The sequence below is a fragment of the Onychomys torridus genome, chromosome X, assembly GCF_903995425.1.
Source record: "Onychomys torridus chromosome X, mOncTor1.1, whole genome shotgun sequence".
Lineage (NCBI taxonomy): Eukaryota > Metazoa > Chordata > Mammalia > Rodentia > Cricetidae > Onychomys > Onychomys torridus.
In genome coordinates, this window is record NC_050466.1 from 83681940 (window position 1) to 83826118 (window position 144179).

The 144179-nt window shown below is 41.3% G+C and overlaps 2 protein-coding genes and 2 non-coding genes across 8 annotated transcripts; 2 read left to right on the plus strand and 2 right to left on the minus strand.

Annotated features, from left to right (window-relative positions):
• Positions 1-32711: 32711 nt before the first annotated feature.
• Eif2s3 (eukaryotic translation initiation factor 2 subunit gamma) lies at positions 32712-52955 on the minus strand. 3 transcript variants are annotated; one of them, XM_036174914.1, is made up of 12 exons: positions 52824-52954; positions 52034-52097; positions 49749-49876; positions 49530-49651; positions 46895-46989; positions 45749-45907; positions 44520-44654; positions 42834-42928; positions 41387-41531; positions 38531-38700; positions 37930-38102; positions 32712-32981 (listed from the first exon to the last, which is right to left on the minus strand). In XM_036174914.1, exons 1-12 carry the CDS (start codon positions 52890-52892, stop codon positions 32918-32920), a joined length of 1419 nt encoding a protein of 472 aa, XP_036030807.1. In that variant the 5' UTR covers positions 52893-52954; the 3' UTR covers positions 32712-32917. The 3 variants fall into 3 exon arrangements, with proteins under 3 accessions (XP_036030807.1, XP_036030808.1, XP_036030809.1); XM_036174915.1 differs by lacking the exon at positions 45749-45907 and having other exon boundaries at positions 52824-52955; XM_036174916.1 differs by lacking the exon at positions 52034-52097 and having other exon boundaries at positions 52824-52878.
• An 11134-nt stretch (positions 52956-64089) lies between these two features.
• On the plus strand, positions 64090-64171 carry Trnas-gcu. The gene has a single exon. It is a non-coding gene; the product is annotated as a tRNA-Ser (tRNA).
• A 5396-nt stretch (positions 64172-69567) lies between these two features.
• Klhl15 (kelch like family member 15) lies at positions 69568-111776 on the plus strand. Of its 3 annotated transcripts, none has more exons than XM_036174615.1 (4): positions 69568-69605; positions 70193-70394; positions 88646-89357; positions 108840-111776. In XM_036174615.1, the coding sequence occupies exons 3-4, from the start codon at positions 88653-88655 to the stop codon at positions 109947-109949; spliced, it is 1815 nt and encodes a 604-aa protein (XP_036030508.1). In that variant the 5' UTR covers positions 69568-69605; positions 70193-70394; positions 88646-88652; the 3' UTR covers positions 109950-111776. The 3 variants fall into 3 exon arrangements, with proteins under 3 accessions (XP_036030508.1, XP_036030509.1, XP_036030510.1); XM_036174616.1 differs by lacking the exon at positions 69568-69605 and adding an exon at positions 69910-70091; XM_036174617.1 differs by lacking the exon at positions 69568-69605 and adding an exon at positions 69910-70022.
• An 8090-nt stretch (positions 111777-119866) lies between these two features.
• Positions 119867-119970, minus strand: LOC118574964. Its single transcript, XR_004943827.1, has one exon. It is a non-coding gene; the product is annotated as a U6 spliceosomal RNA (small nuclear RNA).
• Positions 119971-144179: the final 24209 nt, after the last annotated feature.

A 144179-nucleotide genomic window follows, 5' to 3' on the forward strand; every position in this document is an offset into this window, starting at 1 on the left:
AAAAAAAAAAAAAGTATGAATATGATTTTTTCCTCCCATTTAAGTTTTCCACATAAAATCATGTATGTATAGATGAAATGAAAGCAGAAATGAGATTATCTAGAAGGGCTGGAGAGATGGCTTAGAGGTTAAGAGGACTTGCTGCTCTTGCCTGGAACCCAAGCTTAGTTGCTGTACCCACGTAGCAGCTTATAGCCGTCCACAACTCCCCTTCCTTCCCCCCTCCTTCCCTTCCTTCCTTTCTTTCTTCTTTCCTTCCTTCCTTCCTTCTTTTTTGAGACAGGTTCTTTCTATATATCCTTGGCTGTCCTGGAACTCACTATGTAAAACAGGCTGGCCTAGAACTCACAAAGATATACTTGTTTCTGCCTCCCCAGTGCTGGAATTAAAGATATGTGCCATTATACCTGGCAACCACCCACAACTTCAGTTCCTGGGAATCTGAAACTCTCTTCTGGCCTCCATGGGCACCAGGCACATGTATGCAATGCACTTACATACATGCAGGGAAAACACTCATACACATAAAATAGAAATAAATAAATCTTTCTTTTTGGTTTGGTTTGGTCTTGGGTTTTTGTTTTGTTTTTTGGTTTCTGGTTTTGTTTTGTTTTGTGTGTGTGTGTGTGTGTGTGTGTGTGTGTGTGTGTGTGTGTGTAACTGAGGATCGAACCCAGGGCTAGGTAAGCACTCTACCACTGAGCTAAATCCCCAACCCCTGGTCTTGGTTTTTGAGACAAGTTTATATATATATATAAAATAACAGCCCTAGCTATCCTGGAACTCTCTTTGTAGACCAGGTTGGTCTTGAACTCACAGAGATCCTCCTGTTTCTGTCTCGAGTTCTTGCACCACCACCACCACCCGACATATTTTTTTTTTAAGAAGAAATTTTCTAGAGAAAAAGGGGACTATTAGGAATGGGAAAGAGGGAGAGGAGAATATACTGGGGGAGATATTCTCAAATACAATATGTATCTGTAAAATACTTGAAACCGCATTTTTTTTTTTGAGGAGCATGCAGCACTTTGCACAGTAGAGATCTGGAGTGGGTTCTCTCCCTCCTCCACATGGGTCCTGGGGATGGAACTCTAATTGTCCTACCTCCCAGCAAGCACCTTTAACCACGGAAACATCGCTCCAGGCTATGCAAAAGAATTTTTTTCCAATTTTTAAAGAAAGTGACTCTTACGGGGCTGAATTACCTACGTTGTCCACATAACTTTTTCTTCCCACACTGATCTAGAGTGCTGTAAGCAGTGTTAAGAAAGCCTCTGAGGAATCCCATCTTTAGGGCCTCGGAAAAGCTTACAATGTGGACCGGCAAAAAGACCTTGAGGAGGCAACTTTTTATCTTGTGTGAGCACAGCATGAAGCCTAGGCTTACCTCTAAACTGGACAAACATTTGTCAGCCTCAGAGCAACAACACAAAGACCTTGAGGACTGAACTATGGTATCACTCGCCACCCCCCAAGACTAAGCCCTGGGTAAACCGTTGATGAAATAAACCCAAGGAAGTTGGGCAAAGGCTTTGGAAACTGAGCTGATAGCGGAAGAGCTGGGCACAGAAGATGAACTGCAATTTAAATCTGAGCCTAACAAGACTGATAGCCTGACTTCAAGAAGAAAAGGACCTTGAGACTCACAGCACAGAAATGCAAACTGTCCAAAATTGTGTGGCTGGACTGGGGCTATAACTCCTGAGTACTTGCCTAGCATTTGATAAGCCCTGGCTTCAATCCCTAGTACCCAAACAGGCAAAAACAGAGACAAAACTTGGTGCATAAAGAACCACGGAAACAGTAATTAATTCCTGAGAGAAAAGACATTCAGTAAATGTCAAAATCAAGATGACTCAGACGTTGAAATTAACAATGACTTGGTTTTTTGTGGGTTTTTTTTTTTTTTTTTGAGCTGAGGACCGAACCCACTGAGCTAAATCCCCAACCCAGACTTGATTTTTTTTTTTTAAGATTTATTTATTTTATTTTATGTGAGTGAATGTTTTGCCTGGTGCCCTCAGAGGTTAGAAGAGGATCCCCCTGGAACTGGAGTTACTGATGGTTTTGCCATGTGGGTGCTGGGCATTGAATCTGGCTCCTCTGCAAGAGCAACAAGAACTATAAATCACTGAGCCATCTCTCCAGCCTCCCTTAACAATGACTTTAAAGCCATTATTGTAATACTGCTCTGTCAGGTAAAGGGAAACAAACTTTTTTTTTTTTTTGGAGCTGAGGATCGAACCCAGGGCCTTACGCTTGCTAGGCAAGCGCTCTGCCACTGAGCTAAATCACCAACCACAACAAACTTATTTTTATTTTTATTTTCCAGTACTTGGCATTGAATCCAGAGCCTTGCACCTGCTACATGAGTATAAGCATGGTCTAAATAAATGAAGACACAGGTCCTGGCAGAATATAAGAAAATTGTAGTCAGGCACATATCTTTAATCTCAGGCAGAGAAAGGTGGGTCTCTGATTTTAAGACCAGCCTGATCTACACAGAAAGTTCTAGGATAGTTGGGGGCACATAGTGAGGCTCTGTCTCATAAACAAATAAACAAAAATAAATAAAAATAAATCCAAGGGGACTAGAGAGATGGCTCAGTGGTTAAGAGCACTGGCTGCTCTAACTGCTCTTCCAGAGGACTAGGGTTCAATTTCCAGCACCCACATTGAGGCTTACAGCTTTCTATAACCCCAGTTCCAGGGGATCTGACACCTCCACACCAATGCACATAAAATAAAAAGGTTAAATAAATTATTTAAAAAAACATCCAATATTCAGAGGCTGAGGCAGGAAGTTCAAAAGTCTGAAGAAGCTTGAGCTATGTCCAGAGTTCTAGGCCAGTCTGGGCTACATGAAACCATGTCAAAGACAAAAGGAAGGGAGAAAGGGAAGAAAAAATGGTGAGCAACAGTAATAATGCAGTATATGAAATTTTGAAAATTCACTAAGTGTCTCTTTTTTTTTAATCTTTTTTCTTTTTTTCTTTTTTTCCAGAGCTAAGGACCGAACCCAGGGCCTTGTGCATGTTAGGCAAGCACTCTACCACTGAGCTAAATCCCCAACCCCCACTAAGTGTCTCATAAGAAACATACACACAGGCCGGGCAGTGGAGGCGCATGCCTTTGATCTCAGCACTCAGGGGACAGAGGCAGGTAGATCTCTGTGAGTTCGAGATCAGCCTGCTCTACAAAATGAGTTCCAGGACAGCCAAGGCTATACAAAAAAAAAAAAAAAAGAAAGGAAGGAAGGAAGAAACACACACACACACACACACACACACACACACACACACACACACACACACGTAGAAGTCCTGTAGAGAACTAGACCCAATAGAACATAGATATATAATATCCGTAGGGTACAGCCACAGACTGGAAACCAGGCAAAAGTTGATACTGCAGGCTTGAGTCCAAAGGTAATTAGTCTGGAGGTAAAATTCTTTCTTCCCCAGGAAAGGTCAATCTTTACTTCCAAGGACCTTGGTAGGATGTGTGAGGCCCTCCTAAATTACAGAGGATAATCTGCTCTTTACTCAAAGTCTACAGGCTTAAACATTAATCCAATCCAAAAACTAGACTCACAACAACATCTACCCTAGTGTTTGAACAAACAAGAGATACCATAATGAATCCAAGTTAACCATTGGGCCAACAGGAAAGGCACTTATCAAGACTAACAACCTGAGTTCAATCTTTGGAATCCACAGATTGGAAAGAAAGATCCAACTCCAGAAAGCTATCTTCTGACTTGTGTGCCATGGCCCATGTGTGCTCCCCCACAAATAAATCAATAAAATGTAATATTGATTTTCCATAAGAGATGGCAGAGAATAAAGTCAGTGAGTTTTAAGCTAGCGCAATAGAAACTCTGCAATCTGAAGAATGTAAAGAAAAAAGATTGAAAAAAAGTAACAGAACTTCAGGCCTATGAAAATGTATCAGAAAGTCTAACATTTATGATAACATAGTCCCAGGAGAGAGAACAGAAAAAAATATTTGAAGAAATCATAACTAGCTGAGTGGTGGTGGCACATGCCTTTAATCCTAGTGCTCGGGAGGCAGAGATTGGTGAATCTGAGTTCAAGGCCAGCCTGGTCTACAGAGTGAGTTCCAGTACAGCCAGGGATACACAAAGAAAACCTGTCTCAAAAAAAAAAAAAAAGAAAAAAAGAAAAGAAAAGAAAAAAAAAGAAAGAAAACCAAAACAAGAAAAAGAAAGAAAGAAATCATAACTGAAAACTTCCAAATTTGGAAAAAGATGAATATTAAGGTCTAGACCAGGCATGATGGTGCATGTCTGTCATCCCAGCACTCTGGAGACTGAGGCACCAGGACAGGGAGTTCAAGGCCAGCCTGGGACACATAGGAATTCCCTGTGTCAAGTGAACAGCCAAAATAGGAATAATAATAAAGGTATGTAGACAGTAAATGCTACTAAATAGGCCATGGGTTCATGAGAACATCATAATCTAATAAAGGATTCTTAGATAACACCCAAAGCTACGATGAAAGAAAGAATGAATAAATCTTCATCATCATTTAAAACTTGAGTCACCATCAATGTGACATGCACAGGGAGAGAGACCATATCTACAAACCATAGATCTGATAAGAGCTTTGTACATAGAATACATAAAGAACTTGGAACAACTGAATAATAGAAAAGAAAATCCAATATAAACAAATATCAAAGATCTAGGGAGACAGCTCTGTATTTCTCCAAGGAATGTACAAACAGCCAGCAAACACTCATTATTAACCATTAGGAGAAGGCAAATCAAAATGGCAATAAGATGCCACTTTATAGCAGATAGGATGGCTACATTTCTTTTAAAAATTTTTAAAGATGTATTTACTTTTATGTGTATGGGTGTTTTGCCTGCATGTATGTCTGTGCATGTCTGTGCACATCTGTGCACCAAATGTGTGCAGTACATGTGCAGTTCCTGTAGAGGCCAAAAGAAGGCATCAGATCCCTCAGAACTGGAGTTACAGACAATTGTGAACTGCCATGGAGGTGCTGGGAATCGAACCCAGATCCTCTCCAAGAAGTGCCAGTGCTCTTAAATGCTGAGCCATCTGTCTAGCCCCATAAAGGCTAGAATTTAAAATCTTCAACAGTCAGCAATAACTCTGATTTATAGTAAGAATGAAAAATGCCACAGCCCCTTTAGAGGAGAGATTTCTTACCAAACTAAATATATGCTTACTTTATTTTCCCCAAATGAACTAAAAGCTTGTATGCAAATGTTTATAGCAAATTCATTCATAATTGCCAAACAGAGCCAGAAATCGTGGCACAGGCCTGTAATTCCAGCACTTGGGAAGTAGAGAAAGGAGGATCAGAAGTTAGTTCAAGGTCATCCTTGTCTACATAGTGAGTTCCTGGCCACCCTGGACTACATGAAGATCAAACTACAGATGACAGTAAATCAAACAAGAATACGAGCCACAGAACACTAAGAATAAATTCTGTTGTTTAAGGCACCCAACTGGTTGTTTGTTATGACTACTCTAAAGACTAATGCACATACTAAAATATTCAACAGTATGAATGGTTGAACCTTGAAAAAAAATCACCTTAAATGAAAGAAGTCTATATAGCATATGATTCCGTGTATGTAAATGTCTAGAACAGGCAAATCCATGAAGAACAAACAGTTGACAAACTACTTGGGAAAGATTAGGAGGTGTGGCCTTGTTGGAGGAGGTGTGTCACTGGGGGTGGGCTTTGAGGTTTTAGAAGCCCACACAAGGCACAGTCTCGCTCTCTCCCTGCCTCCATCTTGAAGATCAGATGGAAGCTCTCAGCTGCTGCTCCAGCACCATGCCTGCCTGTCTGCTGCCATGCTCCCTGACATGACTCACCCTCTGAACCTGTAAGCCAGCCCTGAACTGAAAGCTTTTTCCTATAAGTTGCCTTGTTCATGGTGTTTCTTCATAGCAATAGAACACTAACACATCACAAAGAATTTCACATCAGAAAATCTAGTAATATATTTTATAGATTCATGTGGGAAACAAAAGGGATAATAAATCCTCATTTATTTAAAACAAAACAAAAAGCTCCTTTAGAGTAATAAAAACACGACTGGAGAGCTGGCTCAGAGGTTAAGAGTAATAAAAACAGTATAGAGGTGGAACTTCCAAGGAAGATGGTAGTCGAATCCTTTCCCCAAATAAGTGAGGATAAAGTTGGGCAAAATTTACCAAGACAACCATATAATGATCAGTGAAGTGACCACGCATGAAAACTTTGTGGGAGAACAATGGGAGACTGTGAAAGTCTCCCTTAGGCCTGCTCCTAGAACCCACCCACCCCCAGTTTGTTACCATAGAAATTCTACTATGGTTGGGTTGTACATGGGAACTAACAGGTTTTCACCCACAAAGTAATTTCACTCAAGTTGGAGCAGAAAGTGATGCCAAGGCAAGCACTACCAGAAAAAAAAGTGACAATTTAGGTAGAGATAGAGGACCGACTTCTTTTCTAGCCCCACGTCGTCATGGTGATGAGAACAAGCATATTCCTGGCTGAGCTGTATCAAGTAAAACAGACTTAAAGACAAGAATACTATTAGGGACAAACAGGTGCATTTCATGAAGACAAAAGTGTCACTGTATGAAGAAAATACAGTAACCGTAGACTGTATATACACCTAAAAAGTGCCTCAAACTATATGAAAAAAATAATGAACAACATCAAAGGGGCGTTAATTCAGCAACAATAGGCGAAGATATCAATAACAACTAGCTGGATGATGTAGTGGTGCACTCCTGTAACCAAGCACTTGAGAGACTGGAGAACCAGTTCAAAGCCAGCTTGGGCTACACATTGAGATGTTTTCTCCAAGCCTGGCCCTGCTTAAGAAATAATAAAGATAAAGGGAAAGAAGAGGAAGAGAAGGATGAGGAAGAGGCAGAGGAGGAGAGGAGGAGGAAAGAAAATTTAAATTGCTTTCTGTGGTCTGTTAACATGATAATGGCCTCTTGGAGATGTCACATCCTAATCACCAGTGCCTATGAATATATACTTGGTCTGGGATTTTGTACGTGTGATTAAATTAAAGGTTTTGAGATAGGGAGATTATAGTGCATTATCTGGGTGGGCTCAATGTAACCACAAAGGTTCTCATGTGAAAGAGTGAGGTAGGAGAGTGAGCATCAGTGTGAGGGCAGAAGAGAAAGGCACAACCAGTTCTTTGCTGACTGAAGATGGAAAGGGACCGACCATGAGCCAAGGAATGTAGGCAGCCTGGAGAAATTGAAAAGACAAGGAAAAGGCTACTCCCTAGATCTGTCCATCTTGTGTTACTCTAGCAAAAGAATTCAGACTGGTAACTTTATAAAGAAGGGTCTAGTTAGCTCACAGTTTTGGTAGCTAAAAGTCCAAACAACATGGTGCTGGTTCTGGTGAGGGTCTCCCCTTCATGGTGTAAGGCATCATGGTAGTATCATAGAGGAGATGGCGAGGAAGGAATATGATGAGATCACATAGCAAGAAAGGAAGCTAGGGTTTAAAAGGACTAATTCAGGGTCCCACAAGTAAAAGAATTTAAATATTAATTTATTTATTTGTGTGTCTGTCTGTCTGTTTAGAGGCAGACATGTGAGTCCTGAGAATAGAACTCAGGTTATCAGGTTTGTGAATCTTAACCAGCTTAGCCTTCTCCCCAGCCCAAGAATTATTTTAATTCTCTTCTGAGACCAATGGGCTCTCACAGGCTCCACTTCTAAAAGATTTCCCACGCCATACCCCCAACATCACTGAGGATCAAGCTTCTAACATTGGGACCTTTGCAAGACAACGTCAAAGTTTGTGCAGAAATACGAGGTTAGGGGGAGAGACTATATCCAAACTGTACCACTTCCTTAGTGCCACCATCACCCAGTGAAAGCTGTTGCAGACTTTGACCTCCATGACTTTACAACAGTAAATTCATGTTATTGTAAACAACTACTTTTGTGGCAATTTATCACAGCAACAATAAAGACTAGTATAACTATCAACAAATTCAATCTTACTGACATTTTTAGAACATTCCATCCAACCACTTCAGAAGACACATTCTTTTCAAGCACACATGGAACATTCTCTAGGATAAACTATGTCATAGGCAGTAAAACAAGTCTCTATAAATTTAATGGAACTGAAATCATATTGAGCATTCTTGGACAACAATACAATAAAGGTAGAAATCAAAATGTCCCAATCCACGGGAACAAATAGGCTTCTAAATAACGACTAGATCAGAGAAGTCGTCCAAAGAAACTAAAATACAGCAAATTTTAAAACATAAATACTATATATGAGGTATCTAAATCATTCATAAAAACACCAGGTCAGAGGAAGTTATAAAGAGGAAGAATTTAGCTGGACACAGTGACATATGGCACCTAAAACTCAAGAGACAAAGGCAAAGCGGCTCCCTGTGAATTCAGGCCCAGCCTGGTCTACAGAGCAAGTATCAAGGAGCTAGGGCTACGGAGTAAGATCTGTCTCAAAAAAATGAAATACATTTAAAAAATTGAAAAGGCTATTTAATGAAGGTTGTATTTACGTTTTTTTCTTATTTTGATAAATACCCAGTCTGGCCTAAAACACTATATAGCCCAGGCTGACCTCGAACTCATGATGATCCTTCTGCTTCAGACTCTAGTGCTGGAACTAGAGGATTACATATGCCAGTATACCCCACCTGTTCTTAAATTTTATTTATTTATTTATCTATCTATCTACTTTTTTTTTTATTTTGCAGTGCTGGTGATCCAACTTAGGGCCTTACACATATCAAGCAAACTAGTGTTCTACCCCTGAGGTACATTAATTCTTGGTTGAACTAGAGACCCAGGGTCTCACACATAGTAGGAATTTTTTTTTTTTTTTAATAAATGAACGATACCCACAGTCTAAGTAAAGAGTTTTAAGCTACCAAGTTTCATACCTGGGAATCTGGTTCACAGAAATATGAATACGTTTATTACTGAACTGAATGCTTAAAAATAGTTCATTTCAGCCGGGCGGTGGTGGCACACGAGTTTAGTCCCAGCACTCAGGAGGCAGAGGCAGGTGGATCTCTGTGAGTTCAAGGCCAGCCTGGGCTACAGAGTGAGTTGAAGGACCAGACAGCCAGAGCTACACAGAGAAACCTTGTTTCAAAAAACAAAACAAAACACACAAAAAAATTAAGAGGTTAAGATAGGGCTGGTGAAATGGCTTAACAGGTAAGGGTATCTGCTGGCAAGTCTGATGACCTGAATTTGAGCCATAGCATCCATCCAGTGGAAGGAGAGAACAGACTTCTGCACTACCCACTCCCAACACACACCACAAAAAAACAGATGAAAAATGGTTTTTAAGAAGTGAAGATAGGGGCTGGGGGTTTAGCTCAGTGGTAGAGCGCTTGCCTAGCAAGCACAAGGCCCTGGGTTCGGTCCTCAGCTCAAAAAAATAAAATAAAATAAAGTGAAGATAGTAAAATTTGTTGTGCGGTTTTTTTTGTTTTGTTTTGTTTTTCAAAATCACAATTTAAAATGTAAAACTATTATGTATTGGGGGAAAAGTGGAAAGGAAAACAAATCACCTATTACCAAAGATTGTGGACCAAAGGGAAACAAGCCACAGCTAGGGCCGCGCTGAAGGGACAAAGGCCCACGGCAGTTATTTAAACAAACCTCTGATGGAAAAGTCTAGAAAAAGAAATAACAAAGAGAACACCTGGAGCTGGAGAGATGATCGCTCAGTGAGGGACGTGCTTGCCACACAATCGTGACGACCTGAGTTCAGATCTCCAGGCATGTGTAAATGCTATGTGAGGGCCCACGTCTGCAACACAAGGGGTGGAGGGCTTAGAGTTCCTGGCCTTCCAGTCTAGTCGAAACAGGCAAGCTGCAGGTTTAGTGAGAGACGTCATCTCAAAAAACAAACAAAAACTGTGGAGGGTGATTATTGAAAACACCAATGTGTTCGCTTCTACTCATGCGCAGAGGAACTTCTCTGCCCTCACACATACATTACACACACAGATAACACCAGAAATCAATGTGAAAACAGGATGGCAGAGAAGAATCAAAGACATAAAAAAAATTATGAAAGAAACCGGGATATTACTACAGATTCTGAGGATTTCAATGGACAATAATGATTCAACCCACCAGAATGTGACGATTAAGATGAAATGCACTAATTCCTTTAAAAACACAAACTACCACAACGCACCCAATATGAAACATGGAGTTTGAATAGTCCTATACTTTTTCAAAATAAACAGAGAAAAGAACATTTTAAACTTAATTTTGTTGTTTGAGTTTAGGAAACCGGATCTCCCTAAATTGTTCAAACTTACCTTGAATGTGCTCTGGTAGCCCAGGCTGAACTTTCAATCCTCCTGCCTCAGCCTCCCAGATAGCTGGGATTGCAAGTGAGAGCCACAATGCCTGGCTAGTCCCAAGTTTCACTTTTTTTTTTTTTTTTTTTGGAGCTAAATCCCCAACCCTAGTCCCAAGTTTCTTAAGGAAGCTGAAGAATTTTTCTTTTCAGTGGTGCAGAGCATGCCTAGGGCCTCACAAATCTTAGGCAGTCACTCTAACGCTGAACCACATCCCCCACCCACAGACACTGAATTCTTAAGCTTCAGAATTCCATGTGAAATGGTCCAGCCACTTTGGAAAAACAGTTTGGCAGTTCCTCCAAATGTTATAATATATAATTACCTTAGCCCAGCAATTCCACTTCTAGGTATGTACCTAAAAGAATTGAAAGCAGGTGTTCAAACAAAGGCTTGAACACAAATGCTCGTTGCACCCCTATCTGCAAATGGAAACAACCCAGATGTCCATCAACAGATGAACAGATAAACAAAATATGGCACGTTACGCGCTTACAGAAAAGAATGAAGTACTGCCACAGGATGCAACATGGATGAACTTTGAAAACATTATGCTATGTGAAAGAAACCAGACACGGAGGAACACAAAATATGTGGCTCCATTTATGTGAGTTATTCAGAATTGGCAAATCCATATAAACAGAAAACAAGTGTTAGTGGTTGTCAGGGACAGGGGGGAATGGAAATGAGGAGTGCGTGCTTTATAGGTACAGGGTTTCCTTCTGGGGGGATGAAAATATTTTGGAATTAGATATCAGGAATAGTTGTACAACCTCCTGAAAGTACTTGATGTCAATTGTTCATTTTAAAAATGGCTAAAATGAGATCTATGATACTTTGTACTATGGTAAAAAAAATTTTTAAATCAAACACCACAAGCTAGTTATGTTCATTTCATGGATGCAAATCTGGTTCAATATTTAAAAATCAACATAACCAATTAGACTGATTAGCTGAAGAAGAAAGATCATCAAATCATCCTCAGCTTTTTTCATTTCATGTGTATGTGTATGGGTGTTTTGCCTGCATGCATGTCTGTGTACCATCTACAATCCTGGTGTCCACAGATAGAGGCCAGAAGAGAGACTGGAGTTACAGAAGGTTGTGAGCTGACACGTGGGTGGTGCATCCCAGCACTAACATGATGGCTTACAACCTTGTGGAGCTCCAGCTCCAAGAGATTTGACACCTTCTTCTGGGTTTTACAGGCACCAGGTACACATAAAAGCAGAACACTTACACATAAAATAAAAATAAAATTAAAACTTAGAGGGTTGGGGATTTAGCTCAGTGGCAGAGTGCTTGCCTAGCAAGTGCAAGGCCCTGGGTTCAGTCCTCAGCTCCAAAATAAATAAATAAATAAATAAATAAAACTTAGAAAAAATTTTTCTTCTCATATTGATAAAGAAAATCTACCAAGCTGGGTGGTGGTGGCATATACCTTTAATCCCAGCACTTGGGAGGCAGAGGCAGGTGGATCTCTGAGTTTGAGGCCAGCCTGGTCTACAGACTGAGATCCAGGACAGGAACCAAAACTACACAGAGAAACTCTGTCTCGAAAAGCCAAAAAAAAAAAAAAAAAAAAAAAAAAGCTACCGAAAAATTCTTCTAGCTAGCATACACATTGGTGAAAGGCAAGGATGTCCCCTTTTGCCTTTTGTCACCTTATTCAACACAATACTGGGAATTCTAGAGTGTACAGCAAAGTAGTAGGGGACATTTTTTAATTGACTATACTGTTCGTTGATTTAGATGGCATGGTTTTCTCTCTATAAAAATCTATAAAGGGGCTGAAGGGCTATCTCAGCCATTAAGAGTGCTTCCATTTCCTGCTGTTCTAGAGGCCCTGAGTTCAGTTTCCAGCACCCAGATGATTTTTAAAAACAAAATGCAAAAGTAATTCAAGGAGAAAGAACAACTTTTTCACTAAAAGGCGTTACAGCCATTCTACATCACAGGCAAAAAATACAACTCAGCCTAACCTCACATCTCAGAGAAAGTTAGTTCAAAACACATCACAGTCTTACATTTAAAACACAAAAACTTCAGGGAAAACCCCAACCAACCAATCAAACAAACAGGAGAAAATCTTTAGGATCTTGAGCCAAAGTATTCTTAGAGTTGACATCCAAAGTATCATACCATGGAAGGACCCATTTGGAAGATGAAAATTCAAGCTACAAACTGGGGAAAATATTTGCAAACCACATGAAACAAAGGATGGATGTCTCAAAACTCAGCAATACAAAAGCAAATAATGCAAGTACAAAGCGAGGAGAAGATATGAATAGCTTTTGCCAAGAGATACACAGAAGGCAAATAAGCCCGTAGGAAGGCATGCTAGAGGGATCGTTAGGTGCCTATCAGAATAGTTCCAGTGAAAAGTGGTGAGCCCAATTCCTGGCTAGGAGTCAGGAAAACTGGATGCATTGCTGGAGAGAATGTGAAATAGTGTATCCACTCTGTCTGGAAAACAAGTTGATGAGTTTTTAAAAACGTAAACATGTTAGGTGTTACTAGTGGGAGACACTTGTAAAAGGTACATATTTTAGATATAAGCCTTATGTTCACTGGGATTTATGCTGGGAGCACAAGGTTCATAATAATATCCCAAAATCAATTAATAGGAGTTAGGGATGCTGCTTAGTGGTAGAGTGCTTGACCAGCACGTGAGGTTCTTAATTCCATTCTCAGTACGGGGGGGGAGGGGGGAGGACCAGGGTCAAAACAAGAATATCTACTTTTGTCACGTAGGATCGATCGACACTGGGCCAGAGTGCTTACCAGCAGGTGCAAGACCTGGAGCTTGACCTGCAGCACTGTTAAAATGAGTTTGTGTGCTGGGCATGGTGGCGCATGCCTTTAATAACACCCCTTGAGAGCCAGAGCCAGGTGGATCTCTGTGAGTTTGAGGTCAGCCTGGGCTACAAAGAGAATTCTAGGAAAGCCAGAGCTGCACAGAGAAACCCTGTCTGGAAAAAACAAACAAACAAAAGTATTTGTGTGATCTGGAGGTTCTGGCTAGTGAACCACATCAGTAGAAAAAAATTAAAAGCATCCAGATAGGAAAGGAATGAACTGTCTTTACTTGCATGGTCCTCTGTGATGAAAAGTCCATTCCAGGACAATCAGGGCTACACAGAGAAATCCTGTCTCTAAAACCCCCAAACCAAAATAAGGTAAAATAAAATCCAAGGAATGCACACATGTGAAACAAACAAGGAAACAATCTCTACTCAGATCGATAAACATATGTTTCAGCGACACAGGGCATAAGATCAATATGCAAAAATCAACTGTACTTTTATATACAATTAAAAAATGAAATTAAAAATAATAACATAGGGGGCGGGAGGGGGGAGGACAGGGGAACCCATGGCTGATGTGTAAAATTTAAACACAAATATAATAATAAAAAATGCAGATTAAAAAAAAAAATAACAAAATGGTTAGTTAGGAATTAATTTAACAAAAGAAGTATAAGACATGTACACTGAAAATTAACAAAATGTTAAAGAGAAGTGAAAAAGAATGAAATATAGGGAGATATTCCATGCTTAGTAATTGGAATTATCAATATTGTCAAGATGGTAATTCCCTCCAAACTGGGTCTAAACATGCATTAGAATCCTCAACAAAATTCTAGCAGACTATTTTGGAGAAATTACCAGGCTGGTACTGAAAGGATATGGAAAATCAAGGACTTACAGTAGCTGAAACAAGGACTTAGACTAGCCAACACAGTTTTAAATACAAAAGAGTTGGAGATGTAGCTTAGAGGTAGGGCTCTTGCCTACCATGTGTGAGGTCCTGGGTTCCAGCCTCAGCACTGCCAAACCAAACCAAACCAAAACTATAAAACTACTCGAAGAAAACACAGAAAATATCTGTGCTCTTGAAGTAGGCAATGAATCCTTAGCTATGACACTAAAAACACATTCCACGAGAAAAATATTCTGTATTTCATGAAAATGAAGTTTCTGCACTTCAGAAGATATCTTTAAGAAAGAAAAGGTAAGGCTAGGAGTGGGTGTAGCTCAGTGGTAGACTGTGCTTGGTGTGTGCTAGGCGTTGGGTTCAGTTTCTAGCACCAAAAGAAAAAGTTCTGAGGATGTAGGTCAAGGCAGAATGCTTGCCTAGCAATGTATAGTTTGATCCCCATCATACACACACACACACACACACACACACACACACACACACACACAGGGGAAGGACAGTGTGTGTAACAAAACAATGGAAGATAAGCTAAATATTTTTCAGTGAGGACAAACAACAAGAGCAGCCTAGAGGACACTGCTTGCCTAGCACTCCCCGAGGCTCTGGCCCTGGTGGGGCTCCATCCCCAGCATCACAAATGGCTAGGTGTGATGACTCAAACCTTAATGCCAGCATCAGGAGGCAGAGGCAGGTGGATCTCTGTGAGTCTAAGGCCAGACTGGTCTCCAGAGAGAGTTCCAGTCAAGCCAGGGTTATACAAAGAGACCTTGTCACAAAACAAAACAACAACAAATTGGAAATGAAAGCAGAGTGATTAGAAATGTAAGGTCATTAGGGTTACATAGTGATTTTGAGGCCAGCCTGGACTATATCAGTACATGTCTTTAAAAAATAAAAAGGAGGGCCAGGCGGTGGTGCACGCCTTTCATCCCAGCACTTGAGAGGCAGAGGCAGGCAGATCTCTGGGTTCAAGACCAGCCTGGTCTACAGAGTGAGTTCCAAGACAGCCAGGGCTGTTACACAGAGAAACTGTGCCTGAAAAATAAATAAATAGATAGATAGATAAATAAATAAATAGATAAACAAACAAACAAACAAATAAATAAATAAAACAGGAGGAAAAGACAAATTGAAGGACTGGAGATATGGCTCAGTGGTACAGCATTTGCTTACTATATGCATGCCCTTTGATCCAATTCCCAGCAAAACACACAGAGATGGGGGGGGGGGGCGTGTAAAAGGGTCTTCCCAATACGAATCACTATTAAGCACATAAAAGCTGTTCATTAGTTAGGAAGCTACTGACGGAAACAACAAGCCCTGCACACCTAGTAAAATACATATGGGACGCCTACTACAAAGCAGTAGGGAAGACTTGGGGAAACCGAGACCCTTCTGGATTGCTGGTGGCAATATGAAATGAAGTAGCTGCTTTCAAAACCAGTATAGCCCTTTCTTTTCAAAAGTGGACACGGGGCCGGAGAGATGACTCAGAGGTTAAGAGCACTGGCTGCTCTTCCATAGGACCTGAGTTCAATTCCCAGCATCCACGTGGTGGCACACAACTGTCTGGAACTCCAGTTCCTGAGAATCTGACACCTTCACACCAATGCACATAAAATAAAGTTTTAAAAAAATATGGACATAGACTTATTACACAACCCAACATTACACTTTTAGGATCTGCTGAAAAGAAACTTACCACTACACAAAGACTTATACATGAATGTTCACATCAGTATTATACTCACAGTAGGTAAAGTGCAAACAGTCCAAATGTCCATTAACTGATGAATGAATGAATGAATGAATGAACAAATAATGAATGAACAGGATGTGGCATATCTTTACAGCAGAATATTACTCTGCAATGAAAAGGTTAAAATTGGCACTCACTACAATATAGAAGAATCCCAAAAATATTTGAAGTGAAAAAATGCAGGTGTGGGCCAGCAAGCTGGCTCAGTGGGTAAAAGCACTTGCTGTCAAGCCGGACGACCTGAATTTGATTCCCTGGACCCACATGGTGGAAGGAGAACACCAACTCCTGTAAGATGTTCTAGCACCTCTATATACATGCCATGACACTTAAGGCCCCCTCTCAGATCAATGAATACAAAATGAAAAACAACTCAGATGCCAAAACATTACATGTGGTAGGATGCTGCAGGAAGTCTTTGGAGTGTGAGACTACTCTGTATCTTGTTTGGTCTGACAGATACATGAATATATAAACTAGTCAAACTTGTCAAAATAAATTCTTGAGATCTTTGCGTTTTACTGACTATAAGATATCCAAATAAGTAAACAAAACCTTATTTGATTTAGTCATGCAAGTCTCAAGTGAGAAACTCCCCACCTTAAATGCTTTTATTAGAAGAAAATATGATGAGCCCAGTGTGGTGGTGCACGACTTTAATCCCAGCACTCGGGAGACAGAGGCAGGCGGATCTCTGTGAGTTCGAGGCCAGCCTGGTCTACAGAGCGAGATCCAGGACACCCAGGGCTACACAGAGAAACTCTGTCTTGAAAAACCAAAGGGGGAAAAAAGAGGAGGAGGAGGAGAAGAAGAAGGAGGAGGAGGAGAAGAAGAAAAGAAGATGGAGGGTAAAGAGCATACCAAGGCTGTCCTCTGACCTTTTTTAGTGCACTGTGACACAGATGTGCCACACACATGCGCACAAATGAAGTGCAATAGGGAAAATTAACAAAGGCAAAAACTGGTCTTTTGAAGAGAATAGTAATTTTTTTTAAAGTCATGTGGCTAAGGACCCTTGAGACAAACAAGGTCATAGGATTAGTGTTTTTGAGATTGCTACAGAGCCGTCAGGTTTTGTTGGGTTTTCACAACCCTTTGGAGGTTGATGATTACAGACAATGATGTCCCTAGGATTTCCAGAATTTACAAGGGGGCAGAGTTCTTGTTTAAGTTTGAAGTACACATATTATCTACCTTAGTGATCCTACAATGCATTCCTGGTTAGTTAAGTTTTTACTGTGACTTTTTTTTTTTTTGCGGGGGTGGGGGGAGTGGGGGGGGAGTGGGGTGGGGTGGGGGTGGGGTCCGAGACAGGGTTTCTCTGTGTAGCTTTGCGCCTTTCCTAGAACTCACTCTGTAGCCCAGGCTGGCCTCGAACTCACAGAGATCCGCCTGGCACACACACACACACACACACACACACACACACACACACACAGAGTTTATTACTTTTTTTTTTATTACTTTTGGATTATCTCTGCTAAGTCTGTTTACATGTTCATGGTAGAGAATATATGATTCACCGTCATAGGAAAATACATATTGTTTTTTAAAACATTTATTTATTTAATTTTATGTGTAGGTGTGTGCCTGAATGCATGTATGTGTACCATGTGCATGCAGGAGTCCTCAGAGGTCAGAAGAGGAATCGAACCCACTGGAATTAGAGATACAGATAGTTGGGAGCCACCATGGAGTGCTGGAAATCAAACCTGAGTTCACTGCAGGAACACAAACTGCTGAGCCATCTCTCCAGTCCATTTATTTGATTTTTGAGACAAGGTCTCACTATGTAGACCAGTCTGGTTGTGAAATTGTAGAGATCTGTCTGCCTCTACCTCCTGGGTGCCAGGATTAAAGATGTGTGCCATCTCACCCAGCTAGGAAATTATATTTGATAGGAAATACTTGTAGGAAAATCTATTGCATTAGATACCTCAGCCAAGTAGTGACTAACTTCATTTCAACATATTGCTTTACTACTATGAACATGGCACAGCTTGGCATGGTGGGGCATGCCTATAGTCCCAGTACTCAGGATACTGAGCTGCACAGTCACACTTGTTTCAAGAAAAAAAAAAGAAGAAAGAAAAGAAAGGCCGGGCAGTAGTGGTGGTGCATGCCTTTAATCCCAGCACTCGGGAGGAAGAGCTAGGCGGATCTCTGTGAGTTCGAGGCCAACCTGGGCTACAGAGCGAGATCCAGGACAGGCCCCAAAACTACACAGAGAAACCCTGTCTCAAAAAAACCAGAAAAAAAAATCCAGCTTCACTTGCTAATTTGGGCCTTCTCATAGATTCGATGATAAGACTGATGAAGTGTTTGTCTAAGACTGATGTGGCATTTGTTCCTTTGACCAGCCTCTTCCTTCTGTATGCTAAGGTCTCATATCACTCTAAGTCAAAATGATTATTTCCTCTCAGGGATTTCAACAAAACACAGTCTGGATCAATATTTTTACCTTTAATTTTAATCAGGGCAGAATGAAAGGCAGCTCATAGCTTCATTTTATAATAGAATAATATACCACAAAACATACTTTAATCACCCCCTTGACTAACATTAAGGTGATTTATGACTGTTGTCATAATAAACAATACTAGAATTAATGTTTGTACGTGTATCTTTTGAACACGAGCAGTTTTCCTTTTTTGCTTATTTTTTTTAATTAATTCATTTATTTTATGTGTGTTGGTGCTTTGCTTTCCTGTGTATATCTAAGAGAGCATCGGGTTCCCTGGAACTTGAGTTACAGACAGTTGTGAGCTGTCACATGGGTGCTGAGAATCAACTCGGGTCCTTTCCAGTGCTCTTAACTGCTGAGCCATATTTCCAGTCCCATTTGTTTAAGTTAGAAATGTAATGTTCTCTTCATCATTACAATGCTTTAACCAGTTACTACATTTATTTGTTTGTTTGTTTGTTTATTTATTATTTTATGGAGAGAGGGACATGCCAGTGTGTGTGTGTGTGTGTGTGTGTGTGTGTGTGTGTGTGTGTGTGTGTGTGTGCAGGTCAGAGGATCACTTGAGGGAGCTGGTTTTTTCCACTATGTGGGTCCTCAGGATCAAACTCAGATTGTCACACTTGGCGAATTACCTTTACCCACTAAGCAAACTCACCAGCCATCTTTTGTTTGGTGAGTTTTTGTTGTTATATTTTTTTCGTTGTTTGTTGAGACAGAGTTTTTGTATTCAAAACTGGCTAGGTCTGCTTGGTCTGAACTTAGAAATCCTCCTGCCTCAGGGCTGGAGAGATGGCTTAGTGGTTAAGAACACATACTGTTCTTGCAGAAGACTTAAATTTGATTCCCAGCACCCACATCAGACAGCTCACACCTGCCTGTAACTGCAGTTCCAGGAGATCTGACGCCTGTGCAAGCACACACACACACACACACCTCCCTCCCCTGCACACATATATACACGCGATTAAAAATAACAAAAGTCAATCGTAAAAAATCTTTCACACTCCTTTAATCTCAGCACTCAGGAGACAGAGGCAGGTGAGTTTGAGGCCAGCCTGGTCTACAAAGCGAGTTCTAGGATAGCCAGGGCTACACAGAGAAACCCTGTCTGGAAAAACCAAAACCAAAACCAAACAACAACAAAACTACTTTCTAGCCGGGCAGTGGTGGCGCACGCCTTTAATCCCAGCACTCAGGAGGCAGAGGCAGGCGGATCTCTGTGAGTTCGAGGCCAGCCTGGTCTACAGAGCGAGATCCAGGAAAGGCACAAAGCTACACAAAGAAACCCTGTCTCCAAAAACAAAACAAAAACAAAAACAAAAAAAGAAAGAAAACAAAACAAAACAAAACCACTTTCTGCCCCAGTCTCCAAATTGCTGGTAGCTGTCTCAAACAACTGTCCCATTGCTTTACAGATTTCAGGGAGAAATATTCTGATACCACTGACAGTAAGTCTTTTTTTTTTCTTTTTGTGGTGCTGAGGATTGAACCTGTGGTCTCACATGCTACTCAAGCACTCTACCAGTGAGCTACAACCCTTACCCTGGTAGTATTTTTAAGAGATGGGTTTTTCCATGTTCAGTGTTTGGAGCTGGTGGGGTCAAGAGATTTCCCCTTAGTCACTTGAGTGACTTGACCACAGGCACAGAGTGGGCCTAGGTAGTAACTGCTTCATCATTACATTCCTGGTTCTCTGGACAGAAAATCTGAGCACTTCACAAATGTAACTTGATGATTTTCAATGCTTCTCTTGTTTTGGCGGCGACAGTGTCGGGGACACTTTAGTTTAGTTTTGGCTTTTGTTTTTCCAGACAGGGTTTCTCTGTGTAGTTCTGGCTGTCCGGGATCTCGCTCTGTAGACCAGGCTGGCCTCGAACTCAGGGATCCACCTGCCTCTGCCTCCCGAGTGCTGGGATTAAAGGCGTGCGCCACTGCCGACTGGCAATTCTTCTCTTTTATAAATTGCTCATGTATATACATATACATATCGCACAGGACGTTTTCCATGTTCTCATACACCTGGGGCCAGATGTGCTGTTTGCCAGTGCTGCTTTATCCTGGACTGGGGATGTGTCTCTGTGGTAGAGAGCTTGCCTACATGTGAGGCTCTAGCTTGGTCTTCAATGGCACAAAGTAATAATTAGAATTTTTTATTCCCTAAAACATAGTATGAGTTCCCTGATGCTCTGTGTTTGCAGGCATTGCCTTAAGTGGAAACACTAAGAGCCCAAACCAGACCTGCTGATGCACACTTGCAAACTCAGCACTCAGAAGGTCCAAACACTGGTTAAAGACCAGCCAGTGTGGGGGTTGTAAGTTAAAGACCAGCAGGACTCTATCTCAAAAATAAATAGGGGATTACAGAGATGGCTCAATGGGTAAGATTGCATGGTGCTCTTGCAGAGGATCTGGGTTTGGTTTCCCACACCCACACCATAGCTCACAAGGGTCTGGAACTCCAGTCCCAGGGATTCCATCCTGTTCTGGTATCCATGGGCCCTGCAGATATGTGGTGCACATACACACACACACAGGCAAAACAGTCATACACACAAAATAATTTTAAATTGTTTTTATTTAAATGTTTGTATGCGCATGTCTGTGAGTGTGTGCCACATGTGTGTACCCACAGAGACGAGACAATAATGTTGGATCCCCTGGGATTGGAGTTAGAGATGGTTGTGAACCACCACATGGGTGCTGGGAATCAAATTTAGGTCCTCTGGAAGAGCAGGCAGTGTTCTTGACTACTAAGCCATCCCATGAAACAATTAATTTTTTTTAATTTTATGTATGTGTTTTTCCTGTACATGCACTATGTGCATGCAAGCTGCCTTTAGATATCCATGTGGGTGCTGGGAATTGAACCCAGGTCCTCTGCCAGAACAGCAAGTATGTTTAACTGCTGAACCATCTCTCCAGCCCCATGAAAAAAATCTTTAAATAAATAAGAAAGAGTATTTTCCAATGTTTTCCTAAGCAGTGATCTAAGTATAAGAACAAACAAACAAACAAACCTGTCTGATCAGAGATTCTGTATTCCTTTTTTTTTTTTTTTTTTTTTTTTTTTTGGTTTTTCAAGACAAGGTTTCTCTGTGTAGCTTTGCACCTTTCCTGGAACTCACTTGGTAGACCAGGCTGGCCTCGAACTCACAGAGATCTGCCTGGCTCTTCCTCCTGAGTGCTGGGATTACAGGCGTGTGCCACCACGCCCGGCGAGATTCTGTCTTCTAACAGTCACTGGTGGTTCCACAACTCTGTGTTGTGCAGCCCAGGGACAGAGAAAACTCCACTGGGATCATACAGTGCATTTGCTCCAGCTCTGTGGAGACCACCTCTTGCCACTAACTCTGCTCACATCAAGCCACTGCATTCAGTCTTCATATGAGTATATACAGGGGCCTGCCTCCTGCCAGTCTGGAGCACTGTGTTGGCTAGATTTCCTTTGACAACTGGACAAGCTAGAGTCATCTGAGAGGAGAGAACCTCAAGTAAGAGAATGATTCCATAAGATGGGGCTGTAGGCAAGCCTGTATTTTCTTAATGACTGATTGATGTGGGAGGGCCCAGACCATTGTGGGTGAGGCCACCCCTGGGTTAGTGGTCCTGGGTTCTATAAGAAAGCAGGGGGGTGGGGAATTTAGCTCAGTGGTAGACTGCTTGCCTAGCAAGCACAAGGCCCTGGGTTCGATCCTCAGCTCAAAAAAAAAAAAAAAAAAAAAGAAAGTAGGAAGCAGTGCCCCTCCATGGCCTCTGCATCAGTTCCTGCCTCTAGGTTGAGGCAGGACAAATGCTCTGTTGTGATGGTTAAGCTTTCATTGAGTTAGTGTGACTACAAACACCACCTAGAATTTAAATGTTTTTCTTTTTCTTTTTCAAGACAGGCTTTCTCTGTGTAACAGCCCTGGCTGTCCTGGATCTTGCTGTGTAGACCAGGTTGGCCTCAAACTCACAGAGATCTGCCTGCCTCTGCTTTCCAGTGCTTGGGATTAAAGGTGTGTACCACCATGCATGGTGAATTTAAATTATAATTGAAGTTTTAAATTTTTTCTTTCTTTCTTTTTGTTGTTGTTTTTTGTTTTTCGAGACAGAGTTTCTCTGTGTAGCATTGGCTGTCCTGGAACTTACTGTGCAGACCAGGCTGGCCTCGAACTCACAGAGATCTGCCTGCTTCTGTCTCCCATGTGCTAGGATAAAGGCCTGCACTATCACCACCTGGAAAAGTTGCTTTTTTTTTTTTTTGAAAATTTTTTTAGTGTGTTTGAGAGAGGGAGAGATGTGTGAGCACGTGAAAAGCAAAGAACAACTCTTGGGAATCTGTTTTCTACTTTTACTGTGGATTCCTAGGATAGAGCCTAGGTCATCAGGCTCACCTGACAAGCATTGTTAACTGTTGAGCCATCTTGCCAGCCCTCAATTTAAGTTCTTAATATTTAGGAAATGGAGCTTGAATAGCTATGAGATTGCAAAAGTCCTGAAAATCCATTAGAAAAACCACAGGATGCAAAAAACAAATTAAGCCCGGTCATGAAGAAGGCTTCAGAGGTCCCTGGTGTCCCAGCGACAGTGCTTTAAAAGGCAGGTTAGCGGGGTGCGGTGGCTCTCGCCTACAATTTCAGTACTTGGCAAGTTAAGTCAGGAAGATTGCTGTCAGCTCCAAAGAGAATTTCTGACCAGTGTGGATATAGAGTGAGAACCTGCATCAAAAAAGAAAAATGAATAAACAAAATGAAGGTTTCAGGGAAGGAAGGAAGGAATCCGATAGAAGCAGACTCTCCTTCCTGCTTGAGTTCGGGCTTTTAATTTAACTGGCAGGCATCTATTGCTTTGGAGATTAATTCAAGCCCTTCACAGCATTTCAAATCCACTATGGCTTTGCTAGAATGTTTTAATACACGATAAAAATTTCATCCTAAACAGAAACACAATAAGCGTTCTTGCAAACGCCACCCCAGTTTTTATTTTAAAATTAACCTATTACATGTGCTGTTGACGGTATACTTAATTGGAAACCTAGATTTAAAAAACTGAAAAAAAAACAATCTTCATCTCTAAATAGAAAAAAAAAAAGAAAAGAAAACGTGTAACTTAAGGTGTATAGCACATAGTTTAGGTGAGCGCACACAAGAGGGGAAGCAGACATGGAGGCGTTCCAAGCAAAGCTGCATGATGGAACACGCTCAGCGGGGCGGATGTTTGCACAAGGCTGGAGTGCACATCAGGAAAGGCGGGCGGCGCGGGCGGCGCATGCGTTCATGCGCACGCGTCTGGAGGTACTGGATGCCTCCATGGCGGACGAACGAGCGGGGAGCTAACGGAGGCCCCTCCCAGTTCGTTTTAGACGTTCCACGTGGAAGAGCGTGGGGTGCGGCAGAGCTGCAGGCAAAGTCCAGAGAATGCGTCAGCTCCGCTCTGTGAATGACTGACTGGTCTGGGCCCACCCCTTTTTCCCAGCCTCATCACTTCCTGTTTGCCTAGCACACGCTTCAAGGGCTTGTTTCGGGCCGGAAGGAGTCAAATATCTTTCCTTGCTCGATCACCCGGGTGTAGCGCACTACGCAGGCTCGGCGGCCCTTTGGGAAGCGGCAGCCCACTTGGGAGGGGTTGGTCTCCACCTATACTCCCACGGTGGCGGAGGCGACGCGGCGTGGGGCAAGGGGAGGGGCGGAAGGCGTGCACCGGAAGTGAGCTCAGCAGAGGCCTTGGACTCTGACGCTTTCTTCCGGGTGCCTATTACGCACGCGCGCGCCGCCGGCGCTGCCGCCGTTCACCCGCATGCCCCGCCCTGAATACAACGATGAGAAAAAAACTGATTTCCAAGCAACTAGGCATTTTTATTACAAAATTGTTCATCAAAATTATGTGTTCCAGGGCCCAATACTCTCGTGTCTTAGGCTTGGTTTTTTTTTTTGTTATTGTTAAGTGTATTTTTTTTCTGTTCCTCACTGACAGTATATGGTGCCTATTAAATGCATTACTATAATTTTACGTGTAGTTGTAGTCTGGTGGAATAACTGATCTGTTCGCGCGGCAATAGCACACTTAAAGTATTATGCTGTTAGGTCTGGTGAGATGAGTCAGCCAATACAGGTGCTTGCTGCCAAGCCTGACAGCAGAGTTCGATCCAGGGACTCATGATGAAGCTCTCAGACATCCACGTAGGCTGTGACAATACCCCCTCCCCACGTACACTATAAATAAAATAAATGTAATTTTAAAATCGAACAAATATGTTTTTAGATGTTGTAAAATGTGGTATTCCCGGGGCTGGAGAGATGGCTCAGCGGTTAAAAGTACTTAACTGCAGTTGCAGAGGACCCTCATTAGGCGACTCACACTTGGCTTTAACAGTTCCAGAGCGATCCTATGCCTCTGGCTTCGGCAGGTACTCGCACATACGTGCATACCCAGAAAAGGTACTCGCACACACGTGCATACCCAGAAAACACACATATACATCAATCTTAAAACTCTACTAGTATTTTATTGTATATTTTGTCTGCGTGTATATGTGTACAGTGCACCACGTGTGTGCCTTGTGCCTGCTGAGGCCCGAAAAGGGCGTCGGATCTCCTGGAACTGGACTTACAAACAGTTGTGTTGCCACGTGGGTACTGATAATCAATCCAGGTCCTCTGCAAGAGCAGCCTGTGCTGTTAACTGCTGAGCCATCTTTCCAGCCTCTAAAAAGAAAATATTATTTATTATATATTATATATATTGTTTATATCTATTGCATTTTTATTGTGTATGTTTGGTAGATAAGGAGTAATTTTGAATAGTTTTTTAGTGCACTGTGACGCAGATGTGCCACACACATGCGCACAAATGAAGTGCAATAGGGAAAATTAACAAAGGCAAAAACTGGTCTTTTGAAGAGAATAGTAATTTTTTTTAAAGTCATGTGGCTAAGGACCCTTGAGACAAACAAGGTCATAGGATTAGTGTTTTTGAGATTGCTACAGAGCCGTCAGGTTTTGTTGGGTTTTCACAACCCTTTGGAGGTTGATGATTACAGACAATGATGTCCCTAGGATTTCCAGAATTTACAAGGGGGCAGAGTTCTTGTTTAAGTTTGAAGTACACATATTATCTACCTTAGTGATCCTACAATGCATTCCTGGCTAGTTAAGTTTTTACTGTGACATTTTTTTTTTTTTTTTGAGACAAGGTTTCTCTGTGTAGTTTTGGGTCCTGTCCTGGAACTCACTCTGTAGCCCAGGTTAGCCTTGAACTCACAGAGATCCTCCTGCCTCTGCTGAGATTAAAGGCATTGCGCCACCATGCCTGGCTCCTAAAGATTTATTTATTTATGTATATGAGTGCTCTATCTGCATGTATGACTTTATACCAGAAGAGGGCGCCAGATCCCACCAGATATTGTTGTGAGCCACCATGTAGTTGCTCTGAATTGAACTCAGGTCCTCTGGAAGAGCTGCCAGTGCTCTTCATCATTGAGACATCCCTGCAGCCTGTATTTTTGCGTGTTTTTCTTCAATTTTGTCACCGTATTCTCTTACCTGTCCCAAGTTATGTTTTCTGGGTGGAGAGCCAATATCTTGTGAGTAATGTTCTGTCTTTTCCATTACCAATATGCGTACCTCATTTCCTAAGTGTCAGGGAACAATACTGCAGAACTGAAGTGGGAAGCGGCAGTGAGGGATTGTTCTAAACCAGATCATTGATTCAAATCCAGTGCAATTTCATCCTTTGAGGTTTGTCCTCGTGGCTTCATTAATCCACAAGTCTCACTCATTCCCTTTGGAGACAGCCTTGTGTAGCTCAGAGTAGCTCCAGACTTACAATTCTTCTGCTTCAGTCTCCTGAGTGCTTGAATTACAGATGTGAGTGGCTGTACTTGGCTTTCTCGTTTTCATGCAATGTAAAAACTTTCCCAATCTATGGCACTATGAAATATCACTAAGCTCTAATGTTTCAGTGCTAGAGAGTGGAACCTGGAGCCCTGGACGTACTAGATAAGCTTTCTACCACTGAGTTGTACCCCAGCCCCACTGTTTCATTAAATGATGGTTCTGATAGTTCTTTGTTTCGAATGTTATACAATTTCCTTTTCTACATTCACTTAGGTTCTTTCTTAAAATTACTTTAAATTCTATCAAATACATCTCTAAGCCATTTCCCCCTTCAGTTTATAAAACATTCATGTGAACACAAGAATGCAATAATTATTGGGTTTTACCTTTTTCAATTTTTAAATATTTATGTTTATGAGCCAGGCATGGTGGCGCATGCCTTTAACCCCAGCACTCCGGAGGCAGAGGCAGGAGGATTTTCTGAGTTCGAGGCCAGCCTGGGCTACAACTCGAGTTTTAGGACAGCTAGGGCTGTTGACCAGAGAAAAAGCCAAAACAAATTTATGTGTGTGTGTATGTATATGTGTGTCTTTGTGGATGCAGGTGTGTGCAAGGGTGACTTCAGAAGCCAGAAGAGGGCATAGGATTCCCTGGAGCTTTGGTTCTTGTATAATATTAGAAGGTGAAACTTGGCTTCCTCTGAAGGAATTCCTTGATCCTTTCAGGTAGTGGCTTTGCCATAACCAGCTGAGTTCTTTTGATATATTCCTGAGGCCTGCAGCATTGAGTTACAAGGTGTTTGTGAACTCTCTGATTTGGATTTTGGGAACTGAACTCTGGTCCTTTGCAAGAGCAGCAAGTAGCTTAACTGCTGGACCATTTCTTCAGCTCCTTTCATTCTTAAAAAAATGGGGAAAAAAGCATTTTTAATTATGCATACCTGTGTGCATTTGTGTCTTCTCCCTGGTGCTGGAGTTCTAGGTAGTGGTCAGCCACCCACTGTGGGTACTGGGAACTGAACTTGGGTCCTCTGCAGGTACAGCATGAACTCTTAACTGGTTAGCCACCTTGGTCCCCTTTTGTTTTTTGAGACTGGGAGTCACATAGCCCAGGCTGGCCTTGAACTTGCCACTTAGTCAAATGTGATTATTATTCTTCATTGCCAACTTCACTGGTTTTAGAATCACCGTGGACACACACCTCTGGGTGTGTCAATGAGCGTAGTTCCAGAAAGTTTTAGTTCAGCAGGGAAGACTTACCCTGAATATGAATAGCAGCATCTCATGGGCTGGGTTCCAGGACTAAACAAAGTGGAGAGAGCAAGTTGAACTCCAGCACCATCTGTCTGCTTCCTGACTGTGATACAGTCGACCAGCTGCCTCACATTCCTGCTGCGTTCACAGCCATCATGATCTCCCAAACCGGATGCCAAAACAAACCCCTCATTCCTTCAAATTGTTTTTTGGTCAAGTATCCAGTAGTGAGAAAAGTAACAAGTCCAGAAAATTGGTACTGTTGCCGTGGTAAACCTACATGGTTTGGGGCCTTTGGAAATTATTCTCAGGAGGAATGAGGGAGAGTCTGAACTCTATGGGCTAGAAAAGCTAGACTGCTGTAAGCAGAGCTAAACTGGCTATTCTGGGGGAGAATTACAAAGAGCGCACTGCTGAGAGAAATGTACAAGTGAAGGCCCACCTTGTGAGGTTTCAGAAAGGAACATGAACTCTAGAAGCCATTCTTGATATATTGGGTAAAGAATCTGCATTCTACCTCCATTCTGAGAACTTGAGTGAGGCTGAATTAAAAAGTAATGATCTAGCCGGGCGGTGGTGGCGCACACCTTTAATCCCAGCACTCAGGAGGCAGAGCCAGGTGGATCTCTGTGAGTTCGAGGCCAGCCTGGGCTACAGAGTGAGTTCTAGGACAGCCAGGACTACACAGAGAAACCCTGTCTTGGAGGGGAAAAAGTAATGATTAAGTTGTTTGGCAGAGGAAATGTCAAGACAGGATAGGATTCAGGCTGTCATTTTATGTTACTGCCTTTGTTCAGGTCCACAGTGAGATAACAAAAGGATTAAAATATGGAAAAATTGTTTAGCAGGGGTGGGGGTTTTCATTTGTAAACAAGTCTGGTGCTGAAACAGCAGCTGTAATTGTGAAAAGAATTAGTACCATGAGAGAGGAACCTCCTATACCGAACTGGGACACTATTCTACCTATCAAAGGCCCCATCTTGTGAAAAGAAATTCATTGACAGGAGGGAACCTAAAGAGAAAGCGGGGGTGGTTGTGGATTTAGCTCAGTGGTAGAGCGCTTGCTAGGGCCTTGGGTTTGATCCTCAGCTCACAAAAAAAAAAAAAAAAAAAAAAAAAGAAAGAAAGAAAGAAAGAAAGAAAAGCAGGGGTTCCTTGCTCTAAAACTACCACCTAGGCAGAGGTCACTACAGCTTTGGTTTAAGGAGGCCAGGGTACTTCTTGAACTGCCTAAATCCAGAACTGGCAGCTTTGCCCACGTTGCCCTGGTTTTACAGGCATGCAAGATGCACCGGCACTAAGGCATAGGGTGTGGTACCATAAAATCTGCCAAGGCCTGATGATGAGGCCAAGAAACTTGTGGCAGGGTGGGAGTCCTTCTGAGGAGGCCCTGGGAGGTCATCGTGTGAATGGAGTGCAGCTGGCCCAAGGCAGGCTATGTGTACTGGCAGGCAGTAGAGCTTGAGGGTTGAGACTACCCATGATTTCTGAAGCCAGGATGACTTTGTCATGAACCTCAAATGCCTGACAAGGAGCTGCTGAGTTTTGGTCTTGCTCTGGCCAGATCTTCTGTTCCTACACCCATCCCTCCCTGTGCAAATGGGAATATTTATCTTGTGCCCCAGTGTATATAATTTGTATTCTGACTTTCTATCTTACCAATTTGACTGAATAATTTATAATCACCATGGAAACACATCTCTTTGGGGTTGTATACGAGCATGTTTCCAGAAAGCTTTAAGCAGGGAAGACCCACTCTGAACATGAGTGGTTCAATCCCACGGGCTGGGTTCCTAGAAAGCAAAAGCAAACTGAGGTGGCTGGAGAGATGGATGGCTCAGCAGTTACAAAGGTGTTGCTAAAGGACCTAGATTCAGTTTACAGCACCCACAGGACAGCTCACAACTCAGCTCCAGGGGATCTGACACCCTGTTGTGGTATCTGCGAACTCCTACACACACGTGGCACACATATATGCATGCAAACACTAAAACATACACATAGTAACTGACTCATTAATATTGGGAACTTTACATCTACATGAAAAGTCACTCATTTTGTATTGGTTGTGCTGGAGTCGAGTCAGAGACTGTACTAGGCCTGCACTCTCTACCTCCTAGCCACTTTTCACAGGATTCTTCCATGTTTTGGTGGCAGCACTTTGTAAAAAGTAATGGGTTTCATCATGACATTTTTTTTTAATTTTCATTTATTTTTATTTTTTGAGCTGAGGATCGAACTCAGGGCCTTGCGCTTGCTAGGTAAGCACTCTACCACTGAGCTAAATCCCCAACCCATCATCATGACATTTTTATACATACTTTTATTTCACCCTCTTCTGTGGCAATACATTGTGTCACCCAATATATTGTGTACCCTAATAAAACTTATCTGGGGTCAAAGAACAGATCAGCCAGTAGATTAGACAGAGGCCAGTGGTGGCACACACCTTTAATCCCAGCACTTGAGAACTCTTGTCTTGCTTGGGTAAGACACCGCCTTTAATCCCAGGAAGTGATGGCAAGAAGCAGAAAGGTGTATAAAGGAGAGGACCAGGCTTTTAAGCAGCAGTTCAGCTGAGATCCACTCAGGTGAGGATTCAGCTTCAGTCTGAGGATTCGTGGAAACAGGATTGGCTGAGTTATCAAGGTGAGGTTGGCTGTGGCTTGTTCTGTGTCTGTTCTTTCAGAATTCACCCCAATAGCTGGCACCATGCTTTTATTAATAAGACCATTTACCAATTACACTCTTCCTTCCCTGCATCCCTCTCCTGCTTGTATCCTTCTCCCAATAGATTCTATTCCGTTTTCATGTTTTATGTATTCTAATGCCCTTATTCCCCCCCCCCCCCCCACCACCACTGTTTTGAGACTTCCAGCCTTCCGAGTGCTGGAGATTAGCAAGCAGCCTGGCTAGGTATATAATTATCCTGAACAACAAGCTATCTTCCACTTTCCTTTTATGTTCTTTAATACGCAATTAGTATAAGAATAATTTCTTTATTGAAAATTGGCAAAATGTCTTAGCTTGTCAAAATTTTTGCGCAAGTCTTTAAAAAAAAAAAAACAGGTATTTTGCCTGCACGGCCTTGAGTTCAGTCCTTCAGCCTCAACATTCTTCTGTGTGTTAAGATTATAGGCCTGCCAGGCAGTGGTGGCGCACGCCTTTAATCCCAGCACTCAGGAGGCAGAAGCAGGCGGATCTCTGAGTTCGAGGCCAGCCTAGTCTCCAAAGAGTTCCAAGAAAGGGGCAAAGCTACACAGAGAAACCCTGTCTCGAAAAACAAAAACAAAAAAAAGATTATAGGCCTGTGACACTACACTTGGCCCGAGCATCAATCTTAAGAATATTTGTGTTCAGTAAAAAACAAATAAACAAACAAACAACCAAACAAGCCCCCAAAGTATCTATTTTCATTTTTTTTTTTAAAGAAATGAGATTTATGAATCCAGCACTTATTAGTTCTACTCCTCTGTAAAAAACTAGCACACAACTCATCCTTGGAGGTTACATACAGAGTATAGAAATAGAGCTTTATTTAGGTGGCATATTCATGACCCTTATTCTTTTAGACTAATCACTGCACTGAATTTGCACTGCATTTGAAGTGACTTTTTTTCCCCCTGAGATAGGGTTTCTCTGTGTAGTTTTGGTGCCTGTTCTGGATCTTGAGACCAGGCAGGCCTTGAACTCACAGGGATCTGCCTGGCTCTGCTTCCTGAGTGGGATTAAGGGCATAACCACTGCCTTGCTTGAAGTGACTTTTAAGACAACAAGGTACATTGGTTTCATACCTATATGCCTACTATATGAAGCACAGTGCTTTACAAAACTGATATTCACACAGATGCTTGAAATTAATGATAAGAGATTCTGGTTTCAGTTCTGACATGAGGTTACATAAGCCATTCAATATTTTCAGTCTCATACCAGAATTTCTAGTATAAAGTATCTACAAAACACATGGGCACATAGATATAAAATTAATGCTTGGCTCAGAACCTTGTTTTATTTAAATGTGTTCTTCATGCTACAATACAACCTTCAGAGTCAATCAAATACGTAATGTCAATAGTTTCCTCAAAACTCTTAAAAACTCACAGCCACAGTTTTATACCTCTATAAGGCAGCTTTAGTATGCAAAAGATCACAACACAGTAATTGTGGAATTAAATCCCATTTTTATGCAAATCGAAAGAAAAGCAAACAAGAGTATCAAATATCAAATTACCAAAAACCAGTGACATTCAGTATGTATATTTCTCAACTCTCTAAACTTCTTTCTCAATACCGGGGAGTTGCTCCCCCACCCCCAAGTTTTTCAAGACAGGGTTTCTCTGTGTAGCCCTGACCGTCCTGGAACTCACTCTGTAGACAAGGCTGGCTGCCTCTGCCTCCATTGTGCTGGGACTAAAGGCATGCACTACCACCACTACCATTGCCTGGCTTTTTTTTTAAAAAAATTCTCCAGCAATTCTTGTGACAGCCAGAGTTGGAAATCATTTCTCTAACAGAGTATCTGATTACGCAAAAACATGCTTAATTTCAAAGCACAGCACAGGAAAATTGCAGGCACGTGGGGGATACATTTAGAAACCAAAAGGACACACTCTGCTTTTGAACAGTCTTTATCTCTTCCAAGACTCAAAGATTACTAATAGCATAATTTATACCCTAATCCTACCAGCTACTACAGCTAGGGGCAGTAGTCAGCAGTAGGGTGCTTGTTCATCATGCAGGAGACTCTGTTACTAAAACAAAGACCCCAGAAAATACAACCTGGACACAACTTTGTCAACTATCAATCATCCATCGTTATAATACTATTTGTTGGTGAGGGAAGACTGAGATTTTTAGGCGTAAATAAGAAAGACACAGTCTCAGGGCACTGGAAGAGGGCGAGACCTTCTGGTGCTGGATTCCCCTGGTCTCTTCCAGGAAAAAGCTAAGAGCAAAGGGTCACCCGTGGCAAGGGAATGAGCACTCAATTTCTAAGAGCCTTGCTCATTTGAGCTCATTGGTCTTCCTTCCCTTCCAATTTCAGATAACAGAAGACCAAATACAGGGAGTGGGTCAAGGAAAGTGTGGGCCCTTAGTTTCGACAGCAACAACTGTCCTTCACTATGGAGGAAATCATGAAAAGAGATCATTTTCATTTTAGATAGGTTCATGATATGTGTGCTATAGCAAAGGCTGGTTGTAGCGAAGTTTCACTTCAAATGTTCACTCATTGATAAATCAGACATCATTTTGGAATGTTTAACTTCTGCTAAAATGTAGATTTAACCCAATACGGTATGTAGTATACCACTTTTGACGTTTACTTGTAGGCCCTATATTAGAAGTTGAGGTTAAAGTCATCACCAAAATATGAGAATATTCTTACAGCTACTACTAAGGTAATGAACTACGAAATTATTTCCCTAGTATTGCTTTGAAAATATACCCCTAGATATTAAAAGAAATCCCGATTCCACCCCAAGGCATTGTTTAACTTGGATTCTTCAGTCATCCTCTACAGTCGGCTTGATGGTCACTCCTCTTCTTATCTGACCCCAGCCAATTAAACTGCAAAAATAAAAATAAAAACAGGAGAAATCGTGAGCTTCACACTACCGCGCTGGCATCACCACATAATCATCCACAGACTGCTTTACCTGCCTACCCTCTAAATTCAGATGTGTTCCCAAAGCTTCCTATTTAAAAAAGATTTATTTATTTATTATGTATATAGTATTCTGTCTGCATGTATCCATGCAAGCCAGAAGAGGGCACCAGATCTCATTACAGATGGTTGTGAGTCACCATGTGGGTGCTGGGATTGAATTGAGGGCCTCTGGAAGAGCAGTCAGTGCTCTTAACTGCTGAACCATCTCTCTAGCCCCCAAAGCTGCTTCTTTAGAAAGAAAGCTCACACATTTTCTCAGATTCTAAAATCAGACAGATGGATGCTGGACAGCACGGTGAGAAAGTCCAACAAAACCTGCTGTCATAAATATACTAGTAGGTTGGGTGTGGTTGTAAATTCGAGCACTTGGGAGACAGGAAAATAAATTAGGTCATGGCTAGATAGTAAGTTTGAAGCTAGCTTGGGCAAGAGGAAATCCCATCTCAAACAAAAATTGCCAGTTGTGGTGGCTCATGCCAACAGAGGAAAGCAGATCTGTGTTCAAGGACAGCCTGGTCTACAAAATGAGACCCTGTCTCAAAGAAAAACAAAACCTAAGTGCTGGAGAGATGGCTCAGTGGTAAAAAGCACTCACTGTTCTTGCAGAGGACCTGGGTTTAGCTCCTAGCACCCATATGGTGGCTCACAATCACACAGATCTGACAATCTATTCCAACCTCCTTGGGCACTGGGCACACACATGGTGCACTCATCAGGCAAACACATAAAATAAAGAATGTATTTGCCTAATTGGTCTAACCAAAAGAAGAAAAGAACTCATATACAGGACCCTTCAGGCTACCCAAATTACATATCTAATACATTTTGTGTTTGTGTGTGGACATGCATGAGTATGTCTGTCAGTCTATACATGTGTTTTGTTTTCTTTGAAAAGGAGTTTTACTAAGTAGTTCTGGATGTTCAAAGTTGCTCTGTAAACCAGGCTAGCCTTGAACTCACAGAGGTCCCCCTGCCTCTGCTTCCTGTGTGCTGGGATTAAAGGTTTGTGTCACCACACCCAGATCAGATTTAAAAGCAAATCAAACCCTATTCTCTATACTTGTCTTTTGAAAATGCTTTCTTTCCACTGACTGCCTCAGCAGATCAATGGTCTTTAAATAACATCAGCTGGGAAAATAAAGAGAACCACAGGAACACTGTCTAGAAGCAGACTGCTCTCCATAGCAGGATACCGGATAGCCATCAAGATGCATGTCTTTAATCTCAACACTCAGGAGGCAGAGGCAGATGGACCAATTTGAGTTCCAGAGCAGCCAGGGCTACCTAGGGGGTGGTGGTGGTAGATATTACAAAAAGGTTAACTTTTGCTAAACTGCAGTGACAATTCAGATCAATCTTCTTGGCAAGCACGCAATCAGAGACGGTCACCTGCACAGTATCAAGGAAAGACAGACAAGTAAAGAACAGAGCAAGATGCAGAGGAATAATTAGGGGGAAACCAGTCCATGGGATAGTCTAATTTAGGGGTATTTTAGACAAACCAACAGGAAAGGTTAGTTAAATGGACCCAACCTGGCTTCTAGAAAGACCCAATATTCACAAGCAGTGCCAGGATGTTAGAAATTCTTTAGCACAGTACTATGACAGTGTTTACAAGACTCATCTGCCTGAGTCCTTAAGTAACAACAGATAAAGCAAAGCAGGATTCCTTTGCTACAAGTTTTTAAGTGAAAATGATAGTATAGACCACAATGCAGCCAGGAATGGGAAGGAAGCAGTCGACTGAATAATTAATTTGGGAAAGAACACAGAAGGAGAAAGCAAAGATAAATACTTCCCAGCTTGTGCATAGGCCTGTATTTCTAAGGGTCCCTCCCTACTGACCAAATCTTGGACAATTTGTACACAGCAACATATCATAGCCTAATGAATTAAACAGATCCTCAGGATCTGCATTATGAAAGTAAATAATCAAATAATGGGGAAGAAAAGAATGTCAAACAAACGTGGACTGGTGAAATTGGCAGGGGGAGGGTGCTGGTGGGTGGAATCACTGTTTCAATCAATATAGTGAAGTTCAATTCAGGCAAAAATCATCTGTGAATGATAAATACAGAAGGGAGTGGGATTTGATGAACAGCAGGCTATTTGCATATACAGAGTTTCCAAACACATTTCTCTTTCTTCTCTTTTTGGCTTTGCGTGTGTGTGAGCGTGTGTGTACTTGCATGCACATGTTAACTTTGAGCTAGCCCAGGTTGCCCTCAAACTCACTATGGAGCTCAAGATGACTTTGGACTCCTAATCATGTGCATCCACCTCCCAAGTGCAGGGATTACATCTAGCCTCCTAGACTTCTTATTAATTGCAAGAGTAATTAAGAGTAACTAAACAGCAGGAAAGTTGGACACGCTCACCACAGCAATAGTCAACTTCCAGAGAGAGCAGTCAGTCATGTATCTCTGGCCATGATTTCCTGAGAAAACATGACTATCCATAAGAATTCCAAGGTTCCTGGGTAGTGTCGGCACATGTCTTTAATGCCAGCACTCGGGAGGCAGAGGCAGGTGGATTGGTGAGTTCGAGGCCATCCTAATCTACAGAGTTTGTTCCAGGACAGCCAGGGCTATGTAGAGAAATCCTGTCTTGAAAACCCAAAGAATTCCAGGGGATTCAGTTCCCAGCACCCTCACTGGGTGGCTCACAACCACCTGCAACTCCAGCTCCATGGACAACTCTTCCTCCCTTGGGTAGTGTACTCATGTGCACATATCCATATATGAAATAAAAAAAGAATTTCAGACAAGAACATATAACTTAAATCGAACCTTAATTTCCAAAAGGATCAGACAAGCCCAGAAGCAGTCTATAAAATTACTTTCTATAGTTTTCAATTTTATCAATGTCAAAAAAGAACAAAGGAAGGCCGAGAAAGTTCGAGATCAAAGAGACATGAAATCCAAATATGAATTCTTATTCTACATGGCAGGGTCATAAGAAGCGTTATTGGGTAGAGACAAAACTGGAGGTTTTACTGTGGCCCTGGTTGGCTTGGAACTTGCTATGTAGATCAGATTGGCCTTGAACTCATGATATACCCCACCTGCCTCTGACCTCCAAGTGCTGTATAGGCACATGCCACCATGCCCAATTCCTTTTAAAAACCAAACCATTTTTTTATTTCATGTGTATGAGTATTTTACCTACATATTATCTGTGTACCATGTACCTGCCTGGTATCCACAGCAGCCAGAAGAGGGGGTTGAATCCCTTCGAAAGAGACAGTCATGAGCTGTCATGTGGATGCTGGGAATCAAACTTGAGTCCCCTGAAGAGTAGTGCTCTTAACTGCTAAGCCATCTCCCCAGCACTGTTTCTTTTTGAGCTAGGATTTCAGTCTGTGGGGCAGACTGGCCTAAAACTATGTAGCCCAAGCTGGCCTTGAACTCCCTGTAATTCTCTTGGCTTCAATGTTCAATTTCTTGGTTATGAAAGAAAATGCATTGTTTAGTAGATATATACTGAACTATTAAGACATCAAAATGCATGACATACACAACCTACTGTCCTGCACATAGTCCAAAAAAAAAAACATATATGTTCATAAATAAATGCGTGTGTACACATCTTTCTGGAAAAGGTGTGCATGAGTTTTCTATACAATTCCTTTTTGTTTGTCTGTTTTTCAAGACAGGGTTTCCCTGTGTAGCTTTGGTCCCTGTCCTGGATCTCACTCTGTAGACCAGGCTGGCCTGGAACTCACAGAGATCCACCTGCCTCTGCCTCCTGAGTGCTGGGATTAAAGGCGTGCCCCACCACTCAGCTTCTACATTCTTGCAAAGAATACTTGCAAAGTCACTGTAAAGTATAAACTACAAATAAAAAATTTATGAGGGCCAGGTGTGGTGACACATGCCTTTAATCCCAGCATTCAAGGGGCAGAAGCAGGTGGATCTCTGTGAGTTTGAGACCAACCAGCTAGGGCTACATAGTGAGTCCTTGTTCCCAAAAACAAAGTTTATGAAGGACAGACCTGGGAAGGGTTGGGAGTAGGTAGGCAAGTATGATCAAAACACAGTGTATGAAACTCTTTCTTTGTTTCAAGACAGGTTTTCTCTGTGTAGCCCCGGCTATCCTGGAACTCGCTTGGTAGACCAGGCTGGCCTTGAACTCACATAGATCTGCCTGCCTCTGCCTTCTGTGCCACCACCACCTAGCACGTGTGACACTCTTAAAAAGAAACCAATTTAAAAGAAAAGTTTAAAGTCCAGGGCTGATAAAGGTAGCTCACAAGATAAAGGCACTCATCACTAAGCCTGACTACCTGAGGTTAATCCCCAAAACCCACATGGTGAAGAAGTTGTTCTCTGATCTCCATATGTGTACCATGGCATGTGTGTACCTCCATACACACACACACAAACACACACACACACACAGACACACACAGACACACACACACACACACACACACACACGTTTACAAAGGGTGCTTGCTGCCAAGCCAGATGACCTGAGTTCAATCCCTGGAACCCACATGGCAGCAGAAGCAACTTCTCAAGTTGTTCTGACTCTCTCTCTCTCCCCTCCCCAACTAAATAAATGGAGGGAAAATGCCAGATGAGGCGAAAACTGAAACATTATAATTCACTGCTTTTTGGATAGGTTACATCTAAAACAAAGGGAAGCCAAATGAAGCATCTGTACTAATATAAATTAATACAAATCAAGGCTATACAGCTCTCAAAACATCCAAACAAAAAGGTGACTGCTAAAGCCACACTATCTGTTGTGTTCAAGGAGAAGTGTGTCCATAAATATATAGATATCTCACTAAGAACTTACTTAAGCTTTTTAACAGACAGTGGTAAAGGTAAACAATCTTACCGCCAATGTTTCTCAACTCTTCGGCTAAGGGCAATTTTTTCTCCTACTTCTGTGCACACAGGATTAGTCAAAACAATCTTGCCCAAATCAGCCTTGACAGCACTAACTCTTCCTCCTGTTGACAGGGATCCTATGTTGACCATAAGCACTTCATTCTTAGACAGCTTTTGGACCTAGGCAAATGAATTAGACAAAGGGAACAACAAATAAGGAAATGTTCTTTGAAGAGTGTGGTGGCACAGACTTTTAATCCCAGGAGATTGATCTCTGTGAGTCTGAAGCCATCCTGGTTTACACAGTGAGTTCTAGGACAGCAGGGGCCTCAAAAACCAGAAACAAATAGGAGCTGGGCACATCTTTAATCCAGCACTTGGGAGGCAGAGACAGGCAGATCTCTGTGAGTTCAACACCAGCCTGGGCTACAGAGTGAGTTCAGGACAGTCCAGCCAGGGCTACACAGAGAAACCCTGTCTTGAAACCCACCCCCCTCAAAAAAACAAAACAAAAAAACCCAAAAGAAATCAACAGTTTTTATTTCAGTTGGAATGTTTAGCACTGGTGTTGGTCCTTTCTGAGAGCTGAGTTATATACATGCACTTACCTTTGCTGCTTTCTTGTCTCCTTCAGTTCGGACGCCCAGAAGACGTCTAAGCAGGAAATAGGAAATTTCCAGTTCTGTGAATATTTCAGGTAAAGCTCCAACTGCTCCAAGCACTTGCCCCACCATTCTGTCAGCTCTGCACAAAGTGGGGTCAATCTTTGTTCCAACTCCTAATATAAAGAAGTATTTGGCTTTATTTCTTATCTAAAACACCTACCTCTGGAGTGATTTGCTTTAAAGTCTGGTTAAACAAGCATAAAATGACAGCCCTTTACATATATTTCCATATTCACACACATAAATTAAGCCTAACAAAATATTTGCTTTATTTCTATTTCAATCACTCACTCATTTGATCGTTTCTCTGTATAACAGCTCTGGTTGTCTTGGAACTCTCTCAGTAAACCAGGCTAGCCTTGAGCTCATAGAGACCCATTTGCTTCTGCCTCCTGAGTGCTTGGATTAAAGGCGTGCACCACCACCACCACCCAGCTATTTTTTATTTTTAAGTTATGTGTATATGTATATTATCTGTATGTGGATCCATGGATGTAAACGTGGTAACAGAGGAGGCACTGACTTTCCTGGAGCTGGAGTTACAGGTGGTTGTGAGCAGCTCCTGAATTCAGGAACTCTGCAAGAGCTGTAGGCATTCCTAACCACTGAGCCACATCTCTAGTCTTTTTTTTTAGGTAGGGTTTCTCTGTGTAGCTTTGCACCTTTTCCTGGAACTCGCTTTGTAGACCAGGCTGGCCTCGAACTCACAGAGATCCACCTGCCTCTGCCTCCTGAGGGCTGGGATTAAAGGTGTGCGCCGCCATTATAGTAAACTTTTAATTACATGACAGAAAGGAAAAAATAAATTGTGCCTATTTTCTTCTTTAGCCCAGGGGTAAGTTTTTATCTTGCCCCTTTCTCAGTAATCCAAAGTTTTAAGAGATTAGAACACAATTCAGCAACTCCCACATGGTATTTGATCTGCCCCCTACCTCTATTTTTTTTTCTTTTTTGGACACAGGGTCTTACTTGTGGAAGGTCTTGTGTCTCGAGTCTGGTTCTGCTGGCCACACTGGTCTCAACTCTCTGTGCTAAAGGCAATCCTCCTGCTTCAGACTCCCAAGGAAGTGGGACTGCAGCTGCTCACTACCATGTTTATGTGGAAGGTATTTCTTTTACTCCCACCTCAGTATGAGTATAATCTGACATTTTTGAGTAACTTTACATTTGCAAAACACTCATAAAAAGCAAGCCTAAGTGTTTTGCCAAACAGTAAACCAGGCACTCTAGTGCAAACCTGTAGTCCCAGCTACTTCTGGACTATTTGACTAAGGGAATTCAAGGCCAGCTTGGGAAACATAGCAAGACAGTAAAACAAACCAACTGAAATCCCTAAACTATAGATAACTAGTTGGGTATTTTGAATGCTAGGCCAAACTTATTTTACGCCAGGCACAGTGGCATAGACCTGAAATTCCAGCTACTGAAGACAGCGAGGCAGGAAGACCTCAAGTTCTAGCTCAGCCTGAAGTACGGGTAAGTGAGTTCAAGGACAGCCTGGGTAATCTTGTGAGACCCTTTCTCAAAAGGAAAAAGTGGGGCTGGAGCACTGGCTACTCTTCCAGAGGACCCAGCTTCAATGTCTGTAGTGGGTAGCTCTTCCAGCTTTGATCTGGAAGTACTACCCCCATTGAGGCTTCAGTAACTGTCATGCCTACAAGGCAGGGGTAGACAGGAGCCCTTAAGACCTGAGATCCGGATGGGCCAGCTCTCTTGGTTCCTGGACCCTGGACCCTGGAGATAGACAGAGCAGAGTTCTCCAGAGAACAACGCCGGACTGCGCTACACCTTTCCCAGACCCTGTTACCTATCCCTTCACTTGTGAGTTACCCCACAAAACAAACCTCCCTTTTAACTATGTGGAGTTGCCAGGACCTCACAACTGTCTGTAATTACAGTCCCAGGGGACCCAATGCCTTCTCTGGCGTGTTTGTGAGTACCAGGCATGTATGTGGCCGCATGCACAAAACACCCATATACATAAAATAAATAGTAACAATAATAATAATAAAAGGAAAAAGAGGGCTAAGGCTATATACCTCAGTGGCAGAGCACCTGCCTAGCATGTTCTAGACTTTAGGCCCAAACCTTACTTTAAAACAAAACAGCCAGAAATAATTATTATTGCTAATAAGTATCTATCCACCAAAATATACTTTAAAAATATTTTATTTTTTATTAATGTGTTTGCTTATATGAGTGGGTGAGTCATACTGCCAGCTACAAAATGTATTCTTTCTGTTTAAAATATTCCAAGATGTACCAATAAGGCCAGGTGTGGTAGTACACATCTGTAAGTCTAGCTGATGTAAGTGGAAAGCTGATTGAGAGAGGTTGCTTTAAGTCCTAGCATAGCCTATGTCAAAATTTAAAACAGGACGTGTTGGGGCACACCTTTGATCTCAGCACTCAGGAAGCAGAGGCAGGTGGATCTTCGTGAGTCTGAGGCCAGCCAGGGCTATGTAGAGACCCTGCCTCAAACAAACAAACAACCCCACCCCCAAAAAACAAAGGGAGGCAAAGAGACTCAGCAGTTAAGAGCACTTGCCGCTCTTGCAGAAGACCTGGGTTTGGTTCCCAGAGCTCACAAAGCAGCTCACAACCTCTGAAACTCCAGTTCCAGGGGGTCTGACGCTCTTTTTGGCATTCTTGGGCAGTAACACACATACATGGTACAGAAATATATGCAAACAACTAGTACACATAAAAATAAATCTGTAAAAACAAAACAAACTCTACAATCTCTCTTTAATCTACCACGAATCTCCACAAATTAAGAGATGACAGAGAAATCCTTACCAATGAGACCACCTGGGGCAGCATACTGAAGATCATTATGTTCCGCAAAAAGTGATACAATTTTGGAAAAGATTGGTTTACACATGAGTTTTCCTTCACTATCTTTGGAAACAATACCAGGTCTCACTTCTATCTCCTGCCCTACCTGTAAACACATAACCAGTAGTGAGATTTACTGTAGAACAACACATTTATTATTTACTTACCAATGTTCCAACAAAAAAAAGACCACAAAACTAAAAAGGCAATTTTTTTGTCTAATTTCAAGATCATTACTGTTATTTACTTCTTACTATTATTTTTATTGGCCTGCAACTTACTAGGTAGAACAGGCTGGCCTTGAACTCACAGATACCAGCCTGCTTCTGCCTCTCAGCTGTGCACCATCATGCCAGGTTAAAATCACTACTTAAAAAAAAAAGTATTTTTTGGCCAGGTGGTGGTGGCGCACACCTTTAACCCCAGCACTTGGGAGGCAGAGGTAGGTGGATCTCTGGGAGTTTGAGGCCAGCCTGGTCTACAGAGTGAGTTCCAGGAAAGGCGCAAAGCTACACAGAGAAACCCTGTCTGGGAAAAACCAAAAAAAAAAAAGGGTTTTTTTTTTTTTTTTTTAAATAGTTTATTTGCAACAGGGTTTTACTGTGTTGCTCTGGCTGTCCTGGAATCACTCTGTAGACCAGGTCGGCCTCAAACTCAGAGACCCATCTGCCTCAGCCTCTCAAGTGCTGGGATTAAAGGCGTGCACCATTATGCTCATCTTCTCTCTCTCTCTTTTTTTTTAATGGAAAAAACTGACATGGAGGAGATAGGTGGCTCAACAGATAAAGAGTACTTTTTCTCACAGAGGATCAGAGTTCAGTTCCCAGCACCTCACAACCATCGCTAACTCCAGTTTCAGGGGATCCAACACTCTCTTCTGGCCTCCATGGACACATACATATTTGGAGACAAAACATCCATACATATAAAATAAATAAACCTAAAAGAATATTTTAAAATTCAGATCTACTCAACTGCTGCAAATTTACCAAGTAAACTTGTTGTCACATAAAACATGTTCCACATTCACTAGAGAACTTAAAATTTAGAGGTTAGACATCTCCCAAAGACAAAAATAAATCCATATTCAATACCAGACAATATGAAAAACCATTTCTCACTGGGTGTGGTGGTGCAGACCTTTAGTCCCAGCACTCAGAAGATAGAGGCAAGGGGATCTCTAAGTTTGAGGCCAGCCTGCTTAAGACAATGGTGGGCTAATGAGCTGGCTCAGAGGGGAAAGGTGCTTACCACCATGCCTGATGACCTGAGTTGAATCCCAAGGACCTACTAGACAGAAGGAGAGTCAACACCTGAAAAGTTGTCTCACTTCCATCTGTGCACTGTAGCACTCACATGTCCACACATGTAAGAAAATAGACAGGGGAACAACTCAAACCCAGTTTACCTTTAACACTCCTTTCAGAATACTACCACCAGCTACACCTCCCTTAAGGTCATCAACTTCACAGCCAGGTTTGTTGACATCAAATGACCTGATAACTAAAAGAAAAATTTAACACAAATTAAAGCCATCCTATTTACTTTAGATTTAGAAGACACATTGTTTTCCAAGTCACCTTTTCTAGTAACAATCTAATATTATTGCTTTAGTGCTTACTGAAGCCTTACCTGTAATGGAAAAAATGCAAATAGTTGGAAAGCACACTGAGACGGCTTATTAGAGTCTACCAATACTATGGAATATCATGAAGCTCTTTGAAATTAATGTTAAAACTATATATAATGATCAGAGATGGGTTTCATATACTATTAAAGGAAAAAGCAGTTATAAAAATAGAAGAAAAACAAAGTTAAGACATGTGGTTTGCCCTTCATATTTAAGGGTTTTACATCTGTGTAATTCAAGCAGCCAAAGAGCAAAATTACTTATGTAATGAACACAAAAGGTTTTGTGTGTGTGTGAGGGCCATTATCCGCTATGTATCATAACTATCTAGACATCATTTACAATAAATTAGCCATTATGTCTTGATGCATACAGCGACTAAGAGTACATACAGCCCTTGCATCACATGCATGAGGCTTTGGGTATCTCCAGCATCATCAGAAAAGTCATCAATCAAGTGCACTGGAGACTGTATGTGGGTGCACAGTATGCCACTTCACTTATTCGTTTCTTTTAAATATTTATTTATTTATTTATACATACAATGTTCTGTCTGCATGTGTCCTTGCAGGCCAAAAGAGGGCACCAGATCTCATTACAGATGGTTGTGAGCCACCATGTGGTTGCTGAGAATTGAACTCAGGACCTCTGGAAGATCAAGCAGTGCTCTTAACCTCTGAGCCATCTCTCCAGCCCCACTTATTTTTTTCAAGAGAGGGTCTTACTTTGTAGCCCTGGCTGTCCTGGAACTCATTACACAGACCAGGCTAACCTTGAACTCACAGAGATCCACTTGCCTCTCCTTCTCAAGAGCTGGGATTACAGGTGTGTGCCACCATGCTTGGTATATATAGGATTTTCTGTATTATATGGCTTCTACCACACAAATTATATTTTAAAATTATAAAACAATTTTAAAACTATATTACTTATACTCAGGTAACCCAAGAGAACGTTCCCTAATAATCACACTAACAGCTCCAAATGAAGATCTGGAAATGCCCAAATACATTGCTGTGGAACAATCTTTTTGGTCACTGTAAATATGTACTATTCTCACTGGTTAATAAAGAGCTGACTGGCCAATTAAAAAAAAAAAAAGGTAAAGGAAAGGCTCCTACGTCATTGAGCAACCACAGCTCAGTGAAATTAAACGCTTCGGTTTCTCAGTAATGGCACAATGACATCATTTGTATGGAAACTATAACATCCTAACATGTTGAACTTCCCTAGAAAACACTGTATTACTCCATGTTGGTTGCATAACATGCTATATACAAAGCACCAAAAGAGTTTCTTGTGTACTCAGGGCTTTGTCATCCAGCAGTATGATCAAGACATTATTTCAAATAGGCTTTATAGATTTACCACCATCTGTTCGGTAAGAGAAAATATTAAGACAATCTTGAAGGGGATGCACTAATGTGGAAAAAAATTCAGTTAAACGTGACTCCTGTCACTTACCAATGAGACGGGGTTCTGAAGTAAAGTCTCTTGGGGGCACTGGTATTTTCTTCACTATGTACTCACAGACGACCTCAATATTGTATTTCAGCTGAGCAGAGATTGGAATAATTGGTGCTCCTTCGGCTACTGTTCCTACAGTAACAAATTTCAGAAAGATCAAAATCCTCCTTGGGCCTTACAAAACTTGGTCTATACAGCTGCTAGACAAAGTCATTAGAACTAACAGAAATGCCAGTCAGCAAGTAAAAAGTGGTCTATCTAGAAAGATGACAATATTTTCTCTTGAAATCTCCTGAAAATGAATTCTTTGTCCTCTAAGGGACAACTGCTAAAATTATATCATTGGGTATATTTAACATAGGCAAATGCTGTGTTTAAAGGAATATTAACACTTTTGGGAAGGAGCTCTTTACAAGCTGAAAAGGTTCTAACAACATGTAATTAACCTTTCCACAAATGCCAAGAGGAAATTACAGACTCTTTGCTAATCAAAGACTGGCTGGCATATATCACATTTTTAAAATTAATCATATGTCAAACAAACTGATCAAAGAAACAGAACAAAAATAATTAGATTTTAATCAAAATGGATTAATCTTTTTCATGCTGGAATTAGGTTCCCAACAAGAAAAGGCTAAAAAATAATTAAATGTCAACAGTAATATGTATTATCATGTCTTCTCAGAAAGTGAAACATGCCATGGTACTAGAGAAAGGAACTCTGCAAAGATTGCTTTGTTTGTGTTTTTGAGGCAGGTTCTCTATGCAGTCCTTGCTGGCCTAGAACTAGCTATACACACCAACAAGCTGGCCTTGAACTCAGAGGTCTGCCTGCCTGTGCCTTCAGGGTGCTAGAATTAAAGGCATATGCCATGAGGCCCAGCAGAAAGATTGTTTTTTAAATGATTTTATTCATTTTACTATCACTAAGGAATGGGAGGCAATGATGTAAACTCAGTGCCCTGGGTATGCCAGCCAAGCACTCTACCGTTGAGTTATACTCTAAGCCCTTGGGATTTAAAAAACTTCAGCTTTAATTTTGTACATTAAATTCAGGAATATAGATTTATAGTCTTATCAGGATACTGTATCAGGTCACTAGCAAGGAGAATGTAGAAAAAAGAACACTTATGAGACCCACATTTGCCGTTTTAGATGAACTATTACCTTTATTACTATATTATCTTTCAAAGTGATCCTCTGATTTATTAGTTATAACTTCTTACCTTGTACAAATGCGAGAATCTGCTCATATTGTTCCTTAGCCTGACTTTCTTTTACCAGATCAATTTTATTTTGTAAGATCAAAATATGCTTGAGTTTCATGATTTCTATGGCAGCCAGGTGTTCAGAAGTCTGAGGCTGAGGACATGATTCATTACCAGCTAGTTGACATTGAATAAAACAGATAGATACGTGAGAATTAACTAGAAATATCCAGAGCATGCAATTTCAAAAACAGAAAGCAGATTGTTGGCTGTGAGGGCTGGAGGGAGTGTAACTGGGCAGTGACTGTATAACGGGCAGGGTGTTCACTTTTGTGCTAGTGCAATTCTGAATGCAGTTCCTCTCGCCAAGTCGTACCCTTTAAATGATAAAAGGGTAAGCTTTATAGCATGCACACATTCTACCACCAACTTTGCCTCACCCTCTATCTATCTGCAGTCCTGATCCTAAGCAAGAAGCTTCCAATGAACAAAACTGGCTTCATTCAAGAGCTTTTTTGTTTAGGCCTCCTAGCTCAATCTAGTCTAGGTATGTTCTGGAAGTCAAGCTCCAACGAGGAGGCTCCCCCTCCTCTGAGGTTAAAGCTCCTTCTTAACCAAGGAAGAGCACTGTGAAGATGAGCAACGGTGCAAACACAGGCAAGTTTCGCTCAGCATGCTAACAATCACCCTGCCCAGTCTGTTCGTGTGTCCTGTGCCATATCCTCTCGCATACCTAAAACTACCATACCCACACCTGTCAAATCTCTTAATAGCTCACACAAGGAAACACAGCATTAACTTTGGCAACTCCCATGTTGTACTACACCATGGCAATTACTGTAAATAAATAACAACTACACATCTACATGGAGGGGCAACTCACAATCCACATATATGCCCTAACACACAAATTTTAAGTAGAACTAAATGTGAAACAATATTCCTTTTTGGATACTGTAAGACTTCTCAGAAGCCATAACCCCCAGGACTCTTTTGCTTAGTATTTTGTTTGTGATTATCTATTAGAAGGAAATGTCACTCTGGATGACACATTCCTATTCATGCCTCACTCAGATAATGGACATGGCCTCCAAAGGTTCTTCCTCAAATACTCCACGAATTAGTTCTTTATTGGTTCGTCCAAATCAATTCTGATGGTTTTACCTATCAACAGAAGAGCTGCATCCATCACTGCTGCGCCGTTCAGCATCGTAGCCATCAAAATATCATGGCCAGGACAGTCAACAAAGGAAACGTGCCTGACAAAAACAACAATCAAAACTACAAGCAAACTGTAGATTTCTTAAAGTTAAACCACACAGGAACTAGTTCTCACTGTTGGAAAATGTAGACTTTGGGTCTCATGCCTCTGACTTCCACAGGTACTGGCACCCAGGTAAGCATACCCAAACACATCCATATAATTAAAAATAGTAAATATTAAAAAAAGAGAGAATGAGGATTTGGAAAAACACTGCCCAAAATACCACTACCCCTAAAAAACTGGAATTGTGTGTCTGACGTGAGATGACAGTACTGCTTTAAAATTATAGTACTCAACTCTTTTGAATTGACTATTCAGATCTTATTTAACCTCAGAAAACAGAAGAAGGAATTAACTCCCCTTGAACTAGAGTTATAGGCAGTTGTGACTGTTGGAAAGTGAACTCCAGTCCTCTGCTTAAGAATAAGTGCTCTTGGGGTTGGAGATTTAGCTCAGTGGTAGAGCACTTGCCTAGCAAGCACAAGGCCCTGGATTCAGTCCTCAGCTCCAGAAAATTAAAAAAAGAATAAGTGCTCTTACAGCTAGGGATAGTGGCACATGCCTTTAATTCCAGCACTCGGGAAGCAGAGGCAGGCAGATCTCTGAGTTCGAGGCCAACCAAGAGTACACAGAGAAACCCTCTGTTGAAAAACCAAACCAAACCAACAAAAACAAACTATCCCACCAAGCAAAACAAGTCACACCGAAGCAAGAGAGTATCAGCAATATTGTTAGCTTTTATTTAAAATTCTGATACTGGTGACTATATTTCTAAATCCTATCCCCACACCCCGGAATGTGTCTTTCTTTCTAAGCTTAACGTCTACATTAAAATATCTTCAAAAAAACCCCCAACCCAACTTTGTGGGGGTGGGGTGGGGGGAGCAAGCCACATATGGTGATACAGGCCTTTAAAATCCCAGCACTGGGAAGGAGGGAGGCAAAGGCAGGCAGATCTGTGAGTTCCAGGCTAGCCAGGGCTACATACTGATACCCTATCTAAATAAAACAGAATCCTGATATCCTGTTCATTATAATTTTCTAAATTAATTTTAAAAACTGCATTAAAGTGGGGCTGAAGAGATGGCTCAACAGTTAAGAGCACTGGTTGCTCTTTTTTTTCCCCCCCCCTGGTTGCTCTTTTAGGACACCAGTTCAATTCTCAGCACCCACATGGTGGCTCACAACTGTCTATAACTCTAGTTCCAGGGAATCTGGCACCCTCACACAGCCATACATGCAGGCAAAATACCACTGCACACACACATTAAATAAACTTTAAAAAGTAGTTGTATTAAAGAATCTATCCTGATTATTGAGATTTCTTGGCTTCCCCTCCACCCTAAATTTTGGGCCTGAGATGACTCTGATGTTAGTAACTAGATACCAGGACCCTCTGGTAAGGAACCAACACATACAATCACATTGAGAAAATTGTTTGGAAACATTTACTTTAAAGGAACAATTTTAAAAACGGCTTAATTTTTCTTCTTATCTAACAAACAGAAATGACAGCTTTAATCCAATGAGTTGTGTTTTCTCTCCCTTTCTTGCTCATGCAATACTTGCCTTAAAATTTTTTTTTAAAACTTATTTTGAGGCAGGTGGATCTCTGTGAGTTCAAGGCCAGCCTGGTCTACAAAGTGAGTTCCAGGGCAGCCTCTAAAGCTACAGAGAAACCCTGTCTCAAAAAACAACAAAAAAAGACTTATTTTGGCAGGGCGTTGGTGGCGCACGCCTGTAATCCCAGCACTCAGGAGGCAGAGGCAGGCGGATCTCTGTGAGTTCGAGGCCAGCCTGGTCGACAGAGCTAGCCCAGGACAGACTCCAAAGCTACAGAGAAACCCTGTCTCGAAACCGCCCCCCCAAAAGACTTATTTTGCGGTTGGGGATTTAGTTCAATGGTAGAGTGCTTGCCTAGCAAGCGCAAGGCCCTGAGGTCCTCAGCTCTGAAAAAAAGGGAAAAAAAAAAGACAAAATAACAAAAGAGACTTATTTTTATTTTTTGTGAATGAGTGCTTCATGTCTGGTACCCTCAGAGGCCAGAAGAGGGTGTGGGATCTCCTGGAACAGGACTTACAGATGGCTGTGAGAGCCACCAGGTGGATGCTGGGAATCACCCAGTGCACCCAACACCTGGGACCTCTCTAGCTCCCTTATGCATTTTTTCAGTTTATAGAAGTTTTTTTTTAAATACGCATTTAAAATTAATTGAAAACAATTTTTTTTGTTTTGTTTTTCAAGACAGGATTTCTCTGTGTAGTTTTGGTGCCTGTCCTGGATCTCTCTCTATAGACCAGGCTGGCCTGGAACTCAGAGATCCACCTACTTCTGCCTCCAAAGGCTTGTGCCACCACCACCCCACAAAAAGTATTTTATCTTTCAATTATCATCATTGTATAAAATAACATGAAATAATAAAAAAAAACATTTAGCAATTAAGTTTAGTGTTCAGTATCTTAAGTACTTTAAAAAGCAAAAAGCACAAAACAGTGATTTAAAAAGCATAAAGTATTTTTTTAGCATAAAAGTTACCTGACTAATTTGAAGTTCCCTTTGGTCCCTGGAATGTCTGTAGGAAACTCATCTGGTGTGCTACTTCCGCATGACCTGTAACATTCTGGTCTAGGACAACTTGGGTCATCAAGTTTATAAATCTAAACGTTTCAGTGTAAAAGAAAACAGAAAACTGGTTTTGTTATCAATGCAATAATTAAAGTGAAATAGTTTCTAGTTTCCTGGTGCATAGATCACCTTAGCATTAGCATATCCAAGCTTGATGGTAATATTTCTTTCTAGTTCATTTTTGAATCTGACGGTGTGAACTCCAGAAATAGCCTTTACCACAGTAGACTTCCCATGAGCTACATGACCAATTGTACCTATTGACAAAGCACAACAAAATTAACTCCTGTATGCCAAGTACACCAAACATCTTTTCAAATAGTGTTGAGTAGGAAACAAAAAACCAGCCAGGCAGTGGTGGTGCACTCGGGGGAGGCAAACACATGAGGATCTCTGTGAGTTTGAGGCCACCCTGGTCTACAGAGTGAGTTCCTGTAGCATTGAGGTATATTGCATTTGTTTGATTAAATAAAATTAACCTGCGATCAGGAGGCTGAGTTGGCAACTAGCAGACAGGAAGTGAAAGGAAGAGGTGAAGCCAGAGCTTTTAAGTGGGGGCTATAAAAGGACACTGGGTAAAGGCGCAAACAAAGGGAGGCTAGCTACTTGCTATTCAGGCTCTCCAAGCAGGCAGAATTCCACCTCAACCTCTGAATCTTGAGTTCTTTACAGGGACAGAGATCCCAGATAAAGTTCCCCTTAGTAGCTTTGGGAGAGTCAGTGCCTGAGGGAGAATTCCCTCAGGCTGTGGCTCTGGGAATTCTTGCAGTTGCCTTTTAAGGCAGCCACAGTAATAAAGAAAAACAGTTCCAGGCCAGCCAGGCTAACAATGAGAAACCCTGTCTCAGAAAAAGGAAGAAAGAAAAGAGAAAGAAAGAAAGGAGAAAACTAAAAACCCTAACCATAAACATTAAAGTAAAACAGTTAATGATATGGCTCAGCAGGTAAAAGCACTTGTCACAAAAGCCTGAAGACTTGAGTTCCCAGAATCTAACAGAGAACCAACTCCTGAAAGTTGTCCTGACTTCCATACATGTGCATGGACAGACACACACAGAATAATAATAATCATAATAGAAATAAAATTGTTTAAAGGGGCCGGGTGGTAGTGACCGAATGCCTTTAATCCCAGCACTCAGGAGGCAGAGGCAGGTGGATCTCTGTGAGTTCGAGGCCAGCCTGGTCTCCAAAGCGAGTTCCAGGAAAGGCGCAAAGCTTCACAGAGGAAACCCTGTCTAAAAAAACCAAAAACAAAAAAAAAATTGTTTAAAGGGTATTCAATTTTTCCCTTTATATGCTCTTTCCTATTATAAATTTCTTTTCAGACCAATTTTAATAGAATATGTACTTGAGAAGAAGAAACAGGATGGATAGTTTGAGGCCAGCTTGGACAATGTAGGTAGACCTTGCCTTGAAAGAAAAAAACTTGGTTTGAGCTCAGTGGTAGAGTGCTTGCCTAGCAAGCTCAAGGCCCTGGGTTTGATCCTCAGCTACACACACACACACACACACACACACACACACACACACACACACCCCAAAAAAAAAGAAACTTGGTGGGCAGTGGTGGCGCACACCTTTAGTCCCAGCACTTGGGAGACAGAGGCAGGCGGATCTCTAAGTTCGAGGCCAGCCTGTTCTACAGAGTGAGATCCAGGACAGGCACCAGAACTAGATGGAGAAACCCTGTCTCAGGAAAAAAAAAAAAAAAAAAAAAAAACAAACAAACTCAAAATCTCGTCTACCTGGTCTACAGAGGACAGGCACCAAAACTACACAGAGAAACCCTGTCTTGAGAAAAGAAAAAGAAAACCAAAAAATCAACCAACCAAACAAAAAAGAAACTGAAGCACACCCATTTAATATGACAAACTCCAATACAACAAAAAAGAACACACTCATACTCACAGTACCCAGAAAGCTGAGGCAAGGGGATTGTCTTGAGTTAGAGGTCAGCCTGGGCTACACAATTGACAACTGAATACCAAGCTAGCTAGGGTTAGGGTTACATAGCACGTCTGCCTCAAAACTGAAAACAGACCACACATTTTATACTCAAGCAATACACCTCAACAGTTCTAGGTGCCAATTAGGGGGGAAAGAATTCCACTTAATTATAGATTATATATCAAATAAAACTTCCATAAACTGCCTTTGTATGACAAGAAAAACACATTTTCACTTCAAACTTCTGCTACGGTATGATTACATACTGCCTTGTCCCATTAAACTTTTCACACGCATCTCAAAAAAAAATGTAGCAACACTTTGTTAACAAGGGCTCCACAGCTTTCTTTTTGACACTGTACTGCTCAGGCCAATCTCTAAGTAAATGCCCACATTATTCAAGTAATTGCACAAAAGAAAAGGTTAAAATTACTTTTAATTCAGGTGTCCGAGCTATCTTATCTTACCAATATTAATTGTAGCTTGTCTGCTGATAACTTCATGTGAAAGTGGTGTCAACTTGGTGACATCCTGCAATGCAATATTTCAAAGCATGATAAATATAAACCAGAAAATTTTCCTTGACTTTATATTCTCCCTGTATAAGCAGCTCTTTTCTCCTGCTAAAGTGTCTTTTCCCTTAACGTGCTATAAGATTGGGAACCCTATTTGCCTTTCTGTGTCACACAAGACAACTCCACTCACTAAGAGAGGTCTGGAGATGAGAAGTCGTCTAATCTGAATCTTTGCAAGTCTCAAGTGTCCAACACGGTGGGCAGTGTAGTCCGCTTTCCAATCCTTTTACAGACTTAAATCTTAATAACTTTTAACAACCCTGGTGCGTCTCATGCTGGCCTCTAGCTCCATATGTAACCAAGAATGAGCTTTAACTTCTGATCTCACCTCGTAAGTGCTAAGACTACCGGCGTGCGCTTATGCGCTTCTGGGGCTGGAACTCAGGATTTGTTGTCTGCTAAGTATGCACTCTACACAGTGAAGTGCAGCCTCATCCATACTCTTTAATTATATTTATCACCAAAGTTTAGCCACACACTGTAGGGGTTCCAAGTTTCAAAATCGTTCATCAGTTTGGGGACTAGGCAAGGCACTGGCGGCAGAGCCGGCACGCCTTAGACTCTAAGACCTGGAGGGTCCGGGTCTAGAATAGCTCCTTTACCCCACGCTCCAGCCACCCAAGCACTGCCTCATCTCCACCCCGAGCTCATGGTGCATTCCCGCCTCAAATCGAGACCTTACCAATGTGGCGAGATCCTGTCGGGAAAGATGTGGCTGCCCGAGAGTCACTCCAACCTCACCCCCAGCCATCTTGCTCAGAGAGGAAGAAAAGTGCTCGGCAGCCGCCTGATATAACGTAGGCCCCCTTGGGCGGAGCGAACGAGCAGCGGCGGGAGGGCGGACTACTATCCAGACCTGGTAAAAAGGATGGCAAATGAGGCACTGATCTTACTGCTTGAACTTCTCTGTTTTAATTTGCACAGGAACTAGCCGCAAGCTTCCTTGAAAACACGATACAAAGTTTTGGAACATACCTATGGCAGACCTGTTAGATTTTTTTTGTGCAGGCAAGACTAAGGACAGCCCCCAGCATAGCCCCCCCCCCTTGAGGGGAGGGTTATCAATGCGACACTGCTCGCTAGACAGAGAAGCTATTTCCGTTTCCTTTTGGTGCTGGCCGGAAGAATTTCCCGGCATCAGGGCGTCTTCCTGGAGTGTAAAATCAGAAAGTGGCAATTTTTATTTTATTTTATTTCATTAATTTATTTACTCGTTTTACACATTTCTATAATCGAATAGAGCGATATTAACTCGGAGTCCTCATCCGCCTTGCTGGGGCGGAGACCAAAGTATAATGTATTCTAGTGTAGGTGTTTTATGTGATTTTTACCTTTTCTGTTTGTTTTTTGAGACAGGATCTCACATTATAGGCCTTGGCTGGCCTGGAATTCATAGACATCAGCCTGTCTCAAGTGCTGGGGTTAAAGGCATGAGCCACCACAGTACCCACCCCCACCCCTGCACCCCCTCTTTAAACCTTATATCCTTACCTTTTGATTTTTGCCTTATATTCGGTTTTTGTTTTAGTTTGCATTGTAAATAGCTATATCAGTCAGTTTAAAAACCATTTTCATCATCAATTCAAAAGAAGTGATGTTTGCTGTTTGTGCTGCTACCCACATACTCTCCACACTCAAAGCACCCAGGAGATCCAGGAAGGCTAGGGATACAACTCAGTTAGTAGAGCATTTGTGAGGCCCTGAATTCAATCCTCAATACCTAAGAAAGGGGAAAAGAAAAAGAGAGCAGTGAGTTAGGCATAGTAGCCAGACTCTGTAACTCCAGCACTTGATAAGCTGAGACAGGAGTTCAAGGCCAGCTGGGGCTATGCATAGAGAAACCTGTCTCAAAAAATTTTTTTTTGGTGTGGAGTTTTGTGCAGTGGTGGTTGCATATCCTTTGTGAATGTGCTAAAACTCGAGTAGTTAGGAAGTTTAACAGTGAACCTCTAGATATGTGATTTGTAGGGCAATAAACATTTAAATTCATTTACACCAAATAGAACATAATATGCTTTATCATCATAGACTTTTTGGTAGTAAAAATCTCACAGTGGGCCTAGAGAGATGGCTCAGTGGGTAGATGTGCCTGCCACCAAGCAAGGACCCACATAGAGAGAACCAGTTCCCACAAGATGTCTTCTGATCTCCACATGTTTGCAACTACACACATACACAAACATAAATAATAAAAACGTTTAAAAGAGACAAGGTGGAGGGAAAGAAATACCACAAGGCATGGTGCTACATGCCTTTAATTCCAGCGCTTGGAATGTGGACACAGGAGGATCAGCTTTCTTGGCTAAGTAGAATTTGAGGGCAGCCTGGACTACATGTGACCTGTCTCAAGAAGAGCAAACATTACCATTAAGTGTGAAAGCTCAGATGGTAGAGTGCTTTCCTGACATGCATGAAGTCCTGGATTCAATTCCCAGTACTGAAAAACAAACCTAGTCAGCCATGGTGACACTCACCTTAAACCCAACACTCAGGACTCAGAAGCAAGGGGATCTCTGAGTTCCAGCCAAGCCTGGTCTGTATATTGAGTTCTAGACCCTATCTCAAAAACAAAAACAAAACACACACACACACACACACACACACACAAAACAAAACAAAAAACAAAAAAAACCAAAAAACCAAAAACACCAAAAAACAAAAAACAATGAAACAAAAACCCAACAACAATCCCAGCACTCAGGAGGCAGGGGCAGACAGATCTTTGTGAATTCCAGTCCCGCCTGGTCTACAGAAAGAGTTCCAAGCCAGCTAGGGCTACACCGAGAGATCCTGTCTCAAAACACAACAAAACAAAACAAATAACAACAAAACAGCAGATAATAATATTTATTAATTGTGGCGCACGCCTTTAATCCCAGCACTCAGGAGGCAGAGGCAGGCGGATCTCTGTGAGTTCGAGGCCAGCCTGGGCTACCAAGTGAGTTCCAGGAGAGGTGCAAAGCTACACAGAGAAACCCTGTCTCGACCCCCCCCCCAAAAAAAAACTTTAAAAACCCTTACTAAAAGGCTGATGCAGGCTTGGGTCCTCTGGAAGAGCAGCCAAGGCTCTTAACTCTTGAGCTATCTCTGGTAACAAGTTTATTTAGACTTTCTCTCCATTTTAAATATCACGGGAAAAAAATATCATGTTGGTTATTATTTATGTATTTATTTATTTATTGGGTGGTGACTATTGAACATAAAGCTTCCTCCTGCTAAGCATATATGGTACCATGGTGATTTAAAAAACTAATTTATTTTTATTTTCTGTGCATTTGTGTTTTGCCTGCATGTGTGTCTGTGTGAGAGTGTCAGTTCTTGGAGTTACAGACAGTTGTGAGCCACCATGTGGGTGCTGGGAATTGAACTTGGGTCCTCTGGAAGAGCAGTCAGTGCTCTTAACCACTGAGCTATCTCTTCAGCCCGGTGATTTTTTTTAAAAAACTGAATTACTAGAGCTCTTTTTACATTCTGGATCTAGTCCTTTGTTAAATGTCTAATTTGCAGATGTTTTCTCATACTCTGTCCTTTGTCCTCCCACTTGCCTGTTTTTGTCTTATTTGACTTTTGTTTTGGAGACAGTCTCCTGTAACCCAGGCTAGCCTCAAACTTGTTGCGCAGCCCAAGAGGATGGACTTGAATTCCTGGTCTTCCTGCTTCTACCCTCAAGTGCTGGGATTACAAGTGTGATCTGGGGTGAGGGGTGGGGTGTGGGGATGGAGAGGCACACATCAGAGTCTTATTTTATAGCCTAGCCTAACAAAAGCTGGCCTTGAGTTTGATTTCCAATTCTATTGCCTCAGTTTTCCAAATCCTGGGATTGCTTGGATTACCAGCATGCACCATCATGCCTGGCCTTTCCATTTCTTGGTGTATTCCTTTACGAAGAAAAAAAGTTTTTAAGTTGATAAAGTCCAATTTCTATTTAAATTTTTCTTTTATGGATCATACTTTTTGCATTAATACCTAAGAACAACTGCCTGATCCAAGGCTACAAAGATTTACCTGTTTTCCTCCTCCTCCTCCTCCTCTTTCTCCTCCTCCTCTTCTTATTTTTCTTCTTCTTCTTTTTGGTTTGGTTTGGTTTTTGACAGCCCTGGCTGTCCTGGAACTCACTCTGTAAACCAGGCTGACCTTGGACTCACAGAGTTCGACCTGCCTCTGCCTCCCAAGTGCTGGGATTAAAAGCATGTGCCACCCGGCAAATTCAATATTTCTTTCTTTTTCTTTTTCTTTTTCTTTTTTTTTTTTTTAAGCTGAGGATCGAACCCAGGGCCTTGTGCTTGCTAGGCAAGCACTCTACCACTGAGCTAAATCCCCAACCCCTCAATACTTCTTAATATTTTAAAATCTTTAATTGGCAGATAAGTTTTAGCTTTCAATATGGCATTTTATTCTGTTTTTTGAGACAAGATCTCATTGTGTAGCATTGGCTGATCTGGAAGTTGCTATGCAGACAAGGCTAGCCTGCAGCTCATATAGATCCACCTGCTTCTGTCTCCTGAGTACTGGGATTAAAGGTGTGTGTCAATATGCTTGGCTAATTATGCTCTTTTCTTTTAAAAAAATTTTAGCCAGGCAGTGGTGGTGCACGCCTTTAATCCCAGCACTCGGGAGGCAGAGGCAGGCAGATCTCTGTGAGTTCGAGGCCAGCCTGGGCTACCAAGTGAGTTCCAGGACAGGCGCCAAAGCTACAGAGAGAAACCCTGTCTCGAAAAACCAAAAAAAAAAAGTTTTTAACTCTGCTCCTTAGAAGACCTAGATAAGCCCTGTGCCTGTTCAGTTGGGAGCTGCCTTTTTCTACCCTGCCAGAGGCAGCCACCCTCCTGGATTCCTCCCTCCCAATAAATCTTTTGAGTGAGTTTTGAGTGACAACCTTTTCTGCCTGAGTGGAGCAGGGCAGAGAAGTAACAGGTAGAGAAGTAACCATTTTCGATGGCGGAGGAGCAGAACTGCTACATTCCTGATGGGGAAACATCCCCCACCAGAACAGAGTTGTTGGTTTGCCTGCCTTCCAAAGGCCAGGATACCTTTCCCTTCAGAACTACAGGTATAGCCTGGCTTCCAATGGCCAGGACACCTTTCCCTCCAAAGCTGTAACACTCACACACACACTCACCATAGCTCATGCACCCCTTCCCACCATGAAAAAAATTGAATATAATAAAAATTATATTCTTTTTCAAAATTGTTTTTGCTGTTCTAGGGCCTTTGCATTTCCACATGAATTTTAGAACCAACTTGTCAATTTCCTTTTAAAAATTCCCTGCTTTTTAAAAAAGTTGTCTTAACAATAATGAGGGCCATAAAGGCCCTAGCAAGTACTGACCACAACCAGCGGTGGCGGCAGTGATGACTGGTAATCTGGACCGGCAGCAGTAGGAGAAACTCCTGGCTAATGGCCCTTCACACTCTTATCAACAATAAGGACAAATAGCCAGCTTTGGTGACACAAGTCTTTTATCCCAGCACTTGGAGATCTCTGTAACGAGTCTTTTTCTGTCCTGCCAGCTCCCAAATAATGACACGGAGACTTAATATTAATTATGAAAGCTTGGCCTTCGTTTAGGCTTATCAACCACTAGCTCTTATGACTTAAATGAACCTATTTATTTATTTATTTGTTTGTTTGTTTATTTATTGGTTGTTTTTTTTTTTGAGACAGGGTTTCTCTGTGTAGCTTTGCGCCTTTCCTGGAACTCACTTTGTAGCCCAGGCTGGCCTCCAACTCACAGAGATCCTCCTGGCTCTGACTCCTGAGTGCTGGGATTAAAGGCATGCGCCACCACCGTCTGGCGGCTATTTATTTATTTTTTAAACATTTATTTATTATGTATACAGTGTTCTGTGTGTATGCTTGCACACCAGAAGAGGACACAAGATCCCATTACAGATGGTTGTGAGCCACCATGTGGTTGCTGGGACTTGAACTCAGGACCTCTGGAAGAGCAGCCACTGCTCTTAACCTCTGAGCCATTACTCCAGCCCCGAACCCATTTATTTTAATCTATGTTGACACATGGCTCATTGCCTCATCTCTCTGTACTGCTCATGCGGCTTTCTCCACATCTGGCTGGTGACTCCACCTTCTTCTGTGTCTCTTGGAATCTCTCAAGCACCTCGATTCATCTTCTCTTCCTTTCTTTCCCCAGAAATCCTGCCTATACTTCCTTTCAGCTGTTGGCCGTTTAGCTTCTTCGTCCCCCGCCCCCCCAGACAGGGTTTCTTTGTGTAGTCCTGTAGTCCTGGCTGTCCTGGAACTCACTCTGTAGACCAGGCTGACCCTGAACTTGCAGAGATCTGCCTGGCTCTGCCTCCTGAGCACTGGCATCAAAGCCAGCCTGGCTCCATTTAGCTTTTTATTACACCAACCATAGCAAATACATCTTTACATAGTATACAAATATCCCAAATAGATCTCTATGAATTCCAGGCCAGCCTGATCTACATAGTGAGTTTCAGGCTAGCCAAGGCCCCGTGGTGAGACTTTGTTTTGGGCTAAGGATGTAGTTCAGTGGTAAAATGCTTGTTTGGTATGCCCAAGGTCTGATCTCTGGTGCCACATTTATTTATTTATCTATCTATCTATCTATCTATCTATTTATTTATTTTGCCATTTTTTAAAAAGCATCCACATTTGCTGGAATCAGCCTATGAGACACAACATACATTTGATTAAGTGTGTAATATAGTAGTGTTAACTGTATACATACCATTGGGAAACTGATTGCTGGAACCTTAGCTTTTCCATCTTACAAAACAGGAACTCTATACCCATAATTAAAGGGCTTTCTTTTTTCTGAGACAGGCTTTTGCTATGCTGTCCAGACTGGCCTGGAACTTGTTGTACAGTCCAGTGTGGCCTTGGACTTAACGACCTTCTACCTCAACCTCCCTAGGGCTGGAATTACAGGTATGTGCTCTCTCATACACATAACTTGTTTAACCTTTTCCTCTTCCTCTCCTTTCTCTCTTCCCCCCTTTTCTCTATGCTTAACCTAGGGTCTTATGTATAGCCAAGCACACACTGTACCATATATTTACGTGCACTGTATCACTAAACTACACACCCTCAGCCTGGTTGAGACTTTTGAATCTGCATGTGAACTTGGGAAGAATTGGAATCTGACCTTATGGAGGCTTCCAATCCCTTCTGGGATTTGTTTCACCTATGTTTTGCATTCTGTCATCTGTCACTAAGGCAGTACTTGTCACGTCTCTAGGTAACATAAAAGTCAGCGCTCCTTTAGGCAAAGTCTGAGCCCAGTGTTCATATGTGGGTACCTGTTGCAAGTCTTTCTCTGTTCTGCCTGCCAGCTCCCAAATCAAGACATGGAGACTTCTTATTTATTATGAAAGTTCTGCCAATAGCTTATGCTTGTTTCTAACTAGCTCTTATAACTTAAATTAACACATTTCTATTAATTTACTTGCTGCCATGTGGCTCATGGCTTGTAACCTCATCTCCTATATGTCTTGCTTCCTCTGAATCTCTTCGCAACTCCATCCTTCTTTTCAGTGTCCTCTGTGCCTGGAAATCCTGCCTAGCTATTAGTCATTCAGCTTTTTATTAAACCAGTCACAGTGACTTACCTTTACACAGAAGTAAAGGAATATTCCACAGCGGGTACCCGGTTTTCTAGTCAGCAACCCAATTCAAAACTGAGAGGGTCAGAAATGACTTAAAATCCCTTTCTGCCTAGTAAACCAGAAAGAAGTTCTGTGTTGAGATAGTTATGCAATCACTGATTTTTTATTTTTATTTTTTTAGACAGGGTTTCTCTATGTAGTGTTGCCTGGCCTGCAACTTGCTCTGTAGACCAAGTTGGCCTTGAACTCACAAAGATCCACCTGCATCTGCCTCCTGAGTGATGGGATTAAAGGCACATGCCACCACCACCCTATGGTGATATTTTATTTGTGCTGAAATGTGATTTTATTTGTATGTTAATAAAGTTGCCTGGAGATCAGAAGTCACAGCGAGCCACAAGCAGGAGTCAGGTGGTGGTAGCACACTCTCTTCATCCGATCACATGACAGGCAGAGTCTCTGTGTGGTCAAGGACACATCCAAAGCAAGGTGACCTGAACTTTTAATTCCAGAACCAACCATAGAGACCTGGAGGTCTGTATAGACGGGCAGTGACAAGGAAATCATGTGATTGGGTTTAGAGCCAATGAGAAGGCAGAACAGAAAGGCAATAGGAAGATCTCTCTCTGAGGGGAAGGACAGCAGCAAGTGGTAAGATAAGGTGGTCTTAGCTCTTGGCTACTGCTATGATCTCTGGGCTTTTAACTCTGCATTTGGCTTTTTGTTTCTTATTTAATAAGACCATTTAGAATTTCATCTACACCACCCAGCTGGTTTTTAATTTGTTAAACAACTATTTATTTATTTATTCACCTATTTATCTATCTATCTATTTATTTATTTTTGTGTGTAAGTATGTGTGTATGAGTGTGGGGGCACATGTGTACACCACAAAGTGTGTGTGTAGGTCAGAGGAGACTTGTTAAGAGTTGGCTCACTCCTTCTACCATGTGAATTCTAGGAATCTAACTCAGGCTTTCAGACTTGGAGGCAGGCATCTTTATACTGTGAGCATGAAAAGGCCTGCAGTCACTTTAAAAAAAAAAAAAAAAAGAATTTAGCTACAGCCAGGCATGGTGGTGCATGCCTTTATTCCCAGCAGAAGCCTGGTCTACATTGTGAGTTCCAGGTCAGCCAAAACTACATAGTGAGAGCCTGTCTCCAACAACAAAACAAAGAAAAGAGAATTCGGTTTCTGCTGGGCATGGTGGCCCACTCCTGTAACTCCAACACATGGGATGCCGACACAAGAAGAGCACGGGGTCCAGGCCAGCATTGGCCAGAGTGGGATGGTGTCTCAAAACCAAGGAAGAAAAGGCACCGTGTGCTGGGGCCCAACTATAATCCCAGCAATTAGGAGGTGGAAGCAGGGTGAGCAGCAGTTTAAGGCCATTCTTGGCTATAGAGCAAGTTAAGGCCAGCCTGACCTACAGAATAGTGTCTCAAAATAAGTCATAAAATGTGAAAAGGGGGGTGATGGTATCTGGAGAGATGGTTTAGTGGTTAAGAGCACTTGCTGCTCTTTCAGAGGACTAGAACCCACTTTGGGCAGCTTACAACCACCTGCAATTCCAGCTCTAGGGAATCCAATGCCCTCTTCTGGCCTCTGTAAAAACACAAGTGGACATGGCTGTTGCAGGATTTTGTTTAAAATTTTAAAATAACACATGGCATATGCGAACTCTCAGACATTCACATAACTTAAAATGAAATCTTTAAAAACACTTTACTGGAGCCTTTAATCCCAGCACTTGGGAGGCAGATCTCTGAGTTTTACTCTATAAAGTGAGCTCCAGGCCAGCCAAGGCTACATAAAAACAAACAAACAAAATTTTATTTTTATGTTTATGTTTATCTGTGTGTACCTGCCTGTCTGTTGTAGTCCATATACATGCATTTTCCACAGAAGCCAGAAGAGAGTGACATATTGCCTGGAACTGTAGTTTCAGGAGGTTGTAAGCTGCTTAAAGTGGGAGTTCGGAACTAAACCCAGGTCCTCTGCAAGAGCAATAAGTGCTCTTAACCACTGAGCCAATCTCTCCAGCCCCAGTGAAAATAAACCTTTAACTTAAAAGGCAGAAGCAGGTCTCTGAGTTCAAGGCTAGCTCATCTACATAGTGAATCCAAGCTAACCAGGGCTATACAGTGAGATCATGTTTCAAAAAAAAATATAAAAACAAAAAGAAAAAAAGTGAATTTAGTTTTAGGACCAAGAAACAACTCAAGAACCTGCATTCAATCTTATTTGTGTTTTTTCTTGTTTTTGTATTTTGTATTTGTATATTGTTGTTGTTTTGGTTTTGGTTTTTCAAGACAGGATTTCTCTCTGAAACAGCCCTAGCTGTCCTGGAACTTACTCTATAGACCAGGCTGGCCTTGAGCTCACAGAGACCCACCTGCCCCTGCCTTCCAAGTGTTGAGATTAAAGGTGTGGGCCACCACCGCCTGGCTCCTATTTGTATTCTAAACCACAGTCCCTAAACTCTTAAGTTTCAAAGAAATTACTGGAGGTTTTTTTTTTCCTTCACTGTGCAACATCACATAGCAACTCTTCATTTCTACTGCTCAGCTCAACTCTGTCACTCTCTGTGTGTGTGTGTGTGTGTGTGTGTGTGTGTGTGTGTGTGTTCTTACACATCTGAAATAAAGCACTCATGAATACATGGCTTGCGACATGAAACTTCTAAAGTATAGGGTTACTTTTCATCAGTTCAGAAACAGAATTAAAATGATTAACTTTGGAAGTGATAGTTTTTTGACATTTTAATTTACAAAAGGCATACTGTCCATGCTGTCTTTCAAAGTAGATACATTCAGTTAAAGTGGTGATACTCATTTCTTCTTTTTAGTGGTATTGTTTGGATGGTTAGTGATTACAGCATTTTTCTGTCCTATTTCACGGTGTCCACCATTTTTTTCTTCCTCTTATCGCCGCTGGTTACTCTTTGTCCCCATTCATGTTCCCTATCTTGTCTAGAGGACTCTTGCAGGGCCCAATCTCAAGCCCATTTGTACTTAGCTCCCTGTTAATGTAGACACCTCTGGAACAAACACATGCTGGAATTTCCCGGCTTCTGAAGCACATTGCTATTCTCATTGACTCATAAAAAGCACAAAAAGAAAGAAAGAAAGAAAGAAAGAAAGAAAGAAAGGAAGAGAGAATTTAAAAAAAATACATTGTTTTTGTTTTGACTTAAAGTTTTTTATTTTTATTTAGTGTGTGTGTGTGTGTAGGTCAGAGGACAACTTGCTAGAGTCTCTCTCATTCCATCATGTGGGTGGGCCCTAGGGAACAAATTCATGTCATCAGGCTTAGTGACAAACACTTTTATCTGCTGAGCCATCTCTCTGGCCCTGTTTTTCTCTTTCTGAGACAGGGTCACATGTAGCTCAGGTTGGTTTGAACTGGCTGTTTAGCTGGGGGATGACCTGGGACTCCTGACCCTCTTGCTTCTACCTCCTGAGTGCTGGGATGACAGGCTTGCACCAATGTGTCTGGCTCATTCCTTTTAACTATTTCCATTACTACAAGGCATTGTCCATGTTAATGTTTCAAAGTAAGAATAATCAGTTAACACAGCAATAGTCAATGCATCTTCTGGTCTTTCTTTCTTTCTTTCTTTCCTTCTTTATTTTTATTTATTTCTTTATTTTTTTGAGACAGAGCTTCTCTGTGTAGTCCTGGCTGTCCTGGAACTCACTCTGTAGACTAGGCTGGCCTCAAACTCAGAGATCTGCCTGGCTCTGCCTCCAGAGTGCTGGGATTAAAGGCATTCACCACCACTACCCTGCTGGGGATTTTCATAATGAGTGATTGATGGGGGAGGGGCCAGCCCATTGTGAATGGTGCTACCCCTGGCATGGCAGTCCTGGGTGCTCTAAGAAGGCTGAGCAAGCCATGAGGAGCAAGCCAGTAAGCAGCATTCCTCTGTAGCTTCTGCTTCAGCTCCTGCATTCAGGTTCCTGCTGTGCTGTGGTCCTTCCCTGACTTCTTTGGATGATTAACTGTGTGATGTGGAAGTGTAAGCAAAATAAACTCTTTCCTCTGCAAGTTCATTTTGGTCACAGTGTTTTATCACAGCAATAGAAACCCTAACTAAGACAGCAATGAATGGTGGTAAATGCAGAGCGACACACATGCTAAGGTGCTGAGAATTAGTGACAGCTGAGATCTAGGCCCTCAACAGGACATTGATGCCACCCTCTCTAAGGCTCAGAGGGTAAGAAGATAAGGGAAGAGCCACATAGTACTATCTTCTGGGTATGACACAGCCAATACAGTCTGTACCTCACTGCAACTGTGGCTAGGTACAATGGGCCTAAATCAGACTGGATCTATCAACCATCAATTATAGCAGGATGAAGTGGCCGAGTGGTTAAGGTGATGGACTGCTAATCCATTGTGCTCTGCACGTGTGGGTTCGAATCCCATCCTCATCGACTGACTGTCAGATGGTTTTGCACCAGTCCTAACTGCCAAGTGTTTTGAGAGTTTCCAAAAAACAACAACAAAACCAAAAAACAAACAAACAAAAAACCCCAAAAAAACCCCAGTCAATTATAGATTGGGGAAGGGCTCACAGACCTCTACCCCTTCCTGCTGAACTATAGGCTATTGATGGACTCTGGGGGAGGGACAGTCATTATTGTCTTCAGTTGTGTACCCATTGATGAGTTCACCAGGCCCCAACGGATAGTTCCAAAGCCATGGAACCATCCACATATGATCCTGGTGAAATTGGATCTCATAAAAAAATATGACAAAACAGCAACCACAACAAAACAACAAATGATTGTGAAGACTTATAGGGGTGGATAATAAGGCTGGGGTGTGAGCTATTCTTGCTGACTCAGGCAGTGGGGCAGCTTTCTTGCGGCACAGAGACGACCCTTGTAGGCCCTGCCCCTGGAGACCTCCAGCTGCCAGGCTCCACCCGCAGACTACTCTGGCCACCAGGCCTGACCTGTTGAGGTATGAAAGTGGCTAGCCTTCCCCACTCCTAGGAGCTCCAACTGCTAGGACCCACCCCTGAGGAGCTCCAATGGCCAGGACCCACCCCTGAGGAGCTCCAACAGCTAGGCCCCAACCCCCAGACTTCTCTTAACAGCCCTAACAGTTAGTCCCTAAGGGTTGTAACAGTGATTCCCAGCCTCTCAAGGTAGTAGAGTGGTCAGGCCTCGCCCTACAGAAAAAATTCCCATCAATCCCTGAGTTTGCCTCAAGATCAGGCCACAATAATCCCACCAATCCCATGCCACCCTGGAAAGCTCCACCTACAAGAAACCTTATAGAAGGCCTGCCTTCTGGTCAGGTCTCTCTGGCCTCTCACTCGAGTAGAGGCAGCCACCTCTCTGAGTTTTCTCTCCCAGCACATCTTTTGTGTGAAGTTTGTTGTGCAGTGTGACTTTGTGGTAATCCTTGGCTCCCGACTGTCAGGATACCTTTTGCCTCAGAGCCATAATTGGAGGTATGACGCAGGCTCTCCTGGTGCCTGTGCCCCCTCCCCCCCCAGGGTCTGAGCCCCACTGGGACCCTAGCTCTCATTTCTGCTCCACCCAAACAGACTCACCTTCCAGCTCACCAACTGCTTGGCACCCCATCCACTGGTAGCAGTTAGGTACATTTCCCCTTTTGTTGATGTAACTGTACCCCTGAGTCCGAGGATGTGACCATTGAGTATCTGACACCCCTCTGGTACTCTTGGAGGTCTTTACGGCTACAACTGGTCTTCTTCACCTGGCCTTGACCCTCTCTCTACCCTTGAAGCTGCAGTCTCCTTAGTCCAACTAGGCTATGCTGTGCCCCTTCCTGCCTCTTCCCCTGCCTTCCTTCAGAGCTGCACATCATAACCCCACAACTCCTCTAGACCCTCCTGGCTAGACATTACCTCCCCATTTCTTCCCCAACACATCTTTTGTGTGAGGTTTGTTTTGTGGTGTGACTTCGGTATTCCTTGTCTCCTGACAGCCAGGTGATCTTTCCCTTCCGAGCTGTAACATGTATAGGGGTAGATTAAAGAGGGCATGAGACCAATCGGGATGTCTGTTTTATGAAACTGTCAAAGAATGAACTCAAGGAAGGAATGTTACAAACAATCACAAAAGGGACAGCGGAGGTTGCCGTGTGTGGTCTTTTGCTCTTTTCTCTTCTTGCCTTCTTTTGGCCTAAATTTTCACCCTATTCACTTATTAGCACGTGTTGAAGAGTTTCTGCTTCTCCTAAGTCTAGACACAGCCTGTGGGCACCTTATTTACTCTCTCTCCTTCCTTCTGGACTAGATTTATAGATCACACCATTTGAGAAGCCTTGCTCAATCCTTCAAAGCCTGGGTTCTACCAGAATACCCCATGCCATCTCAAACTACTGCTCTGAGGCCAGCGTGGAATGTTTTGAACCCCGGTGGCTATCTATATGGGCTGTGCTGTTACTCTAAAAACTGCTAGGAGATAATTTGCTTCCTCAAGTTTAAAGGGTTGAAATGAGCCTGGGGGTTTACATGACTCAGTGGTAGAGCCTTTACCAAGCAAGGCCCTGGGTTCTATCTCCAGCCTCTTTCCCATGCCCATTCCCCAAAAAGAAAAAAAAAGGGGGCTAGGTGAGACCTCACGGGTAGCAGTTTAAAAAGTTTAGCATTTTCTTCATTTCAGGATAGGGCACACTGAATTCTCTTTTTGTCATGCACATTTAAGTAGTTAATTTTCTTGGATAGCTCCCTATATATTTTGAAATAATGCAATATACATAGTTTAGGCACCCAGTCTCTTGGGGCTACACAGGTCCTGCTGAGTCATTCTGATCATGTAGACTTAAGTTACTGATTTATTTTCCTTGCATAGCTCCCAGTGTTTCTGAACTAATGGAATGTACACATTTCAGATGCCTCTCTAAGGAGTGGGTTTCTTAGCTCATGATGAGCCACCACAGCTTTGCAAGTATGAGTTACTAACTTGTTTTGCTGGTGGAGAACCTATGTTCCCAAAAAACAGCAAGGTACAGACAGACTCTAGGTACTACCTTTTTTTTTTTTTTTTTTTTTTTTTTGTCTTTGTATTCAGGATCCTTTCAAGTGTGTAAGGACTTGGCATTACCCTATCTGGATCTTGGGGAGGGATTTGGGCTTCATGATATGAGAGAATATAGGGGAAACAAGGTAAAGATTCTTACCAACAAACTGGAGATCTGACATAAGGGATGACAAGTGAGGAAAATCCTTGTGTAGACATCTCCAGAAGCCTCGACCTATTTAAAGAGATCCAAGTTTTGATACAATTCCCTTACAGTTTTGACTTCTAGAAAAGTGGGTCAGGTTCATGACTTCAGAGGTGGGCAGAGAGTTGGAAAAGTTCGGAGAAGTGTGACAACCACAAGGCCAGAGGAAATAAAGAGGAGCAGTGCTAGCGAAAGGTAACCAGTCACAGCCAACCCGGAAGCCTCCTTTATTCATGTTTCCCAATTTCCCATCCTAGGTCAGGCATCATAATAGCTCAAGGGATTCTCTTCTTTTCGGAGGTAGGGCCCAGCTGGCTTACATGCCGAATCCTCTTTCCTTAGCCTTGTTAGTTCTGGTGCTGCAAGTACACACTACCACTGTGGGCTTTCAACTTCTTAAAACATACAATAAAGGAAGGGGGAAGGGGAATATAATATCATCAATCCTCACAATCCCCAGGTGGAGGCCACCTTCTAATTCCAGCATGTCTGATAGTCCTGAGACATTTTTGCATGGACTATCAGAGAGCCAGACACCAACAGACTGAGGAATGTGTAGTGTATTCTTAAACACTTAGGCTAGAGAGCTAAGAAAAGACAGCACAGGCAGGGTCCTCACACTTGTGATCATAGAAGTTGGGAGGCAGAAACAGAATTGCCTTTCAGGGTCTCTTCCAGAATGAAGGAACTCCAGTTACTTTGCAGCGTGATGAGAAAAGCAGTTCTGAGTTGTCTAAGGATGTTGAAAAAAAGCCAAAGCTAGGGCCAGTGACGAGTCTCAGCAGGTAAAGGCACTTGCTCCCAAGTACTGCAACCTGAATTTGACAACCTCAATTCAACCCCCTGCATCCACACGGTGGAAAGAGGGACCCACCTCATCTACCTCTTGCAAGTTGTCTGATCTGCCCACTCTACTAAATAAATGTAAATAAATAAAATAAAAAGAAAGGATGTAGTTTCAATTACATACTGCATTTATGGTGTTGTTCTCAAAAGATTATACTGGAGCTGAAAAACCCCTATTACCTACTGATGTCACAGTATCCTAACACTATAGTGCAACACATTATTCCTTTTGTGATTGATTCTGGTTTAAATAAACCATCTGCTGCCAGTTATATCAAACCATAGTACCTGAGAAAAAAATATATAGCTTTTTTTTTCTTGTTTCTTTTTCGAGACAGGGTTTCTCTGTGGAGCTTTGTGCCTTTCCTGGCACTCACTCTGTAGACCAGGCTGGCCTCGAACTCACAGAGATCTGTCTGCCTCTGCCTCCTGAGTGCTGGGATTTAAAGACGTACGCTACCACCGCCCGACAGCTTTTTTTTTTTTTTTTTCCAGACACATTTAAACTAGGTAGCCTCTGGCTGGCCTGGAACTCACTGTGTAGATGAAGCTGGCCTTATACTCACAACAATCTCTTACCTCTGCCCCTCAAATGCTGGGATTAAAAGTGCACACTACCACATTAGGCACCCATCTAGGTTTGCCTAACAGTGAAACTGCCTGCCTATTGATTTCTCAGAACTCATCACTATTGTTGAGCAATGCCTGGCTGTAATTGAAAACAGGAATTACTGCTGCGGGTGTTAGTTTATTTAGATAAGTTTATTTAGATAAGATAAGTTTATTTAGATAAGATAAAAAATAAATTTATTTTCTTGGTAGAGGTGGAGGTAGAGGTAGGAAAAGCAAAAACAAATAAACAAACAAACAAAAAACCAAAAACGTTAAGGTCAGAAATGGTTAATGGTTGCCTGAATTTTAAACTGTAGGGGCAGTGGCTTCCTCACAGAGATCCATAATAAATTTACAAAACAGTCTTACGGTGTAGTTTCATATTCTTAAATCAAGAAAAAAATGATATTTAATGGCCATGATCTAAAATTCCATAGCAGACTTGTCCTTGTCAGACTTGTAAACGCGCACACACACACACACACACACACACACACACACACTCACACACCCCAACAACAGAATGTGGTGCCTTCTGAATGTTCGTTCTTGCCTATTTTGACGCAAAACAAACCCGTTTTTTCAGATTGCACTTTTCTCCCTATAGTGAAAACATGCCATTTTCTAGGACTTTTTCCGTCTCTGGGAAATTTTTATGTGAACCGTGTAACTGCTACGCAATAAACCAAGTGGAACTGTGACGCAACGTTCCACTGCAAAGTGCCTTGCAAGAATGATGTCATTCGGTGTTCTCTAGTCACCTATAACAGGTACTGTTGGCAAAGCTCTCCTCATCCCAGGGTGTACAAGATGTAAAACTGGAATTTTCCGGGTGTCCTAGCCCTCAACTTGCGCACCGCGCGTTCGCCGCAGCGCCTCAGGGCCCACCTCTGGGGCAGGAGCAGTGGCACTGTCGCCTGGGAAGGTGCAGAGCCGATCCTCTCTAGCCCCGACGGCGGTGCTTGGAGGGGAAGCCTCAACGGCTCCGGCCTGCAGCGCCCCGCTACCTATTTTCCTCGGTGCCCACAGCCTCCCGCTACCGTGGCAGGTTCGCCCTCAGGGACAAGGCGGGCTGCGGGCGCGGGGCTGCGGGCGCGGGACAACCCTCCCTCTACCGGGTTCCCACACCCGCTCCCGCTCCGTGGCGCCGGAAGTGACGCGCATTGGGCTGAAAGATGGCGGCATTGGCGTTAGACCAGGGGGAAGGTAAACACCCGCCAGGCGGCGCGCTGGCCCCTGGGGGGCACCCTCAGGGGTTGAGGGGGCCTCCCTGGCCTACTCCCTAACCCGCGGCTTCCCGTTCCCACCCTCTCTCTCCGAGAGGCCGGCTTCCGCACGTCCTAGACACCGCAGCCCGGGCCCCCTGCCTGCGGGCCCCGCCTCCCTGGGCGGGCCCCGGGCGGCTCCCGCGGCCCGCAGGGGGCGCGAGGCCCGGAGCGGCCCCTGGCTCGTGGCCCCGCACGCCCCGCCCCTTTCCCGCCCCTTTCCCGCTTTCCTCCACCCCCGGCGTGGGTGATCCTGAGGCTCCGCGCGCTTCGGGGCAGAAACCCGGAGACGCCGTTGTCGACGTCGTTACCGCTGGCGCTTCTGCTGTTGCCCTCGGCCCCCCTCTGCTCTGTCCCGGTTCGTGGCCCTAAGCCGGTTCTCCCGCCGTACCCAGTGGGCTGTCGCGAGCTCCTCCTCCCCTCCCCGGTATTGGCAAGTCTGGGCCCCGGCCCCGGCCCCGACGCCGCGCGCCTAACGCCTAGCCCAACTGTCTGGACTCGCTACTCAAGCGCTGTCTTCTTTCCCAGGACTGCTTCCGAAGGGGCCTCAGGCTCTCACGCTCGCCCCGCGCCGGAGCGCTCCGGCCCGGCCAGGGAGCGGCCCCTTGTAGAGGTCCAAGGAGCCTACCGAGGTCCGTCCCGGCGCTCGACCCTCCCACCGTTCGGCCCACTGGCCCGCTTCTTCCTGATGCAGAGTGCCGTCCACTAGAGGCTGGACAGGACCCCCGAGGTGCGTAGCCGCCCCTGGCCGCCGGCCTGCGGAGCCCAGGCTTTGCCTGCGGCCCCGAGGAAGGCACGGGTTCCGTGGCCCCCACCACACTCAAACATTTGGTAGACGCCGGGACCCAATTTGTCTTTGAGTTTACTTAAATTGTTTGAAATGTAAATTTTTTTCAAGGGGAGAAAAAGAGGAGGAGGGGAGAGAGAGAGGGGGAAGAGGAAAAAAAAAAGGAAGAAGCATAATTCAGCCATTTTTTGCAGCACAGAGCTGCAGGTACCATGATTATTTACCCCCAACCGGTTCCTTCCCTTTAAAAATCCCATTTGTGCCTGAAATAGAGCTATGCGAAATGTGAGGCATAAAGCGTGAAATCAGAACGTCTGGGTCCGACTGGGTGACTGAGAAAATCTCGTACGGAGCCTCAGTTTCTTATCTATGAAACAAGTCAGTAATAGCCACATCAGAAGGTAATGAGGACTCTATGAGGTCATATATGTGAAAATAATCTATAGCTGTAAAGTGTCGTAGAAAATATAAGGTCATTTCTTTAAGTAACCTTTGCTAGAGTGCTTAATGTGGCTAACTGTTGCTGCCTTGTAATTTCTATATTATAAGTAAATAAGTACAGAATAGCAAAACAGTGCAGTAATCGATAGCTGGTTAATAGTCACGTTGGTTGGCCTTCCTCCTACAAAATGCTAACTGCTTATTTAAAATAACGGTATTCTTCAATTCAAATTTAATGTTGCTGTAGGGCTTTTCATCTTTCTAGGCCTCTTAGGCCCTTTTCTGACTCAGACTATTTAGCACCTTACATTTGTTAGTCTTTATATATTTTTAATCAGTAATCTGGTTTGCTGTTGTCATCTTAAGTGGTTTTTAGATGTATATGCTCTAATTTCAATATTTGCTTTTCATATCTAGGGAACAGGATGACTGAATGTTTCTACCCATTTGAAAATTGTTTTTGAAGAGCTTACAAATGCATTCATATTTCTCTAATGCTTAATAGATCTAGAAAGGTATAGGGAATTTCAACTTTTTAGCACTAAATGTAGTATTTGTGTAATTCAATTCTCATTTTCAATTGCAACACTCAGTAGGTGCTTTGAGTCCCAGTTTGTCAGTGGTAAAGGATGTTAATGAACACTCTTTACTACTGGTTAATTTGGCAGAAAAATAAGATAGTATTATTTGTAGTTTGAAAATAAAATTTGCTAAAATTTCAAAATTGTGGGATGTTTTGGCTTAAAAATAGTCAATAAAAAGTGAAGGGATATTTTGGAGCATATTTTTAGTTGGCAATAGATGCTTTTTTTCTGAGTAGTTAGACGGTAAATTTTTCATTCCCTAGTTCAGTGCCAGTTGTCTTTCACAGCGTGCTTGTACAGTTGTAAAAAGAGAATAATGCAAGGTGGGCAGGATTAATTTGGAAAAGGAATAGCCAATTTTAAAGTGGCTGCTTTTATATTTTGGATTTATCCCTTGTCCTGAAGATAATTTTGGCAGATTACTACTTTATTGAGAATTTCAGAGTTTGACTTCTCTGCCTTGTTGTGGGTTATTTGGGGCTGAAATCATGGAACCAAGGCTGGCTTGACTGAATTCATGGGTATTCAGAAGCGGGGATCCCATACTTGGTTTAATAATGTGTGTAAATTGGCATTGTACAATATAAATGAATAGTAAAATTTGTGCTAATAAATTCAAATCTTAATTTTTCTTTACTTAGGACAACATATCAACAAATAAAAACACATCATGACAAGTCGAGAGATGAGAGAAAGGAAAAAGTGTTATGTTTTAGTACGTTTAATAATTTTCCGTCTGATTTTGACCACTTTCCCTATGATGTTGGTAGCCCATCGTCAGGTTTGAGCTTTGAAATTGCAAATGTTTCATGATTGAATGTTAAGTGAGGAGAGTGAATCTTGGTCTGTGTTGGGTGCATGGTGTGTAGATTAATTTATTACCAGACATTTCTTCAGAACTAGAATGTTGTAGTTCCTTTTTTTTTTTTTTTTTTTTTTTTAATTGAAGAACAAGCAAAGCTGGCCATTGGTGAGGGCTTGCAGTAATGTTAGTTAATTAGGAAGGTATAGAATTCGGCTTCGAAGACCCTAGCTCCATAGTATTGTGGCCTGAGGCCAGTAACTTGATCTCATAGTTTGGATTTTTTTCATCTTTAAATTGAGAGTGGCTGTAGAACATGGAGGCTTGTGAAGTAAATTTCTTCATAACTCAAGTATTTATTAAGCATTTACTATGTGCCACACACTGTTCTAGGTGCTGGGGGACTCAAGTTTGTGTTAATAGTGTTAACATTTTTTTTGTTTTGTTTTGGATCCCCCCCCAAGACAGTTTTTTTTTACTGTAGTCCAGGTTTTCTTTAAAGTTATGGTCATCCTCCTCCCTCAGCCTCCCATGTACTGGGATTATAGGCATGTGTAACTAACTATACCTGGCACAAAACAAAAAATTTTGAACAGAAAATTAAAAATAAAAGTTTGGTGGCCCATTTCTCTAGTTCCAGTATTAGGAGGTAGAAGTTAAGAGGATCAGTTGAAAATCTTCCTCAATAGAGGCAGTCTGGAATATGAGATCCTTTCTCAAAAGAGATTTACTTCAGCATCAAATAGACCTTAGGAAAAAATAAAGCAGAGATGGAGATTCTTTGGTTGATGGAGTAGAGGGGGTTTGTAACTTTTTATTTATGTTTTGTTTGTTTGCTTTTTGGGGACAGGGTCTCTCTGTATGCGGCCCTGGCTATCCTGAAACTCACTCTGTAGACCAGGCTGGCCTTGAACTCACAGAAATCCACCTGCCTCTGCCTCCTGAGTACTGGGACTAAAGGTGTGTGCCACCAAGCCCACTGGGCTGTATTATTTTAAGAGGGGTTTGGGACAAGGTCTCATTGAGTTGACTCTTGTCTAGTGATCTAAAGGGAGTCATAGATATCTGGATAGAGTGATCCTAGGCAAAGAGGAACAGCAAGTGGGGTGAGGCTGGTTTTCTAGGAACAACAGTAACAGAAGGAAGAGGAGAAGGAGCTTATCATTGCCATTTTAGGAACCAATGGAAAGGCTCCCATAGGTCATTTCTGCCCTAGATATACCTTGTATTAGTGCTGGCTTAAAAGTACATGACCATGGGGCTGGAGAGATGGCTCAGGAGCACTGGCTGCTCTTCCAGAGGACCAGAGTTCAATTCCCGGCATACACACATTGCAGCTCACAGCCATCTGTAATTTCAGTTCCAGGGGATCCTCAGGCTCTTCTGGCCTCCATGGCCATTAGGCACTCACATAGTACACAGACATATATGCAGCCAAAACACCCATACAACAAAATGTCTAAAATGTAGATTACCAGGGGCCAGGAATGGTCCTCCAGATCTTTAATTCAAGCATGAGGTAGGCAAAGGCAGGTGGATCTCTGAGTTCAAAGCTTTCCAGGGCTACAAAGTGAAATCTTGTCTCCAAATAACACCACCCCCAATAAAAAAAGAAGTAGATGGCCTTTCATTTTTGTTTTGCTTTGTGTTTTTGAGACAGGGTGTCTACATAGCCCTGGCTGTCCTGGAACTCACTGTGTAGAATAGGCTAGCCTCAAACTCACAGAGATCTGCTTGCCTCTGCCCCCAAGTACTGGGATTAAAGGTATGTACCACCACATTTGCAGTAGATACCCTTTCAAGGTCTAATTTTTAAAAGTTATTTTTTGTCTGTGTCTTTCTGTGCATGTGGAAGTGTACATATGAGGTCAGAGGACTATTACAGGAGTTGGTTCTCATCTCCCACCATTTAGTTCCCAAGGATTGAATTTAGATTGTCAGTCTTGGTGGCAAGTGCCTTTACCAGCTGAGCCGTCTCAGTAGCCCAGAATTAAAAACATTGTGTATTTTGAAAGAGGGTGCTGAGGATTGAACTCTGCAGAGCCTCACATGTACCAGGCAAGTGCTCTATGACTCAATGACATGCTCAGCCCAGAACTTTTAATTTTGGAATAATGAAACGTGAAAAAGTAAAATATAGTCTAAGACTTTGTTCTTTTTAGTACTTGGATGTAGAGGTTGAAGGTAGGGTTTTGTGTGTGCTAGGCAAATACCCTACCTTTAAGTGATTTCTCTAGCACTTCATATCTTTTTGTGTTTTGTGTGTTTGATTGCACATGCATGTGAACCACGGCAAGAGTGTGAAGGTCAGAATACAACTTGTGAGAGTTGTTTGTCTCCTTCCTCCATGTGTGCCCAGGGATCAAACTCAGCTCATCAGGCTTCACAGCAGTCTCCTTTTTTCACTGAGTCATCTCACTGGCTAGAGGATGTTGAAAAATACATTTATTTAATTGCTTATTTATTTATTGTATGTGCATACGTGCACAGGCTACACAACATGAATGTGGAGGTCAGAGAACTACTTGTAAGAGTAGGTACTAGCATATGGGCCCCTGAGTTGATACTCAGATCATTAGGCTGCAACCACCTTTACCCACTGAGTAAGTTCAGTTTTCTCTCCTTGATATCCTTAAAGCTCATCCGGCTGGGGTGTATCTCAGGGATAGAGCACTTACATCCCATGTGTGAAGCCTTGGGCTCTATCTGCAAGCATGGGGGTTGGGGAATCTAGCTGAATCATTGAAGCAAATAAGAACAGATAGAAAAAATATCTTTTGTCCTTGATAATATCTTTACATTTAGTTAATACTGCACCATGGACTTACAGGAAATCTGTATTATAACATCAGAGCTTCCAAAAAGCTTCGTGTTGGTTATATAATTCTTGGAGGAGAATGAAAATGCTAACAGTATATGATTTGTGATTTCATGTTAAAATGCAGCTTAGAAGATTTGGGATTTTATTTCCCAATAGAGACTTTTCCTAGAATTCTCACTGGATCCAATCTCTGAAGGCCAGGGAAGCTGTTTTCCATGACATCACTCTTGGACTACTTCTTGTAGTAAGGAATAAGTAAAGGAACATTAAAGATGAAAAATAGCATTGAAGCCAGTGGGTTTTCCCTTAGTTTTCTTACAATATAGGATGACTAAATACTAAACATACCCGTAAACTGAAGTAATTTGGATACTAAGTGCTCTTCTTGAGGCTAGAGGACCAGATCTTTCTTAGTAGTTTAAGTTGCCATTCACAATTCAGTAGTGAGTTATAAAAATATTTTGATGACAAGAGTTTCAGTATTAAACACATATGCAGTCCTTTCTCCCACACTCAGCTTGTGTTCTTTCCCAGTTTGAGTGGTAGTATATATTTGAGAGTAAAATAAATGCCTATTAAAGCTAAAAAAACCCAATTTCTCAATTTTTTTTTTACCGTCAATATATTGAGAAGTGTCTGCTTTGAGATTATTGAATTTAAAATTATTGGGTAAGTTAGAGAAATTGTGTGAGATTTTATGATTTGGAAATTCTGTTTTTTAAAAAATACTAAGCTTTTCACTTTCCTTTCAGTATGCATAGGTGCATTTTTGGGAGAACAATTTGATAGTGAAGGCAGTATGGAATCATTTACATTTTTCATTAAGGATGAACATTAACCTTTTGAGAGTCTAACTTTTATACTGAACAGCTTACGGTTTTGTAGTTTTCAGTCAGCTTTGGGAGGAATATGCTAGCAATAAATTACTACTTATGTCATAAACATGGAGGTTAGTTGATTGTGAAACATCTTCTATTTAGTTGTCTAGAATTTTGCCTTCAAATCAGAATGGTAGCCTTCTAACTAAAAGGGAAGCATTTAATTTCTGTGCCTTTAATTTTCTTCCAATTTTACCCCCACCAGACTTCTTCCTTTACTGGTCACTAGAGAGTTTGAACTGCTAGAAAGTTTTGTGAATAAATAGCTGTAATAGTCTTCCAAGGCAGAGGTGTGGTGCGTGTGTGCGCGCGTGCACACGTGTGTGTGTGTGTGTGTGTGTGTGTGTGTGTGTGTGTGTGTGTGTGTTTTGTGTGATCACTTATCTCTTACCTTCGCTTCACTGATACTTGAGAGGTCCCAGAACCTCTTTATATTTCTTAAAATTCACTTGGATTCTAAGTAACTTTGGTTTTTGTGTATTGATTTATGTAGAAACTGATACTAGGGAATTTAAAAATATTTGTAATTCTTTTCAAAAGTAGCCCCCTTAAAGTTATATAAATTAATGGTTTTTAATGAAAAATCTGCATCTTATAGAAAATTAAGATCTTGAAGTCAGGTATAGTGGCTCATGCCAATAATCCCAGCATTTGGGAAATTGAAAAAGAATTGTTATGAGTTCAAAGTCAGCCTCGGCTAGAGTGAGACCTTGTCTCAAAAAACACAAAACAACAATCATTGACAATTAGATTATTGCTGACCATATTATTCCAATTCTTTCTGTAACATTTGGTTTGATTAAAAACATGACAGGTATTCACATTCTTCATTCTCCTTAAACAAAACCTCTGAAAATCAGAGAGGAAAGGGGAAAAAGAACTTTTTTAGAGGGGAACTCTGGGCATTGAATTTAAGAAATTCATGCATGCTAGGTAAGTGTGTTACCTCTGAGCTACATATCCTAATCCTTAGAACTATTTGTGGTTAGTCCCAAAGCTTTTCAATTTTTTTTGTTTGTTTTTTGGAGCTGAGGACCGAACCCAGGGCCTTGCGCTTTCTAGGCAAGCGCTCTACCACTGAGCTAAATCCCCAACCCCGAAATATTTTGAGAATAATTTTTACCTTGACAATTCCTTTCAGGTGACTGACCCTAGTTCTCTTTAGACCATATCATATGCACAAAGACATGAATCAGTCAGTGTCTCTCTCTTCCACCCTACCTCCCCCCCCCCTTTGTGTGTGTGTATATGTATGTATGTCCTGGGAATTGAACTCTGAATCCAGGGCCCTCTACCACCGAGGTATGGACTACATCTCTAGACTCCCCTAGCCTATTGTCAGGGCCAAGTTGATAAAGCAAGATACACAGTTCAGTATTTCTTTCCTAGTAGTGTAAGCGTGCCTTGTAATTTAGATTCATTCCTCTTTTGGAAAAAAAGTCTGTTTTAAATTCTGAAGGCCAGGTATAGACTATGTATACATTAGGTTTATAAGTGATAATTTGCCCTGATCTGAAGATCCATTTTGAGAAGTGAGGATATAGAATTTCTGAATATTTAACATTTTATATGTTAGTAATACTTTTTTCTCAAAAGTCCCTGACTGGATATTTCCCCAGTCCTCATTGATCATAGAGTTCAAATTTGGGTTTGTGCTATACTTCTTATAATTACTACTTTCTTCTAAAATTGATAGAATTCTGTAGAGAATTTTTATATAAGGTTTTGCATATTTCCTTTCTTATGGTATTAATTTTGCTTTTTTGTTAGTTTGTTTTTCAAGACAGGGTTTCTCTGTAGCTTTGGAGGCTGTCCTGGAACTCGCTTTGTCGACCAGGCTGGCCTTGAACTCACAGAGATTCACCTGCCTCTGCCTCCCGAGTGCTGGGATTACAGGCATGTGCCACCACCGCCTGGCTAATTTTTTTTTTTTTTTTTTTTTTTTTTTTTTTGCCAGAGCTGAGGACTGAACACAGGGCCTTGTGCTTGCTAGGCGAGCGAGCTAAATCCCCAACCCCCATTGCTTTTCTTATTTAATTTATTTAAATGTGTGATTTTAGTGTTACAGTTTTCTTTTTTCTATTTGCATTTTTTTCTTTTTCTTTTTCTTTTAATTATGTACATAGAAGAGGGCGCCAGATCTCATTACAGGTGGTTGTGAGCCACCATGTGGGTGTTGGGAATTGAACTCAGGACCTCTGGAAGAGCAGTCGATGCTCTTAACCTCTGAGCCATCTCTCCAGCCCTCTATTTGCATTTAAACCTTGCCATTCTAAGTCTTTTTTTTCTTTATAGTGTCCAGGGTATGGATTGAACAAGTTGGTTTTGTTTCATGTGTTCATTTGCAAGTTTGTTTATTTGATGCCTTAAATGTTGATATTATAAATCCATGCTATTTAGTAGAATATGCCAGATACATAATGCATTTTAAAATTTTGTTAGCCATAGTTTTTTATCACAAGAGAAAGAAGCAGGTAAAATTATTATTATTATTATTATTATTATTATTATTTGGTTTTTTTGAGATAGGGTTTCTCTGTGTAGCTTTGCGCCTTCCCTGGAACTCACTTTGTAGACCAGGCTGTCCTCGAACTTACAGAGATCTGCCTGGCTATGCCTCCCGAGTGCTGGGATTAAAGGCGTGCACCACTGCCACCCAGCTAAAAACTTAGATTCTTTTACATTATTTTTATGCCCTCTCTTTCCTTCCATTATTAAGATATGTATCCTGTCTTTTTAACACTTAACTGGATGTTTGACCTTGAATAAAGTCTGTTCACCTATAAACCTTAGTGTCTTCATCTATCAAGTAAGTTACAGTTAGTCTGGGTTCTGAGAAGGTGGCCTATGGTTCAAAATGTTGCTAGGGAGAAGGTTCCTATGAGGTTAGGAGGATTATATTTATTATTTAACTCCTAAATAAAAGTGACAAGTTTGCAATTGGGCTTGAGTAGGCACCAAGAGAAAGAAAGGGTGCAGTACTAATAGTGTACTTCAGGTTCATGCACCATGCTAAATGCTGTATGTGCGTTGAGCCATTTACTTCTCAGAGCAGCCAATAATGTAGATTCTATTACTATTACTACCCTCATTTTACAGAGAGGACATTAGGCCACAGAGCCAGTAGAGGTAGAATCACAATTTGATCTCTTGAATGTGACTCTGGATCTAGACTTTGGCTCATGCTTTCATTGAGAGACTGTATGGTGTTGTCAGTTCATTATCGAGTATTTCATAGTTTCTGCTTCCATATATGCTTTTCATACAAGTTACTGATCCTGATCTGAAGCTGTTAATCTTATTGATAAGTTCATTGAGTTTTCCTAGATAGAAAATAAGTTACTGCATATGCCCCAGCTGTCAGAAATTGCTTTTAGAAGTTGATTTAGATCAGATTAACTTGATAGAAGTATTGGTGGAACTTTGAAAGTATCTATAGTTTGTTTATTTATTCATTTATTTATTTTGTTTTTCAAAGTCGAACTTCTCTGTGTAGCTCTGGCTGTCCAGGAACTTGCTCTGTACAATAGGCTGACCTTGAACTCAGAGATTGCCTCTGCCTCCCAGTGCCGGGATTAAAGGTGTGAGCCACCATTGCCCAGCTTTAGTTTTAATATGTGTGTAAGAGCATTGCATATCTATATAATCATATAAAAAGCAGAAAAACAAATGGGAGTATTATGCCTCAAAAGTTCAGAGATTATGTCTGATGCTTTCATTCTTTACAGAGACAGAAGGCTAAGAAATCTTGTTAATTGACTATCAGGTATTTCCGTCCTAAGCCTTACGTAGGACCCTTGGCTGTAAGTAGGAGTCAGCTGAGTAATAAAAAGGGAGCCTTTATTTCAGGAACATGAAGACTCTGAGATTGGGACCCGAGGCCTGGGAAAGGACGGTGTTAAGAAGTGCTCGTCGCACTCTTGTCCAGGCTTCCTTCCTCAGCAACAAGTGGATGCCTAAGGCTGCTCTTGGACATCCTTTAGTTGTACTCATACATAGTCAATGTAAATCCCTTCTTCCCTTTCTCCAGAGTTCTTGACAAAATGGCAAAATGGTTTTCATCTTGATTCATATTTCCCAGGGTCTGACCATTTGTGATTGGGGCTAGAACCAAAGTGGAGTCTACCTGCTAGAATGGTAGGCAGGCTGGACAAACAGGAAGGTACCCAGTACTTAAGACAGGTGACCTGCTCATGTATGTCTTCAGTGTTTTGTTTTGTTTTTTGATAGAGTTTCATATTGCTCCATCGCCATATGATATTTCTGCCATAGTTTGGTGTTTCGATTACTTTTTTTTTTTTTTTTTGAGACAGAGTTTCACACTACAGGCCAGGATGGTCTGCAACTTGTAGCAGTCCTCCTGCTTCAGCTTTCCAAGTAGCTGAGATTATAGGCATGACCTACCACACTTGGGTCTGGATTACTTTTTAATATCTCCTCCAAGGAGACCATAAGCTTCAGGCAGGTCTGAAGTGCATAGCCTGTTCACAAAACAAAAAAATAGCCCCAAAGAAGGTTTTTGGTTTTTTTTTTTTTTTTTTTTTTTTTTTTTTTTTTTTTTTTGTGTGTGTGTGTGTGTGTGTGTGTGTTTGTTGTTTTTTTTTTGTATGTGGAGCTGAGGACCGAACCCAGGGTCTTGCACTTGCTAGGCAAGTGCTCTACCACTGAGCTAAATCCCCAACCCCCCCAAAGAAGGTTTAATACCACCTTTATTTTTGGTGCATAAAGATTGAACCTAGGGCCTTGCACATGCTGAGTTGTATTACTGAGGTATGTTGTAGTCCACATATCTACTTAAAAAATTTTTGTTTAGAGGCTGGAGAGGTGGCTCAGTAGTTAAGAGCACTTACTGCTCTTGCAGAAAGTTAGTTTGATTCCTAAAACCCACAAGGTGGCTCACAGCCATCTGTAACTCCAGTTCCACCCATCTAGTGCCATTTTCTGAACCAGGTATGCTCAGGATGCACATATTTACATTCATGCAGGCAAAATACTCGTATACACAAAATGAACCCTTAAAGAAGATCTTTTTCCCATTTAGATAGTGTTCTTTTCATAAATGTAAACATACCTGTTTAAAACCTTTCTATGGGCTGGAGAGATGGCTCAGGGGTTAAGAGTGCTGACTTTTCTTCTTCTTCCAGAGGACCTGAATTCAATTCCCAGCACCCATATGGCAGCTCAGACCTGTATGAAACTCCAGTTTCAGGGAACCCCGACACCCATGACAAAAACACAAATGCACATAAAAATAAAATAAAAAAATCCTTTGTATTAGTTAAATAATTACATACACTGGATCATTTTTCCTTCATTTAATTTTAAGCATTGTTGAAGATTGCTCTCAGGGCTTTGTGTATGGTAGGCAAGCACTGAGCTCCAGCCCATAGGGATGATCTCTCTGATATGAAATAAAATATAGAATAATTTAGGCAACAGCAAAGTAACAGTAACAGTCTATTCATAGTTTATGAATGATGGGATCTCTTTTTGTATGCTGTGAATGTGTGCTGCTCTGATTGGTTGATAAATAAAATGCTGATTGGCTAGTATCTAGGCAGGAAGTATAGGTAGGGTAAGCAGATGAGGAGAATTCTGGGAAGAGGAAGGGCTGAGTCAGGAGTTGCCAGCCAGACACAGAGGAAGCAAGATGACAAGGCAGAACTGAGAAAAGGTACCAAACCATGTGGCTAAACATAGGTAAGAACTATGGGTTAATTTAAGTGTAAGAGACGTCAGTAATAAGCCTGAGCTAATGGCCAAGCAGTTATAAATAATATTAAGCCTCTGATTGATTTTTTTTTTTTTACAAGTGGCTGCAGGTTCACGGGTGCCCGGCAGGACACAGGAAAACCTCCAGTTACAGTAATGTCTAGGCTTCTGTTGTTAAATTCTCATTGAATGTGACTGGTATATATGGATGATGAGTGATAGTTGGTAATTATGACCTTGAGAAGATAAATACCAGAATTTTCATCCAGTTTAATTTGTTATGGTGTTCTACTTGATATTCGTCTTGAAAATTGGTAATTAGTGTGGTGGTAGCTTTTTACTAATCAGTGTTTATCCAGACTCCATGGTATTTGAGGTTACTTTTGTTCCTAGTATTTTATTTTGTATATATACCTTGTAATATTTGGAAACTCCTGAGCTAAATAATTTTTAAAAATGATTCAGACAAGCCTAACATGGTGGCACACATGCCTTTGATCCCAGTACTCAGAAGACAGAGGCAGGTGGGTCTCTGAGTTTAAGGCCAGTCTGGTCTAGAGTGAGATCCAAGACATCTAGAGTGACACAGAGAAAGAAAACCGATCTCAAAAAACGGGGGAAAAAAGGGCTGGAAAGATGGTTCAGTGGTTAAGAGCACTAGCTGCTCTTCCGGAGGTCCTGGGTTCAATTCCCAGCACCCACATGGCAGCTCACAGCTGTCTGTTATTTCAGTTCTGAGGACCCTATGCCCTCACATAAACATACATGCAAGCAAAACACCAGTGCACATAAAATAAAAGTAAATAAATCGTTTGATGGGCGGTGGTGGCGCATGCTTTCAATGGTAGTGCTTGAGAGGCAGAGACATACAGATCTCTGTGAGTTTGAGGCTGTCCTGGTCTACAAAGGGAGTTCCAAGATAGTCAAGACTGTTACACAGAGAAACTCTCACAAAAACCAAAAACAACAAAACAAAACAAAACCCTAATGTCCCCCCCCCAGTTCAGATAAGACAAAATTGATGGATTATATTAGTAAGTAGCCAGATTGGCCTCGAACTGTCTGTGTAACCAGCTAGCCTCAGACTTTTTGCCTCAGCCTTCTGAGCGCTAGAATTATTGTTATTATTTTTATAATTTATTTATTTTTATTTTATGTGCATTGGTGTTTTGCTGCATGTATGACTGTGTGAGGATGTCAGATCTTGGAGTTACAGACAGTCGTGAGCTGCAATGTGGGTGCTAGGATTTGAACCCAGGTCCTCTGGAACTGCAGTCAGTGCTCTTAACCACTGAGCCATCTCTCCAGCCCCATGAACGCTAGAATTATAAGTGTGCACTTTGCCTGCTTACTTTAATCTTTAATATGCAAATTGAAATAATTCTGATAAATATTACATTGTCTAGAGTACCCCCTCTCACACACACACATAAAAGATAGCCCTATGTTTTCCTATGTTTCTCAAACAAAATTTCACATTAAATATTTTTAGCCAGGCATGATAGTGCATGCCTTTAATCCCAGCATATAGGAGGCAGAGACAGGAGGATCTCTGTGAGTTTGAGGACAGCTGGGGCTACATAGAGACCCTATCTCAAAAAAGATTTAAAGATTTTTTTTTAAAGATTATTTTTGCCTTTTTAAAATTTTTTAATTTTTAGGCAAGGTCTTAATGTGTAGCTATGTTCGGCCAGGAGGCAGAGGGGGAGGTTCAAGACCAGCCTGGTTTTCATAATGAGTTCAAGGCTGTATAGTAAGACCCTGCTTAAAAAAAAAACTGATTAAAGTTGTATAATTTTTAATTAATGGCATAGTAAATAAATATTTGAATCTTAATTGTACTTAGTGCATACCTTTACTATCTTTGATTAGTGAATATTTAATGTAGAATCAGTAGGCCTTGAAGATGGGTTAAGAGATTAATGGAAGGTTTGGGGATTTAGCTCAGTGGTAGAGCACTTGCCTAGCAAGCGCAAGGCCCTGGGTTCGATCCTCAGCTCAAAAAAAAAAAAGAGAGAGAGAGATTAATGGAGCTGAGCATAGTAGTCCATGCCTATAACCATAGCTCTCCGGAGACTGAAGCAAGAGAATTACTTTGAGTTGAAGGCCAACTTGGACTACATAATGAGTTCCAGGCCAGTGTGGGCTATAGAGTATGACCTTGACTCAAAAAACAAAAAAAAAAAAATGGGAAGAAGCAGTACCTGGAATATATCTCTTGGTAAGATGGAAGATAGAAACAACTGAGTAGGGAGGATAGGATTAGGATTCTGTTTTAGGTATATTGATTTTGAAGTCCCAAGATGATACCACCCCAAATAGAGTGTACAGAATTGTCTGCTATGCAGTTGATTTAGTACATGGAAGAATAGAGTAAGGATTGAGATAAGGCTTGTCAAGATATTGGTGAAAGTACATCTTCAAAATCATGGGATCGCTGGGTGGTGGTGGCGCACACCTTTAATCCCAGCACTTGGGAGGCAGAGGGAAGAGGATCTCTGGGAGTCTGAAGCCAGCCTGGTCTGTAGAGCAAGTTCCAGAAACACTGTCTGGAAAAGAAAAAACAAAACAAAAACCCCCTCACAAAATCATGGATTCAGGTGAGATTGTTTAGAAAGATAGTGTTTAGATGAGAGAAAGGGAACAAGTACTGATTTGCAGATGACACCAATGCTCAAGGTGTGTAGTTTGAGAAAAATGAACCCATGAATGAGAGTGAAGATTGAGTAGCATAGGAAGAGATTCAGAGTAATGTGCTGCTGGCAGCCATGAGCCAGTGACCTAAGTCATGCTGCAGAAGGGTTCAAGAAAACAGAGACGAGGCAATTAGAGACACTTAAAGATTCTGTTAGCAGGTTTTTGTAAAAGCAGCAATACCCTTTGATCACAGATATGTTACACACCCCATGCCAAGAAAACCATTTTTAATATTTTTTGGTATATTATCCTTTCAGACTTTTTTTTAAGAGTCAGGATCTGGAGTAGCCCAGGTCAGTCTTGAACTTAGTTTGTAGCCCACCCTCCTCCTTCCACTTCTGCTGAGATTACAGGTATATGCCACCACATCTAGCTCAGACTTTTTTCTTATTTACATTCTTTTGTTCCATGAGCTCAGGCTAAGTTCAATACTGATTAAACAGGTTAAAAAGTCAAGAAGCTAAAACATAGTGGGAAAGACAACATAATGAAGCAGTAGGAAATCTAGTAATCACCTCCTGAGTGTGGAGGAATGGTACCTTAGTGTGTCTTGAGTGCTGCCTTTTCCTCCTTAACCACATCCATTGTACAGAGAGGTTTCCTGATTGGCACATATAGCCATAGCTAATGTAGTACCTGGCACACAGGTGCTTTTCCTTTCAGTAAATAAAAGGGAAACTATGGTAATAGAACAGTGAGATTGGCAGGTGTTGTCTCTAGAAGGAGGAGATAGAACAGGTGACAGGAGTCAGATATGTTGCCATATTGCTTCGTTGTAAGGACTTTTGTTCAAAACACCCAACCAGAGGAAAAAAGAATTGAGATTGGGTCCCAGCATTGTCACTTGTCAGGGTTTCAGAGCCACAGATATTGGCTGCTACATCTTTCGATTGTGTATTTCAAGCCTGATGTGTAGGTAATATTTCAGCAGATAGTTCAAACATACAATTCCAAATCATGAGTTCTAGACTGTTTTTAAAGTGGCTATACTATGGGGCATGTGGTGTACATCTGTAATTCTCTGGATACAGAGACAGCGTTTTTCTGTATAACAGTCCTGGCTGTCCTAGAACTCACTCTGTAGACCAGGCTGGCCTCAAACTCACAGAGATCCATCCGCCTGCCTCTGCCCCCTGAGTGCTGGGACTAAAGGTGTGTACGACCATGCCTGGCTTCATTTCTTAACTATGTGGAGAAGGATTTGGGAGTCTGAGACAGAAAGATGCTGTGAGTTCAAGACCATCCTGGACTGCAGAGTGAGACTCTGAAACCCTGTCTCAAAACCACTCCTCCTCCAATGGATATAATATTCCAGAGATTTGTCCATTTCAGCTGTCTTAGTTTGGTAACATCCTTGCTTGTGTATCAATACTCATCAGTAGGGAATGCCCTGCAGTTGTTCAAAGAAATAACTTTCCACAGACACTGAAGGTGTACCTTAAGAGTAAAAGACAAATAAATCAGCATGGTTTTGTTTAGCGAGAGGGTGTGTGAGACAAAGAGGCAGGAAAAATGGAAGCCCTGGCAGGAGTTGTTGATCTGGCATGGGAAAGTAGAAGATGCAAAAGGAGTGAAGTTAAGATATGACAAGGCAAGTCAAGAAAGGAAGAATGCCACTAGCTGTGGTGGTAGAGGCTTATGATCCTTATGATCTTGGGCTTTTTGTTGTTGTTGTTGTTTGAGACAGGGTTTCTCTGTGTAGCTTTGCGCCTTTCCTGGATCTTGCTCTGTAGACCAGGCTGGCCTCGAACTCACAGAGATCCACCTGCCTCTGCCTCCCGAGTGCTGGGACTAAAGGCGTGCGCCACCACCTCCCGGCTTGGTTTCTCTCTTTAATAGCAGCAATGTTGATTAGGAAATGGATAGTTTGGATTGCAGATGTGTACTAGTTCTGGGTGCCCATACATTTTAGGGATTTGCAGTGGAATAAGGGAGAGTATATAGGAAGGAATTGAGGTTACTGGGAGCTGTGACTTAGTTTTGTGAATGCTGAATGGGTACATGTAATTCAACAAGGTACCAGTTAGGTGGGAGAGTGATTGATCATGAGGTATGTAGCAAGAGACAACAGAGGATGGATTTTTACCTTATCAAAAGTCCTAAATTTTATTTAGGATGATAGAAAGTTAAGGATTAGCAATGTCTGTATGCCTTGGAAGAGTATTTTTTCTTTTTCTTTGAGCTTTGGCCTTGTGCCTGCCAGGCAAGCGCTCTACCACTGAGCTAAATCCCCAACCTGAGTATTTTTTTTTTTGTAAGATGGGTGAAAGGTGGGAATTTGAGGGAAGATGTTTAAATGAGGATGGAGAAGGAACTTTGAACCAACATGTACATGTAAGGGAATCTGTGTATAATGAAGCAAGGTTCCACAGGGCATAGTGGAAGGATTTGTGAGGGCATTCAGGAATGGAGAAATCATTGAGAGGAAGCTGGGAGCTATGTGAGCATGCAAAGAAAAGAATAAGATAGAAGATGTCCTGAGGTGGATGTTAATGGGAAGAAGAAATTACTTCAAGTCATAAGCAGAATAGACTAAATTAATTTATTTTTTGCTGTATTTGGACCTAGTTTATTTTTCTTATTTATATTTTTGTAATGCTTAGAATTGAACCCAGGGCCTGCATACAAAATATTCACTCTACCTCTAAGCTATGTTCCTAGCCATAGATCTAATTTGGTTGTTTTTCCTTGTTGTGTTTTGAGACAAGGTCTCATTTTGTAGCTATGGCTAGCTTGGAACTTAATATGTAGGCATGGCTGCAACTACCTTCTTGAGTGTTGGGATTAATGACATGCCTCCATGCCTGCCTCCTATGTCTAATTCTAATTGTACTGTGTTAGCTTAATTTCTCTTCTCTTTTCTTGCCTCTCCTCCCCTCCCCTCCCCGAGACAGGATTTCCTCTGAGTAGCAACCCTAGCTGTCTGGGAACTCATTTTGTAGACCAGGTTGGCCTTGAACTCATAGAGAAACTCCTGCCTCTGCTTCCCAAGTCCTGGGATTAAAGACATGCACCACCATGCCTGGCTTCATTGCTTAACTATGTGGAAATGTGTTTACTTTCCTTTAAAAATTATATATTTTAGATATAAAAGCATTCATCTGTTTTTAAAAATGAAGTTAATGAGGTAAGTATAAAAGAAAAGAAATGTCTCTTAAAACTTACTACCCAGGCTCATCATTTTACTATCTGTTCTTCCAGACCTTTTCTCATCTGAACAAATACATATATATTTTATTTTTGAAGATATATCAGTATATCATGGTAACATCTAATAAACATCCTTTGTCAGAATAGGCAGATTGCTACCACCACTGCTCTCTGTTATAGTAATCTACCATTAGACTGAACCATATTTATATCTGTTGTCAGACTTGTTTTTTATTTTAGAGAGTTTCTAGTTAGGTATCCCTGGCTGGCTGGAACTTATGCAATCTTCCTGCTTCTGCTTCCTGAATGCTTGGATTATAGGTATGTACTACATGCCCCACAAGTGTCAAGCTTTTGAGTATTTTTTGTGGAAAAGGAAGGTCTGTCTTTGTAGCCCAAGACTGAAGCTGGTCTGGGACTTGCTGTGTAACTCAGGCTGACTGAATTCTCAGCAAGCTTTGTTTATCCCCTCCCTCTGTTCTTCCACCCTGCTCCCTTCTTCCTTTTCTCCCTCCTTCATCATACCCAGGCTGGCCTGGAACTCTGGATTCCAGTGATGTTTCTCTTTTAGCCTCTTGAGGAGCTGGAACTGCAGATGCATGATGCTACTGTGCCAGATACTTTATAATAGTTTATTATAAATAATGCTAGGAAGAATTTTATCTGTACAACTTGGCATGTTTATCCAATTACTTTCTTTGGGTGAATTTCTAGGAATTTTCAAGTTTGGGGTATTTTGGGGTATAATTTATTTTCTGTGTTTTTTTGACTAGGTATTCGTTTATGAAATCTTCTGTATTCCTAATTTTGGAACATGTATATATTTGATAGATTGTGTAAAGTAAGTCAGATGGGTGTGTATTATTTGTAAGTTAACAGGTTACCATTGTTTGATAGATACACCTTTAGTAGAGTCTCTTCCCCAGGCAGGAAGCCAAAGCATTAGCTTGGAAACTTTCATAGAAGGTTGCCTTTTCTCTAAGGGTTTGTACACTTTTAAGACTTTGCCAGTACACCTAAGATGTGATAGAAACTGTTATAGCTCTTAATAATAGCTTCTGAATGCATGGTCATGATTAATACCATTTTCTTTAATTACTTTTTTACAGGTGATTCATGGCAGGGGACGTGGAAGGTTTCTGTTCCTCCATCCATGACACCAGTGTCTCTGCTGGGTTCAGAGCACTGTATGAGGAGGGATTGCTTCTCGATGTCACTCTGGTTATTGAAGACCATCAGTTCCAGGCCCATAAAGCACTCTTGGCCACCCAGAGTGATTACTTCAGAATTATGTTCACAGCAGACATGAGGGAACGAGATCAGGACAAAATTCACCTGAAAGGTCTAACAGCTACCGGTTTCAGCCACGTTCTTCAGTTTATGTATTATGGAACTATAGAACTGAGTATGAATACTGTTCATGAAATCCTTCAGGCGGCAATGTATGTTCAGCTTATAGAAGTGGTGAAGTTCTGCTGCTCTTTTCTTTTAGCCAAAATCTGCTTAGAAAATTGTGCAGAAATTATGAGACTCTTAGATGATTTCGGTGTTAACATCGAGGGAGTCAGGGAGAAGCTGGACGCCTTTCTGCTAGACAACTTTGTGCCACTCATGTCCAGGCCTGACTTCCTGTCCTATTTGAGCTTTGAGAAGCTCATGTCTTATCTGGATAATGATCATCTGAGCAGGTTTCCAGAAATAGAGCTGTACGAGGCTGTGCAGTCTTGGCTGCGACATGATAGACGACGATGGAGACATACAGATACCATCATTCAGAACATCAGGTTTTGTTTGATGACTCCATCCAGCGTTTTTGAGAAGGTTGGTGCATTTGAAAGCAGTAGACAGGATTCCTCATTTAGTTAAAGATGTTGTCATAGATAAGATTCCCAGAGTTGGTCAGGAGTCAAAAAAGGAGTAGCTTATAAGAATATTTTATATGTAAGAAGCTGACTTTGTTATATATTATGCATTTAGATGTTTTCAAATACATTTTGTGGGTGAAGGGTAAACCAGGTAGGTAGTAGAATAGTTCTACTTCTAAAGTACTTTTAAGGTTGGATTATAATGTGATGCAAATATTACATATTTGCTTTAGCTTTTCTTCTTTTTTCTTTTTCTTGCTTTTTTTTTTTTTAAATTAGCTTTTTGAGACGGGGTTTCTCTGTGTAGTTTTGTTGCCTGTCCTGGATCTCACTCTGTAGACCAGGCTGGCCTCGAACTCATAGAGATCTGCCTGCCTCTGCCTCTCAAGTTCTGGGATTAAAGGCGTGCACTAACACTGCCTGGCCACTTTACTTTTTTTTAATGTAACTGGGTTAGATTATTTTTTAAAAGTTAAAGTAATACATGCTAGAATTGACATTGAGGATTTTTACAATTGTACATGGTACATATACATTAAATGCATTTTCTTATAAAATGCAGTAAAGGCACATACAATAGCTCTTGATGACAGTAGGCCACAGAGTGATTGTCTTCCATACTCTTTCTTATTTCTGTTCCCCATTTCACTGTGAATACTAACTAAATTTACCCATGAAAACAAGATATATGTCTAAAAACATTTTGACATTTCCAAAGTAGTAAACCATAAATCCTCTATGTACATTCATCAAGCATCCCTGTGTACATTTTACCATGTAAAAAGTTCTATTTTAAAATACTTTCTCTAAAACAGCCTTTGCCTTTTTGCAAGCATCTTCATTTTTATATCAGTCTCATTTGTGATCCATTCTTGCCCAAAGGGGAGAGAGCAGCTTCAGTAATTGCTTAACCTAATTGGTTTCTAATCACATGGTTACCTCTGGGGCTCTGTTTACCTCTTGCATCTTCCTTCTTTCTAGAAAGCACACAAAACTTGGTCGACAAACACCCTTCATGTTAAAAACAGTCAGCTTTAGCTAACAGATTATGTAAAAGAGGTATAATTTCTGAAAAGGAGGTTTGTTTATGCCATTTGAAAAATAAACAAATTTTCGTCTTTGAATAACACTCAGCAGCCTGCCATGTTTTTCTTTTTTCTCCCCCTTCTGAACTGCTATGAAATGTCATTATCTTTAAAAGAGAAGTTTATGAAATTTTATCTTTATTCTCAGAATGTATTAATATGACAGAAATGATTGAAACTAAAGAATATACTTGTTTTTGTTCAGTAAGAACCAGCCCCACATCAACTATGTAAACCATTTGCTGCTTATGTTTTGATTTTTTTCTACCTTTACTATTGTTTTTATTGCTCTCTTTCCCTTGGGATTTGTGTTTTGTCTTTATACATTAAATGAGGATGCTTTCTCACTGCTAAAACAGAGCTCCCTTCCCCCTAGTTTCAGTCTAGATTGAAGTAGAAAGTATTTGTGAAATAGAAAATAAAATTTCATCTCTTGTGGGACAGTATAATGGTTAACTGATAGCAGTTAATGATTTGTAAATGCTGAGCTGCTATGCTAGTCTACATTTCAATTATCATTTTTCAAAGTAGGCAGTTGTTATAGTGGTTAAAGGGTAATGCTGTTGGATAGTTGTTTAACAGTTGAACTTGCTGATTTCCTTTTGCACCTGTGACATAACAGTGGTTATGACCATTGGCTAAGTGTGTGGTTTTATCGGGATACAAATGTTACTAAGGCTTCTTTCTGCAGTTACTTTCTTAGGAAAACTTACGACCCAGTTGAGAAGAAATTTTTTTGTAATATAAAATCTTCTACTTCTACTTGAGTAATACTAGTAAGCTTGCCTTAATAGTGTGTGAGATTTAAGTTTATCAAGGCAATATGTGGCTTTTAAAAGGTTGAGATGTACTTGAATTATGCATATTAGAGGCCTTATCTATAGAAATATAACTTCAGAAACCAAAATAATGTGGGGAATTTGGTTGGCAAATACATATTTAGATATGGCTTGGCATGGTGGCATACACTTTTGATCCCAGCACTTAGGCAGAGGCCAGATGTAGAGAGACCCTGTCTCAAAACAAAGAATTTAGACATCATACCTTTTATATTTCAAGCTCCTTGAAAATAGTTATCCATATATTTTTCTTGTATTCAGAACATTGCAAGTCCCAAACAAGGTTGTTTTTTTAAAAACATTATACCTGGTCTCTGGTCCGAGAGTGGGCATAAAAGTGTAAAGCTAAATCCATGCTGGTCCAGGGGCAAGGGAGTATAACTGTTTTTTACTTGTGGTTTTTATCCCATTTGCTGAAATTTATAAAAATGGAATTTTTTTCTTCAAATAAGACTTTTACTCTATCCCAGGCTGGGCTTAAACATGTTATAGAGCCCAGGCTGGCCTCACACTCAGGATAATCTTCCTGCCACAGCCTTCTTAAGTGCAGGGATCATATGCACATGCCACATCTGGCAGGAAATGTTAATATGGCCTTATTTTAGCTTTTATGTGTTTTAACTTTTTTGTTGTAAATTTACTTAAACATACAAAAAAAAGCTAAAAAAAAATGATCACTTTAAAACAAACATATCATGTAAGATAATAGTTGTTAACTATTTGCTAGATAGGTAGAGATTGTATAGTTTTTAGAATGTGGTTTTTTTTTTTCCTCCCTGAACTGGGAGGCAGAGGAAAACAGGTCTCTGAGTTCGAGGCCAGCCTACCAGGGCTACACAAAAAAATAAAACAAAAGAATGTTGTAGATATTGTGACCATTCACCCCTAACTGCTTCATCTATCATTTCCCAAGATTAAGGATATCCTAATCTAACCAAAATACTATTGTTGTACCCAAGTGAATTAACAATATTTCTTTAGCATCATGTAATATCTAGGCCATTTTCTGTTAGTTCAAAGGTGTCTTTTTTGGTTGCTTTTCATGAACTAAAATTTAATCAAGGTTTGCACAGTACATTTGGTTGTCTTTGTTTTAATTTTGAATTGCCTCCCCCTTCCCTCATTTGTTATAAGGATGTTCAAACACATGAAAAGTTGAATGAATAGTATAATGAGCACTTGTATAGTATATGGCTGTTGCCTAGATTTAAGAACTGTTACATTGCCACATTTGTTTTCTAGCCTTTGAAAATAAGTTGTAACCATCACAATACCTCACTCTTAAATACTTAACTGTATTTCTCCTATGAATAAGGATTTTTCTTTCTAAACTACAATACTGTTTTTACCTTAGGAGCAGTAATACTACAACCCATCATCAAATACTAATTCTGCAGTTGCTTCCAAATCCACTAGATCCAGTGTCTATGTATTGCTTTTTGGCCACCATGCATATCTAAACTTTCTTAATCTGCAGCAGCCTCCACATTTCTTTTTTCTTTTTTTCTTTTTTTTTTTTTGCGACAAACTAGACTGCCCATTCATTGTCTCAATGTGTTTCATATCCTAGATTTATTCTAGATGTATCTGATTATTTTCTTGTGTTGTTAGTTTCTTTGTACTCCTTGTTTCTTATTAACACATCTATATTTTAGCATCATGGTTTTTTTTTTTTTCATGAACAATTACAGGAAAATACTGTAATGTCAGAGGAAAAACTTGGAAAACCATTTAGCTGCTCTGATTAGGCTTAGAAATCACCATTCTTTTGGTATTATGACTCCAAGCAGCTCATTTCTGTGACTAAAACCAAAAATTTTATTCACTCTGTTCTGTGTTAAGTTCTTTTAGAGTAATAAAATTTTCCTCCTTTAAAGAAAAAGTAAAATACTTCAGTTTATTGGAGTTAAAACTATGTGAAGGGTTAAAATTAAAAGATTTCTTCTTAATAAAAAATGAGCCTGAGACTTCAGTCTGTAGTACAAGCTTAGCATGTACTATATTCAATCTCCAGCACTACCCAAATCAGTGAGCTCCATTGTTCAAAGATTAAGACAACAAAAAGTGGGGCTGGAGAAATGGCCCAGCAGTTAGGAGTACTGGGTACTCTTCTAGAGGACCTGGGTTCAATTCCCAGCACCACATGGTGCTCGCAACTGTCTGTAACTCCAGTTCTAGGGGATCCAAGACATCAGGCATACACATGGTGCACATATATATGCATTCAGGCAAAATACCCATACACATAAACAAACAAATAAATAAATCTTTTAAAAAGGCAATAGAAAGGATGTTTATTATCTCAAATTTACTTTGGAACTAAGAATTAAATCTAGGACCTAGTGGATGCTAGTTAGATGCTCTACTACTGAACTACATCCCCAGACTTAAATAATTTTGAGATTGATTACATGTTGAAATTGCACTCTGGATATATTGAGTTAAATATGACAAAAGAAAATTTTACCTTTTGTGCTTTTTCAAATGTGGATGGTAAGGCATATAAAATTGCATCTGTTGGCTTGCATTTGTCATTTGGATTATATTTTTATAGCAGATACTACTTTAAAGTTAAGGAAGTGAGTTTTCATTAGCAACTCGGAATATGCAGATGGTAAACTGATTTTCTCACATACTTAGCCCCTCTCCTTAACTCTCACCCTTCAGTTATGGTTATATACAGTTAATGTTGAAGAACTCCCAGACAGCCAGGCGGCGATGGCGCACGCCTTTAATCCCAGCACTTGGGAGGCAGAAGCAGGTGGATCTTTGTGAGTTCGAGGCCAGCCTGGTCTACAGAGTGAAATCCAGGACAGTCACCAAAACACAGAGAAACCCTGTCTCGAAAAACCAAAAAAAAAAAAAAAAAAAAAAAAAAAAAAAATCAAAACCAAAACCAAAAAGCTCCCAGAGCTAAAGGTTCATAGTGTGGTTGATGATTAGCTGTTAATGAGGATAACATCTCTTTTTGTCAGGATCCTTTTTCTCTTCAGGAAAATAAGCACCTATACAAAGCTGTGGGAAGAAACTTCTTCCTGTAGCAATAGCTGTCAGATCTGAGCGATGGCATCTTAGAAGGAAAGAAATACTCGGTGAAGAAGAGCCCCACTCAATCCGATCTCAGGAATCTGAATAAGGTTCTCTAGCTGTGTTGAAATCACTAGGATCACTAGGTTTATTCTATACATTATCATTCCCTGTAATCCCTTCTTGAATTCCTCTCAGCTCAACACACTGCCTCAATTTATACTGAGTGCTCTGAAGCCACCACAGGCCAAGTCTTCCACATTTCCTGAGTTCCTCAAAAGGCATCTGTATTGTTTATTAGAACACTGTGAAATACACACACACACACACACACACACACACACACACACACACACACACACGTGTTTTGTGTGTGCATGTACATATGTGTGTTTGCTAGGTTGTGTCCACTAAGTGCTTTCCACATAGTTTAGAGTCCAAATGTTATCCTCATTTTATAGGTTAGAAAACAGGTTTAGAAAGGTTACGAATTTTCCAGAACAAGTGGCACTGTCCAGACTAGACATCCAGATCTGCCTGTGTCTCATGTCAGGATCATTCTTAAAGCTGCTGGACTAATGGGAGCCCCTGGAGGTACATAGTGCATGCTGTGTACTTGTGATTCACTTTTGGTCATTTAGAAGTTGTTAGTAGAATTGTGAAATTCTTAAGTGCTAGCGTGAACAGCAACAAAAACCTAAGAAATTCATAACCCTGAAAGAATATAAGGTATGAAAGCACATTTTTGTTTTTAGTGTCTAATCAAATCAGACAATTTCAGAGGTTGTTGTTTTTTTTTTTTTTTTTTTTTTTGAAGTGAGGATGGAACCCAGGGCCTTGCGCTTGCTAGGCAAGCGCTCTACCACTGAGCTAAATCCCCAACCTGAGTTTTTTTTTTTTTTTTTAATTTAAATTTTTGTGATGCTGGGTGGGGTTGGGCCCAGGTTTTCACTTATTTTAAGGAAACACTCCACCACTGAACTACATTCCAAGTTAAATCTTATCTTTGAAACATAGTTGTTTAACTTATGATTTGATTTTGTCTATGGAAGATTCATAGTTTTGAAACTACACTATAATTTGAATTTGTACTTAAGCAGGTATCTTTGGCTTGTATTTTTACTGGCTTTGGTGGCCTTTGCATCTGTTAACAAAGATAAGGCCTGTTATCACAATGAATTTCAGTAAAAGTTAAATCATTTAAACTATGTTCTTTGTTTTAGTTTTGTTTTGTGACAGGGTCTCATTGGTAACCCAGGCTTGGCTGGAACTCACTATATAACCTAGGCTAGATTTGAATTTGAGACAATTCTCCCACCTTAGCTTCCTGAGTGCTACCATTACAGTTGTGAGCCACTGTACCTGACTAGTCTTGTGTGGTTTTTTTGTTGTTTTGGTTTGGGGTGTTTTTTTTTGTTTTTGTTTTTTTTTGTTTTTGTCTTTTGGGATTTTTGTTTGGTTGGTTTTGACAGGGTTTCTCTGTGTAACAGCCCTGGCTGTCCTGGAACTTGCTCTGTAGACTATGTTGGCCTCAAACTCAGAGATCTACCTGCCTTTGCCTACCAAGTGCTGAGATTAAAGGCGTGTGCCACTACTGTCTGCCTTAAAAATCAAGAAACGGGATGGGCCCGTCAGATAGCTGAGCAGGTAAAGATACTTGCCACCAAGCCTGACAACCTGAGTCCCATCCCTGGGACCTAGATGGTGGGAGAAGAGAACTGACTTCCAAGGTTGTCCTTTGACCTTCACACATACCATGGATGCACATGACCACATAGATTTAATATTCAGTAAATGCATTATTTGGCAAAATTATATTTTACACAAAAGACCTTATTTGTAACAAAATTGTTAAATTATTGATTAGAACGTATTTATTGATTTCTTTAAAATAGTGATATAGCAGGAATGGTGGCTCACTCCCACAATTCTGGCACTTGGAAGGCTGAGGTAGGAGGATTGCCCTGAGTTTGAGGCCAGCCTGAGCTACAGTGTAGGATCTTGTTTAAAAAAAAAAAAAAGAAAGAAAAACCAGAAAATAAATAATAAAGCATAGTTTACTGGCATTGTAACATTTTTTTTATTTTGGTGGTGCTAGGGTGTGAGCCAAGGCCTCACACATGCTAGGCAAATGTTTTTTCACTTGGCTACTATTTTAACATTTTTGAACCTGGAACATCTTCATAAATCATAAATATACATAAGTTAAGACTCAGCATGCTGTTGACCCTCTAGATATTGTATTAATATGAATTAACTTCAAAATTATTAAGTCCTATGAAGGTAGAAAAACAGATTAGTTCAGCTCTGTATTTAGGGTTTTATAGTTTATTTGATTGCCTGTTTATTCAGGAAGCAGACTATATAGGTGTATTCTGCTTTAAGTAAACCCATCATGCTTATTTTTATGAATACATTTTTATGAACTACCTCATGATATTCAGACTCCATAGTGTGCTTTTTTTTCCCTTAGTGGTTAAGCACAATTCACAGTTTTACCTCAAAATTGGATGTATATAAAAATTAATTTTTTTTTCTGGTTAGAATACCCAAGGGCATATATTCTACCACTGGGCTATATCATGAGTCCCTACAGTTTTTTGAAGTGCAAAGCTAATATTGCAAGGAGAAAAGACCATAATGTATATCTGTTGTATGTACAGAATTTAGAATAGTACTTTTCTATCACTGAGAATATATTTGGACTTAAGAAGTGTTTATTTTAGGGCTATTTACTTCTTTGGGCTGGCAAGATGGTTCAGTGGGTAAAGGTGCTTGCTGCCAATCCTGATAACCTGAGTTCAATTCCTGGGTCCTACATGGTGGAAGGAGAGTGTTGTCCTCTGACCTTAATCCATACACAGTGGCATGCATGTACCCATATACATGTAATAGAATATTTGCTACTTTGACAATTTTTATAGCTTAAAATATGTCTTTATTAGTGAACATTAATTCAAGAGTCAGTGCAAATAATGCTTTAAAAAAGCTTTCTAACACATTGATATTTTAAGACAGATCTCATCTAGTCCAGGATGGCTTAACTTGTGGCAGTCATCTTGCGTCAGCTTTCTGAATGATGGGATTACAGGCCTGTGTCATAATGTTCACCTAGAGTTCATGGGTTTAAAAATACAAATTGAGCTGGTTGTGATGGTACACACCTTTAATCCCAGCAGCACTCAGGCAGAGGCAGGCAGATCCCTGAGTTTGAGGCCAACTTGGTTTATAGCGTTTCAGGACAGCTGGAGCTACAAAGTTAAGACCCTGTCTCAAAAGCAACAGCAACAATCCCAAAACAAACAAACAGAAAATCAACGTGCAGTGGTGGCACTTTCCTTTAATCCCAGCACTGGGGAGGCTCACTAGAGATCCACTCGGGTGGATTTTTGAGCCTGGTGTATAGAGTGAGTTCCAGGACAGCCAGGGATACACAGAGAAACCCTGTCTCAAAACAACAACTAAAAACAAAACAAAAAACCAAAACCAACAACATCCCCCACCCCAACCCCATAAAAACCCTCTTCCATTTTGGTGTCTGGGGAAATAACTCAATTGGTCAAGTGCTTGCTATGCGAGCGTGAGGACCCGAGTTTGATTCCCAGAACCCATGCAGGAAGAAAAAAGTCTGCATGATGTTGCACATGTATAATCGCAGCACAGAGGAGGCAGAGTCCTGGTGGCCAGCCTAGCCTAATTTACCAATTTCAGGCCAGTGAGAAAGCCTGTCTGAAAGACAGGTGAACAAAACCAGAAGAATGACATCCAAAATTGACCTCTGGCCACCACATGCACATAGGCATAACACCGAAAAATCAAAGTTACATTTTAAAACAAGCCTGAAGCATCCTGAAATCACCTAGAAACTGGTAGATTTCAAGGGTCAGGGTTTGAGTATCTAAAGTATGCCTTAGAATACAGTAGCCCTCAGTGTTCTTCAGCAAACACTAATCCCCTACACAGCTTTTCCATCAGCATTCACAGTGGACTGTTAACACAGCTACTGTTCTTAATCTCATGCTTGTGCTATGATATTCTCATTAATTGAAGTATAACCCATGTGATTAAAGTATAGATGCTGTTATTATGGATCTCTGGAATCCCTTCATGTATGTTTTTGGAACATGCTGACTGACCTGGTACTTGTTTGAAGTAAAACTTAAATCCAGCAGTGAACTGGTATGTGTAATTTTAGCACTGTTTAGTCAAAACTTCTTGAAAAGACTTTGTTTATATCTAATGACTTCAATTAGAGCTAGAATAAGTGAAAATTTCCCTGTAACCCTCACAGTTTTAGAAGTATATGAGAAACAGTGCTGTATTTGACAATAATACTTGGGGTGTGTATGTGTATTGGATGTGTATGTATATAGAGTGCCTGTTTACATGCACATAGAGGCTAGAGGAGGATGTTGGAAGTCTTCTCCGTCACTTTTCACCTGCGTTTTTGAGACAATCTCTCAATAAACCTAAAGCTTGCCATTTTCACGAGGCTGCCTGGCCCTTGAGCTCTGGAATCTGCTTTTCTCAGACCCCCAATTCTTGCTATGTTGAGCTTTTACATGGGTGCTGGGGATTTGAATTCAGGTCCCCCTACTTTTATAGCAAGTGTTATTACCCATGGAGCCATCTACCCAGCCCTATAAATTTTTTTTTCTTGATTCTTCAACATAGGGTTTCTCTGTGTAATGGTCTTAGCTGTCCTGGAATTTGCTCTGTAGACCGGGCTGGCCTCGAACAGACAGAGATCCGCCTGCCTCTGCCTCCCGAGTGCTGGGATTACAGGCGTGCGCCACCGCCCAGCTGCCAAAAATATTTTTAAAGAAAGAAAATTAGACATTTGACCAGAATTTCTGATAAGCTTGAGTTGTGCTTGAAAAAGTTTAAAATCCTCTTCAGATATAAAATAGTATTTATGCAGCTATCCCTTTAAATTACTTAAGTGAATAGTTAGCACATTTGGTGCTTGAAGTGAAACAAAAATGATGGGTTTTCTTTTGGGAACTAGGCCAGTGTTAAACATGCTCCCAGTCACTTCAGTGTCCTTTTTGCTCCAGGCCCCATAGACTAAGATGCTTAGAATTAACATATGCAGGTTTTTTTTCCTAAAAAAATGAACCACAGTGGGTTTTTTTGTTTGTTTTGTTTTTGTTTTTGTTTTTTAGGTTTTGAAGTCTGCTGTGTATACACAGTGCTTTTCCCCTATCTCTGACTTGGAATCAGTTCAGGCTCATAGTTTCTTCAAGAATGTCAGAAGCCTCGATGTTGACTGTTGTTAGAGCCCTGAGAAAGGCAGTATGTTAGGGGGTAGTTAGTGGACAGGAACCTATTGAAAACAGGAATTTGAAAGTTCAATCTTGGGCCAGGCGCACACCTTTAATCCTAGCACTCAGGAGGCAGAGGCAGGCGGATCTCTGTGGATGCTAGGCCAGCCAGGATAGTATGGTAAGAACATGTTTTCGAAGAAAAAAAAATTTAATGTTCCCCTTTTCAATAAGAAAGATGAAACAAAATCAAGGGAATTGGGGCCTTTTTGTCGATGTGTAAGAGAAATAACCCTTTTTAATAAGTTGGGAGAGATGATAGAAAAACAGAAAATTAAAAGGATTGAAGGGAGCTGGAGGTGTAAAGGGCTTGCTCTGCGTGGATTCATCTCCATTGCTTTGAAAGAAAAAAGATTGAATGTCAGCTGGTCAGTGGTGGAGCACACCTTTAATTCCAGCACTTGGGAAGCAGAGGGGGCAGATCTTTGTGAGTTCGTGGCCAGCCTGGTCTACAGAGCGAGTTCCAGGACTGTTACACAGAGAAACTCTGTCTCGGGAAAAAAAAGAAAAGAAAAACCATCAAATGTCAAAATAACTGGAGAAAAGGTTAGGAGAAAGAAGGAACAAGGGGACTGTTTAGATTTTAGGCCTTGAATAATAATAATATTATCATTATTATTGGCTTTTCAAGACAGGGTTTCTCTGTGTAACCCTGGGCATTCTGGAACTCACTCTGTAGACCAGGCTGGCCTCAAACTCAAGTTCATTTGCCTCTGTCTCCTGAGTTTAAAGGTATGCACCACCACCACCCCTGGCTTGAAGTCTTAATTTTTCAACTTATTACACATTTCCCTAAGTAAACACTACTCCATGACTTCTTGAGAAGTTAGTTTTAGAATTAGACCTTTTATTTGGCTTGCTTGCTTTACTATATAAATAAAATATTTATATAGTAGAGTATATTTCAGCAAATAGGAAAAGATCCATCATAAATTGTGAATTCTACAACTTGTGCTATTTAAATATTAGTATAATTACAGTAAAAACTATTAACTTTTTTAACTTTCAGATCATTTTATCTTTAATAGTCTAACAGTTATTTAAATATTAAGAACTATTTTTTTTTGGATTTTCCAGACAAGGTTTCTCTGTGTAGCTTTGCACCTTTCCTGGATCTCGCTCTGTAGACCAAGCTGGCCTCGAACTTACAGAGATCCGCCTGCCTCTGCCTCCTGAGTGCTGGGATTACAGGCGTGCGCCACCACTGCCGCCTGGCAAGAACTATTTTTTTAAAATAATTTCCTACCTTTATACACCGTTCTGTCAGTGCTCTGTCATACTAAAGTTGTAAGGAAATTAAACTTTCTAAGCACATTTAGTTCTATTTTTTTATGAGTAGTCTAGAGATGGTTTAAAGCATGCTGGAACGTGTGTGCCCACTAAACGTTAACCATTTTAAATAAGAGATTGGAGCATCAGCATAAAATCCTGGAATCAATCCCCCTCAGATACCAAGAGCTGAGTAAACACAATATTACTGCCAAAAGGATTGGAACCTTGTCTAAAGTTACTTTCCATCACATTATTTTTTTTAGGACAAAGGGATTAAATAAAAGGCTTTTTTTTGCATCTAGCATTTTATTTCACATAAATCAATATATGTTTTAGTTCTGATCATGAATATTTTCTGCTTCTGAGGGTGAAGCTCAGAGCCTTATGAATACTAGGCTAAAACTTTACCACTGAACTGCACCCTTATCCCCTCGAGTATGATTCCATAAAGACTTTGACATGGTAGTTGTCAAATATAACACATGAAAGCCTCACATTTTACTGACAGTCAAAACTTTTATCAAATGAGCTCCATGTGGTGCCACTTCCTAGCACATGGGAAGCTGAGATAGGAGGATTTTTCACAAATTGAAGACCAGCCTAAGCTACATAGTTGAGTCCCAGGCCAGCCAAAGTTACATAGTATGACCTGTCATATTGCCAACCACTATCACCACCAAAAAAAAAACCAAAATTAAATGAAATGCAGTTGTGGTGGTTTCTAAAAGTTAAGATTTGTTGTAGCACGAGCCCCATGGTAGTGCTTTGTTTTTAGATTTTTTTTTCTAAAGATTAGATCATGGCAGAGAAGTAGGGATGAAACTTAAAATCAAGATTCAAGCTTGCACGTAATACTTTTTGCACCCACGTTCTGAGATTTTAAGTTAGCATTTTTGGATGTAGGGAGAGTCAGAAGTATCTGTTCATGTAGATAATGTTTCTTTTCTTTTTTTTTTCCTGAGACAGGGTTTCTCTGTATAGCTTTGTGCCTTTCCTGGAACTCACTTGGTAGCCCAGGTTGGCCTCCAACTCACAGAGATCCACCTGGCTCTGCCTCCCGAGTGCTGGGATTAAAGGTGTGTGCCACCACCACCGGCTAGATAATGTTTCTTATAAGGAAGAAAATACCTAAAGGAATGTGGCTCAGAATCTGACACTGAAGGAAATATTAATACAGAAGATTTCCTTTGGTTTGGTGGAAATATATTAGACATTAAAAATTATTTCATGGCTGGGGATATAGTTTAGTAGAAGGGGATTTGCCTAGCATGTGTGGCTTTGAGTTTGATCACTAGGACTATTCAAAAAGTGAAACAGCTTGTAGCATCTTAGATTTGTTGCTTAAAAATCTAATTTTTAGACTGTAGCCAGTTTAGTTGGTACTTATAATTATAGATTTTGAGTTAAACCTAGTAAAGTGTAGGAAAATGCCTGTTAATATTACTTCATTTTACTTTTCAAAATTACAGGTAATATAAAAACTTACCTTTAAAATTTGCTTATTTAAATTTGATGGTGGTGGAATGCACCTTTAATACCAGCACTTGGGAGGCAGAGGCAAACAGATCTCTAAGTTTGAGACCAGCCTGGTCTGTAGAGTGAGTTCCAGGGCAGCCAAGGCTATACAGTGAAACCCTGTCTTAAAAAACCCAAAAAAAATGCTTATCTAATAAATGGATTGATGGCATAATATTTTGAGAAATAGAATTTTTGTTCTGCTTTTGGAGGTACATTAAACCAGTGATTCTAGTAGCTGGCTGTTTTAACATCTTTAAGGAGCCACAGTTAGAATGAATCCTGTGTCATATTTCTTTCTTCCCTAACTGTATGCATATATGTGTGCACATAATTAAATTAAATTGAGAATTTTTGAGGAAGAAATGGCCAACTAAGAATTCAGACCGCTGTTTTTAAGAGATGATATATATGTCCTAGGATTTTATTTTAAAGCAAAATCCTCTTTTATAATACAATTCTTAATGTATGAAAGCAGGAAAAGTGATAATCTTTCCAAGTGTTAAAACAAGACAGCTTTTATGTTTATGAAAGGAGATGGAAAGTAATTCAAAACATGAAAGACGTGTCATTCTTTCTATATTTATCTTTTGAGAACACCTGATATACAGATGGCTAAGCTGTTACATGAGGACTGAATGATTGGAGAAATGCCTTTCTTATGAAAAGATGAGTCCCGTTTGGTTTTGGGTAGTTCTCTTCATGGATACACTTTTAAGGATTTCTTTCATGTGGCTTCACTGCTATGTGTTTTAAAAGTAGAATGTGTGTGTGTGTATAAAATGACTTGGGCCAAGATTTGGTAGAAGTATTAGTTCTACTACCACAATGAAAGAAGAAATTGGTTGTGCTTGTTGATACTAAGTTTGGAAAAAGCACAGCAGTAAGAAGCTTCGGGAAAAGAGCAAAGCAGATCTAGAACTTGCCTTAGCTGAAAGAAATTGGCTTAGAGGTAGAACAGTTTGATTGGACTTGAACATAGAATTGAAGTGAATCTTGTAAGCTCTTTAGAACCCAGATTTCAAAGGAGCACAATGAATGAATGGGGAAGAGGACAAAGAAACTAGAAGATTGCATATAAAATGAAAGATTAGAAAGTGATTCCCAAAGCAGGTAAGCTGGGCCAGTTCGATGAGATCTGTAAGAGCCAGGGTTAGAATGTGGAAGGGATGCCAGGTCATCTAGCCTAGCCTTCTGAGACACTGGAATCTCTATCTACTATTGCTGCTGGTATTTACAACCTAACTGCCTCCAGTGGCAGAGGGCTTGTTGATTCCAGAGATCCAATTGTCTTGGTTTGGGGCAAATAGGTACTTTTTTACTGATTATTACAAAAAAAGGCTGACCCTTGTAACAGTGCTTATTCTGACCCATATAAGAATCAAAGTGAGTTCCAGGAAAGGCGCAAAGCTACACAGAGAAACCCTGTCTTGAAAAACCAAAAACCAACCAAACAAACAAAAAACCCAAAACCAAACCAAATAAAAAATGGGGTAGATCCCAGGAACTCTCTGGTAGTAGTGTGTTGAACACATATGCAGACCCCTCCCATATGTGCTTCCAACTATAAAACAGCTGATTTTTATTCTTTGAGAATATATGTACTGTTCTTTGCTTTTCCTCTTGTAACATTTTGAACTTCTGTCAGTACATTTGGGGTTCATTTCATATGCCATATACAGTCTTTAAAAATAATGGTGTACACCACAGTTCATGCAACTAATTTTTTTCTTTGAGATAGGGTCTCTGGTTGGCCTGGAACTTGTTATGTATATCTGTAACTCACAGAGATCCATCTCCTCTGCCTCCCACATGCTTGAATTAAAGGCTTGTGCCACCTGAGGCCTTTCCTCTTTGTTGTTTGTTAGTACATTAAGTATTTCATGGGCATATTTCACTTTTACTTTTTACTTTAACCTCTAAGCTGCTTTTTGCTTAATATCTGATATTTTGTAAGGTTTCAGCATTTTACTTCATTTTTTTTGTTTTGTGTTTTTTTTTTTTTTTTTTTTTTGAGACAGAGTTTCTCTGTGTAGCTTTGGAGCCTGTCCTGGAACTCACTCTGTAGAGCAGGCTGTCCTGGAACTCAGAGATCACCTGCCTCTGCCTCCCGAGTGCTGGGACTACAGACATGTGCCACCACAGCCCAGCTTTTACTGTATTCTTACACTTTCATTCCACGCTTCATAATACTTGCTTTATGAGCTTGTTTTTTAACATCTGAATTCCAGATAACTCTGTGTGCCACATCAGGTTACTTTCTTTTTTCTCTCAGTGTTTTGCAATTTAAGGAGTTAGCATTAGACTTCAGAGAACCTCCAAGCCTTCCTAAGCTTTCTTGCAAAGTTTCTGATTTTCTTTTGAAAAACTTGAACTGCCTGTCCAGGATGTGAAGCTTTCTCTTTTCTCAAAGGCTGCTTTCTGTAAAGAACTATTCTATTACTATATCACCAATCATGTTTCTACTAGAGGGTTATGTCCAAAATAGGTTCCTCTCATTTCTGCCTTACTCTACAGACTAACTTTTAATGTAACAGCTGATGACTTTTATACATGGGCACATGACAGACATCAAACTAAATCTTTTGCTCATGAGCTATCTTAGTCATCTCCTGCCACAAAGTTAAGAAGTTACTCCAATAATAACAGATGAGGAAACAGGATTAAAGGTCCAAGGTTGGGGCTGGAGACATGGCTCAGTGGTTAAGAGCACAGGCTACTCTTCCAGAGGACCCAGGTTCAATTCTCAGCACTCATATGGCAGCTCACAACTTTCTGTAACTTCAGTTCCAAGGGATTCGACACCCTCACACAAACATACATGCAGGCCAAACACCAATGCACATTAAAAACAAAAAAGGTCCAAGTTTGTACAGCTAATGTGTTCCCAAATAAGAAATTTTCTAAATTGAATTCTTAATCTCCATACTGGATTGCCTGACAAGATGTTTAAATACTATGCTGGACAAAATTCTATTATTTGGGAATTTGTGTGGCACCCAGACCACTGGTTGTATTAGACACTTACATATATAATTTGAGGTTTGTGGTCCCTGTTAATTTAGTTTTGGTTTTTCTTTTCCTCCTTCCTCTTTCCCTCCTTTTTCTTTCTTTCTTTCAAGACAGGATTTCATGTAGCTTAGGCTGGTATCCATCTTCCTATGTAGCTGAAGATGACCTTAAACTCCTGATCTTTTTGACTGGTAGGATTATAGCTTGCACCACCATGATTAATTCTTGTTAACCTTACATTAATGCTTGTTAGTCTATACTTACAGAGTATGGACTTTTAATTCCAACAAATCAATAAGAAAGTCATAAAAGAATAAAGCACACTGTTAGGCAGTTCATAGAAAAAGTAAATAGAAAAGGAAAATAGAAAAACTCATTTTTATTTATGAAATTTTAAACTACTATGTTTGTCCCCCAAAACAAAACAGAACAAAATTTCACTAGGTAATCCAGGCTGGCTTCCACTCAGCCTACTATGGACTGGATTCCAGGCATGTGCCCCCATGACTGGCTTGAAGTAGAGTTTTGATCGTTCATAACTTCTTTTTTCAGGGTCCTGGGAATCAAACCCAGGTTTTACATGTGCTAGGCAAGTGCTCTTTCCATTGACACCCATTTTTAAAATGGAAATAACTTCTTTTTTATTTATAAATATGACACATGATAAAGAGAACCAAAAATATTTGTAAAATTCCAGAGAGAATCACTAGTAACATAAGTAAGCTTATATAAAAATGTATTTAATTGGTATAGTGCCAGGGTACTGTTGTTCTTCAGACAGTGAACAGCACATACTGTGAAGTTTTGGGATATAGCTCAGTTGGTAGGATGCTTGCCTGGCATTCAAGACCTGAGTTCAATGATCAGTACCAATAAAATAACTGACGGATCCCAGCAGTCAGGAGGCAGAGTCAGGTGGATCTCTGAGTTCAAGGCCAGCCTGGTCTACAGAGTGAGTTCCAGGATAGCCAATGCTACACAGGGAAACCCTATCTTGAAAAAAACAAACAAACAAAAATAATAAAATAAAAATAAATAACTGACTGAATATTCTGTGAGCACCTTTCCATGTTAATAAATATAATCAATGATGTTATCCTTAGTTGCTGAGCCACTATCCCATTATTTCTCATAAGAGATTGAAACTTTTTGTTTGTTTGTTTTTTGAGATAGGGTTTCTCTGTGTAACTGTCCTGGCTGTCCTGGAACTCACTCTGTAGACCAGGCTGGCCTTGAACTCACAGAGATCCGACTGTCTCTGCCGCCCGAGTGCTAGGATTAAAGGCGTGCGCCACCACCACAGCCTGGCTAGCTAGGTTTTTTTAAATTAATGAACATATTACTTAAAGACTTTTCTAAAGCAGAATGGAAGCTGTATTCCCAACATACTGGAAACTATATGACTTTCGAGTGAAATTGTCTTCAGATTCTGGGACTACCAGTTTTAGTTCTGTAAATAACTTGAGCGAGAATGTTACTTAATATCCTAAGCCTCAGTTTTCTTAGCAGACATCAGGGGTGTTACTGTTCTCTCACAGGTGGAATAATTTTAACAAGATCTCCACAGGTGAAGTGCCCAACACAGCTAGTGTTTCCATCTTCTGGGTTAGACAAGATGTTCTGCCTTTGCTAGTCTAGTGAAGCCCGGGGAGGGAACCTCCATATTAAAGTGATGGTCTTATTTGCGTAAATGAAATGCCTGCAATTACAAAGGCAATCCGTTATATTGAACACAGTTAGGAAAACATTGAACTTTGATATCTTTTTGGACTTATCTGGGAGAATTAATGACAGGGTGGATTAATGGAAGAAACCTAAGAAGGGAGGGAAGAAAGCTCATACACCTGCTTTTGACTTTGTCTTGAGCTGTCATTTCAGATTTCCAGCAGGTGCCTAGACGTTTCTCCTTCAGCACCCTGCCAGCAATTTTCCCGCCAGGGAGTTAAGGACCTCTCCCAAAGCCTAGCTGCTTTTCTCATATTGATAATCTACCACTCGTGTGATGCCTCAAGTTTCAATCCACAGATCACATTAAAGTTCTCACTTTTCTACTCTGTTGTGTGTCAAATTAGTCACAGTCATCTGTAGAATTGTTTCCAGTGTGGTAGAAGGTCTCTTGGGCCTTGCCACAAAGTAGGCAAGTACTGTACTACTTAGCTACATCTCTAGCCCTCATCTTAGACATTTCCTCTCTCCATACTGTTTTAGTTCTCCTGTCCAAATTTAAGATCCTCTTACTGCATCCTTGTCATTAAAAACAGATTTTTTTCCCTGCTGACTTCCAGCATCCTCTTTTATGAAGTGTTTCTTGGGTATTTTAGGTTGGTTTAATATGTTCTTACACCTATATCTAAAGTGCTACTATACAGAGATGTGCTGTACTACTTTATACCTGTCAACTGATTCTCTTGGCCCATTTATGTATGCTTTCATTTTTCTAAATATATCCTAAATTCTTTGAGGAAATATGCCACTTCTTACACTTACCTTTCTATCTCCCAATAGTGCTTAGTATAGCACTTAAAAGTGCTTCCTAAGATCTTCATAGTAGTCATCTTAAGGTAGTTGTACTTTCAAAGACAGAAAGGAAAAGTTGACCTATTGCCTGGTGAATTGTTACTTATAGCAGTTGTTGATGTCATACTAAGTCTGTGTCAAAAATCGACTGGTAATTGTGTATGTATGTAAAGCTTTCACTAACTCACTACCATAACTCCAAAGGATTCACTTGAGCTTGTTTTTATGGTATATATTACCATTGGTTAAGAAAACTTCAGCTGGACAGTGGTGGTGCACGCCTTTAGTCCCAGCACTTAGGAGGCAGAGCCAGGCGGATCTCTGTGAGTTCAAGGCCAACCTGGTCTGTTCTACAGAGGGAGATCCAGGACAGGCACCAAAACTACACAAAAAAAAGAAAGAAAGAAAACTGCAGATGTGGTCTTTTTCTACTATGAAGCCCTGTTTTTTTTTTTGTTGTTGTTGTTTTGTTTTTGTTTTTTTAACCTGATCCCTACTTGTAGCCTAGGGCCTAATATAATATTGTCTTATGAGAGACTTTTTCATAAATCCTGTTCTGTTTAAAAATTATACCTTGAAAAAATTATACCTTGAAAAAATTATACCTTAAAAAGAGATTGTTATCTTTTAAAGGCTTGGGAGCATATGTACCTGATTATAAATGCAAGTTACAAAAAGAAACACAATGAAAAAGCTTTGTAGAAAACAAAGGAAATAATTTTGTCAGGAAAAGCAGTTTTAGCAAAGGAGTCTTAAGATAATATTTTGATCATCTTAGTAGGCATTGATAGTTTGTTACACGTTTATGGTTCATCATTTGGTTAAATTCTTTTACTTGTATTCCTAGGTTAAAACATCAGAATTTTATAGATACTCTCGACAGCTGCGCTATGAAGTTGACCAAGCATTGAATTACTTCCAGAATGTCCACCAGCAGCCCTTGCTAGACATGAAATCAAGCCGTATTCGTTCTGCCAAACCTCAAACTACAGTATTCCGAGGAATGATTGGACATAGCATGGTTAATAGTAAAATACTTCTTCTAAAGAAACCAAGAGTCTGGTGGGAGCTGGAGGGACCCCAAGTACCTCTAAGGCCAGACTGCCTTGCTATTGTCAATAATTTTGTATTCCTGTTAGGTGGAGAAGAACTGGGTCCAGATGGCGAATTCCATGCCTCTTCGAAAGTGTTCAGGTATGATCCAAGACAAAATTCTTGGCTGCGCATGGCAGACATGTCTGTACCCCGTTCAGAATTTGCTGTTGGTGTTATTGGGAAGTTTATTTATGCTGTGGCAGGCAGAACAAGAGATGAGACTTTCTACTCAACAGAGAGATATGATATCACTAATGATAAATGGGAATTTGTAGATCCTTATCCAGTTAACAAATACGGACATGAGGGGACAGTGCTCAATAACAAGTTGTTTATCACTGGAGGAATCACTTCATCTTCCACATCTAAACAAGTATGTGTGTTTGACCCCAGTAAAGAAGGGACCATAGAACAACGGACCAGGAGAACTCAAGTAGTCACCAACTGCTGGGAGAATAAGAGCAAGATGAATTATGCCAGATGCTTTCACAAGATGATATCTTATAATGGCAAGCTTTATGTCTTCGGTGGTGTCTGTGTGATCTTGAGGGCCTCTTTTGAATCTCAGGGCTGCCCTTCTACAGAGGTGTACAACCCAGATACTGATCAGTGGACCATCTTGGCATCCATGCCAATTGGTAGAAGTGGCCATGGTGTGACTGTGCTGGACAAACAGATAATGGTCCTTGGAGGCCTTTGTTACAATGGTCATTACAGTGATTCCATTCTCACCTTTGACCCAGATGAAAATAAGTGGAAGGAAGACGAGTACCCTCGGATGCCCTGCAAGCTGGATGGTTTACAAGTGTGCAACCTACACTTTCCGGACTATGTACTGGATGAGGTTAGGCGTTGCAACTGACAATACCTTTCTCCCGTAAAAAAAACAAGGCAAATAAAGCATTTGTGATAAAGTAATTTAAACACATAAAGAAAAACCTCACCAGTTTTACTATCAAAGCCATTGGTCTAATATTGTAAGTCTTCATTCTGTGCTAGCATCTTTCTTTTCCTTTCAGTGGCCTCAAACTCATGCAATAAGTTCATTTAAAGCGCTAGCTCTTGAAACTACTTCCAGAAGCAGTTTATTCGCTGCTCCACTTACCTGGGAAGTTGATTTTCTGCTTTAAACGTTTCTTTCAGATGTTAGTGTAGGATTTGTGCATCTTCCAAGAGAAGACCCAGTAAGTGTCACTGGATGTGATTTCAGTCCCTCTCTATCTGAACTCTTTTGGACATTATTTTAGTCTGCTGTATGTCTTGGTTTATTAGTTAAAAGTTTAAAACTCTTGACCTTTTTGCATGGCTTTTTGCTGAAAATGCAAAAATTGAAATTTTTTACAAAAGTTTTTCTATCAGAACACTATTTCTAAGCTGCCTTCTCTTATCTGCATTGTGTTAGTGAAAGCATATCCATACTCACATACATCCTATGAATATATAAGACACATCCCTTTATGCGTGGTTAGGGTTCTATATTTTTAAGCTAGTGCACTTGCACACACAGTTCGCCATACTTGTTGAAATTTAGATGTAATGTCTTTAATGTATTAATGTTTTTAGAAAGTTAAAATAACTGGAGTCCTCATTCAGTATCAAAGTAGTCTATCTTCAGTCCATACTGGTTCAGTAAAATTTAAATTAATATTTCTGAAACATGTATGGATTTAAAAAAACTAGTGTTTTACATTTTGTTTTCAAAACTAAAGATTAATATTTCATATCAGTGTATGTTTTTTCTTGTTTGAAAATATTTTTCTTTGCAGTCTGCTTAGTGTTGGTTACCCTGTTTTAGTGAGAATCAGAGTGGCCTGTGTCAAGCTCTGATCCTGCAGCATGCAAGCACTTTTAAAGAAAAGTTAGGCAATACCAGACTCCTAAGTAAAAGCCCTTTAAAAGTAAGTGCAACTCCCATTGTTTCTATTCAGTAAGACTGCTGCAGGTGATGAATGTGGAGCAGCAACTCTTACACAGTTTGAACTCAGTTCTGACTGAGAGATGAGAAATTAGTTATAATGTTCCTGGTTATATCTGCTTGATCAGTTTGTACAAAATATTCAGTGGCACTAGAGCGATAGATCAACCCTCAGCGTCTTTTTAGTTTCTGGAAGCTACTAGCATGAAGGATAGTCACCAGAAAGTTTGGAATGATTCTTGAATAGCCGTTTTAAAGGCATTTATACTAAATAGTTTAGGATCGACTGCACATTTCAACTCTTCAAATGCGAAGGAAAGAAATCTAGCTGACAGAATTAAGAGTGGTCTGTGAGTGGATCATTCAAACTGATGCCATTTTCTCACGAGCAGTCTGTAGCTGATTCAATCTTACACTGGCATAGCTTGCCAGATCTGTGGATTTTGGTGCAATATTGCAATGCCTTTTATATGGCTGCTGTTGTATAAATTTTTGTACTTACTTTGTTTTGTTTTATTTTTGCTGCTGGCACCATTGAACATAAAATGGAAGTGTGAAGTCATGAAAATGTGAAGATTTTGATTTTTTTCTCCCTCTCTCCTCCCATGCCGCAGTTCATAGTGTGAATAAGGCCTGATTTTTCAAAACTAAAACCAGAGGTTTTTGAGTTTTAGAAAGTGTCAGGTATACTTTCTAAAGAAACCTTTCTTTTTTTTTTTCTTTCAGGAATCGAAATAGTGGCTTCTTTTGTATGTGATTCTTCCATTTTCATTAGGTGGCTTTTTTTTATTTAATTTTTTTTTTTTTTTTTTTTTGGTTTTTCGAGACAGGGTTTCTCTGTGTAGCTTTGCACCTGTCCTGGAACTCACTCGGTAGCCCAGGCTGGCCTCAAACTCACAGAGATCTGCCTGCCTCTGCCTCCCGAGTGCTGGGATTAAAGGCATGCGCCACCACCGCCTGGCCTTAGGTGGCCTTTCATTTATTTCTGATTTCTGAAAATAAAATTTGATATTTGAGTTTCCCTTAGAATGTGGATAAAGGTTTTTTATTTTAAAAATAAGTTTAATTATTTTGCTTTTGGAACTATTAATTAGGTTATCCATCAAATTTTTTCTAATGTACTTAGAATATGTGTTTCTTTAAAGAAAATAATGTCTTCGTTATTTTTCTTGATACCTTTTGTTGGAAATGACCGAGAAAAGGATATCAGACAGGGTACCCGTATCAAAGGCTTTACACTCCAGTGGCAGTTCTCTTTGATTGCTTTGATCAAGTTCATAGTCCTGTGTAGGTTAACATCTGCATAAACAATTGACTATTCTTGGTCTTCCATTTTGAAGATACAAGGCCAAGGTCAACGATTGTTTCAGAAAATTCATGAAATCTTAACTTGAACTAATTCTGGGTTCAGCATCACGTAAGTCATGTCTGACTATAATCTTAGCAGTAATCAGTTTTGAGCTTTAAGACTAATTGATATTGCTTGGGTTCTGAATGTATGAGGAAACTGTAGTTCTAATTTAGATTATAAATCAACAAGTAACTTACATTCCCTTTTAAAATTATGGTTTAATAGCTGCAAGAGATTTATTTTTGTTATACTAAACTATGAAAATTTTTCATAGAGTTTTTCAAGCTTTTCTGTGCTTCATTTGGAACCACTTTGTCTATATGCATTGTATATGAACAAGACAGTTATTTTGAAAAAAAACTTCGTAAGTGGTTTGAAACCATATGGTTTAACTGTTCGGATCTTTAAATGTGTTATCTTCCACTTTACATTTAAATACTATACTTCACAAAAAATAGCCAGTTTTCTTTAATTACATTTTAGTTGGCACCACTTATTTTCTTACATATCTTTGACCTTCTAAGTTTTGATGTTAAAGAAAATCCTTGCACTACAGCCTTTTCATAAAATACAAGATTCTCATGTTGAAGGTTTTGTATTGGAAGAAATGCTACTGGTTTCTAAAAGGCAAAGCATTATAGAATGATTAACTTTCTTTGATAGCTTTTCTGTGTCCCCCTCATTGCTCTACCTTGTGCGGGTGTTACTCTAGTTGTGAAATGCTCGCTGAGTCCTTCTCGTGTCTCTTTTAAAGCAGCACCTTTGGACACCTCACTCTGGGAAGTCACAGCAGGACACACACGCTCGTGTGGGGAAGAAGTGGTAAAATGGAGAGTTTTGTCTTAATTACATGAAACTGAGCTTTAAAATATTTTATAACAAATTATTTGAGCTGCATAAAAACATGTCAAACGTTTTGTGGGACTATTTTTATATATGTATATGTGGGTGTAGGTCATAACATTTCAGTTTATAATATAAATCGTTATTTCAGTTTATAAGCTATCTCTCGAAAGAGACTAGCTCTTTGGAGAATACATAATTTAAAAGTCTTAGACTGAAGTAAAACAACGTAGACAATAGTGTAAATTAGAAATAATTGAGGGCTCTATGGCAGTGAAACTGCTGGTGCCGGTTCTTGTTTGCTTACCACGTTTTCTCTCTCTTCTTCCTTCTTCCCTCCCTCCCTCCCTCCCTCCCTCTCTCTCTCTCTCTCTCTCTCTCTTTCTTTCTTTCTTTCTTTCTGTCTTTCTGTCTTTCCTTCCTTCCTTCCTTTCTCCCTTCCTTTCTCTCTCTCTTTCTTTCTTTCTTTCTTTCTGTCTTTCTGTCTTTCCTTCCTTCCTTTCTTTCTCCCTTCCTTTCTCTCTCTCTCTCTTTCTTTCTTTCTTTCTTTCTGTCTTTCCTTCCTTCCTTTCTTTCTCCCTTCCTTTCTCTCTCATTCTTTCTTTCTTTCTTTCCTTCCTTCCTTTCTTTCTCCCTTCCTTTCTCTCTCTCTCTCTCTCTCTCTCTCTCTCTCTCTTTCTCTCTCTCTCTCTCTCTCTCTCCCCCCCCTTTCTTTTTTGTTTTGGTATTATGAACATTTTTGAGAGACCATACATTTGTTTAATGACATTTAGAGTCGGTTTGGGAATAAATATCTTCTAAAAAGAGATTTATCTTAAAGTTAAAGTCCTGAAAAATTAGTTTATTGAGAGTTTATTACTTCAAATACCCCATAGGCATGGACGGGAATAGATAATTCATGGAAACCCTATACTTTCACTAACTATATCAGTATAACTCCCAATATTATGTGAGTAACATTGAGAACGCCATCAGCTTTGTTCCCTCTTAAAATTCTTGGGTTTTCTTTTGACTTCTTTGGGAACAACTGCATTAAAAGTTACTAATCAGTATATCAGTAAGGATTGGGTGTTTGCTTCCTGAAGGGTTGTTCCTAAGAGGTGATCAGAAAGGTTCTTTTCTACATAACTTGCATATGTCCTATACTCTTGGGCATACTTTGTCTATAGAAAAATATTTGACCTTTAGGTACCTTTGGGGCCAGTAGTCAAATAATCCTAGGGCCGATATTAAAATCTTAGAATAATTTAAGGTTTGCATTTTATACCTGTTTTGAAAGCCTTTACATTTTTTGTCAGGTAATTTTTCCCAAGCCGTGGATATAATCTATTCAACATGTTTATGCTATCCATTCTGTTTTTAAACTGAAAAAAAGTTAAAAGTGTTTATGAAGAAAAGTTTAAATAAAATATTTTTAATCTTTAAAACTATGTCTTTATCTGATTATTTAGTCTTATTTAATCTTTCACATTTAAGTCACTAATAACTTAATAAACAATATATTTTATTATCCTTCAACATGTCAAGAAAAGTGTGATTTCTACCAATGTTTTCAGCAGAAGAGCATCAAGTGAGAGCATTAGAGTGAAATTATTTATGATTTTCTATGCAATGCAAATGATATTATAAAGCCAAGTAATTAAAGATTCACTAACAAGATTTTTTTCAGTTTTACAGAATAGAAATACTAGAACGGAGAAAAGGCCCTCAACTGCAGTTGGTGAGCTTTAGGTTTTCTCTGATGTTTCCTTCATTGTTTTTTGTTTTTTGGTTTTTTGGTTTTTTTTGTTTTTCTGAGACCGGTTTTCTCTGTGTAGCTTTGTGCCTTTCCTGGAACTTACTTGGTAGCCTAGGCTGGCCTCGAACTCACAGAGATCCACCAGGCTCTGCCTCCCGAGTGCTGGGGTTAAAGGCGTGCGCCACCCCCGCCTGGCTTCTGTCACTGTTCTTAAAGGTATTCCTTAACTTAGAAAATAGGCAGAAGTCTTGGGTGTGTGTCCATGCACACACACGCCTGCTTTCACATGAAGTCCTAAGAAACCTCAGCACGATTCCAAAGGACCTGACTCCCTCCGACCATTTTCCAGTGCTTCTCTCCATCACTTCCTGCACTCTGTTCCTATATCCTTGCTACATTCTGTTGTTATCTTTCAGTGTATTCATCTCCAGCCTCAAATTGTCTTTCCCTTTCCCTGCCAGTCCACTTAATTTATGAAGCCCAACTCAGATGTTCCTGTGATGCTTGAAGGAGAGGTCCCCCGATAATCTTGGGCATTTGAGTACCTGGCCCCAAGGGTGTGTGGTCTGGTTGAAGAAAGTATGTCAGTGGTGGCAGGCTTTGAGATTTCAAAAGACTTGCCATTTTGAGTGAGCTTTCTGTTTCTTGCTTGTAGATAGAGATGGAAGCCCTCAGCTCTCTTCTACTCCACCCATATGCCTGCTACTTCTGCTTTGCCGTCATGGGCTCTAATCCTGCCCAATAGTGTAGTACAGAAATCTTTCTCTGTGGCTAGATCATAGTCTCCTTGCATATAAACACCTTCTCTTACTGCCTCACATGAAAAGACCCTCAGGGCTAGCCTGTTACTATGTTCACAGTAAACTCTGTGTTAATTGCCACATGGCAAGTTCCATTGTAGGTTACAGGCAAGTGCTGTAAGGAGTTACATGGGTGAGAGGTGACAGTTCCTGGGATTTTAGCTCTGTTTTCTTTATCTACACACTTCCTACACACCTACAGCTTCCCTTCAAACTTTAGTTCTGTTGTCTGGCAAAGCCACATTTCTCAACTCAGGCTTCTAGCCAACTCCTGAACATTCCTCATGCCTTTCAGTGGCATAGCAAATGGAAATGTTTATCTCCTGTATTAGTTACTTTTTGTATTGCTGTGATCAAATACTATGACCAAAGGCAACTTAAGGAAGTTACTTTGGCTTATGGTTCCAGAAGCATGAAAGTCCATGATAGCAAAGGGCCACGGCAGCAAGCATGGTCATAGTGGTAGGAGCAGGAAGCCGAGAGCTCACTTCTTCAAATGCAAGCATGAAGTAGAAGAGAGCAGCTTAGATGTAGCACAGGCTTTTTATTCTTAGAGCCCACCCCAAGAACAGAACTCCTCCAGCAACACCACACCTCCTAAACTCCCCCAAACAGCACTACCAACTGAGAACTAAGTGTTCAAATGCCTGAGACTGGGGGACATTTATTTTTCAAAGTACTGCTTCCCTTCTCACATCTGGTCCACAGTTTTGCCTGGATTATCTATGCAGCTCTGCCATTGCCTGTGGTAGTTCAAGACAGAAGTTTGCATTGTCCTCGCCCAACATGTGTGTTCTCTCACCCATCTCCAGGCTTGTTTGTTTTTGTCTTTGAGACGGTCTCACTATGTGTCCTAGGCTGGCCTTAAATTCTGGGTGATCCTACCTCAGCCTTCCTAGTGTGGGGAATACAGGTCTACCATCACACTGGTCTTGTGCCACGTTTCAACTCTCAGCCATCTTCTTAAGCCATGCTTGTCTAGTTCAAGCCGTCACGGTTCCTACTAGACTTCCTGAATTGTGTTTCTGATCAGCTTCCATATTCTCTTTTAAGATTGATTTATTTATCATGCATACAGAAAAGAGCACCAGATCTCATTACAGGTGGTTGTGAGCCACCATGTGGGTGCTGGGAATTGAACTCAGGACTTCTGGAAGAGCAGCCAGTGCTCTTAGCCTCTGAGCCATCTCTCCAGCCCCTCCCATCTTCTCTTTTATACACTGCTGCCAGAGAGAGCTCTCTAAAGCTAAATCTGATCCTGAGATTGAACATTCTTCAATAATCGCCCTTTATCTTGAGAATAAGGTCCCAGCTCACTAGTGTGCCATGTCAAACCTTTCATCTTTCTGACCTGCTCTCCCTATTGGGGATGGAACCTTGCACTTGCTAGACAACAGCTCTAATACTGAGCTGCACCGCCAACTCCTTGTCCAGTGTCTTATAGCCTATACTATGTAGCTATGCAAGCCACATGGCTTTCTGAATAGGCCATGTTTTCTCAAGCCTCATTGCCTTTCTGCCCACACTCCACACCCAATCCCCTCTTGGCTCACCCTTTCTTGGCCTTCATAAACCATCTTGGTAACAAACATTTTCTCGTCATTTAAAGACTTCTACCCTTCAGTCTTTTTTTCCTGGAGCTGAGGACTGAACCAAGCTCTACCACGGAGCTAAATCCCCAACCCATACCCTTCCGTCTTAAAATGGCACCTTGTGGATACCCACACCTCACCTTTTCTGTTGTGATGATAACTGCCTTCTGCATTGTACCCTTAACTGTGCACTAAAGACAGATACTGTCTTTTTTGTCTTCCAAGAATCTGACAATATCTGGCACATGGTAAGTCCTCAACATAAATAGAACCCAGAAAATTGGAGGAGTACCAGCAAGGTATGCCCTTTGAGGAGGGAAAGCTGTATTCGAGAGCATGTCCACCAAGAGTGACTTCGCTGAGCACTTCCCACACACCCTACTACCGCTGCCCTCGTGTCTGGAAGGCTTTCCCAGTTGCCATCTCAGTACTCCTGATCCAGGCCCCAAACACAGGTCACACAGACCAAAATGTGCTTGGTAGGTCATGTCTCATGAAAGGTGGGGTAAGAGAGTGTTCACGGCTCTCAGGAATATTGGGAAACAGTGCATACCATTCCTCTTTCTTAGAGAAATACCTTATCAGACTCACCATTTTAATTACTAAAGGCTCTGAGAAGTCTACTTGACTCGTTCTGATTTTTGTTTATATCCATATAAGCCAAATGTTGGATCACAGAATACTCTTAAAAAGTCTAGCTAAGGGCCTAGAGTCATGGCTCAGTGCTTAAGAGCACTTGTTTTTACAGAGGACCCAGATTTGATCCCCAGCACCCACATGTTGGCTCACAATCATCCATACCCACAGTTCTGGGTTACACATGATACACAGACATAGATGCAAGAAAAATATACACATAAATCCTTTAAAAAAATTTTTTTTTTTCGAGACAGGGTTTCTTTGTATATCTTTGGAGCCTTTCCTGGAACTCACTCTGTAGATCAGGCTGGCCTCAAACTCACAGAGATTTGCCTGCCTCTGCCTCCTGAGTGCTGGGATTAAAGGTGTGCGATACCACTACCTGTCTTCTTAAAAAAAAGTTTAAGCTTAGCTGAAGAAATACAAACAAAATGAGAATAATCTCTAGTATAGGTTTACATAGTAGGACTACCCCCTGTAGGTCCAGGCAGATTCTAGGTTGTGACACCAATATTTGGCCAAGGTGACACCATGTTGAGATGTTCACTTCACAAGGAGGGTCCCACTTTCTCACTCTAGGAGAAGAATTTGTATAATTAATTTGTACAATTTACAAGGTGTAGGACTTCCAGACTGGCCAAACAAGAAGCTTGGCTATCTCTGCCTCCCCCTGCAAAGCTGCTATAGTGGATGTGTCAAAGATTTAAGTCCCCTCCACATAACATTGTATTAGAAACAATTTCCTAAGCCTTTACAGTTCTTTGAAAATATTTTTAATGATTAGTTGCTGTTCTGAAGTCTCTACTAGAATTTATCTGACCCTGTCCCCAGTAGTTCACCTACACTTTAAAGTTCTTTGTTTCAAGGCTGGGAAGATGACTCAGCTAGAAAATGCTTGCTGCCCCACGTCTGACAACCTGAGTCTGATCCCTGGGTCCCAAGTTGTCCTTTGATCTTTACAGGTTTACTGTGATATGTGTGCCATGACACATGCACACCCCCACACAAATGTCACAAATTTAAAGTTCTTTTGATTGTGGCTACACTTACAGCATGCAAACTTCTGAGTATTTCCCTAAAGTAGTTTTCTGAAAATGGAATTGAGAGCATACTACTCTATTTACTTATTTTTGCAGTGCTGGCAATCAAACTCAGGGCCTTATGCATACCAAATAAGAGTTCTAGCCAGACGGTGGTGGCACACGCCTTTAATCCCAGCACTCGGAGGCAGAGCCAGGCAGATGTTTATGAGTTCGAGGCCAGCCTGGGCTACAGAGTGAGATCCAGTAAAGGTGCAAAGCTACACAGAGATACTCTGTCTTGAACCCCCACCACCACCAAATATATATATATATATATATATTTTGAGCTGGAGAGATGGCTCAGAGGTTAAGAGCACCGGCTGCTCTTCCAGAGTTCAATACCCGGCAACTGCATAGTGGATCACAACCATCTGTAATGAGATCTGGCGCCCTCTTCTGGCCTGTAGACATACATGCAGGCAGAACACCATATACATAATAAAATCTTTTAAAAAAATAAGAGGCCGGGTGGTGATGCATGCCTTTAACCCCAGCACTGGGAGGCAGAGCCAGGCAGATCTTTGTGAGTTCGAGGTCAGCCTAGTCTCCAAAGCAAGTTCCAGGAAAGGCGCAAAGCTACACAGAGAAACCCTGTCTCAAAAAACCAAAAGAGAGAGAGTTAGTTCTGTCACTGAGCCATATTTTCATGGCCCCAATACCTCAGTCCCTCACAAATATTGATGGATTTGGCTCCAGAAAATTGTAGAGTATTATGCCCATATAGTATTTCTATGACTTGACTGCTATACCCTCACTGGTACTGAGTGTTATATTTCAAAAAGAAATAATCGGATACCAACTAGATGAAATTTATATTTTAAAAATATGGAACGCTTCACGAATTTGTGTGTCATCCTTGCACAGGGGCCATGCTAATCTCTGTGTCGTTCCAATTTTAGTATATGTGCTGCTGAAGGGTGCACGAAATTCATATTTTAATTCTAATTCTAGTTCCACTCCCCTCCTCTCCTTCCCTACCTCCACCAATCTCTTGAGAAAGGGTCTCTCTCTATGGAGAGCTGGATGGCCTCAAATTCATAGAGATCTGCCTGCCTCTGTGTCCTGAGTGCTGGGATTAAAGAGTTAGGTCAGGTTCAGGGATAGGGCAACTGTGGTGATCTCAGGCCTGTGATCTCAGTTACTTGATGTGCTGAGACAGGAGGACTTCGTGTTCAAGGCCTGCCTGGGCACCTTAGTGAGCACCTGTCTCAAAAAGGAAAAAGGACTGGGGGTGCAGCTCAGTGGTAAAGCACTTGCCTAGCATGAACAAGGACTTAGGTTCAGTTCCCATTAAAACACCTGCCACCGTAACCCAAGATCCACTTTGCTAATGAGTGTAAGCAGCAACAAAAAATCATTTGAAAATAGAAAGTGCTAGAAGAAAAAGCAGCCTGTTGTGGGAGCTCAAGGGTTTTAATTGCCATTGAGGAAGAAGTCTATACTTGGTCATGCACGACTGACTTTTCACTAGGTCGTGCAGATTAAATAGGATTTCTCAACAGGCATGACACGGGGAAAAGGACTGTCAAGGGAAGAAAGACAGACATGCATTGGGAGGTCACACAAGGCAGGATGCTCTGACTGAGGCATGCACCGTGGCCCTAGCCTGCTTGGTGAACATTTCAAACTTTGACTCTGATGTAGTCTACTGCTGGCAGAGATAACACGACACCGTGCCTAGCAAAATTGGTTCTGAATGAAAAAAATACCTAGGCTCATTTTAACACAAGTGTATAATAAAATAGTGGCACAAACGACAATTGCATTTCTAACCTTTGTTTGAACTCCCTTGAAAAGAGAATTAAAGTATGATTAATTGGAGAGACCATTCCAGGAAGTGAAGGTCGGAGGGGGGACAGGAGACGGAATAGGAGGTGCTGGGATCCATGGCTCCACAGTTAGGGAAGCTTGCTTCACAATCATGAGGACAGGAATATGGATCAGAGAACTCACGTAACAACCCAGTCATTCCATGTGTTCCTGGAACCTCACCTCTGACAGAGGTGGAGACAAGAGGATCTCTGGGGCTTACTAGTTTCCAGCCTAGCCTAGAAGTGTAAGCCCTAAGTTTTGGGAGAAACTCCACCTTGCTAAACTGTTAGATTATATTTCTAAAGCTAGTCCCCAAGGTGTATTCCCTTATCTGGCCACCGACTCATTCCTGAGACAAAACACCAAGGTCCAATAAATCAAAATTCATTATTTATCTAAGATGTCCAATCAGGATTCAGCAACTCACCCTAGCAGAGACCTCCCCACCTCTTTTCTCTTTAAAACCCACTTCTGTAAAGACACCTGCTTGCTGCTTGCCCCTCTGGGGTAGTTAATCTCCTTTGTGCTGAGAACTTGGTGTCTGGGTGTGCCCCATGCCCACTCCAAGTGGGCCACCCTCCCTTACAGATGTCGTAGCACCATCACTGCCTGCTCCATTTTGTCCAGTCATATCTTGACAAAATTTAGGGACAGTAAATTAGCTCACATAAGAAGTTTAACAATTAGTTAAAATATCCAAATGTGGCGGTTCATACCTTTAATCCCAGCACTCTGGCAGCAGAGGCAGATTTCTTTCTGTGGATTCATGGTCAGCATGGTCCACATAGAAAGTTTTAAGCTAGTCAGGACAACAGAGTGGAAAAGAAAAGAGAAAGAAAGAAAGAAAGGAAGGAAGGAAGGAAGGAAAGAAAGAAAGAGAAAGAAAGAAAGAAAGAAAGAAAGAAAGAAAGAAAGAAAGAAAGAAAGAAAGAAAGAAAGAAAGAAAAGTCAGTGTTCTCAGGCTTAAAACAAGGTGGTATAGTTGAAACACCCTTTTCTTTTTTTCTTTTTTTTTTTTTTTAGCTGAGGACCGATCCCAGGGCCTTGAGTTTGCTAGGCAAGCACTCTACCACTGAGCTAAATCCCCAACCCAACACCCTGTTCTTGAATTGCTGAAGGCCAAACATGAAGAGGATTTGTGCCAAAGGGAATTTCGTGGGTAAATGTGAGTGCAGAAGCATGTGGATTGCTTTGGGAATGACGAATTTCCTCACCCAAAGAACTATGGGAGCAGATGTACAACAACAACAACAAAACGTATTCATGGATATTCCATGGAGCTACAGATGACTTTGTTAAAAGAGGCTATGAGGAAAATTGGATTTTACAACCCCCAGTAAAACACTTCATAACTTTCACTAAAATATTCCATTAAAACCCATCAAAATAGTGAGATTGACAGAAAACAGTGTGAAATTGTGAGCAGCCTTGAAGTGAGCCTGAAGGCGACTAGAGTGAGCTAGACAGACAGAAATCCATGCTTCATGTTATGGAATAGGACATGAAAGGGGAGAGCAGAGGGGACGCTTTGTAAGGTGCGCCATTCCTGCTCCAACCACTGTGTTGTTTGAGACTTGGCCTTGCCCGAACAGAGGCCTGAGCAGTTAGAGCCTCAACATTTAGACCGCACAGTCCAGGAGCCATACCATGACATTTGTCTCTAATTGTATCTAGATCTGTTTCTCTCACTTCTTAGTTTTTTTGGTTGGGTTTTATTCACTTTATGTGTGTTTTCTCTGCACATATGTGTGTGCTAGGTGCCTGCAGAGGTCAGAAAGGGGCATTGGATCCCTTGGAGCTGGACTTAGAGATGGTTGTGAACCATCATGTGGAGGCTGGGACTTGAACCCGGGGTTCTCTGCAAGAGCAGCAAGTGCTCTTAACGGATGAGCCATCTATCCAGTACTACCCACTACCTTTTAGATGGAAATAGAATAATCCCAATGGTGAGCTAGGTGGGAAGTAAGAGTCTAGACGGCAGCATAAAGTAGACTCTCCTCTCATAACTCACTGAGACGTCCAGAAGGCTTTCCACCATTGGCCTAGACAAGAAGAGGAAAAGACTTACAATGGAGGGAACGCGTATTAGCAGAGAAAATGTGGGCTGCAAGTGGTGCCTATCAACATGGAACTGGGGACAACTTGGAAGACTCGGAAAATATTCCAGAAAAAAAAAAAAAGTCAAAACTACTTCATAGTTTTAGAAGATTGCTGGGGATGGGCATGGTAGTGCTCGCCTTTAATCCCAGCACTAGAGAAGCAGAGGCAAGCGAATCTCTGTGAGTTCAAGGCCAGCCTGGTCTATATAACCAGTTGCAGGGTTACAGAGTGAAATCCTGTCTTTAAAGAAAGACCGATGGGACTGAGAGCGTAGCTCAGCTGGTGGAGTATTTGCCTAGCATGCACGTAGCCCTGCCTTTGATCCCTGCCATCACATAAACCATGCCTATAATCTTAGCACTCAGAAGGGTGAAGCAGGGGGATCAGAAGTTCAAGGTTATACGCAGCTACATAAGTGTTTTAGTTTGGCTCTGGAATATTCTCCAAAAATAAAGTTTGCTCCACAGCATGGGGCCCTTGGGAGGTGGTGGACCCTTTGAAAGGTGGGACCTAGTGAGAGAAGGTTATGTTATTGGGGGGGGCTCCCCTCAACAGGACTTGTGGGCTCCTGCTTTCTTCCCCCTTTTCCCTTATTTACTTCCTGGCTGCACGCTGCTTCCTGGCATGGTGGACTGTCTTCCCCACAGGCCCCAAAGCAGTGGAACTACATGGTCATGGACAGGTACCTCTGAAGCCATGAAGCAACATAAACTTTTTCTTTTCTTTCTTTTTTTTTTTTTTTTAGCTGAGGACCGAACCCAGGGCCTCGCGTTTGTTAGGCAAGCGCTCTACCACTGAGCTAAATCCCCAACCCCAACATAAACTTTTTCTAAGTAGATTATCCAACTGTTTGTGACAGGAACGAAAAGGGGACAACAGAGTGGACAGAACAGTGTAACACATCTCCCCATTACCCATCATGCTACAAATGATTTTTCTGTAAAAATAGTACCCTCCTAGGCCACGCAGTTGTGGCACACGCTTTTTATCCCAGCATGCGGGAGGTGAAGGCAGGTGGATCGCTGAGTTCCAGGATAGCCAGAGCTACACAAAGAAACCTTGTCTCGAAAATATAACAACAACAACAAAATAGTCCTCTCCAAAAAAGAAAGGGCTCATTTCTTAGTCCAAACTGAGTGTTCACATCTGCTAAGTGGAAATCTTGGAACCTGCCTCAGGGGATCACGGTGGGTCTAAGATGAGATCAGTCAGACCAATGCTTCGCAATGACCAGTGTTAGTCATGAATGCTTTCTTCTTGTTGGGTAATATTGACCCATACTGGAGAAGAAAAGAATCCCAGGCTTAGCCAGTAGGAAGAAAGTAACTTGTATCTTCAATCCGGGAAGGTATTCAAATCTATGGTTCTCATGTATAAAACAAACAGAAGCCACTCAGAGCTGTAGCAAGTTTGGGAATCCTTATGAATGTGAGGCAAGCCCTGGATGGTACTCAAAGAGGTAAAGTTCCAGTGAAGTCTGAACTGTGCGCACAAGATGGTGCCTGGCAACTGAGCAGTTTTTGATAGGGGGAATTTCACATGAAAATCAAGAGAGAGAGCAGTCCATGATTAGGTCTGCCGAGGCGCTTGGAGATAACTGGCTGGGTAGAAAAACAAGGATTAAGACCAGAAAGTCAAGCAGTGCCTGTGCTCTGGAGCACATCATCGCACACTTCATGCTCACACAGTCATGGGCCGCTGTAAACAAGCTTCTTGTTTACACAGAGGGTCCAGGTCTGGGCCCGAGGGTGGGTCTGTCCTTGTAGCCAGCTCTCACACACAGGCCCCAGATTGCTGCTGCTCTGAGCAGCACGGGATTCTGGGATCCTGCAGAGTTTGGCTTCTCTCCCACCCCACCAAGCATGGAGCCTTGTCACTGGTGAGTCACACATTGCACTTACCTGCCAGCAGCTGCTGCTACAGAGACAATGAAGGCAAGGAAAATGCCAGAACCCTTTCTCACAGGTGGCCTGGGGCGACTTAGCCTCCTCCCTGGTGCCACAGAGGCGCAGGAATGTTGGGCCCAGCATATGGAGTCCACCACCCTTGTGATGATTACTTTTGCCCAAGGCCAAGCCAGGTGGGCCTGCAGCCTTCAGAGGTAGAGAAGATTATGAAAGAGATGAGCGATACGGAGAACACAGAGCCGGTACCAGCACAGATAGGGCACTCACAGTTCCAGCTCAGAGCAGGAATGATGATGGCAGTTTACAAAGAAGAGAGCCCTGAGCTTCAGAAGATGGAATCTCCAGAATGAAAGAGCCGACACTCCAGGGAGACCTGACTGCCCACACGTAGCTACATTTGCTACCATTTAAATTTTTTTAATCGGGCTAGTGAGATGGCTCAGTGCTTGCCATCAGGCCCGCCAACTTGAGTTAAATCCCTAGGACACACGAGGCCTACACACTTGTACCACCTTTGAGATTTTATGTATGTATGTATGTATATGCATGGATGTACACACCGTGGCACACATGTGGAGGTCAAAGGACAACTTGGGGAAGTTGACTCTCACCTTTCACTGTGTGGGATCCAGGGATGACAGTCATGGCAAGAGAGGATGTCATATGACTAGGGGGTCAGGGAGCTAGCACGCAAATGCAAGGCAGGTGAGCTCCAACACAGCAAATACTCTGCCCGCAGGACACAGGGACCATCGCGTTCACATTCTTCTCTGCAGCAGAAGCTCCCTGGAGAAAATGGAGTCGCATCTTTTGGGAGAAAGCTGTTGTCTGATTAGCAAGGTCTGTCAAATGATCTTCCCCAGTTTCATGATAGCTAGCCTGTTTTAGACGTGTGACAGGCATTGCTGGTAAGTGTTGGTCCATATACTGCGTCACCCACCCTCAACTTATAACCCTTGCAGACAGGAATCCTTACTATCCATGTCCTCCTGATGAGAAGCCAAAGGTCAGGGAGATGGAGTGACTAACTTATCTCAGAGCCTCAAAGGAGCTTAGACAGCCCGTCCCTCGGAGCCCTCTGCTTGTCTCTGTTGCCAGAGTTAAAAAACAACATTTGGTTCACATGTCTTGAAAAGAATCCAGCAAAAATATGCTGTAACAATGAAGCATAAAAAAGTTGTTCAAAACTCGGGGAAGTCATGTGAAAACTACAAAGGCACTTTTTAGAGTCCAAATAATTCACCCATATCTAAATCTAAAACTTTATTAACGAAGAGGGCGGGAAGAAAGTATGAACTCAACTTGGCTGAACAGCAAAGAACCCATGGGTACTATTTCATTTTTAAAATGCTGACAAACAGGCAATATAGGATGGGGGGGTGCTTTTTAAAATTAATTATTGTTGCTACGAGGCTGTGGTATAGCTCTATGGTAGAATGTGTGCTTCAGCATGTGAGGCCCTAGGTTCAATTGCCAGCATCAAAAAGTGTTGTTGTTCTGATTAAATATTTTATTTAGTGGTGCCATAAATGTCTCTAAAAGAAAACGATGGAGTTGTTTGTTTTTTAAAGTAAACAATAAAAAGGTTCCTTTTTTGGTAATATCAACTCACAGATTCCAACTTGGTTGTGTCTTGGCCCACTCCAATTATGTACACTAATGTTCCTGTCACTGCGGTTATAGCTTCTGGAAACTTCTTTGTGTGGGCTCTTGAGATATTTTGCCATGATCTAGTAGGTTTTTATAGCCCTTTTGCTATCAAAGTACTTTAATTGGGAGTGGTGTCACATCTCTATAATCTCTGAAGGAGGCTGAAGGATTGCAACATAAAGGGACACTTGGACTCCACAGCAGTGCTGTTCTAAAAAACCAACCAAGGAGCTGCAGAGGTGCCTTTATGGGTAAAGCTCTTGCTATGAAAGTGTAAGGACCGGAATTCAAATCCCCAGAACCCACATAAAGCCAGATGCATATGTGGTGGCAGACAAGAGATCCTGTCTCTGCAGAAGCTGTTCGGCTTGTTCTCCTCGCTATGGACTTAGGTCTCCTCTGAAAACATGCTACTCTAGACTATCAGTTGGGTTGGGCCAAAAAGTGTCCAAGCTTGATTCCCCTCTTTGTATTTGTTGGAGCTGGAGGTACTGGAGCAGCATGTTATGTGGCATTGCTCAAATCCACATGTCAGTTGGGATAGGAAGAATAAGAGCCTTGGAACACATTGGATCCTCATGAGCAGCATAAGTTCTGCTTGGTGAATGTAGACAATAGCAAACTGATGAAGGTCCCAACTGCCAAACTACAGATTTCACCACTTACCTGCTTGTAATTAAGGATCTTTCAGAAGCCACTTAACCAAGAAATAATTCTCATCTGCATGCAGGCTATCATGTTGGTTCTTTGGAGTTTATTCTAATGGTCAGTAAGTCTTTGAAAATTGGGGTGGGAGGGAGAGAGAGAGAGAGAGCACAAGGAGCGCTTCTCTAAAATAAAGTGGGAGGTGGGGATTACCACCACAAGGAGTCAGTCATCTTTTAGCCTCCACTCAAACCATGCCATATGCACACCTGCCTTGTTTTTGCGTTCTATAAAATCTTTATTGACAAATAATTCACATAGTGTACAATTTGCCTGTTTACACAACTTGATAGACTTTAGTCCAGCATCCTCATAGGCCCATGACACCATCACCATTTCCTGTTTTAGAACGTCGCTGTCTTCAATTTCATACACATATATAACATATGGTGATTACATCCCACCTTATTTTTTTAAATGAACATAATATTTGTAATTGTAACCATTTTTAAGTTCACAATTCAGTGGCATGAATTACATTCAAGATATTAATTACACTCATGATATTCATTAATTACACTAATGATATTAATTAATTTATGGTATTCATTGACTACATTTGCAGTATTCATTCAATAACTATATTTATGATATGATTTATTACATTCATCATATTATGTCTGCACATCCACCTACCTTTACACACAAAAACACACATACATACACACAGAGTCTGTAAATCTTGTATATGTTCTTCCCAGACTCAGAAGGCTTAAAGAGCATATTTACTAGCTCCAAAAGGAATTATCTATGGCCTCCTAAGTAATGAAAGTGATTGATAAAAACAAAGAAAAAACTATAAGAGAAAAAAAATCCATCAAACAAAAGGGTAGGGAATCATTTAAAGTAGCAAAGGGACAAAACACAGTGAACTTGATGTAGCAGTTTTTATGATAAATATAAATGCAATTTATATTAAAATAAATTTATTGTATTTAAAAATAAAACCCTACAGATTACATTAGAAAAGTCAATTCTGTGGTATTTGAAAGAATCACACTGTCACACAAAGGTCAATGTTAGAGAATGGGAAAATATACAAAACATGTAAATTATACAAAACCAAAGGTCAAAATATTTAAACTGGTAGAATTCAAGACCAAAACAACCTGAATAAAATGGCATTGAAATGTACAAAGGCAATGTATGATGGGGGTTCAGTTAATAATATGGTTCGCCTGTCTTATTAAATAGCGTTCTTGAAAGAAATCATCTAGCAGACAATACGCCTTTTTTTCCTGGTGGCCACACAGCATTTACAGAAACTGAATGGAGTTGCTCCAGCAGTGATACTTAAATAGGCTTCAGGGCAGGGGGTGCAGCTTGGAGGCAGTTTGTGCTTAGCATACACAAGGGTTCAATCCTTGCACCCAAAAGTCAGAATGATACTTCCCCCTAAATCCCACGTTTACAACCCCTCAAATATCTATACAAAGAAAGGGCACATTATGGTAAGAAAGTCAGGCGAGGCATCATAGCAGACAACTCCCAGCAGGGCGTCGGGAGAGGCCAGATGCTGGCTTTTCCCAGGCTTGTTATCTGTAAAGGCCAGGCCAGATGTGTCCTGGATTAGGACCCGCTGATGTGTGGAGAGCATCCTTTGGAAGTGGAAGATTCAAACGAAGGCTTTGCTGAGGTTGTTTCTGTGTTGCTGTTCATACAGGCAGATTCCTGCTGTGGAACCAGGAGATCTCCATCTCTGAGGAAGGAGAGGCAAGTTGGGGGGCAAGTGTAGGGGGACAGCACTTCAAACCCAGGTGCAACTCTTCTATCTCATCGTTATCAATAAGCAATGCTGACTAGCTGGGTCGAACTGCCCTGACACTCTCTGGACTCCTGCTTACACAGAGACACTGTTAATCAATACACTTCATGCTTTGACAAGGAGACAGTGTCAGCTCAGGCTGACGCTGTGATTAACCCTTACAGCACAAGAGACAACGCTGGTCTCTCAATCAGTTCCCAAAGGCTGAAATTATTTCCCTTTTTGACTCATAACCAAAAGGGAAAAAAACCTTGACTAAATATGATGAATAAAAAGTAATAAAAATGCAAATGAAAGCAAGGTCCTTTTTTCTCCCCACAATGTAAGACTGATGAAGAAAAATAAGAGAAGTAATCTCCAGAGTCAAGAAGCATGTGGGGGAACTAGATTGTTCTCTTCACTGCTCTTAGGAATATAACTCTATGGAGCCTCTCTCAGGTACATCTTTGTAATCTCTGTCAAAATCCTTTTTAAAAAACACTGTTGCCATGCCAGCATTTCATATTTCTCATTTCAACCTGCAGAAACATTATAATTAGGACTGTGACCTGACGAGGATTTCTCTACTGTACAGTAGAGGAAATAGCCCCACTGTCCAGGAATATGGGCTGTTTGAGTGTTATGTCTGGGTGTCGTTATTCAAGACACTTTTGGAGAAGTCAGTGCTGGAGCAGAGCAGTTCATGACATATTGCACATCCTTCCCTATTTTCTACACTAACAGAACTCAGAGATTGTTCAAGGCAACAGTTTTCATTGCTCCAGGCACAAAATGATGACAGTATCAATTCCATTTTCCCAGTCTCCCTTGCAGCCAAGAATGGCCACAGGGTCCCATTCTAGGCAAGGAGACATATGAAATAAATCTACCCGAGACTTTCTGTGTTCTTTTTTTAATAAGTGGGAACCTTTTGCTTATCATTATTAGATTTATTTGCTTTGATTTAGTGTGTGTGTGTGTGTGTGTGTGTGTGTGTGTGTGTGTGTGTGTGTGTGTGTTTGCACATATTCTTAAGCATACTTGTGTGTGTGGAAGTCAGAGGACAATTTCTGGATTCAGTGTTTTTCCTTTCACCACACAGGGCCTGGGGATTGTACTCAGCTTGTCAGCCTTGGTGGCAGGCATGTTTCCATATTGAGCCATACCCAGCCAGAGAAAGCATTTTTGTTTTCCTGATAGGAAAACAAGGGGGCGGGACCAAATGCTCTCTCTCTCTCTCTTTGTTTTAAATTACATTAATGGAGCTGGGAGGGATGGCTCAGTGGTTAAGAACACTTGTTATTCTTCCAGAGAACCCAGGTTTGAATCCCAACACCCACATGGCAGCTCACAACCATCTGGGACTCCAGTTCCAGGGGAGCTAATGTCCTGCTCTGGTCTCCTCAGGCAATAGGCACACACATGGTGCACAGACATACATACAGGTAAAACGCACATACATGTAAAATAAAAATAAGCTTAAAAATTTTTTTAAATTACGCTTACTTAGGGTATATGTGCATGTGTACATGTGTGCACATGTGTGTGCTTGTGCATAAGTCAGAAGAGAACTTTCAGGCATTGGTTTTCTCTTTCCACTGTGTGGATGCCGGAGGTCAGACTTCAATTGCCAGGCTTAGTTGGAAATTCTTTTACCAACTGAGCGTTGTCATGGGTCCAGGACAGATAGAGCAGTGGTAATCTGCTGCAGATCTTATGTGAAGTGAGGAAAAATGAACTATATGTTAAGTACATCTTGATGGGCTTTTGTAATGTTTGGAGCCCAAAGCATCCTGTCATCCCAGCACAAATGTGCTGTTCATTGCTTCAGATTTTGCCCTTGTCATGCTCCCCATACTAACAAAATTAACAGGACTTTTCTCCCCTCCCCTTGCTAACCAGCACTCATATTAATTGGGTTTTGGGGTGCAGCCAAAGTGCTCCCATAGTAACTCAAGGGGACAAAAGGAAGCACCATCACGCATGAAGGCAGGAAACACAAAATGCATCCTAGGGAAGTTCAGCTAATGAAAGCCCATGCCCAAGAAGAGTCAAGCACTTGCCTTCTCCCATGGGTGTGGACAGATGGAAATCTCAGTCTCGGACACATAACCCTGTGCCCAAACCACTGTGGCCCCACAGAAAACTACCAGACTGGAAACCAAGTTTTTGTAGATACAGATTCTATTGACTTGAAGGAATCACCATAAAGTAGATAGTGATTCCAGGAGCGTGGGGGTGGGGGAATGTCATTGTTGGGTAAAAAGTGAGTTCAAGGCTAGCTTGGGCTACATGAGATTTTTTTTCTTAAAAAAATCAGAAAAACAAGAGTTAAAAAATGTAACAAAACTGAACACTAGCTATCATCACACCCTCCTTAGAACACCAGAGGTTCTGGGGGAAATGGGGAGAAGAGGGAACCTCTTGCACACTACTGGAGATGGTAGAAATTTCCACAGCTGTGACAGAAAATAGTGTGGGTGTCTCAAAAGTGAACAGATTGAGCTACCATATGATAGCACAACCCCGCTTCTGATTGTGTATCTAAAGGAAGTGAATTCAGCATGTTGAAGAGGCCTCTGCACTGCTGTGTTTATTGGAGTATTATCCACAATGGACAGTAAATGGAAAGAAGCCAGAGGTCCATTTTTTTATATACATCTTAACCATTTGAATAACAAATGGATAAATGCTATATGCACATAATGTTTCAGGGGTAGTAAGAAGGATGAAATCCTGCCATTTGCAACATGGTTGGATATGAGGTCATTATGCCAAGTGAAATAAGCTAGGCACAGAGATCTACACCATATGATCACACTCATCCATAACTCTAGTTCTAGGGGATCTGGTGCCCTTTTCTGAGGCTACTTACACACACAAGGCATATGTGCATGTACACACATATGGAAAAAACAAGTCTTTAAAAATTGTAATTTAAATTAGAAACTCACAATAATACTATAAGCACCAAAGAGAAAACTTGGAGAATTAGAATATAGTTTAAAAATATCAGCAGAAGACAAAAGACAGAATGATAGAAAATATGAATCAGAGGATAAGAGAAATGAGCATGGTGTGAGAAGTCCAGTTTATGTTCCAACTGGAGTTCCAGGAGGAAGTACCAGTAACAACAGAGGAAAAGACAGTGTAAAGAAAGAAAGGGAGTTTCAGAAATTATGGAAGCCCTTAGTCTTTGTTTATTTTTTTTTACATTTATTTATTTGTGTGTGTTCGTGCACGTGCACATGCATGTGCACAGGCAGCATGTGCCATGGAACATGATGGAGGTCAGAGAACAACTTATGGAAATCAGTTCTCTCTTTCTACCATGTGGGTGCCAGGAGACAGAAGTCCTGCTGCCAACCCAAGACACTTCCTATGCAGAAACCAAAGAAGTCCCAAGTATAGTAAATAAAATTAATTCATACAGAGTGATAAAACTTCAGAACATCGAAGACAAGTCAATGATAATAACAGCTGGAAGACAATGAAACAGGATTCTCGAAGCAATAAAAGTAAGAACTGAGTTCCAGGAAAGGTGCAAAGCTACACAGAGAAACCCTGTCTCGAAAAACCAAACAAACAAAAAAAAAGTAAGAACTGTTGGCCTAACCTTTTATAGCCATTAAGTAAACTTTTATAAAGGATTGCATAATAAAGATCTTTTCAGCCATAAACAGATATCATTAAAAGAACTTTGATGCATTTATTTAATGAATGTGTGTGTGTGTGTGTGTGTGTGTGTGTGCGCGTGCGTGGAAGCCAGAGGCCCATGTCCAGTATGTCGGGTGTCTCCCTCAATGGTTCATCACCTTAGTTTATGAGACATCATCTGTCACTGAACGTGAAGCTCACTGGTTCAGGTAGATTGGCTGACTGCTAATCCCCAAGGATCTGCCTGTCTCTGCCTCCCAGTTCTGAGGTCCCGGGCACATGCTACCTCACCCAGCTTTTAATGTGGGTGCCAAGGATGCAGATTGGGCCCCCATCCTTCCATAGCAAGCACTGTAGCAATTCAGCCCCTAAAAGAGCTTTCCAAAAACACATCCCAGAAGGATGAAAGTCATTCTAGAAGGAGCCTCTTATGTAGGAAGGAATAGTGATTAATAGCCCACACAGGAAGTCCTTGTCTAGAAAATGAAAGGATATATAATCAGAAAGAAGACAGGACCCCATTTCTCTTTTTTCATTTTTCTTTATTAAGAAATTTTCTACTCACTCCACAAACTATCCACAGATCTCCCTTCCTCCCTCTTCCCACCCCCAGCCTTCTTTCCCAAGCCACCCTGCATCCCCACATCAAGGTCTCCCATGGGGAGTCAGCAGAGCTCAGCACACTGAGCCTAGGCAGGTCCAAGCCCCTTCCCACTGCACCAAGGCTGTGCAAGATGTCACACCACAGGCACTGGATTCCAGAAGCCTGCCCATAGACCAGGGGCAGATCCCAATCCCCGTGCCTGGGTGTCCCCAAACAGTTAGAGCCAAACAACCATCTTCCATATCCAGAGGGCCTAGTCCAGTCCCATGGGGGCTCCACAGCCACCAGTCCACAGTTCATGGGCTTCCACTAGTGTGGCCAGGAAAGGACCCCATTTCTATAGACAGACAGTCACTGTAGAGACACCTAAAAAGGTGTCTTCAAAAAAGGCTACTAGAACCAGTACATGGGTTTAGTCAGGTCACAGGTTATGAGGTCAATACATAAAAATCAATTATATTTGTATGCAATAGCAACAAACCATTGGAAATTGAATTTAAAACAGTAACATTTGCATGAGCACTAGAAATACCAAATCCTTAGACATAATTCTTAGAAAGAGAATGTTTGGAGGCTAAACACAGTAAAACTTCAATGAAAAACATCAAAGATGGTCATAGTAATACGATGTGCTCCTAGACTGAAGTCTCATTGTGGAGATCTTGGTGACAGCCTACAAAATGGCCTCCAGTGACCCTTGCTTTCTGGCCATTCACGTCCTTAGACAACCCCTGTCTTGAAGGGTGCACTGGATGTAGTCAAGGGCTAGAAGTAAACAGAAGGCAGCAGGTATGGAATGTCACCTCCTAGACAGGCTTCCAAAGAGGCCGTGGCTTTGTTGAGCACTCACTGTCCCACTCTGGCTCTTAGGTGAGCTGGCTGCCATGTTGTGAGCAGTTTTACAGTGGGCAAGGAATAACATCTTTAAACATACATTTTTGGTCTATTTATTTTTACATTGACTGTTATCCCTGAATGTATGTATGTATCCATATATCCGCCTAATGCCTGAGGAGGCCAAAGGAGGGTATCAGATCCCTTGAAGCTGGAGTTACAGAGAGTTGTGAGCTGCCATTCAGTCCTTGGAAATCTGGGAATAGAACCCAGGTTCTCTGAAAGAGCATTCAGTTTTCTTGACTGCTGGCTGGTTAAGGTTTTTTTGTTTTGTTTTGTTTTTTGTCAATGTGACACAAGCTGGGGTCATCTTGGAAGAGGGAACCTCAATTGAGAAAATGACCCCATCAGCTTGTCCTGTCAGCAATTCTGTGAGGATATTTTTGTGATCAGTGGTTGGTGTGGGAGGACCCAGATGGTACTGTGTTGTATGAAAAGGCAAGTCATGGGATCAAGCCAGTAAGCAGCATTCCTTCATGGCTTTTACTGTTTCAGTTCCTGTTTCCAGGTTCCTGCTCTGCTTCATTCTTGTCCTGGCTTCCCTCAGTGGTAGAGTGTATGTGGAATTGTAAACTGAAATAAACCATTTCCTCCTCAAGTTGGTTTTGGTCATGGTGGTCATCATAAGGTAGAAAGCAAACTAGGACATCTCCAGGACTCTCCAAATCTATAGCATGCATGGTGTTATGGTGTGTGCAGTGCCCTTGGAGGCCATCAGATCCCCTGGAGCTGGAGTTACAGAGAGCTGTGAAGTGCCTGATGTGGGTGCTGGGAACCAAAATCAAACTCTCTGCAAGAGCAACATGTTTTCTCTCCCTCCCTCTCCCTCTTCCTCCTCCCCCTTCCCCACCCCCACAGTTTCTCTGTGTAGCTTTGCGCCTTTCCTGGCTCTTGCTCTGTAGACCAGGCTGGTCTCGAACTCAGAGATCCACCTGCCTTTGCCCCCTGAGTGCTGGGATTAAAGGCATGCGCCACCACACCCAGTGCAATATGTGCTTTTAACCACCAGCAAGGATAATCTTGCTGTAAGAGTATGGAATCCCCTCAGCTGAGCCTTTGCTCAGCTCTGGCGGACAACTTAATTGCAGCCTCGTGAGCCAAAGATCTTGAGGTAGGAGGCCCTGAACTCTGCCCAGATTCCTGAACCACAGGATTTGTGAGGTAATAAACAGGTGATGTTACAGGCTACTAAATTTTGAGTTTTTTTTTTTTTCCTGAGGGATCGAACCCAGGGCCTTGTGCTTTCTAGGCAAGCGCCCTACCACTGAGCTAAATCCCCAACCCCGACACAGGGTTTCTCTGTGTAGCTTTGCACCTGTCCTGGAACTCACTCTGTAGACCAGGCTGGCCTTGAACTCACGGAGCTCTGCCTGCCTCTGCCTCCCAAGTGCTGGGATTAAAGGTGTGCGCCCCATGCCTGGTCCTTAATTATATACTTTCAAATATATAAATAAAGATTAGAAATTGAGCAAAATAATGTTGAATGAAAGTAGTGTATAAACGGTCACTAGAGGGGAAAACATAGAGACTACTGAAAACTGGATTATCCCAGTAAAAGTAAAAAGATGGAAAAGGAAATGAAATGTCATGAACACATATGAGACACAGAACACGGGGGAAAAGATTTAAGAGTAAGTTGTCACCATAAAACAAATGGGTAAATTTCTTGAGGTTGGAGAGATGGCTCATTGGTTAAAAGTGTTTGCTGCTCTCCCATAGTTTTCCAGCACCCATGTTGGGCAACTCATGGAGGCCTGTAACTCCAGCCCCAGGGGATCTGATGCCCTCTCCTGGGCACATGCACTCAACATGCACATAGCTCCACACAGACAAAATTCTCAAAATCTTTTAAAAAATGGGTAAAATGACCAGGCAGCGGATCTCTGTGAGTCCGAGGCCAGCCTGGGCTACCAAGTGAGATCCAGGAAAGGCACAAAGCTACACAGGGAAACCCTGTCTCGAAAAACCAAAAAAAAAAAAAAAAAATTTTGGCCGGGCAGCAGTGGCACACACCTTTAATACCAGCACTTGGGAGGCAAAGGCAGGCAGAGCTCCGTGAGTTCAAGGCCAGCCTGGTCTACAGAGCAAGATCCAGGAAAGGCACCAAAACAACACAGAGAAACCCTGTCTCGAACTCCCCCTCCCAAAGAGTAAAATGTCTTCTTTCTTCTTTTATATTTTTTTGAGATGGAGTCTCAATGTTGTAGATGAATCTTAAAGAGTCTTATTAATAAAATCAAACCTGAGTCCGGTTATTGAGGTGAATGCTGGAAGATCAGAGAAGCAGAACAAACCACAGCCACCTCACCTCACCAGTTCCTCAGCTGATCCTGTTTCCTCAGACTGAAGCTTCTGAGTCCTCATCCAAATGAATCTCAGCTGAACTGTGTTGCTCCAAAGCCTAAAAGCTTAACCAGCCAAATGCTGAACCAGCCACATGCTTCTAGTTTCTGGTCTTCACGCCTTATATAATCTTTCTCTTTCTGCCCCCACTCCCTGGGATTAAAGGTTCATTTTCTGGGTTTTAAAGGTGTGTGTCACCATGCTGGCTGTATCCTTGAATACACAGAGATCCACCTGCCTCTGCCTCCCAAGTGCTGGGATTAAAGGCGTGCGCCACCACCGCCCAGCTTCTGCTATGGCTTGCTCTGACTCATTTTCTAGCCACCATTTTTGTATCTAGTGACTGTCTGTTCTCTGACCCCAGATATATTTATTAGGATGCACAATATTTTGGGGAACACAATACCACCACACAATGTGTAATCCAGGCTGCCTTCAGACTTCTGGACTTCCTGCCTCAACCTCCCAATGCTGGGGTTTTAGGTGTGCCACCACCCTGCTTTAAGTTTCTTAAACAATGCAAGATTTTTCATTTGTGGAAAACATACAGTTATTTGTCCTCTATCAAATGCACACACAAAAGACTAGACATGGTGACACATGCCTGTGTTCCTAGCACTTAGGAATTGGAGGCAGGAGGATCAGTAGTTCAAGGTCATCCTTGGCCATTATAGTAAGTTTGAGGTTAGCTTAAGCGACATGAGAGCGTGCCTCAAAGAAAGAAAGAGAGAGAGAGGGAGGGAGGGGGAGAGAGAGGGAGGGAGGGGGAGAGAGAGGGAGGGAGGGGAAGAGACAGGGAGAGAGAGGGAGGGAGAGAGAGAGGGAGGGAAAGAAGGAAGAAAAGGGCAAACATAACCAACAAGCAAAGGGTACAAATAAAATTTGGGAAGCTATACTAAGCAGATTCTGGGAAAGAAAGCATTATGGAAATTTTTATAATAGATAAATAGAATTCAAAACAGCAAACATTTAATAAGACAAAGAACGGTATTTTATCATCATATAATGTATAATTCATGAACCTTTATGTACCCTCAACAGAAGCAAAACAAAGACAGAGGATTAGATTGAACCAGAGCGAGGAAGAAGTCAGAAAATGTCCTGTCAGAGCATTTCCAGGCCATCGCTCCCAAGCTCCTCGTGCTCATTCATGCTCTAAGGCACTGTCTTAAGGCTTCTACAATGACAGGTAATTTACATTTGTCCAGAAATTTATGCACATCAATATGTTTATTGTTCTATGTATATATATATATTTATAGAATACACACACACACACACACACACACACACACACACACACACACATAATTTCTTTTCCTTTGCTGGAGATGGAAACCAGGGTCTCACGCACGCATGCTAAGCAAATGCTCTACCACTGAGCTACTTCCTTTGCCTAACAAGTTTATATTTGAAGTACTTACAGCATTTTAAAATGTAATCTAATGATTCTCTAATAATTAAAGAGCTTTTATGCTTTTTATCTCTCTCACTATAATGACAAACTCATAGAATTAGAATTTTCTTTCCTTTGAAAGAAATCTTACAGGAAGTGTCAAAAAATACTGCAAGTCACCCTATGTGCCATAATGTAATAGAAAATACCAGGAAATTGAAAATGACTGTAAACAGTTAATTACTGTTCATTGTACTATAGATATTCAATTTTCACTATTGTTTTACTTGGTTTTCTTGAAACAGGGTTGCATGTGGCCCAGGCAGACCTTAAACTCGATATGTAGGAAGGCTTGTTTTCAACTCCTGATCCTCCTGCCTCAACCTCCAGAGTGTAGGGATAATAGGCATGTGCCACCATATTTGGCTTTAGTTTTCACCATTTAAACCTGCATTTGTTTGTGTGGGTTTGAGGATACATTTTATCCTATGTGTGGCTTTGTGTACTGATCATCACAATCAAGACACAGACATGTTCCATCATCACTAAGGAATACTATCTCAGAATTTTGCATTTGCATGTAGTTCTCAGTCTGGCCTCCTGTTCTTGTTGCCTGGCAACCACTAATTTGTTCTTCTCCTCTACGGTTTTGTTATTCCGAGCATATTATATGGATGGAATCATACAGTGTATAACCTTTTGAGGTTAACTTTTTTCACTGTGAATAATGAGCTTGAGGTCCATGCAAGTGGTTGCTAAAATATCAATAATTCATTCCTGTTGATTTCAAAACACTATTCCATTCTACAGATGTACCAAAGGTTGTCCAATCATTCACCCACTGAGATAGATTTAGGATGTGTCTAGCATTTTGCTATTACAAGTAAAGCTGCTGTGAGCATTCATACACTGTTTTTTCTGGACAAAGTTTTCTTGGGGATAAATGTTTAACAGTGGAAATGTTCAGTTACATGGTTAATGCATGTTTTAGTTTTGACTGTTTTCCAGAGTGGCTGGACCACTTTACATTTCTACTAGCAAGTTATGAAGTGACCCAGTCCTCCACACCCTTACCAGTATTTGATATTATTTTATTTATTAAGATTTTTCTTGTTTTAAATCTTATCTATCTATCTGTCTGTCTGTCTGTCTGTTTTTTTTTGTTTTTGTTTTTGTTTTTTTGTGTGTGTGTGTGTGTACGTGCCACATGTGTAGGTGCCCCAGGAAGCCAGAAGAGGGTGTTGGATCCCCTGAAGATAGAGTTAAAGGCAATTGTGAGCTACCCTGTGGATGCTGGGACTCAAACCTCAGTTCTCTGAAAAGGAGCAAATGCTCTTAAGCACTGAAATATCTCTGTAGGTCCTAAGAAGTTTTTTTCATACAATATATATTTGCTCATGATTTCCCTTCTCCAGCTCCTCCCAGGTCCTCCCCACTTATTTACCCAACTCACCTTCATGTTCTCTCTTCCTCCCCCTCAACAAAACAAGCAACACCCCCAAACAAAAACCAAAAATCCAGACAAACAAAAAACCCCAGTAAGACAAAAATGTTATAAATAAACAAAAAGCACCCCCCACACACACACACAATAAACCCCCATGGAGTCTGTTTTGTGGGGCCTGCCCTGGAGTGTGGTTGATAACGTCCAGTGACACTCCAGTGGAGAACACTGACTTTCCCTTTACCAGCAGACATCAATTGCAAATGGATTCTTGGTTAGAGGTGGGGCCACATGTCTACTTTCCCCTCTCCTGTCTGGCTGCAACCTACACAGGTCTTGTGAAGGCTGCCAGTCTCTGTGAGTTCAGGGCAGCAGTCTTGTACTGGGAAGACATTTTCCTAGGAGTCACCCACCACCTCCAACGCTTAGAGTCTTTCAACCTCCTCTTCTGCTTAGGCCCCTGAGTCTTGAGGGGAGGGGTTTCAGGAAGGTTTCCCACTTAGGACTGAATGCTCCATCTCATTCACCGCACACTGTCCAGCTGTGGGTCTCTTTGTCAATTCCCATCTGCTGCAAGAAGAAGCTTCTCTCATAAAGGTTGAGTGATGCATTGGCCTGTGGATATAACAATATGCCATTAGAAGTCATTTTGTTGCTATTTTCCTTTAGCAGAATTTTAGTACTAGGCTTTCCCTTAAGCCCATGACCCATCTAGTCTCAGGTTCTTGGCCACTTTAGCAGTGTCAGGTATGAGTTCTAGCTCATAGATTGGGCCTTAAATCCAATAAAATAGTGGCTGGTTGCCCCCATAATATTTGTGCTGCTATTGTACCAGTATATCTTGCAGGCATGTAGCTGTTTTATGTTTCAGGGTTTGTATTTGGGTGATAACAATGATTACCTTTCTCCTCTGGTAGCATACAGAGTACCTTCCAGTATCAAGAATGCTAGTCAGTTTAGGTCAAACTTGTATTTGGGCACCAATCCAATTCTTCCTGTTCAAATGACTTCAGTAAGTGGTGTCTTCAGCAACACAACTTTACCATCAGCTTAGCGAGGGTAGCCAGTAGTCTTGGCAACAGCTTATGATGTTTGGACAGGGGGGGTGGGGGGTGGGGTGTGTGGGGGGGTCATAGAGCCCCTTTAGCCAATGACTCAATAGGATATAACCCATTCCTGGCACTGGAGGTTGTATTTGGTGGTATAAGATATCTAGTTGGGGCATTCTCTCCCCCATTATATGGTGACTCCATTTAAATTCCTTTCATGTTGGTACATATTTTAGGAAGCATCTTGAGCAGTAGGTTTCCATGTGGTTTTTCAAAAGGCTTTTGATGTTCGTTGTCCCTCCCCGTATTCCTTCTTTGACCCTTTCTGCCATCCCTTCTTCATCTAGCCCTCCCTTTCTAGCTCCCCTTCATCTCTCTGGAATAGTATGTTTGGTTTCCCTTCTTCTAAGCAGTGTGCCTTTTCGGATTGTAGCACACAGAAGCATTTGGTGTCATCATTTTTTCTTTTGCAATTCTGTTAGGTGAACAGTGAGCCCTGCCTCTGCCTCTGCCTCCCTTCCCTTTGCTCCCTCCCCCGCCTTCTCCTCCTCCTTTGCAGTGTTGTGGGGTATTCACTGGAGAAGACTGCTCGGATGGACATGGGTTTAAGCCAATAGAAAGTATTTATTAGCCAGCAGGAGACCACACTGGGTGTTCAGGATCCCAGTGTGGCACCCAGCCTTTCTCAGGGTGAGATTTTTAAGCACAAAATCAATGTTCTAGGTTGACACACTTTAGTTAAGAAGAACAGTTAGCCAGAAGCAGAACTGCAGAACTACAGAAACCAAAAAGCAAGGTTAGTGCATTTAGAGACTTTCCCAGAACTGTGGACTTGGGGGCACTGGGCTATTATTTTAGTTTTGGCAGGTGGTACTGTCTAAATGTTGAGTTTTACAGCCTCAATGGCAGTTCCACCATGGATTCAGTTGTGCTAAAGTCTGGGGGGCCTACTAAAGAAGGTCTAGGGCCTGTTACTTGCAGATATTTTCACCTAGCATGTAGCTTGCATTTTTACCCTTTTAGTTGGGTATTTCATTGTCCAAAACCTAATTTTCCTAAAGTCCAATTTATTGACTTCTATGGATTATCCTTTTGGTGTCTTGTATAAGAAACCACTATAATTCTACTTCTTGAGTTTCTCTTGAACTTTCCTCTAAAAGATTTAAGTTTATGTCTTATATTAAAATTCATGATCTAACAAAAAATTCATGATCTATTTTTATTTCTGTTTTGTAAACTTTTTGTGTATTCATTTTGCTTATGGCCGTCCAATCAGTTAAGTGACATTTGTTGGAAATACTATCCCTTCTCTATTGAGTTGCCTTTGCATCTTTGAGTGCTCATTTGGGCTCGTTTAGACTCTACATTGCTCCGTGGATCTATGTGCTTCTTCTTCCCTGCGGTTGTGCGCTAGATTCCTGGGGCTCCAGAGAACATTGATGTCCTAACTCATTCCTCTTTGTTGTTCTTCATTCATTCCTATTTTTCCAAAACTGTTTTTTTTTTCTTTTTCACATACCTTTTAGAATAAGCTTGTTTAAGTCTACCCAAAAAGTCCTGCTGGATTTCCCGAAGGACTTGTGTTCAATCTATGTAGTAACTTGGGCAGAATTTGTGTGCTTACTGAGTCTGGCATTTCTCAATTGGACTCTTTTCATCAACATTTAAAGTCTTGTTAGATTTATATCTAGGTAACTTTTTGAAATGTAAAAATTTTGAGACGGGATTCTCACTATGTAGTCTTGGCTTATCTGGAACTCTCTTTATAGAACAGGCTGGCTTTGAACTCACAGAGATCTCTTTGCCTCTGCCTACCAAGAGCTGGGGCTAATGGCATGTGCTACCACACACACCTGGCTTAAACTGTAATTTTAAATGGCATTGTGTTTTTTATTTCTATTGTTACTTTTCTTCTTTGTTTTGAGACAGGGTCTCATACAGCACAGGTCATCCTTAAACTCATTATGTAGCTGCCCTTGAACTGCTGATCCTCCTGCCTTCTTCTCCCATATACTCTAGCATACCCAGCTGTGTTTTCAAGTTTTACAATAAAATCTTCATAAACTGGCTGTGATGGTGCACACCTTTAATCCCAGCACGTGGGCAGCAGAGGCAGGCTGATTTCTGTGAGTTCGAGGCCAGCCTGGTCTACATAGAGAGTTCCAGGACAGCCAGAACTGCACAGATAGACCCTGTCTACAGAAAAAAGTAAAAGAGGGTTGGGGATTTAGCTCAGTAGTAGAGCGCTTGCCTGGCAAGCACAAGGCCCTGGGTTCGGTCCTCAGCTCAAAAAAAAAAAAATTCATTATTTTACAACCTTTTCTCCCCTCCAGTAAATCCCTGAGAATTTTCTATGGAGACAGTCCTCTCACCTACAAACAGGGATGGATGCTTTCTCTTCCTCGTTTCCCATGGTTTTTATTCCCATCTCTTGATTTATTGCAACCTTTAGGGCTGTCTCAGTACTATGTTGGGTAAGAGTGATTGCTAGGTAATCAGTTTTCAGCACTGAGTGTGATGTTAACTATAGGGTTTATCAAGTTATCCAAGTTCCCTAATTTACAAAGTGTTTATTATGCATGGGTGCATGGGTGCTCAAAATTTTCAAATAATTTTTCTGAATCAATTACTTTGGCCTATTGATATGGCTAAAGGATTATATTATTTAAAAAAATATGTGTATGTTTGGACTGCATGTATTTGTGTGTACCATGTGCCGGGTACCCATGGAGGTCTGATGAGGGTGACAGATTGCCCTGGAACTAGAGTTACAGATGGTGGTGAGCTGCCACATGGGTGCTGGAATCCCAAGCAGACCCCTTATGGGAGCACCTAGTACTGTTAAGGAGCTGAGCCATCTCTCCAGTCCCAGCTGACTTCTGAATTGCAAACACATCCTGAAATATTCTGAAATACATCTCCAACTGATCGTAGTGCATACTGTTCTTTTTCTATATTTCTGAGTTTAATTTGTAAACTTGTCCTGAAAGGTAGTTTTTTTTTTTTTTTTTAAATGACCTTTGCCTGCTTTTGCTGTTAGGATGACATTGTCTTCATAAAATAAATTGGGAAATATTCCTTCCTCTTCAATATTATGGGACAGTTTCTGTACAGTTGGGGATGAAATTCAGAGAATTTTAAAGCTGAATAACACCCTTGAAATCACTGACTGGAACCTGTGTTTGACTAGAGAGACTCCAGAGACCCAATTTTTTCTCTCCAGGTTGCCAGAACCAATTGTAGATTTGTTTATCTTGAGGGATTAGCTGAGGAATAAAATGACTGTTTTTTAACACAGAGTACAAAGAAGACAGATCCAGAAGTAGCCGGAAAGCCATTTCCTAACACAATTGACATTTGCTCTGCTCACTGCGCTGTAAGCCCAGGAAATGACAAATTCAAATGCAGTGTGAAGAACGAAGCCTCCCAGTCTGCTGAGCCTCAGGGATGGCAGAAGCAGAAACAGTGCAGGCAAGGAGGCTTCTGGCCCCAGAAGGTTCAAAAACACAACAAAAACAAACTATACCTTCGTAGGAAAATGAGGACATCACCAGGGAAGGAAGTCGAGGCAAGGCAGCCAAGAGGGGAGGTGTGTTATGTCAGTAACCACTGTGGGGGCCTCAAACTTCGCTGTGCTGGAAAGTTCTGAGAACCATCATGAAGAACACACACACTTCAGTCACCCCACAAGACAGAAGGAGCTGGGATGTCTCTCAGTCTCAAGAGCCAAATTGACCTAACCTGTTTTTTGCATACCTGAGCCCAGGGACAGGGGACTGTCTGAAACAAAGATGCCTAGGGATTGGCAAATTGGAAGTCCAGTAGGC

Excerpts from the sequence above, each read along its gene's own strand:
- Eif2s3 (XM_036174914.1), bottom strand. The coding sequence starts at position 52,892 with ATGGCTGGGGGTGAGGTTGGAGTGACTCTCGGGCAGCCACATCTTTCC. Across the intron at positions 49,877-52,033 it reads ACAAGCTACAATTAATATTG|GTACAATTGGTCATGTAGCT; the intron begins GTAAGATAAGAT and ends CTTTGTCAATAG. Across the intron at positions 41,532-42,833 it reads TTCTGAAAGGAGTGTTAAAG|GTAGGGCAGGAGATAGAAGT; the intron begins GTAAACTGGGTT and ends ATGTGTTTACAG.
- Klhl15 (XM_036174615.1), top strand. The coding sequence starts at position 88,653 with ATGGCAGGGGACGTGGAAGGTTTCTGTTCCTCCATCCATGACACCAGT. Across the intron at positions 89,358-108,839 it reads CATCCAGCGTTTTTGAGAAG|GTTAAAACATCAGAATTTTA; the intron begins GTTGGTGCATTT and ends TTGTATTCCTAG.